This window comes from Panthera tigris, chromosome A2 (genome assembly GCF_018350195.1).
Source record: "Panthera tigris isolate Pti1 chromosome A2, P.tigris_Pti1_mat1.1, whole genome shotgun sequence".
NCBI lineage: Eukaryota > Metazoa > Chordata > Mammalia > Carnivora > Felidae > Panthera > Panthera tigris.
The window spans coordinates 116,024,133-116,168,311 of NC_056661.1; the positions used below are offsets into that span (position 1 = coordinate 116,024,133).

Below are 144,179 nucleotides of genomic sequence, written 5' to 3' on the forward strand. Positions count from 1 at the left end.
ACTGACTTAATTTGTCCACGTTTACGTAAAAAAAAGGGCCCATATATTTAATTTATTAAGGTAATGTAGTTTATAGAGCTGCCCATCTGTCAATTCACTGGGCATTTGAATTTTGTCTTTTGTATTTGATGTTAGTTTGTACAAACATTTACAAAAGGGGACAATGTTCACATATTTATTTTATTAAGGTACTATAGTTTGTATAGACATCTGTCAATTACTGGGCATATGAATTTGAAATACTCATTTCTGGAAAACAATGATGTAAACTTTGTCATACACATTGTTTTTCATGATTTTGGAAAATTACCTTGGAGTATAATTTGAAAATGAGATTAAAGACTATAAAATTTTCTGGTTCTAATATTTTATTGCCGAATTGTTAAACTTTTCAGGAAGTAAGAACATCCCCTTTTTATGGGTTCCTCTGACTAGATCCTAACTTAAAATTCCTGAAAACATAAACTTCATAACAAGGTCATTATGGCTTTTCTAGAAAACAGAATCCAACAACATGGAAGAAATTCTGTTAAATTTTTACTTTTCTTGCAAGAGGCTGGGTTTTGAAGGAAAGGATGAAAATCTCAATTATAGAAATAATAGGAATTATAGCCATAGAATTGGTGTTTCATCCCTGAATGCTCCTTATCCCTGAGGTCTTTATGGTCTTCTAGAATTGATTTATGGAAACGTTTTTGTGCACCAGTTTTTGAAAAAGAGTTCTTAAGCCCTAGCAGGTCAGTCTGAGGCTTGGCCACTCCAGCTCTAGGAATCCAACCCAGAATGGGTCTTGTCTCCTCATTGTTTTCTGTGTTCAAGGTCAGCCTTTCTTCTGGCTTACTTAAAAAATGTTCGAAATCAAAAGCTTCCAAGTCTGATTTACTTTCTAAAATAGTAGGCTTACTAAAGCTAACAGAGTTTTGACACATAGTACACGGGTCACGTATGGCAGGTTTTAGATGCTCATACTGAATGTAATGGTTTGGGCTATAGCAATGTATAGGTTGGGGTTTTAATGCCAGCTGTCTCCAGTACAAATCTTTTATCTTCTTAGTATCTGTGATTTTTGGAGATATTTTTATGTCGCAAACATTAGTCAGATCTCTTGTTGGGTAACAAGGTGGGGATGCATAGGTAGATAGCAAACTTTGTTCTTCCTTGATCTTGTCTTCAATTTCCTGTTTTTTATGGGTGACACCTGCCAGTGTGTTATCACTAAGTGCCATCATTTCTGTAGAACTGGGTACAAAGGTATGAAAATTACACAAAACTCTAGGGGTACAATCTGGACAGGAATGTGGTCTCTGCTGGACAACAGCCTCCAGAGGCCGTCGGTTCTGCATCAGTCGAGCAATTCGTCCTGCTAGGGGTCTTGGAGGTTTTAAGACAGGATGGAATTTTTCGTGCTGTAGTGGTGGGATAAAAAGGAGAAAATCAGTTAATAAATCTGGCATTGTAAAGGTATCACCACAAACGGCAGGTTAAATTTGTACCCGTTTTCACTGAGTAAATGTAGAATGGGTGTAGGAGTGCACATTGCAATGTTTGCTTGCTTATTTATTTATTTATTTACAGACATTGACATTTGGGTCCTAATAAACACATGTTTTTCTCTTCTACTGGTTTTTGCTGATAGGGAAAGGGGATGTTTTCACTTGGCTATGGAAAAATTCCTCTGTGTAGGAACTCTTTGCTTTCAAATGTTCAAAGATATAAAAGAATCACTTGAGCAGAATTTCTGCCATCCCCAACAAATGATGTTGAAGGTTATGTGTGGTTATTTAAATCTCAGTGAAAGCTTTCCAATGCAAGGGTTCTTAAACCGCAGTTGAATCAGAATCAGCTTTGGAGCTGGGGAAAATGAGATTCCTAAGCTTGATCCACTTGAGACTGTGATTCAGAGACTGTGATTCTGCAGTGGAGCTCAGGAATCTGCTTTTTTTTTTTTTTTTTTTTAAGTTTATTTATTTATTGAGAGAGAGAGAACAAGAGAGCACAAGCAGGGTGAGGGGCAGAGAGAAAAGGAGAGAGAGAGTATCCTAAGCAGGCTTCACACTGCAGGATGTGGGGCTTGAACTCATGAACCGTGAGATCATGACCTGAGCCGAAACCAAGAGTCAGATGCTTCACTGACTGAGCCACCCAGGTGCTCCGGGAATCTGCTTTTGTAACAAACATCTTGAGTGATGCTGAGACCAGTGGTGTGCTGTCTTAAACAGCAGTCTGCGGGGGACTTGTTCTATCTGTGCTTTTTGAGATATTTTACAGATATTATGAATCATGTCTGGTAACTGCAAAAGTAGTGTATTTACAAGTTTACTAATAGATATATGTCAGTGGGGGTATAGGAATAAGAGGGAGGTGTTGATTAGAAAGGGGCATGAGGAAACTTTCTGGAATGATGGTAATATTTAATGTATTGATAGGTGTTTGGGTTACAAAGGTGTACGCGTTTGTCAGAACTCAGTGAACATGCACTTAAAATATGTGCAATTTCATTGAATGTGTATTTTGCCTTAAAAGAAAAGCTGCAACAGATTGAACTCTGTTTAATGATATGCATGCTGATTGTTTAAGGATGAAGTATCCTAGTGTCTGCAATTTCTCTCAAATGCATAAAACATAATAAAGTGTATTGATGGGTGGCTGAAGAGATGGAAAGATGGATAGATTATGTGATAAAGTAAGTATAGCAAAATGCCGATGGTAGAATCTAGGTGGCGGGTGCATGGATGTTAGTTGTAAAATTATTTCAACGTTCCATAACTGTCAAGATTTTTAAGATAGTATGTTGAAGAAAAACTAACAGAATGGATGGATGGTGATAATGGAATCGATAGCAGAGGCAATAAAAATGAGAATGGCGAGAAAACAGTAACTGGAGTTTGGACGTAGAAAACAAAACTGAGTTAGGAGTGTCTTCTTGGATCCTAATTTATCAGAGTTGGAGGAATTTCCATCTATTATTAACAAATCTGTTATAACCTTTAGCTAGTTAGGTTTCAGTAGATACTAGAAGAAACCCCAGCTCTTTAAAATACTTTGTTAAATTTGTCATAAACAAAAAAGTGTGGGGTATATCATATCCTCCTTGGACAGGACCCCTTTATGCAAGAAGCAGTTTTTAGTATCTTTATTTCATTCTACTGTAACAAAATACTTCATACACTTATTACCACTAAAACATGCCTTCCCAGAGTCTGTTATTCATGTCTTAGTCAGAAACCAGAAAGAGGCACTAAAACTTACTTTCATTTATTTTTTTAAAGTTATTTATTTTGAGAGAGAGAGAACATGCATGCATGCACAAGTGGGGGAGGGGCAGAGAGTGGATGGGGGGAGAGAGAGACAGAGAGTGAGACAGGGAGAGGGAATCTCAAACAGGCTCTGTGCTGTTAGTTTGGAACCTGATGCGAAGATCGAACCCATGAACTGTGAGATCGTGACCCGAGCTGAAACCAAGCTGGAAACAACCGACTGAGTGAGCCACCCAGTCACCCCTAAAACTTTTAAACTTTATTTTAGGCATATTTTATCTTATTATTAATAAAAATTTAGTTGATGGTTTACTTGCACAATAATTTTGCATATAATATACTTGGCAAACATTCTTTATATAACTGTACATGTATTTCTTTGTAAAAATGATAAAGCTGCTTCCTGAAGGGCTGGACTCTACAGGGTCAAATCTGTGGAAATCTGGATAGCTGATGAACACACTTGACAATGTTGGAGTACATGTATAGTGCTTTCTAGCCTTAGAGAATATTTGTTGCAAGTGAAAAGTAAAAAAACCCTTCAGTGAATGATAAAGCACAGTCTGTATAACTATTTCAGGTGTTATGATTTTTTTATAACCTTGGGAAATACCAAAGCTAATGTAAAATAAATGTGTTCAGTTCAGTCTAAATTCTACGGTTTATATCTTTGGAAATACTAATTTTGTTTTAAAAACCGTGTAGCTTTAGAGGATAAAATCTAGGCCCCAAATAAAACAGCATATATGTCTATTGTTAAATTATTTTATTTCATGTATATATAAGTAATCCAACAGACTATAATTTCTGTCACTAACGGGCTTGATCATTTCTTTCAGGCCATTTCACATAATCAATTAAGAAATTTGTATTGATATTTGCAGAGAATTTATTGGCTTTCAATTGCAATTTAGCCAACTCTCAATTGTGAATATCAGGCTTTATCTCTTCAAAAGCAGTGGTAATGTACAAGATATACAAGTATATAAACATTCATAGAATTATTAAGAATCTCATTAAAGGGTAAGCATTTGTAAACCTATTCCTTTGTAAATTTTAGCAACAGTAGCATAGTAGAAAATCTGTTTTTTAAACAGAATTTCAGTGGGCGCCTGGATGGCTCAGTTGGTTAAGCCTCTCAACTCTTGATTTCGGCTCAGGTTATGATCTCACAGTTCATGAGTTTGAGGCCTGCATTGGTTGCACTGACACTGCAGGCCTGCTTGGGATTCTCTCTCTCTCCTTCTCTCTCTCTGTCCCTTCCCTGTTCATGCGCTCTCATGCTCTTTCGCTCTCTCAAAATAAATAAACTTAAAAAAAAAAACAACAAAACCAAACCCTCAAAACACCAGCACTGGGAATAGGAAAAGAAACCTCGCTTGTTCTTTGTAATAGTGGGCAAAGGTATTTAAAGCAGTTCAGATCAATTCAAAACTAACTTCTATAATGAGTTAAATTTTCCTTTTGTTAGCTTGGTCACCAGTACTCATGAAGCAAATAAAAAGTGGGTAAAGCAAGAAGGGGCCTAACACTTGGATACTTTCCCCCTATGTAACGGCGAGTTGACTGCAATTACTTACAGGCTCTGGGTCAAATCTTATCTGTCCAGTTAACTCTGCTCTCTCCTTTTCATGGTAATCATCCAGTTCAAGGGGGTTCATGGGCCCCAGACCTTAATGGAAACATCACATCTTATTACTTTGTTAGAGTAAATGAAGGATGGCTCTTAAATGACATTTTATAGAAAAACTTACCCATTTCCCTTTGTAATATAATTAGAATGAATAAATTGAAAACAGTTTTACCTCCCAGTTCCCCGCTAAGAGAAGCTTACTACCCACCCTAATTTCTATTAGTATTCAGGTTAAGAAACAGGGGAAAATATTAGAAGATGCAAGCTGGTAACAGCATTTGTCAAATATTCTAATTTTCTTCTTTTTACTTGTATTAAAGTAAACCCATACCTGTAAAATCATGAGCATATGAAGTGATCCAGTGGGACCTCTCAAGATTTCTTTGTATATTGGCTTCTTTTAGAGAGTTAATCGGGTCCCACGAATTTAAAGAAGTGTTAGGAGCGAAGGTTTTAGGAGGTTTTGGGTAGAACACTGGCTTGTTCTTTCCAACACATTTAGGAAACTAGAATATGAACATCAAAGTTTATTTTTATTAATGCCATCTAGTAGAATAGGGCTGATTCACTATCTTAGCAAGAAGGAGCATAAAGGAAATTCTAGGCTGAAGTCAGATATGATTTTTTTCTTCATTAATCACTAATATTCTGCAACTTAACCATATTTAGAGTTAAACACAGTATTTTATCACATGAATGATGAGTTTTTTGCTTTAGCAGGGACTCTATCTGATAACATACCTTGGAGAAATGTCCCTGAGAATACTCTACCTCCAGTAAAATTTTATTAGAGATAAGTGTTCTGAGGTACTCCTTTGGCTAAATTCAGCCAAAATTGTGTGTCTCCCACTTCTCTTTCCTTGTCAGAAATGGCACCACTTGATATATTTTATGGATTTCTGATGAAGTTTAAGTCATTTAAATTCAAATAAAATTTTTCCTTCTATCAATATAACTTTACAATGGAGTTTATTTTGTATTTTCAAAAGGAGGTGTATGTAAAAGTGAATGAATGAATGAGGTTCATTGAAGTCTCTTTGGGTATTTAGAAATTCACCTTTTTCTCAGATTGAGCGTACTCAGTAAATATTTACTGAGCACCTATATATGCAAGGTAGTGGCAGGGAACAAGGATGGACCAGAAACAAGTCATCCAGGGATGTATTGGCTAGAAGAGGAGAGAAGGAATGAACATAAATGACTCTAAGATGAAAAGTAACTGTTATAAAAGAGGTCAAGAAAGAATTATTGGTAAGTTCTGAGGAGGGAGAGATTGATTCTAACTGAACAGGAAAGTGAAGTGGGGAGCAGAGAAGAATGGAGGAGACAAGAGCCCATGTTATGTCATACCACAGAAAATAGGCCTTGAAGGACATGCAGAGATAGGGAGGCCAAAGGAACAGCAAGAGCAGAGGTATGGGTGGTGGTGGAAAGTATGGAATTAACTTTCATGAACACTATGCACTTGTCCTGAACAAAGCCTATCCTTAACGTTTGCAGGTCCTGGGGCTATATTGAGACCCTACATTCCATTAGTGTAAATTATTTTATTTTATTTTATTTCTTTTATTTTATTTTACTTTATTTAATTTTACTTTATTTCATTTTACTTTACTTTTTTATTTTATTTCATTTTATTTTATTTTACTTTATTTCATTTTACTTTATTTCATTTTACTTTATTTTATTTTATTTTACTTTATTTAATTTTACTTTATTTCATTTTACTTTACTTTTTTATTTTATTTCATTTTATTTTATTTTACTTTATTTCATTTTACTTTATTTCATTTTACTTTATTTTATTTTATTTTATTTTACTTTATTTCATTTTACTTTATTTCATTTTACTTTATTTCATTTTACTTTATTTCATTTTACTTTATTTCATTTTACTTTATTTCATTTTATTTTATTTTATTTTATTTTATTTTTAAGTTTATTTATTTTGAGAGAGAGAGAGAGAGTGAGCATGTACATGTGTGCATGTAGGAGGGAGGGCAGAGAGAGATGGAGAGAGAGAATCCCAAGCAGGCTCCATGCTGCCAGCATGGAGCCCAATGCAAGGCTCAGTCCCATGAACCTCAAGATCATAACCTGAGCAAAGATCAAGGGTTGGCCACTTAACTGACTGAGCCACCCAGGTGCTCCTAAATAGTTTAATTTATAAATCAAGCAAATAAGCTGTTAAATAAATATGTTCCATTTTCCTACCTTGACAAAATACCTTCATGACAACTTGGAAGACCAAGTTCAAATTTAGACTTATTAGACTGCAGTGGGGACACTGGTTCAAAAAGAGCTAGCTGCTGGCCCCTGGCCTCAACATCACTTGCTGCTTTCTTCCTACCCCCAATTCCATCCCAAATGGTGAAGTGCCTTATATATAAGGGTACCCTGGCCCTCAAGTTCAAGCTCCATTATACCTATTACCTCTACTTCCAGCAAACAGCCATCACTTGGCAACTGCTTTGGCCCTGTGGTAGATACTGGCTTGGAGCACTGTCAACCCCTGGGAGGATGGACCTGGGGAAGAGACCTCGTGAAGGCCCTAGTACTGCATTCAAAGCCATTTTTTTAGGGAATTCTGCAGTGTAACATCAGTCTGGGGTGGGAGCCTGGGGAGCATGGGCTCTAGATGGACAGATTGTCTTGTTCCCATAAACATCCTGTCCCATAGGGAGGGGTGTAGCCAGAGGAAGGCCAGAGCTGGGCCCTAAAGGCACAGGGCCTTCTAAAATTCCTGGACCTAAGGGTGATGCTGATTATAGCAACTCTGTGAGGTTGGAGTGCTCCCCATTTTCCACATATAGAATAGTCATGATAAAAGGCACTTGTTAGAAAACTGTCTCAAGTATTCAATAACCACCTCTATAAACCTTTAACTAATATGTGGTTTGCTTATTCAGGGCTAAAGAAAACCCTTTCTGTTCTCTTTATCTTTACAATGATTTGCAAAGCGAGCTTAGAAATAAGGACTTTTTTCAAATATTGTTCTGAGGGGCTGGATTAATCTTGTGTCTTAATCTAGTTTAAGTAACAGCAGTGATCTACTAAAATGCAGGCAAGGGCACAGAGGAAGAAAATAGGGAATGGGAAATTGTATTGTAACCTGTGGTGTTTTGGAAGAGTGTAAAGAGTCAGGGATATTTGAAGTGAAGAGTTGGCCAGTTTTCAATATAGAGATGGAACTGTCCTAGGAATGAGAAATATATCTCCAGGAGGGGGATGGGCACTTTAGATTAGAAAGAGGGCTGGTGGTTCAAGAAGGAAACCACATTCCTCTGTAAGGATGGTATAAGTGGATCCTCTTTGCAAGAGAAGCCAAAGGTCTTTCCAAATATTTACAGATAAGGAATAATGGATAGTAGGCTCGGTTAGGCTTTTAAAATTGTTCCTTAAAATATTTCAGATAGTCCAAAGTTAGGGAAGTTTATGTCACTTGACCTCTGTGGTTATTATATTTTATCTTACTCAAAAGATGATTACAAGGTAGATATTATCCCAAAGAATATTTTCATATTGCAAAAGCTAAGACCAGATGCTTTGGCTCTTGAGAAATAGAACAAAAAAATCTTTGGCCATTTGAGGAAGAGACAAAATCTCTTGAGGAAAGGAAAACTGGGTCAGGCCAAAGAGATAAAAAGGTAGGGTGTCTCTGGGGAGTGGGTGGGAAAGAGGTACCTAGATTTCTGTGACTCTTGAGGGCACAGGCTTCATATATATGGAATGTAAAAGGATGAAAGCAAAATGACATTTAAAATAGTGTTAAAATTAAGGCCCAGAACTTAATTTTTAAAAGGTTAAACTCTTATTTAGAATATTCCCCTTTCCAAGACCACCCATTTCTTAATGTTCTAGGTCAACAAAGTTTTGTAATCATTGGAATAATGACATTGACAGAAGGTTACACTTATTATAAGCTTACTCTCTGCTAATATGGTGCTGAGTGTTTTTACATGCATTTCATTCTCAAGACAACCCTATGAGGTAGAGTTTATGATTATTCCTGTTCTATCTATGAGGTGACTGGGGTATTGAAGAATTAAATATATTATCAAGGGTTATACAATTGATAAATTATTTCATTTTTTCTTTTTCTTTTTTAAAAATTTTATTTTATTTTTAAATGTTTTTTATTTCTTTCTTTCTTTCTTTCTTTCTTTCTTTCTTTCTTTCTTTCTTTCTTTCTTTCTTTCTTTCTTTATTTTTGAGAGGGAGAGAGAGACAGAACGTGAACAGGGGAGGGGCAGAGAGAGAGGGAGACACAGGATCTGAAGTAGGCTCCAGGCTGAGCTGTCAGCACAGAGCCGGAAGCAAGGCTCGAGCTCAGAAACCGTGAGATCATGATCTGAGCCAAAGTCGGGTGCTTAACTGACTGAGCCACCCGGGCACCCCTACAGTTGACACATTTTTAGAACCAGGAGCTGAGCCACTTTAAAATTTATACTTTTAAAAAAATTTTTTGTTTTTAAGTTTATTTATTTTTAATTTTTTTAAATGTTTTTATTTATTTTTGAGACAGAGAGAGACAGAGCATGAGCAGGGAAGGGGCAGAGAGAGAGGGAGACACAGAATCGGAAGCAGGCTCCAGGCTCTGAGCCATCAGCCCAGAGCTCGATATGGGGCTCGAACTCACAGACCGTGAGATCATGACCTGAGCCGAAGTCGGACGCTCAACTGACTGAGCCACCCAGGCGCCCCAAGTTTATTTATTTTTGAGAGAGAGACAGACAGAGCAGAGGAGGGGCAGAGAGAGAAAGGGAAAGAGAGAATCCCAAGCAGGCTCCATGCTAACAGCATGGAATGAATTGGGGCTTGAACTTACAAACCATGAGATCATGGCCTGAGCTGAAACCAAGTCAAGCCTGAGCTGACACCCAACCAGTTGAGCCAGCCAGGCACCCCAAAATTTGTACTCTTTACGAAATGTTATACATGTTGTCTTATCAGCTTAGATAGAAAGTACTAAAATATGGTTTCTGGAAGTTTTCTTTTTTATAACCAGGAGATATATTTCTGGAATTAGTTATTTTTTTTAAGTTTATTTATTTATTTTGAGAGAGACAGAGACAACACAAGTGAGGAAGGGGTAGAGAGAGGGAGACAGAGAATCCTAAGCAGGCTCTGTGCTGGCGGCACAGAGCCCGATGCGGGACTCGAACCCACAAAGCCAGGAGATCATGGCCTGAGCTGAAACCAAGAGTCAGATGCTTAACCGACAGAGCCACCGAGGCACCCCTGGAATTACTTAAGTTCTTAGTGTCCCTCTGCCCCCTCCCACCCTCAGAGAATGCTGATTATAATTATGTAATCAATTATAATGTGGGTGGGGTACAGCCTGGGAACTGGGATTTCTGAAAACACCCCAGGTGATTCTAATGTGCAGCCAAGGTTGAGAACCACTGCTCTAACAACAGGAAAGGTAAATACTATACAAAATATTCTCCTTTAACAGAGATAGAACATTGCAGATAAAGTTGAAGACCCCTTGGCCACTCTCCCCAGTGAAGTGGTGAAACTCAAGGAGGACAAGAATAGGTATTATCCTAAAGGGGGAAAAATGGATGAGTCATGAGATAACTGCCTTCAAGCCCAGTATCAAATTTATTTTTATTTTATTTTTCTGTCCAGCGAAGTACAAAACTTGATTAGGATTAGGGATAAACCAGAAGAATAACTGAAAGATTGAAAATTAAGATTAGAAGAGATTAAGAAAGTTGGATTAATCATTGGATGAAGAGTCAGACAAATCAGTCAAAAATATTTACGTACAAAGTGCTGTGGGGAATATAGATATTATAAAACATTCCACTTTCAGAGAGCTTGTAATTGAGTTGATAAGATATAAAATACATGTAAAAAGTTATTGGTTATAATAATTGTAGAAACTCAGAAGAGGGGAAATCACTTCTGTTGGAGTAATAATGCTTATAAATTATAGCACTTTCCATTTTTCAAAGTGCTTTTTATAGCCTTCATATAATCCTCATATCCTGTGAAGTCTGCTGGACAGATTTTAGTGAAATTATACAGGTATATTTTATTAATGTAAACTCAAAGAACAGAAATAATATTGCTAATATTACCAAGAGAACAAATGGCAGGTATAGGAATAACTAGAATGCAGGTCTCCTTATTTGGTTCACTTTCTGCTCTGCAGCAGAAACAACCAGAGTTGAGCTGAGCCTTGAAGAATGAACAAGTTTTGCATAGGCAGAGAGGCCATGAAAGGAGAGCATTCCAAGAGTGGGAGATGGCCATCCACCTGTTCAAGGACCAGCGAGCTGAGCCAGGCTGCAGGAAGGAAGGAAGGCCAGACTCTGAAGGGTCTTCAGAGCTCAGTTAACCCTTGGAATTTACCCTTAGGTAAAGGAGAGCTAGTCAAGATTGTTGCAGAGGGCTGAGATATGAGGACAGCGGCATTTTCATGAGCAGGAGGAAGTGAGGGAGATTAAAAGAAGAAACTAAACCACTGAACTGGAGACTTTGGCCATAAGAACGTGTATTGACGGAATGGTCTCTCGAATGACTTCTCATATTTCTTCATATACTCTGATATAGATTTTGCTTGACAGAATTAAAGAGGTCCAGTATGATAGATGATTCTGTAAGGATCTTTCCTGATGTATAACTTTACAAAAAACAAATAGGAAATTGTGTATTTCGTAGATGACTGTGTGACACCGCAGTGACCACACTCTGGCCTGCCACAATGGTTATCCCAACTAAAATTCAAATGTTTCTAGCCTTGCATAGTTATTTCTTGCCTACCTCATAGATTGTTAAATGCAAGAAGATAATATATGGAAAACACTTGGTACTGCCTCTCACAAACTAATTGGTCAATGAATGTTGGCTATTATAGTTTTCAAATGTCCGGATCTTTTCCTTCATGATTAAAAATTTTCTCTCCCTGCCTACGTGGAGTCGTGGTACAGAGCTTAAGAGCAGAGAGTGGAGTCCGACAAGCTTGAGTTCAATGATTATGAGATAGCCACAAACTCTCTGAGACCCAGTTTCCTCATCTATAAAATGGGGATGATGATACTAACCGTTTTAAGTTATTATAAAGGCTAAGTGATATACTGTATCCAGAATGGTCATTGTGTAGCAGTTTCTCAATACACAGTGGCTGCTGTTTTTATCTTTGATTCTACACAAATATAATGGTTGGGATAATAATTGTAAACCTTTCTGAGAATTTTTCATTTATCCTATGTATATTTGGAGTTACTTAATACGCTGTGACTTATAAGAATAGGGTTGGGGGATACACAGTGAGTGAAATGCAGCCTTCCACCTTCTTTCAGTGGGGAGCATTTTTTTTTTTTTTTTTTTAGTAATTGTGGAAATGTTACTTTACTGCCCAAAGTATGTGAAATCAGCTAAGGAAACGCACACAAAAAAATGTGAATCATGGTCAAAATCTCAAGTTTTTTAAGCAGATAGAAAATAAAACAGCCCATCTTTTGGGTTTTCATAAATGTATAGAGTAAAAACATTTTTACTTTGTTTTAAACACATATTTAAAAGATACTTACATCATAATATACACCCTGACCTGGCCAATTCAAGGCTTTCTTCTTTGAATCCATTGGAAAATCAAGCAGTTCATATCTGTAAGGGTTACCTGAAATTTTCAGGAAGAGTGCTGTTATTCTGAATATGCAATAACAGTTTTCTATGAATGGGATTTTGGGGTGCAATAAACAGAAACAAGATGATAGGAGATAGAGAGGAATGAGGGTGCATATTTTAGCTAGTGTACTAGAGCATTGCTTAATTCTTGCTCCCCTTGATGAGCAGCATGTGGGCCACACAGAGCAAGAATGAGTCTCTAACCCAAGTGTTGCCAGCAATATGAGGGGGCAGTAGAAATGTACCTTTCTTGTTAACGAAGGGGATTCTTAGGTAAGTTATAACTTTTAAGTTTAAATTTTCCTGGGTCCTCTTTTGGTCTCTGAAGGCTTAGTAAATACATTTCTGTACTACTTGTTTTGGGCTTTCCCTGCCTAAATATCAAGAAATAGAATTAGTATTTGCTTACCAAAAAGGTACTGAAAGAGAACATTTTAAAGAATGTAGCTTCTTAGGTATTAGTGGTAGTCTGATAAGCTTTATCAAATATAGCATGGTCTCCTCTGGTCCTGTAAGAAGTTCCACATTAAAGAATGCTCTGGGGCGCCTGGGTGGCTCAGTCAGTTAAGTGTCTGACTATAGATTTTGGGTCAGGTTTGTGAGTTCCACTCTGGCAGTGTGGAGCCTGCTTGGGATTCTGTCTCTCTTGCTGTGCCCCTCCCCAGCTCACTCTCTGTTTCTGTCTCTGTCTCTGTCTCTTTCTTTCTCTCTCTGTCTCAAAGTAAATAAACTTAAAAAAAAAAAAAAAAAAAGAATGCTCTGAACATCTATCCTCATATGTAATAAGAACAAAGGCTGGCATATATTGAACATTTACTGTGTACATAAAACTGTGTACTGTTTTATGTATACACTCACATTGCTATTTGTAAGGTACAATTACTTCCACTTTAACAGATGAGGAAACTGAGGCACAACAAAAATAAGCAATTTGCCTAAGATCACACAGCTAGTAAGCGGAATAATTCAAACTCAGGCAATCTGGTACTAAGGCACTCTTCTATGTCTTTCTATTAAAGAAGAGTTCAAATAAGTGTAGAAAACCTAATGTGGTAGTATAGTAGTTTTTGGAAAGGTCTTTTAAAAAAATTTTTTTAATGTTTATTTATTTTTGAGAGAGAGAGAGCACGCGCGCGAGCATGGGGGGCGGGGTGCACAGAGAGAGAAGGAGATACAGAATAAGAAGCAGGCTCCAGGCTCTGAGCTGTCAGTATAGAGTCCGATGCGGGGCTTGAACCCACAAGCCGTGAGATTATGACCTGAGCTGACGTCAGATGCTTAACCAACTGAGCCACCCAGTCACCCCTGGAAAGGTCTTTTAGAAGGGTTATTACAATATACTCATCTTTTAAAAAAAAAAAAAATGTTTAGTTTTGGGAGAGAGGGAGAGACAGTGCGAGTGGGAGAAGGGCAGAGAGGGAGACACAGAATCTGAAACAGGCTCCAGGCTCTGAGCTGTCAGCACAGAGCCCGACACGGGGTTCAAAGTCACAAACTATGAGGTCATGATCTGAACCGAAGTCGGACGCTTAGCCAGCTGAGCCACCCAGGCACCCCTGAACTTGCTTCTTTTTTAAAAACATTTCTTTCGGTCTTTTGTAATTAAATTGTCATCCCTTGTCTTTTGCTTATTGTTTGATAAACATGTTAGTGTTTTCTTGTGGATTTCTATAAAATATTTACATATCAGAACAAATTTTGCATTTTTGGTCCTAGATAAAATTTTTTTTTAACATTTATTCATTTTTGAGAGTGAGAGAGACAGAGCATGAGGCGGGGAGGGGCAGAGAGAGAGGGAGACACAGAATCTGAAACAGTCTTCCAGGCTCTGAGCTGTCAGCACAGAGCCCAACACAGGACTTGAACTCACCAACTGCAAGATCATGACCTGAGTTGACGTTGGAGGCTTAACCGACTGAGCCACCCAGGCGCCCCAATATACTCATCTTTTTAAGGTCCTCTAAGAGTGACTAACTGGTCAGAACAGGTGGATGCTTGGAAGAGTGGGTAATGGTGGTGGTAACTTACTTTAGTCTGTTACCTACAACTGCACTGAAAAGTGTTTTTATAAATTCTGCACACATTTCTCTGATTTCTTGTTAACTCTATGCACTTCATGTAATTTTAGAAATTATCTAATTCAGGGATTGAAAAAAATAAATTAACTTTAACACTTTGCCTAATAAGATCATACAAATTTCAGTTGCTTGGCATCCTATCTTGTAGTTCTTTTGCACAGCTCTTCCCACCCCAACCTCCCATGTATTTACATGTATATATGTATGTATGTGTATCATTTAGAGTTGAGTGTATTTATATGTATGTAGATGTCTGTATATCTATATATTTGATACAGATTTCACTACCTTTTATCCATGATTGGACTAAGAGGTAATGAAGAAATTCAGTATGTGGCACACATACTGGAATCATTATATGGGTAGAGAGTAATAAAGTAGTAACTGCTAACACTTATCTCTGGTATCTATGAAGTAGGTGCTCATAGTCCCATTTTATAGATTGAGAAGTGGAGGCAAAGAAGTTAAGAAACTTTTCTATGGTCCATGGGGAGTAAGTGGCAGAGTGGCAGAGCTAGAATTCTACCCATGCCATCTGACTGCATAGTCCATGTTTAAACACTCCACTATACTGTCTTTCAAAATATTACTGCTGTCTCCTAGTAAGGTACGGAGGTTGATACTAATGATGGCAAACATTTGGGTCCAAATATTTATGTACAGTGGCACTGCATTATAGGACATTTCTTGGGTCTTACCTACATCACAGCCTAAATTCATTCAACAAATGTTTCTCTCTGCCTAACATGCACCTTTTCTGTCACCTTCGGTTACCTCTTCTGTAGTATTTTCAGTCTTTCTCCATAGGCTTCTTCTCTGTTTTAAGATATCTAGTGTGGGAGAGACTTGATGACTAGTGAATGGGCTTACCATCCTAATACAACACATCTGGAAAGACCCCAAGGTTTGCTTCTGCAAGAAGATGCCCCAAGGTGTTAAGAGGACCTAAACAAATTGTTCCTATTACTTTCTGAGTCTTGTTTTAATGACATTGTCTCACTTTCATCACAACTGCTATACCTATGTCTAGACCCTGATGCTCTGAACCAAATATTGTCCCTTGTGCTAATTACCTGAGCTAGGATAAAATTTTTAAAAGCTAAGCCATAAGAGAAAGCAGGAAGGAAATAAAAATAGAAAAAACAGGTAGAATAAAAACAACTAATTCTACAATGTTTGGTTTCTGCTTCTAGCATGGAAGGCTGTATAAAGAAGAAAAGTTAAGAGCACCTGCGGAAAATCTGATTTACTTGGTTTGTGGTAGGGTTCCCGGTGATTCTAAAGCACAGCCAGTTAGGAACAACTTTCCTAATCTGATGGGTCACACTTTTGTGTCTTGAGTCCTTTGCCCTCCTTTCTTTGATTTTATTAATTGAATAAAATTCAAATATGAGAAGAATTAATACTGTTCTGATACCAAACCACATTTTACCTCTCGTTTTCAAAATCGTCGTATCGTAAGCCTTCGTTGGCACAGTGGGAGGAAACGGCCGTTGGCTTCGGGCTTTAATGCCAGTGTAAGGATCCTTAGGTGATGTAAAGGTCGGGAACATGGCACCACGTGAGATGTGTGTGTGGTAGGGGTGTTCAATCGGATATGGGGAGCAGGTTGCTCTGAAATTTAGTTGAGCAAACAAAACAGAATAGAAAGAAATGCAATTGAAAAAAATTAATCATCAAATACTTATTGGGATCCTTCTTTGTGACTGGTACTATTCTATTTCTGAGGATACGACAGCGAGCCAAGGCCCCTATACTCCTGGAGTTAGCCTTCTGGTGGAATATGTGCCACGAAACATATTTTCCTAATTTTGCTAGAGAAATAAAAATTACTTTTTAAAATAAATCATAACTGAATTCTTTATCTGTGAATAATTTTCACAACTAATGCAGAAGATACATGAAATCTGTAGTTTTTCTAGTTGTTTTCAATTCCTGCCTCTTGTTTTAACAGGATCCCAGTGCTTTATTTTATGGAATCATTTCTGGGCATTCAGCTTCAGTATGCAAAGTGATATCCAACCATCTTGCCTTGAACTTTCAACCTAGGCCATCTGTTTCTTTTAAGCAGTCAATCAACAAAATATACTGCCTGTTTATGTACACAGTACTGTTTAGAAATCCAAAAGCCAAAAATAGCTGATAAACTGATGGGAAAAATAAAAACCAACAAGTTAAAAAGACCACAGGGATACAATTTTACTATGATTTGAAAAACTAGCAGAGTTCTTAAAAGAACTAGCAGAGATTTGTGAGCGCTGATAGCTGGCAATCAGGGTGGCCCAGGCCCAGATCCCGGCCCCTTACTGCTTACTCGGCCCGCTAATGCAAATCCGTACTGAATTCAGCAGCCTTGGCATCATGACGGGCTCTCTGAAATACCTAGCAGTCCAAGATTCTTAACAAGTTCCTGATCTCTCATAGATACCGCAAGAAGTTAAGGCTGATTTGTAAGAGAAAAAGTCTAGACTTCAAGCAAAAGTCATTTATGAAGGCCAGCTCGTTCTGTTTTTGTGGAAAGATTTGGTTTTCTTGCCCTTGTCACAAACTCCCGCAGTTGAACACATTTTTGCATTGGGTATGGCATCATTTTATTGTGAATCACTAAACTTTCTGATGTATTTATTTTGCTTAAAAAGCACCACATCAATGGCTACATGGCTTGGTACAAGGCACGAGGTCATCAACTCCGTGATGATATTAGAACACAGAATCAAGACATTCATTCCTGAATTCCAACTCACTGATGTACCTCAGAGTCATAAAAACACTAGCCTAGTAACTGCTCTCAGTGAAGCAATATTGGGTATACTTCCTTTTATATACAACACAGTGATTTCCACTTATTCTAAATAAACTTTTCCATTGTCTAATTCAGTGGATATTATAGTTAACCATCTCCCTCAAATTAACTTCCCCTTATAAATTTGCTTGAAAATAAACGATCATTTATAGTTTGAGCAAACTGTGAATAAAATAGAAATGAACACATTTTTCCTCATGGGGAGAATGTCCAGTCTACTTGTCAGGAAAGGACGGAGTTTACTGAGGTCTAGTAAAAAGCCCATGTTATAAGAGAAGTTCTTGTACATTCAGAGCCTTGAGGGTTTGCTTTGTTCACTTTCAGGTGTAGTAGTCAGAAAGCAGGGGACCTAGGTAAGAAAGATAGAGACTCTGGGGACAGTAAAGAATGAAATGAGAAAGTCCAGGGTTCAAATATTGTCCAACAGAGACATTTAGTCACAAATCATACTAGAAAGAATGGCTGAGTAAATACAGTATAATGATTGTCTCAGTCTATGCTAATTAACCTACCTGGGAATAAGATTAATTTTGATTTTCTTGGATTTTTCCCAGTATGTGTCAGATTGAGATAAAATGTAAGAATTGGTGGGAATGGCGAATCAGTGGGATTAATATTTGAACTTTCAATGCCATTTCCCCTAGACCTGATGATGTAGTTTAAGGAAATGTGGTATGAATATTTCATAAAATGGTCATGTCTGTCCACTGTCCCTAGAAAATATCTCAGTGGTTAATGTGGGAGGTCCTGAGACATTGTAACTACTACAGGAGCAGGAATTATACTCAGAGGACATTGCCTTGAGATGTTGTTAACCACAACAATAACTACAACAATAAAGCAGTTATCTTCCTGGCTTTATGCTAACTGCTTTATCTCTCCTCTTTATCAGAGAATCATTCAACAGGCTAAATGCTAGCATGCACCCAGAGGCCAGGGCAGGGTGGCCCCATTTAGTACTAATCTGATGTTGGCTAGGACTGCCCAACAAAGGCATTTGGTTTTCATTGTATCTTGTATCTTGTTCATCACAAAGACATGACCAGAAAGTAGAGATTGACTTCTTAATTTAGAATACAAATTCCAAAGGCCAAGATCACGTTAAATTACAAAAACAGAACCAAAAGAATTTCATAAGACATTTTTTTTTTTTCCTGGGGATTGGTCCCCCTAATAGGAAGTAAATTTGCAAAACGTGTATACATAGTTATTGGGTCTTTCTGGTTTTGTCTGTGGCCAGGGTTTTGCTTTGTGAAGAAGGGATAAAAGGTGGAAGTTACAAAGGCAGGGAGAGGCCCACTTAATTCTGATCATTTGGGAGTGAGGCAGAATTTTCTTCCCCCTCAGATTCTAGAAACTATTTCCTAGTTAATAATATTAAGTTATATCTGGTAATGATTTAGCAAAACATATTTTACTCTAAAACTCAAAAGCTATGGACTCTGTCTTGAATCTATGTATGAGATTTCATTCAATATTTTATATATATAGTACAAAGGCTATTTTTGTTAAAAATCTGAATAAAGTATGGAGTTTCGTTAATAACAATACATCAATTTTGGCTCATGAATTTGTAACAAATACACCCTACTAATGTAAGATATTGCTAATAAGGGAAACTGGGTATGAGGTATATAGGAACTCTGTACTGTTTTTCAAATAATTCTGCAAATTTAAACTGTACTAAATTAAAAAGTTTATTAAGAAAGGATTAGCAGAGTATATAATACCATCCTCTTCTCCCACTTGTTAAAGTCTTTCATGAAAAGTCACATTTGTACTCACACTGAGACATGGATTGCCAATATTTTTTACTTGACTATAACATGGAAGGAAAATGTTAAGTATATACTTACTGTACTGTTGCATTAGGTGGTTTGGGCATCCTAGAGTAAAAACAGGAAACAAATCCTAATTTATATTAAGGACTTTTCAAAGCTTACATTCCTATTAGAAATTTGCTTAAAAATAAAGATGTGTCCCAATTTCAAACTACAGTGTCTTTAAAATAACATTCTCGATTGACTTTCTGGAACACTGAATATTGACCAGTCAGAGGGATGATATCCTCATATCTCAGTTCTGTTGATCAGTCTAACTTCAGTCCTACTCACCACCCATTTTGCATTTCCTATTTGCAGTGCAGGTGCAGGACTGACTGCTTCCAATGATAATGCGGCTCTGATTTTGACATTCACCCTCATAATCAGGCAGTAGCCAAAGTGCTGCAGGCAGCCTGCCACCATGCATGTGGTGCAATTACATGACCTAAAGTGACCTCAGTGTGGCCTGGTGGGACAAGATATAGAAATACTGTGTGTGCTTTGTCCCTTTGCCCAGGATTGCTGATCTATCACGATCATAAATGTTGCCCCGTTGACAGAAAGGCTGGAACAAACCTGAACACGTTTCTGGAGGCATGTCTTTTCTGAATCAGTTCATTTGAAAGTTACGTCTTTACTATTTACCCTGAGCCCTGCCTGCCAAGAAATAATACTGAAGCCCAGGAACAAAGTCCATACTACAGGCCTGTCACCTACTTCTATTGGATTCAACAGTTACTTTCAGCCTATGCAGATATTTCTGAAATATTTCAGGCATAAAAAAGTGAATAGAATGTTATCTGTTGATAGCAGAGGTCAACAAAATGGAGTGTGCCGGTTAAGTTTTCTATGTTTCTTTAGAAAGTGGTACGTAAGCTATATTATGTTTTGATTCCACAGTGTATTATCAACACATAATTCAGATGAATTTTAACAGGTTTATGTCTTTCTTTATTTGGACTCCAAGTTTGCAGGCTTGGGACTAAAAAACAAAACCAAAAAACATGTCTTCCAGTTATATTTATGGTTGATTTGGGGAAGGCGGGGGCGATGAATATTAATAATCCAAGGAATTCCGAGTTCCTAGATTGGCTATAATATATGAAATGTTAAATCAGCATCTAAAATTTTTCTCATGTGACAAATTTAGCTATGATATTGACAAGTGTATATCTAAAATCAGTTGGATTCAAAATTGAAAACATTTTTAAAAAAGAAAACTTTTTAAAAAGTTCAAGTTTGAAAGGATAAAATGAAAATTAAAAATGCTCGGAGACCCAGGCCCTTGACCTAAACCAGTCCATTATTTTACTGCTGCAGTCTACATTTACTTTTCAAAGTGTACTGATCTCAAAGGGATAAATGAATAGGACCTAGTAGCCACCACAAATTTCACGTCTTTTTGGCTCCCTCTTGTGGCTAAACTCTATATTAACTTCTTATCTACACAAATTCCTCACAATTCTAATAAAGGTAAAGAAGTGATATTTTCCTTGTTGCTTCAGTGTTGTCAGTATTTTATTTTTATCTGAAAATTAAGAAGTATGCTTTTTAAATATATATAACAGACTATTGCAGAGAGGAAAGATAATTTAATATGCTGGAAAGTAATTCCTCTAAGCAAAGGGTAAATTAAAAATATTCCTTATCCAAAAAGGAGACTTAGGGAGTAACTTTATTACAAATTATTTAATAAATTGTCATGATAATCCTCTCCCCTCATAATATCCTGACGAAAAATTTTGCTGAGGGCTCTGGGGCATTTCCTATGAAACTTTTAAGAAATTTAACAGATTCTTATTAGATTAACTAGGTCAAAGGCAGAGAAATGGACCCAGATGACTTGTTTGAATTCTTTCGAAAATTACTATTCCATATTTCGTATTTTTTTCTTTGTTTAATTGCTACAAACTATAAGTGGGTTTTGGTTTATTTTTTAAATTTTTATTTCTTTGGTTTTTGTTTCTATTATTAATGATCTCTGTTGGAAAAATAAAAGAACACTTTTGTTTTTCTAAAAGTTCCCATTTGGGAGCTTTTTTATTTCTCATATAACACATTTTCACTTAAAAAAGCTATTTGGTCCATTATGAGGAAAAGAAACCCCAAACTTACAAAGAATCATTTCCATAGATGTCACTTTTTTTGTTCTGTGTCAAATAATAGAATTGTTCAATAGGAAGTTTTCTGAAAAGAAAGATTAAATAGAACATCTTTTTAAATTAATACAGTGATTATCAGATAGTAAAAAGATGAACAGACTAACAACCATGTATTTATGGAAATTCAGTATATGAAAAGGTGACATTGTAAGTCAGTGGCAAAGGATTTACTTTTCAGTAAACAATGCAGGAAAAATCACTAGCCATTTGGAAAAAAGTAAATTTCCATTTCATATTATGCATAAAGATAATTTCAGATGGATTAAAAATCTAAATATTTGGGGGAAAACATACAAATATTAAAATATGTAAGAATGTATTTTTTTCTTTGTGGTGGGGAAAACATTTTAAATGAGATTTTTCTTTTAAATTCAAAATCCAAAAGGAAATTTTATGACATCAGAAGAAAACCTTTGAATACGGGATGGAATAAAACTGAAATAGGGGTGCCTGGGTGGCTCAGTTGGTTAAGGGTCCGACTCTTGATTTCAGCTCAGGTCTTGCTCTCAGGGTTGTGAGTTCAAGCCCGGCATTGGGCTCAATGCTGGGCATGAAGCTTACTTTAAAAAAAAAAAAACAACAAAAAAAACAAATAAAACAAAGGTTGGAAGAAATTTTTGCAATAAAGATATAGAAAGGATTACTATCTAGAATATAATTAGTAAGAACCTATAGCTAAAAGACAGTACAAATGGGCAAAGAGTAAGAACAGAAAAGGGAATGTAAATGACCATACATAAGAAAACATGAACATAAGTACTCAACCAGAGAAATGAATTTTGATAACCAGATAATCTTTATACTTACTAGATGGGCAAAAATTATGTAGTTTGATAATATGACACAGTTGGCCAGGAGTGTGGGTAAATAGATACTTTTACACACTACCATGAAAATATAAAGCATTTGGGCCATATCTCTAAAATTAAAAATATTCAGGGCGCCTGGATGGCTCGGTCGGTTAAGCGTCTGACTTCAGCTCAGGTCAGGATCTCGCAGTCCGTGAGTTCGAGCCCCGTGTCGGGCTCTGGGCTGATGGCTCAGAGCCTGGAGCCTGCTTCCGATTCTGTGTCTCCCTCTCTCTCTGCCCCTCCCCCGTTCATGCTCTGTCTCTCTCTGTCTCAAAAATAAAAAAATTAAAAAAAAACGTTAAAAAAAATTAAAAGTATTCATATATTGTGACTCATAACTTTCACTTAGGATTTTCCCTAGAGAAACATTTGTGCATGAGCTCAAGGAGGCCTGTACAACTGTACAAGAAGGATATTCGTTACATATAGTTAATGTCAAAAAAAGGGAAACAATATGAAAATGGCTAAATAATCTCTCATGCATCTGTACTGTAGACACAATGAGAAATTAAAATGAATTAGATCGATCTGTGTTTACAGTCTTTAGATTGCAGAGAGCGAAAAAAGAACCGAGTTGCCTAATACTATACATCCAGCGATTCCACACTTCAACTGTATAATACATATATTTTCAAGGGGTACATGTATAATTATATAAATGTGCAGCAGGTGTGAAAGAAGGTACACCAAAGTGACAGCAATGGTTCCTTCTAGGAAGGAAACTGGAATTGGTGGGACAGTGGTCAAGGGAGACTGGACCTTGTCTTTGACTTTTTTTTAAAATTTTTTTTTTTAAGAAAGACTTGTATTTTGAGAGTAGTTTTAGGTTCACAGCAAGATTGAGAGAAGGTAGAGAGATTTCCCACATACCCTTTATCCCCACACATGGCTTAGCCTCCCCATTTTACTATTTCTCACCAGAGTGGTACATTTGTTACCATTGATAACCTGCATCAACACATCATTATCACCTAAAGTTCATGGTTTACATTAGCCTTTGCTCTTTGTGCTTATAGTGTTTTAATATGCATTGTAGTGCTCAACTGTTGCTTGTGGCTCCAGGTATCTTTTAAACACCTGTCTTTTATCTCATCTACCCAAAGTTCTAAAAAGCTTGCTTTCTCAGTCTTTGAGAATGGCCCTAGAGTAGTGAGGGTTATTTGTACCCCACGAGAGTCCTAACCAAGAGAGTCCTACAGTTGAGGATGTGCTTCGTAATTAGGCAAACAAAGTGACCAACTCTGTGAGTGTCAGGCTTTCTCCAGTCATCACAGTGCTTGCTCGGTGGCTTCATAAATTAAATTACCATGGAGGCAGGACAGAAGTTATAGGTAGATTCAACAACGTGAACTTCTCATCAAACTGACCTGGCAACATTTGAGTTTGCCAGTGGAAGTTACTAATCCCAAGTATTTCAAATGTTTATTTATTTGTTTTGAGAGAGAGCAAGTGAGAGAGTACAAGTAGGGGTGGGGCAGAGAGAGAGGGAGAGAGAAAATCCCAAGCAGGCTCTGTGCTACCAGCACAGAGCCCAGTGCAGGGCTTGAACTCATGAACGGTGAGGTCATGATCTGAGCCAAAATCAAGAGTCAGACACTTAATTGACTGATCTACCCAGGTGCCCCTAACCCTAAGTATTTCATAGAGAAAACTCTCCCTGGGTGTACTAGTCAGCCACCTGATGGGAGGTTGATTACATCGTGAAAGAGATGATTTATCCCCACAGGAGTAGACACTTCTAAAGACAGATTTCCCTTTCTTTCTCTATATACTTCTGCCAGTTACATCACCAGTGGACTTCCTGAATGCCTTATTCACTGCACGCTATCTTAAAAAATACTACTTTCGATTAAGGAATTCAATTTATCACAAAAGAAATAAGGCAATGATTGCATTTAAAGGATTTACTGGTCTCCTATTTACAGAATGTAGAATAGCTTGTTGAAGATTCATTTGTGGCTGCAGCTTGTCCTAAAGAGTGTGGCACATGCTCTGAACCAGTGGCCAAGAAGTGGTGTCTCTCATAGCCAGAGCGGATGGTCTAAAAAGCAAAGGGTCAGAGTGGAACCTCTCACTATTATACTTACTGTTACACTTGAGAAAAATGTTACTTCCTTCCCAACCCCTTTGAGTTTTGCTGGGTTTGAGGTCAAGGGAGAAATGCTACCATGAGAAGACACAATGGTCCCACTGAATTGGAAGTTGAATTGATGATGTGGTAATTGGAGGCTCCTTATGATTGGAGAAAACAGGCAAGAAGTAGATTGGGATGACTGATTCTGAATGTCAAGGGCAAGAGGACTGTTGCTGTGCAGTCATGGGCAAAAGTATTTTTAGAACCTAAAGAATCTTTTGGACACCTCTTAGTATTGCCTCTAGTGGCATAAATTTAATGGAATACTGGAGCAGCCTCACACAGGTAAAACCACTAATTGCTTAGATCTCTCAGGAACAACATTGGGGGGTACCCCACTTGTAATGAACTTGTACCAGCCCAGGTGCTTGCTGAGGGCAAGTGAACTTGGCTATGTATATAATTATGTTATTCTCTCTATATATATTCTCTCTCTATATATTCTATATATTCTATATATATTCTATAGAATATATTCTATATTCTATATATATTCTATATATATTGTATATATATAGTATATATATTCTATATATATATACACACACACCTAATATATTTTTCTATATGTTTTATATATCATAATATATAATTACTACAAAGTTTATAATATATTTATATATTAACTAATTTTATTTTTTCATTCACCCTTTTCCCTTATTTCCTTATTATTCTATATAGGGTGTTGGTGACGGTTTACTTCATTAAGTGTGTAGCTGTGAACTGTCAGGGCAAGATTATGACTGAACTAGAGGAGAACGTCACCCAGAGATCTTGGACTTGGAGCTGGATGCAGGCACTGATGAGACTCTGGGTTTCCCCGTTGGGGGAGGTGAGTGCATTTTCATGAAAACGTCTTGCATTGGCAGCCGTTCTCAAACTTCACTGCATGTTAGAATTACCTGAGGGATTTTATTAAAATGCAGATTCTGTCTCAGTCAATCTGGGGTGGGGTCCAAGATTTTGCATTATCATTTTCTAGATGGTACTCAATGCTGCTGGTGCATGGACCACATGTTGAATAGGAAAGCATGATACTGTTTTTGCTGCTGTTATTTAGTGTGACAGTCAACTGGCACAGGTGGCTGACATCTTTACAGTACCCTCTCGGTATTCTGTTAGTTTTTCACATTTTGAATATCCCACTTGCCCAGGAAGAATCCACTTTCCAGCCCCTTGAGCAACCAGCGAGCCAGTCATCCATATCTGCAACCAGACTTTGATTTGAATGTGAGTAGCCTAAAAACACAGGCTTCAAGAGGGGCATCCATATTGCTAATAAGGTAGCAGCAGAGCCGCCCAGTTTTAGCATAAGCTCTTTCCTGAGGAGGCGAGTCTCGAGAATGAGTCTGGATATTATTCCCGGAAGCTTAGCAATTAGCCTATTTCTCTAGCCCTCCCACAGTTTTGTGAGTTAACCTAATATTCTCTGGTAGATCCTCTTCTTAAACTAGTCAGAACCGATTCTGTTTTTGCAACTAAAACTCCTGACACAAATGGATAACTTGTGAAACTAACATTTAATTTAAAAAAGAACAAAAGTGGTTTTACTGTGAAAAAGTCAAATGTAATTTAATTTAAATGAGATAATGTCTATAAAGCAGTTAGCACAATGTGTGGCTAATCAAGTACAAGTACTTGATTAATGCTGTTGTTTAAAAAAGAGATTGTTTTCTGTTTTTATGGAAATGGCATCATTCTCATTTTAAAGGTTTAAGTAATTACAAAAAAGTACATATAAATACTACCATGTAAAACATGATTCTAGATATCTGTCTCTCTTTAAAAAGTAGATGTAAGGAAATAAGAATGGGGGAATGGACAGCTGTAGTCAGAATCAAAGTTTCAAGAATAGGATGAATGTTCATTCAATTTCTAAAAGAAAATTAAAATTAAAAAAATTAATTAGCACTTAATAGATGGCAGTGTAAAACTGTAGGAATTCCTGAACCATAAGTATATTTCTTCACTACATAGACATAAATTTCTAAAAGATTCATGTAAAAGTAAGAAAACGTTTTTGAAACATTTAGGATGTTGGGAGTCATTATTATTTCTTAGGTAATTTTGACTCTCAGGCGTGAGACCATTTCACTCGCTTCTGCTTTCTCTCTCTGATCTCTCCATTTTGGTTGTTTAGTTAATCTGTAGTTTGCCAAGGTTTATAACATTTACCTAATTGTATGATGATAATTTTCCCAACCATGTGAATGGATTCAGGGCTCACCATTTAGTGTCCAGACATCTCATGCTTGAATGGATTCAATGTTCATCATCAACCCTTTTATCACAGTATCTCTGTTCTTGAGTTCTTTATTTTGACTTATTTTTTGGTTTGTTAAATTTCATTTTCAGATTTTTTTTTTTTTAAGAAGGGCTCATTGGGTGCTATTACTCTAAACTCTGCCTGTATCGCAGTCTTTATGCTTGATTGACAATTGTTATGCAATATCTTTGGGTTATGTTTACTTTTACTCAAACCTTTGAAGATAGGTCTTCTGGAGTTGAATGCTGCTGTAGATGCTTGAGGCCAGCCTCCTCTCCTTCTTGTAGGTGCCTTGCTTTTCCTGCTTGAATGTTGAGAGAACTCTTTCTTTATGAATAAAATAATATTGGGGCGCCTGGTGACTCAGGTGGTTGAGCATCCGACTCTTGATTTTGGCCCAACTCATGATCCCAAGGTTGTGGATAGAGCTCCACATTGGGTTCCATGCTGAGCGTGGAGCCTGCTTAGGATTCTCTCTCTCTCTCTCTCTCTCTCTCTCTCTCTCTCTCTCTCTCTCTCTGTGCTCTTTTCCCCCACTCACATTTTCTCTCTCTCCCTTTCTTTCTTCCTCTCTCTCTCGCTAAAATAACCAGGTTGTATCTCAATGTCAGTACTTCCACTCTATTTTTGCCATTATATGGTATATGCTTTTGATTTTCAGATTCAGTTCTTAATTTCAAGGGAATTTTCTTGTGTATCTCTGAATACCTTTTTCTGTTAGATTTACTTATTATTTGTTTTACTTGTTAGATCCTCTGCATTTGGGACATCAGTTTTCCTTACGATAATTATGCTTGTTCTTAATAGCCATAACTTTTTCCTTTATTGCTTTAATATCCTTATCTTTTCTCTCTGCTTTCTCTGTGATTTATTGTCTTTATGCCATTATATCAATTTTCAGTCACATCCATTCTGTTTCTTGCTGCTTCTTTTTTTTTTTACTAGATTTGTGAGTGCTTTTGTGTGTTTTTCTTATTTTTTCCCTAAGCCTTGTGGTCTTCCCTTTTATAATATTCTATTTTCTAATCATCCTGTCTTTTATGAGATTCACATACTTATTTAGTCCCTTTATAAAGAATGTAGTTTAAAAAAAAAAAGAGAGAATCTACTTTTGTTTCCTGGGCTATGTTTTTTCTCAGACTAGTTTTTTAATGTGCTATATAGATATAGATATAGATATAGATATAGATATAGATATAGATATAATTTTATATTCCTGGTGCCTCATCATTTCTTCTCATATTACATGTATTTAATTGAGCAGCTCTGTTTAAATGCAGCTATTTGCTCTGATCTAGTGTGGGTGAATTCTTGATCCTGTCATCTGAAATAAGTTTGCCTTTCTGTCTGTGCTACAAGCTTGATGACTGAATATTATTCTCTCCATATTTCTTTAGCCTGATGGGATGGAGGGGACAGAGAGTTAAGTGCTGAGATTGTGTCAGATGGAATCCGAGTCTCTTGGTACTGCTGTCTAAGGTCCTATTAAATGTCCTCTGTAAGGCTCATTCCTTTCATTTAGGGAAGGAGCCATACCCGTGGCTTCTACTCATTCCCTCAGGTCAACACGGTGTTCTGGAAGACCACATATTCTGCACAACTTCATCTCTCTTGAGATCTTGTTGTTTTTATTAAAAAAAAAAAATTTTTTTTAACGTTGATTTATTTTTGAGAGACAGAGACAGAGTATGAGCGGGGAAGGGGCAGAGAGAGAAGGGGACACAGAATCTGAAGCAGGCTCCAGGCTCTGAGCTGTCAGCACAGAGCCCATCACGGGGCTCAAACTCATGAACTGTGAGATCATGACCTGAGCCGAAGTCGGACACTCAACTAACTGAGCCACCCAGGCGCCCTGAGATCTTGTTGTTTTTAAAATAGAGGCTTCTACTCTTGAAGCTTTTCTTCAGTTCTAATAGGATTACCTATTAGGATTGCTCAGTCTTTTAATCTTCTCTTCAAATTGGAGAATTATCAGGATTTTGTTGACTCGTCTCAGTATGCATTTGGAATATAGGGATGGAGTTAGGTATAATGCCTCTCAACCAATAGTGTGTCTTCTCTCTGGACCTGCAGCACTTCCAGGGGTCTGGAAATATGTGTGGCTGGTTTTATTTTGGTTGTCACAATGAATGAGACTGGTATTTACAGGTTGAGGGCCAGAGATGATATATATCTTGCAGTATACCGGACAAAGAACTGTCCTGCTCCAGATGCCCTCTTGAGAAACATTTAGTTATGGACTGGAATAAATGACATGGAATTTTCTTTTCTTGACATAATATTAAAATTAATGGCATAAAGTCGTTCTTCTTTTCTTATTTGGGGGCTGCTGGTGAATTTCCTGTTTATTTCTCTGTTAGGTAACAGGAGAGGGATATTCTGTGATTTTGTTTCATAAGCATTAACCTCCAGGCATTATCACCACCACTACTACTTGTGTCATCATTAAAGGGTGCTGGTTAGCAAGAGTTTCAAAGTATTCGTTAGTTCACAGAGCACTGTATATCTATCGAACAGCTTTTTAACATTTGCCAGGTTGTTAGAGGAAAATTCATTTCCTTTTTCTTAAACAAAGTAAAAACTTTGCTACTTTATCAAACTTATAAGAAGAAGTGTTTATGGAAGTGAAAACAAAGCTATAAATTGTTATTACTTTGTAACTTCATTCTTCTAAGCGAATGGATGCTGAGTTAGGTGATGACAATTTCACTTTGAATTTCTGACGCTTGGTTAAGTAGATACTGTTTAAGTTCCTTTAAAAGTGTTTTAATTAGATATAGGTTATGTCATGAAATGCCGGAAGGAATACTGATGTTGACAGGGACATTGCATTGGAACATGCATATATAAATGCATATGATTATATTTCCATTAGTAAGCCATGTTCTTTTAACTTCTTAACCTCAGACGACATACAATAGGACCTCTCACTGGACATTTTCCTAAGCAGTATGTACTTGGCGCCTGGGTGGCTCAGTGGGTTGTATGTCCAACTCTGGATTTTGGCTCAGGTCATGATTTCACAAAGTGAGACTGAGCCCCATGTCAGATTCTGTGCTGACAGTGCAGAGCCTGCTTGGTGCTCTGTCTCCCTCTTTGTCTGCCCCTTCCCTTTCCCTCCCTTTCTCTTTCTCTCTCTCAAAATAAATAAATAAACTTAAAAAAAAAAAGAAGCAGGTACTTTCAATTTATAAAGTCATATGAGTGGAGGGTTGGTGAGGCAAAGGGGTGATCCTGTTCCCCATGAGGATGGGGTGAATGTGTGGCACCACAGCACCCCACTGAAAATCCCCATTAGGGAAGGTGGTAGGGTGTGATTGTTAGAGCAAGATTTTATATGGACCGGGATGAGGCTTGACCCCTCAGAGAGCTGGAAAATATTCTGTTATTAAACAAAAGGCCCTTTTGGGGGAGAAAGGAAAATATTGTGACAGAAGTTATTACCTATTAGGAAACAAGTAAAACCTATTCTGTAGTTGTTTGCCAAGTAATGTGCATTGTATCAGAAAATAGGACTTTGTCCTAAATATATTTTTAAGAGATAAATATGCCAAAGTGATAACATATAACATAGTTGTGAAGAGAATATAGTACAGCAACCTGCATTTCTGAGCCAGGGATGATGGGCATTCTAATTGGAACAAGTACTTTATCTCCCAGTGGCCTAGGGCTGCATTCAGTGAGGCACCAGAGACAAACCTCTCATTTCAAACTGGATTTCCCTTAAGAAACCTGTCTTTGGCTCTTCTTTTACACTCTTGAATTCTGTGAGTACAGTTCTGATCCTTTTAGACTGTTGTGTGTTTTTTTAATATGTAAATTTTGAGGACAATAGACGTAGAGTCCATAAAGAGATACATACAACCCTAGTCTGGAACAATGCTTGCCATACTCAAAACTGCTGAATAAATGAATAGCTGGAGTGAATGATGAACAGAATGGACAGATGAAAAGAACTTGGTCTTTGGGGTCAAGTAAATCTGGACTCCGGTCCCTGTCCCACAACTTCACAGTTGTGTGATCCAGGGAAAGGTACTGAATCTTCTGGGTCTCCATGTATTGTAAAACCAGGATAACAATGTGGCTACTGTACAACGATATTATAAATCTCTCTATATTATATTAGAACGTAAGTTCCATGAGAGTGGGGACTTGAAGAAATCTGTTGGATGAATTCATGATCTTGAGGTCCTTGCTATCTGTAATATGTCAGTATTTGCAGCTTTCCCATTGGACTGACAGGCCTTTTCATTTGTCTGCTTTTTATTCAGTAAGGTCGTTAGCTGCCACATGTCATTATTGTTTCTCTTTCTGCCTGCAGCTTGTCTTTCCTAATGTATTTTTTGAAACTGCTTTAGAACAAAAAACTAGTTAGCTAGATTGTTAGTAAGCCAGGTAAGCAGGATTGTTGGATAAAGCAGGAGTAGGTAGGCTCTGTGGGAAGGTTTGATAGATTGTGCTTTGAGTAAATTTCATAGTTTTTTAAAATTTCATATTTTTAGTAAATAGTTAATGTGACATTTAATTTGCTGTTCAGATTTTTTTTTTTGCTTTCTCTTCAGTTTTAATATGTTTTGAATAAAGTCGCTGAAAGAGTGACTTTAAGAGTTACAAGTGATTATTGAAATATTTTATTACTTGAAAACAATGCCCAGTAGATTCTAATGACTACAGATTGATGAACAAATTAGAAATCAAAAGTTCCAAAAATCAACAACATGTATACAAATGAGGCCAGCTATTTGCTCAAGCAAAAACATTTTAAATTTAATATCTCTCTGGAATATTCTCATATAGTTTAGATAAAATGTGATTAGCAAGGGAATTAATCAAAATTTCTGATCACAATAATTGAACATCTCTCAGGATAGCAAAGACATCCATAAACAGATTTTTTTTTTTTACAGATTTCACAATTAGAAATTATATAATTAGTTTTTCCATCTGTGTCTTTTCATAAATAGTAAAAGAAATAAATTTGGAGGTAGATTTAAGTTAACAAGACTCACAATGGAAACAAAGAGCAAAGAAAAATGCAAAATAAGCATCTCTATGTAAAGAGCAGGAAGTTTATTTACCTTGGCCAGGTTTCTCCACCAAATCCATAATGCTGATGTCCTTTGCCCATGACATGAGGAGGTTCACATTTTGGCCTGTGCTCCTCAGGGAGTGAAATGGGTATTACCCCACCATATTCTCTGTCAGCACCCCATGGAAGTCTACATTGTTGGAATGACTCCCTTAATTCCTGATATCTGTGAAAAAAGAGATACTTTTGAAATCACTTCAGCATGGAATACTATGGAATGCTATGGTCGGAATCTTTGTGTCCCCCAAATTCATGTGTTGAAATCCCAATGCCCAGTGTGACGGTATAAGGTGGGCCCTTTACTCAGTGACTAGGTCAAGAGCGGAGCCCTCATGAATGGGACTCATGCTCTTGAGAGACCTCAGAGAGCTTGCCAGCCCCTTCCTCCATGTGAAGATACAGCAAAAAGGTGCCAGCTACAAACCAGGAAGAAGGCTTTTACCAGAATGCAACCATGTTGGTGCAGTGATCCTGGACTTTAAGCCACCAGAACTGTGAGAAATCAATGTTGCTTCTAAGAAGCCACCCAGTCGGGAGGACTTTGTTATAGCAGCCCAAACACACTAAGACAAACAACTAAAATTCCTAAAGCTTTAAAATTATTTTTAGATTACATTTTTAAAACACAGAATTCTCAGTGTTGGGTACGTTACGATAGATACTGGTTACTTGGGCATCCTCGAATTGCTGAAGGAATGAGGTTAAATTTTTGAGGGCCTACAGATGATGATGATGATGATGGTGATTTGTAGTTGTACTCCATGTACTTCTTTCTTTTAAATATCTTTATTGAGATATAATATACATACCATACAATTCATCCATTTAAAGTATACAAGTAAATGGTTTTTAGTATATTCACAAATATGTACAACCATCATACAATAATTTTAGAGCATTTTCATCACCTCAAAAAGAAACCTTGTGCCCTTTAGCCATTGTTTATTTCCACACTTGCCCATCCCCACCCTAGCCCCAAGCAACTACTAATCTACTTTCTGTCCATCTCTAGTTCTTGTATAGCCCTCCTAGGGCATGTGAAGTAGTATCTCTTTATGGTTTGGATTTGCATTTTCCTAATGACTAATGATGTTGAGCATCTTTTCATGTGCTTATTGGCCATTTCATGTATGTTCTTTGGAGAAATGTGTATTATTGAGGTCCTTTGCCATTTTCAAATTGGGCTTTCTTTTTCTTTTTTTTAATTTTTTTTAACGTTTATTTATTTTTGAGAGAGACACACACAGAGCACAAGCAGGGGAGGGGCAGAGAGAGAGGGGGACACAGAATCTGAAGCAGCTCCAGGCTCCGAGCGGTCAGCACAGAGCCCAATGGGGGCTTGAACTCACAAACCTCAAGATTATGACCTGAGCCGAAGTCGGATGCTTAACCGACTGAGCCACCCAGGGGCCCTGAGCTTTCTTTTTATTACTGAGGTATAAAACTTGTAGATAAAGTCCCTTCTCAGATATATGACTTACAAGTATTTTCTCCTATTCTATATGTTGTCTTTTTATTTTCTTGATAGTGTTCTTTGGGGCACGAAAGTTTTTAATATTCATAAAGTCCAGCTTATCAATTTTTCTTTTATTTCTTGTGCTTTTGTGTCATATCTAAGAATATGCTGCCAAATCCAAGATCATGAAGATTTACCCCTATTTTCTTTTAATAGTTTTTATGTTTTAACTCTTATCTTTAGGTCTTTGATCCATGTTGATTTGTTGTTAATTTTTATACATGGTGTGAGATAAGGATACAGCTTCATGGTTTTTTGTTTTTTGTTTTTTTTGTTTTTTTTTTTTTTTTGCATGTGGCTATCCAGTTGTCCCAGCACCATTTGTTGAAAAGAATATTGTTTCCCCATTGAATGGTTTTGGCTATGGATTATCTTTTGATTTTTAAAAATGGAGAGTCCTGCAAAGGAGCAGAAGCATTTGCTCCTAAGCTTTATCTAGAGCTCCTTTCATAGTGGTTCTCAAAGTGTGGACCATGGACCAAGCATCAGCATCTCTCTAAAAGCTTGCTAGAAATACAAATTCTCAGGCTCTGCTTCAGACCTAGGAATCACAATTTCTGGAGGTGGGCCCCTGTAATCTGTTTTAATAAGCCCTCTAGATGATTGTTATGCATGCTAAAGTTTTCTCGTCCCTTATAACTGTGCCATTCAGTGGGCTGGAGATGTGGAAATTTCATAAGTTGGCTGGTAGGGTTTTCTGACCTTAAAAACTGGTAATTCACATGGCTCTTCCTGCTCGTTCTTAACAAGGAAGTGGAGGGCAAGGACTCTAACCAGTTCACTCTTGTAACCATGCTTTATAGAACATATCCAGTGGATGTCTTTTGAATGAGTGCATGCATGAGTGAAGCCAGAGAGATGGATTTGTTTCCTGGACTGTAGCCATTGACACAAGAATGGAAGCTTCTGCCTAGAAGAAGGCCTCACAAAACACTTAAGAATACGTGACAAAAAATCTGCTTCCTAATTAGTAAGGATTTAATGACTTAAGTCTCCAGTTATGGCTGTCTAGATTATTTGGAATATATTCCCACTGAAAACAACCAAAAGTACTGAGAAGGGAGCTTCTGGGTTGATGAATACATGGCAATGTGGGGAGAGTAGTGCACTCACAGAGCGTGGAAGTTCTGGGTACCTTTCCACATAGCTTGTCCTATGCATGTATTTCACCTAGCTGTTTCAAAGCTTTATCCTTTTATAATAACCTGGTAATCTGTTGCCAAGAGATGAACAGTATAATGTTGTAGAGAACAAAGAACACTGATTCATCACAGTTTCCATAGCACAGCAAAAAGGACAAGTCACTGTAGACAAGGACTCTGCCATACTCACCACAAAATCCCCAAGATAAAGCATAGTGTCTTGCAAATATATAATGCAAATGTATGATGTGCTACAGATATTTATTGTCTAGGTGGTTTTCCTGGAGAGCAGACAATGACATGAAGATCTTAAAAAGGGAATCAATTACACTTTTGGGTTAAATTTTCTTAGAGAAGTTAAAATCTATTTCTGTCTGACCTTATTGATTTACCTGGAGGAGACAGACTAAAACAAAACAAAATGCTGAAAAGAAAAGAAGAAAAATACTTTTTTGAAAGTGACTAGTTGTTAACAAGATAGGAAATACCAGAGATCCATAAGAGGGAAAATAGGAAATCAACAAAACTAAAAGGCAGCCTGCAGAGCAAGAGAAGATATTTGCAAATGACATAGCTAATAAAGGGTTAGTATACAAAATCTATAAAGAATTTATGAAATGCAACACCAAAAACATATAATTCAGTTAAGAAATGGGCAGAAGACATGAGTAGACACTTTTCCAAAGAAGACATCCAGATGGCTAACAGACACATGAAAAGATGCTCAACATTACTCATCATCAAGGAAATACAAATCAAAACCACAGTGAGATACCACCTCACACCTGTCAGAATAGCTAAAATTAACAACTCAGGAAACATCAAATGTTGGCGAGGATGTGGAAAAAGGGGAACCCTTTTGCACTGTTGGTGGGAATACAAACTGGTGCAGCCATTCTGGAGAACAGTATGGAGGCCCCTGCCCCTCAAAAATAGAACTACCCTATGATCCAGCAACTGTACTACTATGTATTTACCCAGAGGATACAAAAATACAGATTTGAAGGGGTACATGTACCCTGATGTTTATAGTAGCACTATCAACAATAGCTAAACTATGGAGAGACCCCAAATGTCCATTGACTGATGAATGGATAAAGAACATGTGGTATGTATGTGTGTGTGTGTGTGTGTGTGTGTGTGTGTGTATACACATATATAGACACACACATATGTATACATATATAAATATACATACATATATACATATACATACATACACACATGATGGAATATTACCCAGCCATCAAAAAGAATGAAATCTTACCATTTGCAATGATATGGATGGAGCTAGAGTATATTATGCTAAGTGAAATAAGTCAGTCAGAGACAAATACTATATGATTTCACTCATGTAGAATTTAAGAAACATGAACATATGGGAGGGGGGAAAAGAGAGAGAGGGAAACAAACCATGAGAGACTCTTAAAGATAGCGAACAAACTGAGGGTTGATGGAGGGAGGTGGGTGAGGGATGGGCTAGACAGGTGAGGTGATGGGTACTAAGGAGGGCACCTGTGATGAGCACTGGATGTTGTGTGTAAGTGGTGAATCACTGAATTCTACTCCTGAAACCGATACTCACTATATGTTAACTATCTGGAATTTAAATAAAAAATTAAAAAGAAAAAAAAGGGAAAATAGGGCTACAGAGAGGTAAAAAAGCACAGGAGCCACTTTTGCCCTTAAGGCAGTGCCAATTGTTTCCAATTTCATTTTTGTTTTAAGGATGCTGTGGGGTGAGCAGTACAGAAATCAGTCAGGTGAGAAATCTAAAGGAGAGCATCTCTACAATAAGCTCCAAAAGATAACTATCTCATATTAGAGCTAAATTAGAAGTAAACCACCTCTCTTATTATCTTCTGTCCAAATTTTCATCTGCCCACCACCTGACCTTGGATTTCAGTGGTCCAGGATAGGTAGCATACCCCCAGGTACCTTGCAGGACCAACAAGATTCCTTTTTGGAGGAAAGACTGTTGGGGGAATGAGTTCTAAAGAATGAGTCAGACATTTAGGTGGGAGAATAACATGTCAAAAGGCGAAGAGTTTAAAAAGATTATGGAATTGAAAATTTCTGACAGCCTTGGCTCTAGAACCCTTCTTAGGAAAGGATCTGTTTTGTTTGATAAAATATTTTGTTAGGCCACTTGATACAGAGGCAGAGACTCTATGAGTATGGGTGTCAGTATGATACCAAGCCACCTAAGACTGACTAAGCTGCTCTGCTGTGGGAGGGATTTGATGTTTTGCTCTTGTGAGAGGAAGATGAGAGGTAAGTGGAGTACAGGGAGATGAAGGGAGAAGCCATCAAGATATTAGGAGACTGGACACTGCACTTGGGTGAAAAGTCAGTGAGGAACCCTAGTGACAACTGAGTTCAGGGACTTTTAAGAATACAGAGGTTACAGCTAATAAGGGACTTTAAGTTATGTGTTGTATGGTGTGATGTGATTCTTCCTTTTGACCTATAACTGATCAGGGAAGTTTACCAGGCTCACAAATGCTCTGTGTGGATGAGGTCTTTGGAGGAAACTGAAGAATATGTTTCACGTCTGGGTCAAAGTGTTGTTGAACAGAAGCAGTATTAAGTGGAACCAAAGGAAAAACCAAAGTCAGAAAGTCAGTAATGATCACCTCCACCCCACCCTGGGAATTTGTAAAGTTTTGAGGAAGGCTTTGGACTTTCAGAAGGTATAAAGATTTGAGTGGAACTTATCCAGATCTTAAGGGCTGAGCAAATGGGAGTGGAATTTTGGGCCAAATCAGTAGAGATAATACAGAATCCAGGAATTTGAAGCACAGTAGAGAAGAGCTATGGTAAGAGATAAAGCAAGAGAGGAAAACAAGAACCAGAGCCTCTGGGCCTTGTAAGCCCTTTGGACTGTATTGTCTGAGCAGCGGGATCCAATTAGAAACACGGGAGAGGAGCTCAGAGAGAGGGGTATGGACTGTGGAACTTCTTTGTACCTGTATAGCACTTGGCTTAATGTAATCCCCTGTAAATATCTGCTGAATGGAATGAAGAACTAACACTGTCTTTTATAAATGGAATGCTTTATCTCATAAAGTCACTAGATAGGTGTTGGCAAACCATGGCTTTTAGGCCAAATCCAACCTGCTGCCTGTTTTTGTCAGTAGAATTCTGTTGGAATGCAGCCACAACCATTCATTATATATTGTCTATTGTCTATGGCTGTTTTTTTGGCCATAGCAGAGTTGAGTAGTTCGACAGAGACTTTAAAGCCTAAAGTACAGTTGACCCTTGAATAACATGGGAATTAGGGGTGCTGACCCCTCATGCAGTTGAAAATCAGCGTATGACTTTTGACTCCCCCAAACCTAACTATTAAGTCTACTGTTGACCAAAAAACCTTACAGATAACATAAACAGTTGATTACACTATTTTGTAATAGTGTACACACATGTGGACACATATATTTTGTATGTTATATGTATTATGTATTGTATTCTTACAATAAAGTGAACTAGAGAAAGTGTTAAGAAAATCATAAGGAAAAGAAAATACATTTATATTACCATACTGTATTTGTTGGAAAAACATCTGCAAATAAGTGAATCCATGCAGTTCAAATCTGTGCTGTTCGATGGCCACCTGTATTTCCTGTCTGGCCCTTTACAGAGTAAGTTTGCCCATCTCTGCACTTGCTAGTCAAGGAGAATCTAGGTGACCATTGATTTAGGGTGCTGTCGAAGGGATGGCGGTATTCAGCTCTCAGACCTCTGAGGCTTTCACCAGCTTTATGGCTATGATCAGTAGACACGGTTTGGAGGACATGACAAGTGAAAAATATTTAAATACATTTGATTAATGACAACCTAAGCTTTAATATCTAAGTTTTAAAAGTTATATTTAAATTAGATGAGTCAATTTCTCAATATCTGACCTCCATATATTACATTGTCCTAGGAAGATGAGCCAGTAGAAAATGTTAATCAATCATTTGGGTTGGTATCCATCTAAAGCCAGTAAGTTGTAGGAATCCATTTAAAATAGAAGGCAAATGCAAAAATAAGTCCTGTTTCTCCTTTATTTTAGGGTCTCACATTTCCCCCCTCAGCTTTAATATTGACAGCATTGTATAGAAGGAACTAGGAACATAAATATTGAAGTTTTAGGATTAAGTAATGTGAAAGCTTAAATAATACATGTCTCCATAACAAAGAAAATAATAATAAATGATTAGTACTGCAATCTGTGACCACATAAAATTAAATGTTTACTTGTTTTTGAGAAAGATGTGTTTCCTAAGGATGAACCAGCATCTTGCTTTGGAGTCACTGTGGAGTTTTGAGTATTACATTCTACTTGGGGGAGCTGAATTTAGCCAGTAATTATTGGAAGGAATGATTAAAGGAAGCTCAGAACAAACATTTTCTCATTTTTAGTTGGCAGAGAACTAGTAGTAACAATAACAAAAAAGTTAAAGAATCTAAAAACAGTGGAATGAATTCAGAAACAAAATGAGAACCAATGATGAAATCTTAAGCAATTCTCAAGGCACTTCTCTAATTGATGTTTGTTTGCTTAATGAGCTAGAGAACTTGCTAGAGATAAGGAGATGCCAACTGAATGGAAAAAGGAGACAGATCTCTGTCATGATTCTAAATAGCAGTATCAGCCATTCTTAAATTTTCAGTGGAAGAAATATAAAAGAATACCATCTGTTTATTAATATTTTTAAAGGAGATCAAGTCAGAGTATATATAATAGTGACTACTATGCTTGTTATGAAATACACCAGTGGAGAAAGTAACCGAAGTATGAAGAGTAACTCGCTTTTGGTCAGTGGGGAAGTTACAGCCATAGTCCTGGTTTTCTTACTGTTTTCAGTGCTTTCTGCTAGCCCACTGGTTCTCCAAGTAAGCTGAAAAACTTCTAAAAATGCAGATTTCCTAGACTCACATCAGAGCCCAGGACTCTCTATTTTTACAAAGCTGCTCAGGTAGTTCTGATGTGTTCTGTCTGCATACCAGTGCTGGATAACACTGGAGCTAGGCTGCCTATTCTGAAAAGAAAAAGTACACTGATGTGAGGAAGTCATTTTGTGTTGCTGTTAAAATTGCGGAGTTCAGAATACACTATGATATTTTAAAAAGGCATCCCTTTAAGTACATCCAAGTTTAGAAAACTAAACTGCTGAGAGCTAACATATGCTAGGACTCATGTTCATCCTTATCATTATGAAGGGTAAACCGTAAAGGCCAGGAGCTTTTTGTTGTGTTTTGCTTTGAGATACCTTGAGGTTTGAGCTGGGAGCCATAGACCCTGAACTTCCTCTGAAGAAGTAAGCCTCAGCATTGACAGAGTAGAGGTTCCAATGTTACCATGATGACACTTTTCAGAGCAGTTCAGAAGAAAAAGGGAACTTCTGTATGCTGTCCAGCTGCTTTTTAAGAGGGGGTTAAAAAAGGGGGTTCTGAGAATGCATGATCATCCTGGCTTTCCCATTTGGGGACTATGATAGGAAAGAATTCATATGGAATAAAAGGGAAAGCAAATTTTAGTTATTAGGAGTCAGGAACATGGTTGTACCTACCTACTGCTTCAAGGAGTACCTTATTGTAGTTTGCAGGTAACTGAACATATATTGTATTTAATTTTATAGGCAGTTAATAAAAAGCAATATTTTCTCAGAGATGCTTCTCTCCTTTTTTTTTTTAAGTTTATTTATTTTGAGAGAGAGAAAGAGAGAGAGAGCAGGGGAGGGGCAGAGAAAGAGAGAAAGAGAATCCCAAGCAGACTCTTCACTGTCATCGCAATTCAGAACTCAGACTCACTGACATTAGGACCTGAGCAAAAACTAAGAGTCGGATACTTAACTAGCTGAGCCATCCAGGCACCCCTCAAAGATGCTTCTCTTAAACTTCATGCTATTTAAAAGGTTTTGGGGCCAATTACTAACCAACCATAGGACCATTTAGGTAGAAGAGATAAAAATTTCAGTGAAAAGCCTTATATACATGCTGTTAGTGAATTCAGTCAGATATGACAGCCTTAAATTCCTACTCAGATTCCTTTTGACCAAATATAAAATTTTATGTTGCTGTTTTTGAGCCAGGGACAGTTGTCTATCCCCAGATCATGAACAATCTGCTAAGAGTTTCCTCTGACTCAAGGGAAGCCCGTCCGATTCTGATGACTCTTGGAGCTGAGTAGGAATTTAGGACCGACAGCCATTTTGGGGAATCAGGGAACAGAAGAGCATGTGTAGCAAGGACTGACTTAGTAGAAGTGAGCTGAGTCCTCTTTCCCACAAATACGAAAATATTCCTTTTCATTTAATGAAAATGTCAGTTTACAAAATATGTTAAATATGATCTTTAAGTTAAAAAAATGGAGAAGACACATATCATGGTGTTAACGGTGGTTATTCTGGATAAAGGAAGTACAGAGGTTTTCTTCCTTTTGTTTTAATTTCATAGCTTTTCCTTTTGTTAGAAAAATGGAAAACTTGTTTTCTTTGTGGATTTCCAGGATTTCTAAATTATTTATGAGGAATGTGTTAGTTTTATAATTAGGAAAAGAAAAGCTTCTTTTTTCATATAAAGAGCATGTTTACAAACTGGACTAGATCCATGGAAATCTGATCAAGATGGTGAAAGCCCAGATTCAAGAAGGAAGAGTTAAGTTTGCAGAGCAGCAGTATTTAGCCTGGCAAAGAGAACTCTTACAGAGCCAAAAAGATCTTCGAACTCTTGAAGGGCTGCTGTCATGGAGATGATAGGTAGATTATTCTTATTTTGCATGGAGAGAAGAACCAGGGTCAGCAGGTAGAAATTGAGGAGGAAAAATGTCCTCAGTAGAAAGAAATTATCTGATAACCAATAGCATTCAAAATTGGGATGGACTGCCTGTGTGGTAGTGATGTCCCATTTTGGAAGTGTAAACTGAGGCTGGGTGGCTTTCTGTATGATTTCTTAAACAAGAGATTTGATCAGTGAAATTATAAATAAAACCAAACCAAACTGAACAAAATAACCATACAGGCGCTTTTTTTTTTTAACCATCGAAGTGTTTTGAGATTTTTTCTTTTTCCTCAAAATGATTCAAATAAATACAATACAGAGAGCTGGCACTAAGATCTTAGAAAATTACTTGTTTGCACCTGTTGCTTCATATGTAAAATGGTGAAAATAATAGTACTTATCTCATAGGGGTGTTGTGAGGATTAAAAGAATCACTGTATACAAAGCATTTGGTACAGTGTCCATAAACAGCAATCAATCAACATATGTTAGATGCAATTTAAATAATAATTTGTAATTAGTGTGTTACAGGAAATTTGGTGAAGCAAACATTTAAATGGCAACCTTGAACAACGGATTCTGGGAGTGTTTTTGAACAGATGGTGTCAGGGGATGATAGGGAACCTCTTATACTACTCCTGATAAAATAAAAAGTTTGATCAAAACAGATTAATTTTCAAATGAAGGAAGTGATCATTCTGGAATTTTAGAATGTTGTGAATGAAATTGATGTCTGCCTTGTAAAGATGCACACCAACTTTTGATCAAGTTCCTAACAGATGTGGACACTACAGTTTAGTTAATTGTCATGTTATGCCATCCCTAAGGTGTGATAAACAGAAGAGCCCTCTGAGTGTTTTTTTTTTCTCACATATAAAAATAAACTAATATATTAAAGCCCTTTGTAATTATTTACGTACTCTAGTTTTTGTTTTACCTGTCCTCGGAGGCAGTTGGGCGAGTAGCTGTTTGTAATGGAGTGTGCAATTCATTAGAGTAAAAGGTGTTTGACAATAGGTCAGCTCCTTCAAGCTCTCTGCAACAGTAGGGCCTGCCATGAATTACCTCCATGTTTCTTGAAAGGCACAGACTGGAAAGAAAAGAAGGGCACATTTGGTTCCAATAGTCAACTGACTTGGTCACTATCACACTGACCCTCCCTCAGGGCAGGCAGGAAACATACTTTATACTGCTAAGTTGTTCAACTCAACATTGCATAGAAATCAGGGGTTACCCTCCTCACCAAGAAACCATCTGTGGACCCTCATATATCACATCAGTAATAAATAGTAACTTAAATTCTATGGAAGTGAATTTCAAGGGAAATTGAAAGTGGAAGTGGAAGAGGTTCTTAAGGACAATCTAAACACTACTGAACGACAGGTCCATAACCATACAAGGCCACTCCTCCATGGACATCGACTGAGATTAAATTTTTGCCTCAAAGTTTACCATAACTATTCAAGAAAACTCAGCTGACCCCCCACCCCATCCCCATAATATTTCTTAAAAGCAGGCAGAATCACACAGCAGAATCAGCAGCTGTGCTTCTAAAGGTTTCAGGGATCCGGAATGAGGGAAGAGCTTTGCAGAGAGGTGGAGAAGCAGTGGTGCAGCAGGACCCCAAAGGGTTAGAATCCCGCTCCTTCCCTCGGACTTGGACGGGGAAGCCAAGGAGGCGCCCCGGCTAGCACCGCGGGCCTCCCAGGCCATTAGCGTCCTGCCTAGCGGTGACTCAGGGGTTCGGACGCACCTGGGACATCAGCCTGGGGGGCGGCCCCGGATCACGTCTCCCCTTGCCCTCCCCAGAGCTGGTGGGCCTCTGCGGGGCGTGGAATCCCGCCGTTGTCCACACCTGCGGGCCCAGGGAGTTTGCTGGTTACGGGCAGGTGCGGGTGGGGAGAGAGAGGGACCTCGGGCAGGCCAGGGGTGGGGTTGAGGGTGCCTATGACGGCAACCGTGACCGTGGCACTAGGTAATGCATTCTTGCGGAGGGGCAGGAGGCTATTAGAGTTTTCGCAGGAAGCCAGCCTAGGAGCCTTGCGACTGGTAGTAATCCGAAACGGGACTGGAAGTGTAGAGAGAGGACAAGAGGCCCAGTCTAGAGGCGAAAGGGGCTCTTCCGGGGCTCCAGTCCCTCGGCCCCGCCCCCACATCTCGCCCCGCCCCCAGGCGTCCTCTGGTGGAAGATCGAGTTCTACTTGGTCTGCTTGTCCTAGGGTTTTTCTCCGGCCCTAGCATTCCCAGTGTGGACTGGGCTGAGGACGGGCTCAGCGCCGGGATGGAGGGCAGGACACCCTGGTGAGGCGAGAGCATCCTGCCCATCTTCCCCCTCCGCCTCCTATTGCTGGAATGGGGGGCTGCGGCCGCTTTGAAGGTGGCTTCGCTGGACTCTGCACGCGTGCTCCGGAGTTGTGCCCTGTGGGACACTTGGCTCTTTCTTCCTCGGGTGGGTGCGGACATGGCAAACGGGCAGGTCTGGCTGCGGCTTACTATCCAGTTCCCAAGGACCTAGCCCCACCTTGATGACCTCAGTTACGCGCAACCCCTGCCCTCCCACCTCCATCCCCTTTCCCCCAGAAGCTAATGTGAACACGGTTCCGCACCTACAGAGCCCTGAGTTTCTGTGATGACTGAGACACCCCCTACCCCCGAAGGACCGGGATGTGGGAAGCTTACATTTTGAGAGAGGCTAGAACTGAGCCTGTAGGAACACAGAAGGATGCGGAGGTAGAGAGATTACCTCTGAGAAGGGAGTTGTTCTCTGATTCTTAAAACAGCTTTTTAATCAGCTGGCCAGTGGATATTCATTTTGTGCTGTGCTTTCTAGGTGAGTGTTAGGTGACATGCGAGAAAGAAAGGTGCATTGGAGTCGGCAAGGTCGGGATTTTATATTCTTGGTCAACTTGATAGTCTCTGCACCTCTCCCCCAATTCCACTAAGCTTGCAAGAGTAAATACTGCTGGAGACAGAATTGTGAATTAGGTGAAGTTTGCCCTCATCTTTCCCCTTTATACATTTTATCCCCCCTCCCCCCTCCAAGTAACTTCTCAATGGAAGTCCATCCTAATCTTTTTTTGCCTTTTTGCTGCTCTAGGGTTTTCAGGATTTCCTTTTAAATTCCTTCCCATTGAATTCCCTGTCAACTTAGCCTATTTCATGTGCCCAGCCTTCCAGTAATTTCTGTATCCCACCTTTCTCTTGTGCTTGACCTTTGTTCCATTTCCTCATGGCTTGATTCTTCCTGGGTGGTAATAATTGAACACAATAGATTTAATCAGGGGTATCTGCTGAAGCTGCATCACAAGCCATGGGCTCGTATGTATGCGGATGGTTGTGAGACCAGGGAAGTTAGGGCCACAATGGGACCCAGGATATGTGGTGAGAGTCTCCAGGTTCTAGTGAGTTTGAAATTTTATTTTCTGTCAAACGGTGTAAAGAGTAGGAAAATAGCATTACTTATTTTTAACTTTGTTATCTCCAAATAAAATTTATAGGCAAGAAAAAAAAATTCATTGTCAGATCTTTGTAAAACAAGTGTTCTCTTTGGAAATGCTTCCCCATCTGAAAGGTTCTTGAGGATGTCAGAACTGGGTCTACTTGACCGCGCTCCTCAGCCATCAGATCATGTATATGTGACCCCAACCAAAAGTAAGCACCTGCCTTGGGATGCTCAAAATAACTGATTTCTTAGGTGTGTCACCACTTCCTGTGGAGTCAGATCACCTTTCTATCTCTCCTGACATACTGTTCTCTCCGTCACCACTTCATTTACCTTAATGTATTCTTTGAGTCACTAGTAATCCCACCAGCAGAGAAGATGAAATTTGGGAATGAAAAAAATGTATGCATAGAATACTGTGTCTGGGTTGACAGAAATTCCAAACCGTTAAAGTTAGACCTTTCGCCTTCAAGGAGATAATATACAGGAAGTATATAATAATGTAAGCTATACTCTATAACCTTTATTTTAAATCTGTTATAAAGACTTTTAATTAAAGTGATATTTGATAATGAACCAAATAAAGTTTTGAGGGATCTCGTACTTCTTGGCAGATATGGGTATTTAATCCACCCCCCGCAGTTTCACTGATATAATTGACATATAAGATTGTATAAGTTTAAGGGGAACAACACAATGACTTCATATATATATATATTATGAAATGGCTGTGACAGAAATTTTATTTATTGGCATCTATCACCTCATATTGTTTCAAAAAAGAATTTTTCCCCTTGCGATGAAATCTTTTGGGATTTGCTCTCTTAGCAACTTCAAATATACCAAACAGCATTGTTCACTATAGTCATCCTGTTGTGCATTATATCCCAGTACTTACTTATTTCATAAACTGGAAGTTTGTACTTTTTGACCGCCTTCGCTTGATTCCCTTACCTCTCACCCCCTGCCTCTGGCAACCACAAATCTGATCTCTTTTTCTATGAGTTTGTTTTTTTTAGATTCCACATATAAGTGAGATCATACTGTATTTATCTTTCTCTGTCTTACTTAGCATAATGCCCTCAAGATCCATACATGTCAGGAATGCAAGATTTCTTTCTTTTTTATGGCTGAATAGTTTTTCCGTGAGCACACGTGTACCACATTTTCTTTATCCACTCATCTGTAGATGGACACTTAGGTTGTTTCCATGTCTGGCTATTATAAATAATGCTGCAGTGAACATGGGGTGTAGATCTCTCTTTGACATAGTGATTTTATGAATATTTAAGTTTTTTTAATATATTTTTTTAAAGTTTATTTATTTTGAAAGAGACAGTGACAGCACGAGTAGGAGAGGGGCAGAGAGAGAGGGAGAGAGAGAGAGAGAGAGAGAGAGAGAGAGAATCACAAGCTGTTGCCACGCTGTCAGCACAGAGCCCTAGGTGGGGCTCAAACCCATGAAGCCACAAGATCATGACCTGAGCTGAAACTAAGAGTCAGACGCTTAACTGACCGAGCCACCCAGGCATACTTCATGAGTATTTTTTAAATGGAAAAAGTTTGAGTATTATTCCTTGCCTAGAAGATGGGTTGGGAAGTCTTTTTCAGTGACTTTAAAACATACATTAAAAAACAACTGTAAAACTTAAAACCTCGTTGATTCCAATGTATGTATCCTACTTACTAGGATGATAATTAAAACTACATATTCTTCTGGCTTTAAAATTAAACTGATTACAAATGAGTTTAATGACACTTTAATATTAAATTGAGGTTTTTTTTGCCTTGAGTAGCTAAGGAACTGTGTACTCATTGCAATGACATGGGTGCAGATATTTATAAAATGTCCTTATTTGGTAAATAATCCCTAATTTCCCAGAGTGTGTCAGGGATTGCCCCAGTGCCTGCAATCTCTGGGGATATGGAACAGGAAACAGTTACGATCCAATGAGGTAGGTGCTACCTTGGGAAGCAAACACCCTTGTACTTCTAGCCTCAAGAATTATGGAAATTAGTAATGCTGGATATTTTATTCCTGGCCTCTGGTAGACTCCTCTAAAGATGGCACCCATTGCACTTCTAGCCTCAAGAATTATGGAAATAAGGACTATAGTAATATTGGATATTTTCTTCCTGGCCTCTGGTTGACTAGGCTCTAAAGATGGCCCTTAATGAACCACAGCTCCTGCTATTAATGCTTATGTGTAGTTCCCACCTACATCTGTATGAACTGCTCTGTGACTTGTGTTAACCACTGGAATGCAGAAGTATGCTCTGCCAATCCTAGACCTAGTCTTTAAGAGGACTGGTCGCTTCCACTTTCTCACTCTTGGGACACTTACTTTTGAGAGACCTGAACCACCATGAAATAAGTCTGACTACCTTACCAGGGGGACCCTGTGGGAAGATTACGTGAAGAGGGAGAGGGACCCTGTTGTCATAATGTCCCTATTATCTGAAGAGATGACTCCAGTCTCACCTGTCACCCGACTGCAACCAGATGAGAAGCCCCAGGTGAGACCAGTGGAAGAACTGCCTACATGATCTCAGACAACCTACAGAATCACAAAAGGTAATAAAATAGTTGTTCTTTAAAACCACCAAGTCCTGGTATGGTTTCCTGTGCAGTGATAGATAACCACTTATTGTATAATGTTTGTACATACTACATAATTTGTTTTCTTTCTTACCTTTCTAAATATTAGAATGTTTTAATATTTTAATGTTAGTTAGAATGTTGGTGGTTGACTTTACAATGTAGTATTTAGGATGCAGAATATTTTTATGGCATTGTAACTAAACTAGGAGACGAAATAACATCATCCAAAAATAGAAATAGTGACTGTTAGGGTCATCTGGGGAGTGGGGGAGTGAGTGATGGGATATTCATTTGTGTGAAGAATAATTTCATCATTTAGGTGGAAGCATGCCATATAATTGTTGCATTGACATTTAAATATGGGTAGAAATGTGTCTGTGGATACCTTAGGGTCAAAGGAGTAGAGCGTAGGCTGGTTGATGCCACAGTAACACATAACCACCAAATCTAAGTGGCCTAAAATCTCAGTGGCTTGTTTCTCCTTATGTTCCATAAACCAGTACTGCAGGGGACCCTGCACCTTGTCATTCAAGGGCTGCTGTCTCCTAACTCTGCCATTTCAATGTGGGGCCTCAGGGTTTGCAGCAGCAGAAGGGAGTGTAGGTGATTAAGCACCAGCTCTTAGCTGTTTCTACTCACAAGTGATTCACAGCAGTTTATAAACATTCCTATGGCCAAGGAAATTGCAGGGCATGGCCTGCGATATGTCATGTTCCTGTGTGTCTAGGGAATGGGAAATGTTAATGAATTCTAGTAACGTCAGTCACAGTGTTCTTCTAGTACTTTGCCTCCCTCCAAGTTTTACCTTCACCCTATCATTCTCTATACTACCACCTGGGAGATTTTTGTAAAATGCAAATCTGACATGTGTCTTGCTTGAAATTCACCATGGACCCCTGTTATTCACAGCATGAAGGCTGACTTCTGATTTTGAAAAAAATTTTCCTAATCTAATCTTTCTCAATCCTGTCCCACAGCAGCCCACCCTTCAATTATATTGACCTTACTTGCAGTAAGGAGCAGAAACCATGCTTATTATTTGAGCAGGGTAAACTTAATATAAAGGATTATTAACTAGTAGAGGCTGGTTAACTACGAAAAGAGGGAGATTTAAACTTCTTAGAAGACAGAGTGTCTGTCATAGGTACACACAGCCTTCGGATGGAGAAGAAACCTGTTAGAGGTGTAGGTTAGCACTGTTCTCTAGAAGTGGTCTCATCTTAGAGGATGTGAGTTGGCCAGGACTGGCCTCTGGAAGTGGCCTGCCATTGCTGGAGGCTATGTGCTGGATATGGCTGCTGGTAGAGAGAGAGAGTGGTCTAATGGCCAGTTGGAACGCTTCTAGGTGGATGCCAGGCTCTAGTGATGAATAGTAATAATAAGGGATCAGTAACTGAAACAGAAGTGTCTTACTGTTATCATTGCCTTGCAGGGGGTCATTCCAGTGCTTTCTATTGATGAAACTTAAAATTCTGCCACCTGATGACGGAGAACTTTTTGCAGGATCCAAGTCCAGTATCACAAAGTGCAGGGCAAAGAAGAGTGGATTTGGAATGGAGAGCCAATAAATTGATAACTTGCACACCCTAGTAATGGTAATTTATTTAACATACACTGTGTACCAGATGCTGTGATAGAAGAGTGTGTGTGTGTGTGTGTGTGTGTGTGTGTGTATGTGTGTGTTTGTAGGTGTACATAATTTTAAAACCCACAGCATCTCTGTGAAGTAGATATCCTCATTTGACATATACAAAAAATGATCCACTCTTGTCTGGACATTAAAGCTATGCTCTTCTCTGCCATCCTGATATTCTTTTCTTCTCTGTGGAAAGTTAAATGTGCCCTCTTATCTTCCCCCTTAGTACTTGCCTCTGTATTACAGCACTTATGTTGCAGTACCTTTTGGTTTGTGTGTCTACCTCTCTCGGTAATGTAGGAGACCTTGAAAAGCAGGAATCGTATTTTTTGTTTCATTTTGGGTTCCCAGTGCCTACCTTTAGTACTTAGTACCTAAGAGGCACTTAAATACTCATGAAAAGAATAATTATTTGGATGTCCCCTCCTTGAAACCAATGTCAGTGAGCTAGATAACTCTGGAAACATATAGGTAGGTGCTAAGTAAATCTCCTGAGTTGGGTTGAGTATTTACTATTGGATAAGCTAGTAAGGTCTTGTTGAATATTGGGAATAGGGAAAGCCTTATTTGTTTTTATTTTATTTTATAATTTGGTTTATTAACACCATAATGTGATAGGAAACTGTCAATTTAAAATCTCTTTTATATGTTTGTGCATAGGAAAGGTTTGAGTCCTAAAAAACATTTAGCCCATCATAAAATGGTACAATTTTAGGTCACAGTCATGGATAGGTTCTGCTGTTGGCCATTCCATTAAATCTCCTTTAGGTTCAAATTCTACCTCTGTCAGTTTTTCTTTCTTTCTTTTTTTTAAGTTTACTTATTTATTTTGAGATAAACAGAGACAATGTTGAGTGGGGGAGGAGCAGAGAGAGAGGGTGAGAGAGAATCTCAAGCATGCTCTGTGCTGCCAGTGCAGAACCTGATGCAGGGCTTGAACCCACAAAACTGTGAGATTGTGACCTGAGCTGGAACCAAGAGTTGGATGCTTAACCGATTCAGCCACTTAGGTGCTCCTACTTCTGTTAGTCTTTCAAGTAAGAAACTTTGGAATCATCCTGTGGATTATGTTATTGGTATTTAAAGAGTTTTGAGTTTTGTTCTAGCAGGAGTTAAATTACCAGCATATATGAGGCTTGGTTTTATGCTTTTTTAGAGTGCTTTTTTAGGGTGGGTCTATTTCAATCCCCCCCTCCCGCCCCGGCCCTTTATGAAATGGCCTTAGCTGAATGGCCAGAGTGTTCACCAAAGTCTCCACTCTTGCTTAGCCTGAATTCCGGTGTGTCCCTGGCACTGTTCAGTATCCAGAATCCTTGTTCAGTTCTTGTGTCCTCAGTAGCTGTTCTCTGCTAGTGCTCCTGGAGTTTTGCTGTGTGTTTGAGATCCCTCATAGATCTGAGTCTAAGATTCATGAGCTTCCAGGATTTGATAACCCCTGATTTTTCCTCTGCTTCCCTAGCTTATTGTCATTATTATTTCTTTTTATTTTTCTATTCTTTTTTGCTCCTTCAGGCCTCTAACATCTGTGTAATCACTTTTCTATATTAAATTCCCTCTGCTGAAATGCCTAGTTTGGTTTCTGTTTTCCTAACTATTCATATTGTGTCACACATAGAAAAGAAAAACCTGTTGAATAAAAAAGTAAGAAACACAGTGAGATCTAAAGCACCATACCATTTATTTAAATACAGACAGAGTGACATAATCAATAGGCCATTTTAAACCTCAGTCCCCCATATAAGAAGACCCAACTAGCAACTATCCATAGACAAGACACCATTGTAAAAATTGCAGAACCCAGGGGTAAGGCTGAAGCACCTCCCATGTCCATAAAGATTGAGAAAAACCACATTAGGAGAGTAGGAGTGACTGCACTTTGTATTGTCTTTCTCTCACTGGCATAGTGCTGCACTGATGTCCCCCCAGGGCCTATAGTTTCTCCAGTGGGGAAAAATATAGAACCCAAGGTGGACATCCAGCTTCTGAGCATTGTGGGATGCTTCCCAGAAAGCCCACTTGGGTCTTACCTCACAGAGATCACTGGGGGAATCTGTGGGGCTTAACCACTGAGGATAAGATAGAGATGGAGAAGACGGTGGGGCTTACAGCAGCCAAAGCTCAGACCTTGGCAAACCCTATTCCTGCTTGCAAAGATCCCAGTCAGTGGCTCTGTCCATCTGCAGAGCAAAACCAGTCTAGACAGGGAACTTTGTTGGCAGTTCTACTTGATTTGGGTCCCGAGCTAACAGGCTTTACTGGCTGTTGAGCCTGTTCTATGTCCCTTAATCCCCAGGAAGAGAAGCAACATTGCAGTCCCGATTGCTGAGTATAGCCTCCTGCCTGATCAGGAAATCCAGGCAGCCACAGAGTCTATCCTACAGCCATGCAGAGATGGAGGCTCCCAGGCAGGGAGTAAGTAAGTATAGATCTGCTCCCATAACCAGGGAGCATGAACAGTGACCCTGGGAAGGCTTGGAGCCAACCCTACATTACTATCCAGCTGCAGAGCCCAGCCTACAACCCAACCCAATTGCTGAACCAAGTCCATGGCCTTGCCAGCAGGGAACTGAGCCAGTGAACCTGCCAGACCTCAGAGTACACTATCTGGACCCACCCTACTGCAGGATACAGCCGAGGCCTCTCCTGATCAGAGAGCATAGCCAGCAGTCTACCTAATCATGAAGCATAACCTGTTGTCCTGCCCACCTTCAGGGTACAGCCTATGGCCTTGCCTGATCACAGGAACCAGCCTGAGACCTGACCAACCATTTAGCTCTGCCTGCATTCCCACCTGAGCACAGAGTCTAGTCAGTAGCATCATCCAGTTGGAGAGAACAGTCTGAGATCTAATCTACAATCTACAAGCAATTGTAGAGCTGAGCCCATAGCCCTGCCCGACTGTGGAGTTCAACCAGTGGCATCACCCTGCCATGGAACATAGCCTGTGACCTCACCTTACCAGAGATGATTGTAGAGCCCAGCTAGTGACCACATCTGACTGAAGCACAGCCAACAGCCCCACCCAATAAGAGAGCCCACCCAACTACCTTGCTTAATATGTAGCCCAGCAAGGAAGCCTACCCAAGCCTAGAGCTCAACCAGTGGCACCCTCCTGCCAGCCAACCTCAGAGCATGAGAAGTGGCCTCGCTTAACTAGAGACCCTGATAGCAAGCCCATCTGCTCACAGACTGTACCAGCTGACCCATTCAGTCCAAGCTGAGCTGACTGTTGAAGGTCTTTCTCTGCTGAAGTGAACCTGTAAAGTATAGAGAAGAGGCTACTTATTCAAATGTATAGATACTAATGCAAGAAATCAAGGATCACAAAGAATCAGGGAAACATAACTAAAGGAAACAATAACTGACCCTAAAGGAATGGGTATCAATGAACTATCTGACAAGGAATTCAGAATAACCCTCTAAAGAAATTCAGTGAAATATAAGAACAAACAGTTAAACAAAATTAGGAAAACAATGCATGAACAAAATGAAAAGTTTAACAAAGAAATAGAAACCATAAGAAATCCAAACAGAAATCCTAGAACCAGAATATAATGACTGAACTGAAGAATTCAATAGACAGCTTCAATACAGAATTGACTAAGCAGAAGAAAGAGTTGGTGAACTAAACGTAGGGCATTTGAAATTATCCAGTCAGAGGAGAAAAAGAAAATGAAAAAAAGTGAAGAAAGCCTATCTGACTTACAGGATGACATCAAAGCAAACAGTAAAATGGAAATCTCAGAAGGAGAAAGGAAAGTGATAGGGACAGAAAGTCTCTCTAAAGCAATAATGGCTGAAAACTTACCAAACTTGAGGAGAGAAATGGACATACAGATTCGTGAGGTCCAAACAACCCCAAATAGGTTGAACCCAAAAAGGGCTACACTAAGACCTTATAATTAAATTGTCAAAATTTAAGATGGAGTATGTTGACAGCAACAAGAGAAAAATGACTCGTCATGTACCTGGGAAGCCCCATACAACTATAAGCAGATTTCTGAACAGAAACTTTGTAGTCTAGGAGAGAGTGGTATGATACATTTAAAATATTCAAAGAAAAAACTGTCAGCCAGGAATACAATACCTGGCAAAGCTATACTTTATAAAGGGAAGAGAAAGACTTCCCCTAAGAAATGAAAGCTGAAGGAGTTCATCACATTAGACTGACTTACAAGAAATGCCAAAGGGTGTTCTTCAGGCTGAACTAAAAGGTTGCTAATTAACATCATAAAAACAAGTGAATGTGTAAAAGTCACTGGTAATGGTAAATACATAGTCAAAGTCAGATTTTCTAATATTGTAATGGTGGTGCATAATTTACTTATAAGTCTACTTTAAAAGTTAAAAAAACAAATATATTAAAAATAACCATAACTATAATAATATATTACTGGATACACAACATAAAAAGATGTACATTATAACATCAGTAACCTAAAATGTGAGGCTGGTGGGGAAAGTAAAAATGTAGTTTCTGTATGCTATCAAAGTTAAGTTGTTATTAGCTTAAAATAAGATGTTTTAAAGATATTTTGTGCAAGCATTATGGTAACCACAGAGAGAAGACTATAATAGATACATAAAAGATTATGGTAAAAGAGTCAAAGCATACTATCACAAAAAATCATCAAGTCACAAAGGAAGACAGTAAGAGGGGAAGCAGGAACAAAGAATCTACAAAGCAGTCAGAGAAAAAAACTAACAAAATTTCAATAGTAAGTCCTTACCTACCAATAATTACTTTTAAGATAAATGGATTAGGGGCACCTACGTGGCTCAGTGGGTTAAGCATGTGACTTCGGCTCAGGTTATGGTCTCGTGGTTCCATGGGTTTGAGCCCCACGTCAAGCTCTGTGCTGACAGCTCAGAGCCTGCCTGGAGCCTGCTTTGGATTCTGTGTCTCCCTCTCTGTCTGTGCCCCCTCCTCAAAAATAAACATTAAAAATTTTTTTAAATAAATGGGTTAAATTCTTCAATCTAAGATATAGAATGACTGAAAGGATTAAAAAAAAAAGATACAGTGATATGCTGCTCACAAGAGACTCACTTAGTTTTAAGGACACACATAGACTGAGAGGGAAGGGCTAGAAGGAGATATTTTAACCAAGTGATAATCAAAAGACAGTAGGCATAGCTTTACTTAGACAAAATGGACTTTAAGCCAAAAATGGTCAAAAGAAACAAGGTCATTATAAAAATGAGAAAGGTGTCAATTCATCAAGAATATATAACAAGTATATGCATATTGGGATCATCTGAGAAGTTTTAAAGAATCCCAGAGTCCCAGTTTCACTTCCAGAGTCTTTGATGTAGTTGGTCTGGAACTTGCTTGGGCTTCAGGATTTTTAAGATCTCCTCCAGATGATTCCCATGGGCTACTTTTGAGAACGACTGCTCTAGATCCAACTTCCAATTTACAGAAAATGCATGACACAGAAGAAAATGTTATGTAACACCATGGGGATACAATCAGCAATAACCAGGCCTTAGGAAATGCTATAGGGCAAAGACCCACTTTCTTTACAGAAAATTATAAGGAAAAAAATTAAAAAAAGAAGGCACAGAGGAGAGAGAAACATACATTAAAAGTGACTTAGAAGAAATAGCAACCCATTGCAATATATAGCTCCTTTTGGATGCTCAGGTGAATAAAGAAAGTATATAAAAATTTTTATATAACATGCAGAGTATTGAACATTTAGTAAATAGTTGATATTAAGGGATTATTTCTAAATTTTGAATATGATGGTATGGTGGTTATGTTTAATTTTTAAAAAGAGTTTTTATTTTTCAGAGAAAAGATGTTAAAAGATCTCTGGATGAAATATATAACATCTGGGATTTGCTTCAAAATAATCTGGGAAGAGGGAGCTTTGGTAGATTGGTATAGATTTAAAAAAAAAAAGACTGGAAAAAAAAGAAGATAAGACAAGTGTAAATATTTTTGCAACTAACATCAGAGCCCCTAAATACATATAGCAAATACAAACAGAATTAAAAGGAGAAATAAACAACAATGCAATAACAGCTGGGAATTTTAATATCCCTCTCTCAACAATGGATAGAGAATCAATAAGGAAATAGCAATTTGAACAATACTGTAGATCAAATGGATCTAACAGACATATAAAGAACATTGCATCCAACAGCAGCAGAATATACATTCTTCTCAAGTGCACATGGAACATTCTCTAGAATGGATCATATGTTAGGCCACAAAAGAAGTCTTTAAGAAGAGTTGAATCATACTGAGTATCTTTTCTGATGACAATAGTATGAAATTAGAAATCAATAGTAGAAGGAAAATTTGAAAATTCCTAAGTGTGGAAATTAAAAGTACATTTCTGAGCAATGAATGGGTCAAAGAAGAAATAAAAAAGAAATAAAAAATATCTTGAGACAAAGGAAAATGTAAACACAACATTAGCAAAATGTATGATATGCAGCAAAAACAGTTATAAGAGTTTATGGCAATAAATGAGTACATCAAGAAAAAAGAAACACCTCAGTAAACAACCTAACTAGTTCCTCAAGGAACTATTAATAGAAGAACAAACTAAGCCCAAAGTAATCAGAAGGTGGGAAATAATAAACATTAGAGCAGAAATGGGCTAAATTGAGAATAGAAAAACAGTAGAAAACATGAACAAAACTAAGAGTTGGTTCATTGAAAATATAAACCAAATTGACAAACCTTCAGCTAGACTAACCAAGAAAAAAGAACACCCAAGTTAATAAAATTATACATGAAAAAGGAGGTATTATAACTGATGCAACGGAAATACAAAGGGTCATAAGAAACTACAATGAAGAATGAATAATTGTACAACCACAAATTGGAAAACCTAGAAGAAATGGATAAATTCCTAGAAACATGCAAACTACCAAGACTGAATCAGAAATAAGTAGAATATCTGAAAAGATCAATAATAAGTAAGAAGATTGAATCAGTAATCAAAAACCTTGTAACACAGAAAAACCCAGGACCAGATGATTTCACTGGTGAATTCTACCAAACATTTACATAAGAACTAACACGAATCCTTTTTGAACTTCCAAAAAATAGAAGACAGGTAACACTCTCAAACTTATTTTACCAGGCCAGCATTACCTCAGTACCAAATCTTGATAAGGACACGACAAGAAAACTATAGGCCAATATCCCTCATAGGTATAATTGCAAAAATTCTCAACAAAATACTACAAAGCTAAGTTGTGGAACTTAGTAAAATACCATATACCATGATCAAGTGAGATTCATCTTTGGGATGCAAGAATGGTTCAACAGATACCAATCAATAAATGTGGTATATTGCATTAATAGAATAAAAGATTAAAATCATATCATAATTTTAGTACATGCAGAAAAAGCATTTGATAAAATTCAACTTTTATCTGTGATTAAAAATGCAACAAATTAGATGTAGAAGAAATTTACCTCAACATAATAAAGGCCATAGAAGACAAGCCCAACGCTAACATTATAGTCAATGGTGGAAGACTGAAAACTTTTCCTCTGAAATCTGGAAAAAGACAAGATTCCCACTCTCACCACTTCCATTTAATGTAGTAATGGAAGTCGTAGCCAGAGCAATTAGGCACAGAAAAGAAATAAAAGGAATCCAGATCAGAAAGGAAGAAATAAAATTGTCTGTTTGTAGATGACATGATGTTACGTGTGGAAGATGTTAAAGACTCCACTAAAGAGTTGTTAGAACTAATAAATGACTTTAGTAAAGTTACAGGAAGCAAAATCAACATACCCAATTGTTTGTATTTCTATGCACTAGAAATAAATTATCTAAAAAGAAATAAAGAAAGCAATCCAATTTACAATAGCATCAGAAATAAAATACATAGGAATAAATTTAACCAAGCAGGTGGAAAGATCTGTATACTGAAAACTATGAGGCAATGATGAAAAATTGAAGAAGACACAAGTAAATGGAAAGATATCCTATATTTATGGATTGGAAGAACTAATATTGTTAAAATATTCATACTACCCAAAGTAGATCTAGATTCTCTAGATTCAATGCAATCTCTATCAATATTCCAATGGCATTTTTTACAAAAATAGCAAAAACAATGCTAAAATTTGTATGGAAGCACCAAAGAACCTGAGTAGCCATAGCAAGTCTGAGAAGAAGAAAGCCAGAGGCATCACAAGTCTTGATTTCTAACTATATTATAAAGCTATATAATCAAAACAGTGTGGTATAGGCCTAAAAACAGACACACTGACCAACAGAACCGAATTGAAAGCTCAGAATTAAACCCATGCATATAACATCAGTTACTATTTGACAAAGGAGCCAAGAATAATCAATTGGGAAAAGATAGTCTCTTCAATAAAAGGTGCTGGGAAAACTGGATATTCACAAAGAATGAAACTGAACCCTTATATACTATTCACAAAAATTAACTTGAAATGGATTAATGACTTAAGACCTGAAACCATAAAACTCCTAAAAGAAAACCTGGAAAGAGCTCCCTGACATTGGTCTTGGCAACAATTTTGTGGATATGACACAAAAGCACAAGCAACAAAAGTAAAAATAAATAAGGGCACCATATTAAACTAAAAACCTCTGTACAGCAAAAGGAATGATAAAGAAAACAAAATGGCAGCCTACGTAATGGTAGAGAATATTTGCAAACCTCATATCTGATAAGGGGTTAATATCCTATATATAAGGAACTCATAAAACTCAATAGCAAAAACAAAAACAAAAACCAACAACAATAAAGCAAACCCCCTAAATAGTCTTATTAAATAGGCAAGGAGCCTGAATAGACATTATGTCCAAGGGAGACCTTCAAATGGACAACAGGTACATGAAAAAATGGTTAAAATCACTAATCATCAGAGAAATGCAAATCAAAGCCACAGTGAGAAATGGCCTCACACCTGTTAGAATGGCTATTTTCTTTCTTTTTTTTTTTTTTTAAATTTTTAACATTTATTTATTTTTGAGACAGAGAGAGACAGAGCATGAACGGGGGAGGGTCAGAGAGAGGGAGACACAGAATCCGAAACAGGCTCCAGGCTCTGAGCTGTCAGCACAGAGCCCGACGTGGGGCTCGAACTCACGGACCGCGAGATCATGACCTGAGCCGAAGTCGGCCGCTCAACTGACTGAGCCACCCAGGCGCCCCTGAATGGCTATTTTCAAAGAGATGAGATATAACACATGCTGGTGAGAATGTGGAGAAAAGGGAAAACTTGCGCACTTTGGTGGGAATGCAAACTGGTGCAGCCACTGAAAAATGGTATGGAGGTTCCTCAAAAAACTAAAAATAGAACCACCATATGGCTCAGCATTTCCACTTTTGAGTATATATACAAAGGAAATGAAATGATGATTTCAAAAAGATACTAGACCCCCATGTTCATGCAGTAGTATTTACAATAGCCAAGACATGAAAACAACGTAAGTGCTCATTGACTAATGAATAAAGAAAATATGGTGTGTGTAAAATGGAATTAGTGAAAAGAATTTGAGAATTAACTCGTGTGTTTTAGTCATACACATATGTCACACACATACACATACACTTTCCCAATATCTACTACGCCTACCAATATCAATCTACTATCTGTTGACCCTTGAACAACACAGATTTGAACTTTGGTTCACTTATATGAGAATGTTTCACAGCACAGTACTTTCTTACAACTTTCTTAATAACATTTTCTTCTTTCCAGCTTACTTTATTTAAGAATACAGTATATAACACATATGACAAACAAAGTACCTGTTAATTGATGATATTACTTGTAAGGCTCTGGTCAACAGTAGGCTAATAGTAGTTAAGTTTTGGGGGAGTCAAAAGTTATACTTGGATTTTTAACCACGCGGGGGTTGGTACCCCAACCCCTGTGTTGTTCAAGAATGAACTGTATATGTATGTACACAACTCTTAACACATATTGGTGGTAAAATATACACATTAAAATGAGAGGTTTTATATGATTATTGCTTACCAGACTTCTCTTTTTTCCATTATTTCTGTTATTCTGTAAATGTCAATTGAACAACTACTGTGTTTTTACAGTAGGGGATGCAAAGCTGAAAATGTCTGATCCTTGATCTCGGAAAATCTGCAGTTTAGTAACTTAGATTCCAAAGAAGGGTGAAGCATCTTCAGGATGGAACCAGATGATCCAATAGGGCATGGAAAAAATATTAGAACCTCTATATTTTTTATCCTAACATTTAAAATTTCTACTTTTGCTTATATTTTATACTGGACTTTATTAATTCATTGGTGTGCATAAAGGAAGTGTATGGGGGAAATAGCCTCTCATTTATTTTAGCAGGATTTTAAATTGGTACAACATAAATGGAAAGCAGTTTACCAACATCTATCAAAATTGTGATTTGATAGCATTTTGACTAGGAATTCCTCTTCTAGGAATTTTTCCTGCATACATGCACACACACACAGGGCTCAAGCACACACACAGAGCATTCAGTGCAGCCTTGTATGTAACAGGAAAAGATTTGCTATGACCTAAATGTCCATCAACCAAGTTATATTACATCCATACAATGCAATCCCATGCAGCCATTAAAAAGAGTGATGATACTTTTTAAAAAATGTTTTTACATTTATTTATTTTTGAGAGAGAGAGAGAGGAGAGAGACAGAGCACAAGTGGGGGAAGGGCAGAGATAGAAGGAGACACAGAATCCAAAACAGGCTCCAGGTTCTGAGCTGTCAGCACAGATCCCAACATGGGGTTCAAACTCACAAACTGTGAGATCATGACCTGAGCTGAAGTCAGACACTTAACTGACTAAGCCACCCAGGTGCCCTTAGAGTGATGATACTTTTTATTTATTGTCTTGAAGCAATCTCTGAGATCTATCTGAAGGGAGGAAAAATCTAAGTGTAGAACAGTTGTAGGGTATGCTATTTGTTAGTAAATGAAAGAAAATTATGTATTTTCTTATAAATCATGTATATATACATATACGTATACACATAACATTTTTTAACATTTATTTATTTATTTTTAATTTTATTTTTTATTTTTTATAATTTGCATCTAAATTAGTTAGCATATAATGAAACAATGATTTCAGGAGTATATTCCTTAATGCCCCTTACCCATTTAGCCCATCCCCCCTCCCACAACCCCTCCAGCAACCCTCAGTTTGTTCTCCATATTTATGAGTCTCTTCTGTTTAGTCCCCCTCCCTGTTTTTATATTATTTTTGTTTCCCTTCCCTTATGTTCATCTGTTTTGTCTCTTAAAGTCCTCATATGAGTGAAGTCATATGATTTTTGTTTATCTCTGACTAATTTCATTTAGCATAATACCCTCCAGTTCCATCCACGTAGTTGCAAATACACATAACATTTCTTACATATGCAAAGTATTTCTAGAAATGTGCACAAGAACCCAGCCACATTACATTGGTTGACTTTGGGAAGGAGAACTAGTAACTGAAACTCAGTGGAGGGAGGGAGGGAGGGAGGGAGGTATTTTACCATATTCCTATTTGCTGTAGGTTAGGTTTTCTGGAAGCAGATGCTGAGAGGGAGTTTGGGGTACAAGGTGTCTGTTAAAAATAAACACCTGTGGAAGGGAGGAAAGGAAGCAGGACTGGGTAGAGGGAGAAGTCTGCCTATGTCTCAAGCCTGACAAAACCTTGGCTAACCCTCTGGGGAGCTATGGAGCACATGGCCTGTCATTACTTTTCTTATCCCTGCACTTCGTTGAGGGTTTGGATGGATATAAAATCCCAACGGTGTGAAGGAAGAGAAGTTATTCTTTGATTAATAAGTCTTCAAACCTTCCCAGAATCTCTTTCAATTTGTTTAAGTCAGTGATACCACCCACCTCACCCATCTTTGAATTCAAAGGCACTTTTAAAAAAAATTATTCATTCATTCATTCATTCATTCTTATTCATTTTTAGGAGACAGAGACAGAGCATGAGCAGGCGAGGGGCAGAAAGAGAGGGAGACACAGGATCCGAAGCAGGCTTCAGGCTCTGAGCTATCAGCACAGAGCCCAATGTGGGGCTCGAACCCATGAACCAGGAGATCATGACCTGAGTCGAAGTCAGATGCTTAACTGACTGAGCCACCCAGGTGCCCCCACAGGTACTTCTTAATTGATGCAAATACTATAATCATGCTTGTTTGTTTGGAAATTTGACAACATATAGAAAAAATCCTAAAGAAATTGAAAGTAGTTGCTTTTGAGGAATAGAAATTGGAAGTGGATGAGGTTGGGCTTGGGACAGTTATTCTTCATCCAGCTGGAGCCCTTTTATGAGTGAAAGGGGGGGCACTATTAAAATTACACTAGGATAATAAACCTAAATTAGAACTATCCCTGGAAAACGGGGATGCAGTCACCCTAATTACAAATCCGGTAGAATTCTTTTGACTTCTTAAACTTTGTACACCTATTTCTTTCTAAACATATAATTAATCTTAAAAGAAGACTCAAAATTTGGAAGCCAATTAGTATAACTTGACAGTCCATGCAGAAATGATGCCTGTGATATTCCTGGTGTTTAACCATCCAGTCTTTGCTTACACACTTTTCCATGGCCCATATCAGTCAGATCAATTACTGGGCAGCTATACTTGTTAGAAGCTTCTTTCATACTTACCAGTTTGTAACTTCCACTAATAGGCAATAATACAGAAGCGCTTTTCTCTTCTCTGACTAGCCTCAATTTTAGAAGTGCGTTGCTTTCATTAGTTTAAAAGAAGTAACACCTATACCCTGACTTACCCCTCAGCTTTTCTGTACCACTGTGCTCTGCTTATTAGTGTTAGAGTGATCAGTGCCCATAGACCTGAAAGGTGGGGAGAGCAGGTTTGCTTAGGGTAAGAAACAAGACTTGAGAAATGATTTAGTGTCTTGAGTAAGGTCATGCATAATCCTACAAGGTAAAAGCCTTATCCGGTTTGATTGGCAAGTGAAAGGCTCATGCATCAGAGAAATCACTGACTTGAGTGATGTATAATCCCTGGCTCCGTGCCTGACCCAATCCTCTATCAGGCTGCCACCATTGCCCTCCTGCTGTCCTATGATGTAGGACATGGCCAAGATTGACAGAGAGAGAAGGTTGAAGGGGCAGTTGTTAAAATGTCACCCACTCAGACTGAAATCCAAATGACTTATTCAGCATGATGCATTTTAATTAATGAGAGTGAAAAAGTGAAGAGGTTATGGTTTCTAATCAAACAAAGTAACACTTTAGTTACTGAAATGCAAATGGCTTAATTGGGAGGGAAGCAAAAGTTAATTAGATCAAAAAGATATATTAAGAAGAGACTAAAAACATTTTTGCCTCAAGTAGATCTACAGTCGGTTTGTGGCTAAAGAAAGTACATATAGATATTAAATGGCCTAATGTAAATATTTTAATATTTGATCACTTTGGGACTTCAGTGACTATTTCAATTTTATAATAAATACAACCTTTGCATTTCATTGCAGGTATTTTAACATAGAATCTTGCTGATTCTTGGCTCTGTTGTTTTTTAGGACTTTCCTTTTCCTTAAGGATGTATGGATTCTCTGTTGCTACTAATCCTTAACTCATAGCTAGACTGAGGCTGGAAATCTGTTTACTTTGGCCTCCTAAAAACTGTTGAATTGAGGTGGTCTTACATTAGGTTAAAGTTGTATGTTAGGTTTAAGTTAACTGAGTCTTAAGTTACAGTATACTATACAGTATAAAACAAGAGGCTCTTAAGGACTTTTTGTGGTGGTGGTGGTGGTGGTTATTGTTTTGGTGTAAGAATTTAAAATTAGTTAAGGGGCACCTGGGTAGCTCAGTTGGTTAAGCGTCTGACTCTTGATTTTGGCTCAGGACATGATCTCATGGTTCCTGAGATAGAGCCCTGTGTCGGTCTCTGTGCTGACAGCGTGGAGCCTGATTGGGATTCTCTGTCTCTGTCTCTTTCCCTCTCTTCCTCCTTCTGCCCCTCTCCCTCACTCTCTCTCTCTCTCTCTCTCAAAAATAAATAAACTTTAGGGGCGCCTGGGTGGCGCAGTCGGTTAAGCGTCCGACTTCAGCCAGGTCACGATCTCGCGGTCCGTGGGTTCGAGCCCCGCGTCAGGCTCTGGGCTGATGGCTTGGAGCCTGGAGCCTGTTTCCGATTCTGTGTCTCCCTCTCTCTCTGCCCCTCCCCCATTCATGCTCTGTCTCTCTCTGTCCCAAAAATAAATAAAAAATGTTGAAAAAAAAAATTTAAAAAAAAAATAAATAAACTTTATAAAATAAAATGAGACGAAAATAGTTATGTACAATGTGGAGCATTTTCTGCCCTCTAGTGGTTAAAAGTAATTTTGCAATATCAGTTATATTTCAGAGCTTTAAATTACATGAGAAAAGCTACATGATATTTCATGGTACTTTAAAAGCAGTTTGAGGGGTTCCTGGGTGCCTCAGTCAGTTAAGTGTCCGACTTCAGCTCAGGTCATGATCTCACAGTCTGTGAGTTCGAGCTCCGCGTCGGGCTCTGTGCTGACAGCCCAGAGCCTGGGGCCTGCTTCAGATTCTGTGTCTCCCTCTCTCTCTGCCCCTCCCCTGCTCATGCTCTGTCTCTCTCTGTCTCAAAAATAAAAACATTAAAAAAAATTTTTTAAAAAGCGGTTTGAAAATTATGTGGGTGTATTTCTGTAGCCAGTTACTATAGTTGCATATTTTAAGAAGGAGAAATAATAATTTTATGTTTTATTGACCACAATATACCAATTCCTGGAAATCTGGTAAGAAATAAATTTTGAGATAATTTTTTTCTGGATTAAAGTAATATTTCTCTACCTCTGTGAAGAGAGTATTAATTTCGCATTGATCCCATTATAATTTAATTCCACTCCTGATTCTAACAGCTATTTTCCTGTTTTACTTCTTTCATAGTTCCTATATTAAGGAAGAAAATAATGGGTGATAATACTTCCCACTTCCTAAGCATAGAATTATACATATTATCTTAGTGTTATATTATCAGAGGAAAACTTCATGATATACGAAAGAGAAAAATAGACTATTAGGAAGAATGTGCTAGAGCCCTGAGGTTCAAAGAAAAAGGCTATAAAATAGCAAGCATATGAATGATTGTTGACCATTCTTTATTTCTTAAGATAATTAAACTAACCAAACTCTTCATTTTCATTATTGTTCTGAAATAAATGTTTCCTCATACCTGACTGCTAAAAGAGACCTTTACTGTTTCAGGTATTTGCAGAGAAGCATTAGCTCTGGCCCCAGACGGAACACATACATGTTATGAGTTGGTGAGATGATAAAGTAGATCAGGAGGAAAAAAAAGATTAGCAACAATTACCTCCTTTCAAGACAAACATAATGGGAATGTAGAAAAAACTCAATGTTCTGGTGAAAAATGCGACATTACTAAATAATATAAGGGTTTGTCAGAGTCAGCATCTCTAAAAACATCAACCTTATTGTTGATGGGAGATTTTGTGGGTAGGCAAAGCCATGCTAAAGCTTTGGATGTGGTTATTTAGGTATTAATAGTGTGAAAATAATTAGAGAATAGTGCTAGACTATTTAAAAAGACACCTTTGAGATGTACTTAATGTCACTGAATTGTACACTTAAAGATGCTTAAAGTAGTAAATTTTATGTTGTGTACATTTTACCACAATAAAAAGAAAACCTCCCTGATTTTTTTAATGCTTCTCATAACAATGAATAAAATGTGTAATATCTAATAAGCATTTTAGGAACTCAGGGCCAGATTAATACATAGTAAGTTCAAATAAACATTGGATATAATAAAGAGGGACAGACATTCACTACATAATATTTTCCTAGTTCCAGCCGAACTCCAAAAAGCAAAGTGATTAGTGACACACATCAGTCTAGGTGAGAGGAAGGGGGAGGCTTGTAACACCCGGACATACCTATGATTCATGTTGGTAGGGTAGGGCACACTTCCTTCTGATTAATTTTAATGCCTTTACTGCTTTGTCCCAGTTCATGAATGAGATCTGTAAGAGGCTGCAAATAGCCTAGGGAGTGAAAGATCTATCAGGATGAGTTTACCTACCAATACTTTTTTCCCCCAGTCCACTTGCCAATGAGTACATATTTTAGCAGCTCTCTTGACCAGTTCGGTTCTCCCACTGAAGCAGAAACTGGTAGTTGAGTTTCGTCATCAACAATAGCACTTGGGGGGCGCCTGGGTGGCGCAGTCGGTTGGGCGTCTGACTTCAGCCAGGTCACGATCTCGCGGTCCGTGAGTTCGAGCCCCGCGTCAGGCTCTGGGCTGATGGCTCAGAGCCTGGAGCGTGTTTCCGATTCTGTGTCTCCCTCTCTCTCTGCCCCTCCCCCGTTCATGCTCTGTCTCTCTCTGTCCCAAAAATAAATAAATGTTGAAAAAAAAAATTAAAACAAAACAAAACAATAGCACTTGGTCTGCTATGGGGAAAAAAAAATAATAATTAATGTTTCTTTAGAACTTATTCTGTGATCTTTTTACCCTTTATAGTCATTCATTAGTGATGAGGTAGGCACCTCCTTACCTATTCTTAAGGTAGATACTTTAAGGAACAAGTAAGTGAAAGCTGTCCCGGAATCTCTGGTCTTTTTTCCTTCCTTCTTTCCCTTCCTGCCTCCCTCCCTCTTTATAAAATCTGTACGTAAAACACTCTGGATTTATTCCTGGGATCCAGTGCACTCATGTTTTCTTTTTTAAAGCTTAATTCTACAAATGTTTCCTGAATGCTTACAATGTTTGGGGTCCGGATTGAAGGTGATTGTGGTGGTGGATGGGATGGTGGATAGAGAAGGAAGAGCACAAACTTTGAAGTCAGACAGATCTCGGTTTGGCCACTTGTTAGCTCACGTTTCTTCAGAAAGTTCTCTCTAAGCTTACTTCTCATGTATAAAAATGAGCATCAGGGCTTCTGGGTGGCTCAGTCTGTTCAGCATCCAACTTTGACTCAGGTCATGATCTCGTGGTTTGTGGGTTCGAGCTCTGCGTTGGGCTCTGTGCTGACCTCTTGGAGCCTGGAGCCTGCTTTGGATCCTGTGTCTCCCTCTCTCTCTGCCCCTCTCCTACTCATGCTCTGTCTCTCTGTCTCTCTCTCTTAAAAATAAACGTTAAAAAAATTTTTTTTAAATGAGCATCACAGAAATAGTTAAAACAGCATTAAATGTTAAAACAGACATAGTTACCATAACAATACATTGTCATTATTATTATGGTGGGAAGAGGTACAGAAAAGGTGAAAGTGTTTCTAGGAATAACATGTAGTTTGGTATGTTCATTAAATAATAGGGTAAGTTTCAAAGGAAGAGTGTCACATAATGTCTGCAGGAGGAGCTTTAGGATAAAAAAAGAAAAAAACACACATGAAGTAAGTGGAGGCCAGTGCTCTCACCTTTCTTGCCTATTTCATTTTGTCGGTCACACTTAGGTGAACACTGACCTTTCATTTTTCTCCCTGAGAAATTGGTCCCAGAGTCAGTACTTTTTTTTTTCCTTTTTGTATTTCTCAAGGTCATTGTCATGGTGTGATGTATGAAATGTGGACCTCAGATCGCATGGAAGTTGCCTTCCATGAAAATCGTTGACTTTGTCAACCCCAACTTTCCTCTGAAGCTCTTATACTTTACTTTCTGTTACAGGCTGGCTGAGGTTTAGGTTAGGACCAATCCAAATAGTATATCCTTGGGAAAGAAGGGAAGTGTTGGAAGAGAGGAGGAGGGGTATAGAACGGGGGATGTTTTGGGGTTGTGCCTAGGAAAACACATTGAGGAGGAGAGCATAATTACCATGTCACTTCCACTTTATGCTACTGTAAAAAGTCAGCATTTGGAGGAAGATCAATACGTCCCTCCAGGGTGATTCTGATTGGTTTGGCATTATGTTCTCGGCACTTAAATGACCAGATAACAACATTCACTTATAAACCAAATTAGATATTAATTTCAAGTAATTCTAGAAATAAGAATCTTCCATTGAAGTGATTCTTAAACTTTATGGGGAATCACAAAAACCACTGAGAGTTTATCCAAGAGCTCTGAACTCTTCTTCAGAAAAATGTACATATATGTGTAATGATTCAGAGAAAGTATCATTTTTAGGAGCTGTAAGCATTCTTCATAAGGAGAGATTGATTCATCATTTTTGCAAAGGGTGTCAAAAATGGAGTTTTAACCAAACACCAAAATCTAGCAGACATAAAATTCCAAAGCAAGAGCACCGTTTGCAGACTCTGAAGGAAGTGTCTGGAAAGAGGTTCTACTAGTTTTCAATCCCCTTACCTACTTAGAGACTATAAAGGGATAGGATTTGGGTTTATGAAGAGATTTCTTTAGAGAGCTTTGTTACCTCATTGTTAATGCCCCCTACCCATGCCCAGGTGTCAGAGATTACTGTTTCTTACTCTTCAATGGTGGGGGTGAGGGGTGGCTTCCATATGATGGAGAAATGTGTTCCATGTGGTTGAGAGAAACAAAGGACTTGTCCTCAACTCTAGGCCAAAAAGCTAAAGCTTCTGGAGAGAGGCATGTTGGAGGGCTTCCAGCAGTGAGCTGTGTGTGACCAGACTTTGGTAAAGAGAGTTTGAGAGAGCCATTTCGAGCTCTACTGAAGAGGATCATCAGAGGAGAAATGGGCATGTGTTAGAGTGGGTGCCTGTGTCCTAGGACAAGAGCTGAGGCCAGCTTGGGGATTGAAATACATCGCGGGAACAGAAGTTGGAGGGAGAGGGCCAGCAATGGGTCCCAGACATGAATCCGTCCATCCCAGTAAGAACTGTCTCATCCTTTTGCTTCTCATCTGGTCTTCCACCCCAGTCCAATCCAACAAAGCAGCCAGGGAGTAGGGAAGCAGGTGAGGCTGGAAGAAAAGCAGAAGTTGAGTATAATTCTGACCTCGGGCCTCACACGGGAACAGTGGAGAATGAATGGATGGATGGCCAAACACAGACTGAAATGCTGATTACAGTGGAATTGACTGCCTTTTTGACTTAGAGAGGCCAGGGGTCTGACATCACTCAAGAGCTGTGAAGTTCATGGCATCTGTCTAAGTTCCCTCCAGGGCCAGGGGGAAATTGCTGTATGTCTTCTTCCCTGTCCCTTAGTTTTTAGCACAGGTATGGGATGCAAAAATAAATTTGCATTTTGACCACATCTCACAAGTTGTGCCATTATATTGATACCCACTGTAGGACGTAAGCAGACCCTACTCCCCCCCTCCCCCCTCCCAGCCCACGTGGCAGACTGGCCCTTGGGTCTTAAGGGGGAAGTGGGAACTCCTCTGATTAATAACATGGGGAGGGATTGAATACTTGGAGTGTGGGAAGAAGAGACAGAAGGGCCAAGTCTGGGGGAGCAGGGCATGCTACATAATTTGAGGGGCCCAGTGCAAAATAAAAATATAGGCTCCTTGTTGAAAATTATTATGAATTTCAAATAAACACCAACAGAGCATTTAACCAAGTGAGGGCCCTGTGTGCCTGCGTGTTACCCACCCATGAGGCTACCCTGGGGTGAGGAACAGAGATCAGAAGAGGAAAGGAACTTATTAGTGGTCCCGTTAAAGAGACACTTGGGAGAAGAGACTTGTCTAATTGAGACTGTTTTAGTGAAATGCTCTGCAATGTGATCCCGACCTCAAGACCCCACAAATCTTTAGCAAAATCACACACTCTCTTACATGAATGGTTTCTTGTGGAAGCTGGCAAAGGGGCTGGTGAGTGGTGAGGGGCTAAGACAGAGTAAGCCAAGTAGGTAAGGGCACAGCTGATGGCTGGTTATTTACCTAACATTTTCCATATATTTCAAGGGTTTAGGTAAAGAACCCATGTTATACAATAAGAAATTTCCCTATGTCATATAGTATCAAGGATCAAATGGCCTTTTGTTATTTCCTTAGTAGTGTATCAGGATGTTGCATGATATTTTCTCTGTTGCTCAGAATTGGTAACTAGGGGCCAAACTTGGATGTACAAAGGTGTGCCAAAATACCTAACATTATAATGAAAAATGTGGATGGGGGGGCAGACACCCCTTAAGGGCTTGCGAAGAGGTGGTGGAGCCATATCAGCCCCTGCGTTGACCCCTGCGTTGGCCCCTGCCCCACCCAGCTGTGTGTGAGAGGCTGGCCTGAAGGAGGCCTGCTGTAGCTGCTTCTCACCCTGAAGCCAAGCAAGAGAGGCTCCTGGAAAATCCCTCATAGAGAGCAAGGTCATGAAGCGGATACTGGCGGTTCGCTTCTGACTGGCTGTTTGCCTAGGCAGTAGACTTACTGATGGGCCCCTGCCCCTCCTAAGCAGGGCAGAGAGGGTTGGAGACAAACAGGGGCAGCAGTGGAGCAGTCGAGGGTTAGCATGCAGCCTAGCCCTTGGCATACGAGGATGGCTGCGTTTTCTGTGGATCAAGTGGACACTGAGAAGGTAGCTGGCTCTAGCCTTTCTTTCTGGCAATCAGAAGCTGTGGGGAGTACAGGTGAGATAACAGTAGTTGGAGGAGATCGAGTAGCATCCAGGACTCTAAAGTCAGTGACCTGGGCAAGTGAAGGTCCTTATAGGGTTTCCTGAAGAACTCACTTGTGGAAGCAGTAACATATAGAGAGGACAAAATGGCTACCCTTGATGCCCTGCCCCCATCCCTCCTTTGCCCATTCAGACACCCTAGACAGAAGATGGGAGGGGAGATTGTTTTCCAGAGGGCTATCATTTTGCCTCTTACCACCTTACCTCTGAGATGAGGAAGGGGAGGAAGAGAGGAAGAGCAGAAAGATGCCCATTTCCCATTTCAGGTCCTTCCAGCCATCAGACCAGCCAGCAGTGGGGGAGGGGAAACTTTGCTTTGGGTATGAGGTTGGCATCTTCCACTGGACTTGCCTGAGGTTCTTTTTTTTTTATTCCAGTTACTTAACATACAGTATAATATTAGTTTCAGGTATACAGTTAAGTGATTCAGCACTTCCGTGCAATTCTCGGTGCTCATCACAAGTGCCGTCTTTAATCTCAGTCACCTATTTCACTCATCCTCTCATCCACCTCCCTTCTTGTAACTATCGGTTTGTTCTCTATAGTTAAGAGTCTGTTTCTTGTGGAGTTGACTGAGTTTTTTAATCTCGGGAAGTGACCAAGGAAGTTATAGAATCTGTCCAGGGTATCATTAAAGGATCACTACCCAGCAGGGAAAGGAGATTCAAAACAGCCCAGCTGGGGGCAGCATAGGAGAAAAATAACACTATTTCTTATTTGCACCCTATGGATTTGAGACTGTTCAATAAACTAGCTATATCTGATTAAGGACTTCATGTTATTATGACTAAAGTCGAGTAACTATGCACTTATATTGTGGTGTACTGTGTTTATAAACTGTTAGTTTAGGAGTGACCAGATTTTTTCTGCAAATAAATAAACTTGAAATATTAAATGAGAAAAGAGACATACCAGAAGGCAAATTTCCAGATACAGATAGAGAGGCGCTTAAAGAGGTATTTAATAATTGCCTTTTTCTCTCTCTTTTTTGAAAAATTTTAACCTAGCATAGAGTCACTAACAATTGATGCAATGGAAAAAAATGGGTGTATAAAAACATAATTTGTAAGTGATTTGTTATTCTGGTTCATATGTCAACCATATTACTCTCTTAAATTATTTAAATTTCATAATAATATTTGTCATGTTACTCTTCTATTTAATTTTTTACTTCATTGTGGCTGTGTCCATGATATTTACATAAGATAGTGGTATAGCTTCAGCCTCCCCCTGCCCACCCACCCCCTTTCTCCCCATTACCAGAGGCTTCTTAAGTATTTGCAATGTTCTTTTTATTTAGACAAAAATTATTTCATTTTTACATTACAATATTATTTAAATTTTTTAAAATAACTTTTAAGATACCAGCTCTAGTGACAAGGAAAAATTGTTGTCAGTGATAACCCATCAAAAGAGTACCGTGACTCTTCCTTCATTGTTGTCGTCACTGTAGAGTTGTTTACAGATTACAGGCCACAGCTTTATATCATCTTTAGGGACAAGCTCCAAATCTCTTATTTTTCTTGTTTCAGTTCTGTATCGTCTATTTTCTTGAATCCCAGTCTCCTAAAATGTAAGCAGTACAACATGTTCTCATCCATCATAGCAATAGCATAAGTGCATATAAAAATACAAGCCATGGTCCTAACTGCTTAATTATACTTGAGTTGAATTGTGTTGCACTTCAAATGAGTGACATGTTGATGAGATCCTGAATTTGTAATGGGTACTCGGATTTACCAGCTTACCCTGGAATCACTTCTCTCCCTCCACACTGCCCCACTCGCAACATCTGGTTAGTTGCCAAATTCTACCCCTGTATATCTCAGGACCTCAGCAGAAATGTCAGTAGTTCTCCTTTTCTTTTTTAATGTTTACTTATTTTTGAAAGAGACAGAGAGAGAGAGAGCATAAACAGGAGAGGGACAGAGAGGGAGACACAGAATCCAAAGCAGACTCCAGGCTCCGAGCTGTCAGCAGAGAGCCTGACGCGGGGCTGGAACTCAGGAACAGCGAGATCATGACCTGAGCCAAAGCTGGACACTTAACCCACTGAGCCACCCAGGTGCCCCATCCCTTTCTTAATGAATAACATCCAAAGTCCTTTACTTGGCCCTGAGTTTGCACTGTCAGTTCTTAGCCCAACCTTGTCTCCTTCTTTCCTCTTTTCTTTGCACCCTTGCTTCTCTCACCAAACTGAACCTTAGCTGTGCGGGGCTCACCCTTGCTTTAGTACCATTGTTCACACTTCTCTTTTTGCCTGAAAGTATCTTCTCTTTTCCCACCTGTCTCTGAAGGTTCAAAACAGAGCCACCTTTCAAAGTCTAACTGGTGAAACTTTCCCAGAGTGCTATGTGTAGGAATACTCCCAGCACCGCACCCCCACCCCCACCCCCACCCCCGCCGGGCACAGTCTGTTGTGCCATGCTGTGGACAAAAAGCATGGAATTTATGGACCCCAAATTCTAGTAAAGGAGAAAATATGTCAGATGGCAATAAGAGCCACATAAAAAATAAACTAGGAATGTTCTGAAAAGGTCTCACTTATAAGGTGTCAGAGCTTACTACCTGACTTTCTACAGGCCTTAAAGTTTCATGTTCTACTCTATATAAATTTTTTTTTGTTTTTATATATACTCTCTACTAGAAAATAAGAGGGACACCTGGGTAGCTCAGTTGGTTAAGTGTGTGACTTCGGCTCAGGTCACAATCTCCCGGTTTGTGGGTTCAAGCAGGGCTCTATGCTGACAGCTCAGAGCCTGGAGCCTGCTTCAGATTCTGCGTCTCCCTCTCTCTCTGCCCCTCCCCAACTCCTGCTCTGTCTCTCTCAAAAATAAATAAACAATAAAAAAAATAAAAAAGGAATAAGAGGTAGCTTGTCTATTAATTTTATGAAACTCTTGCTTTTTGATTTGTGCATAGTAGATACTTCATAAATACTTATTAATACAATGATAGTAATAGCACTCATTTATAAAATGAGATCAAGAAAAAGAAAAAAAAATTGATTTAAAGTTGATGAAGAAAACCTTCTGAATTTGAGACCTGGTGTATTGAAATGGCATCCTGTGTACTTGTAGACAGTTCCCTCATATGGGATCTTTTACATTAGAGAGATTAAATGTTGGACAGTATGTCATAGGCTTAAATTCCCAATCCCATCATCAGGATTTTCCTACTCAGTATGTGGCTATAGAATGAGACTGATGCCCACGTGTGGCTTAGGGGAAACCACCTCATTACTTTATACCTGTGGTCGTGTTCTCAGTTCAGGTATTCATTTCCCTGTCTCTACCTTTTCCCTTCTAAGAAACTTAACTTTCTTAGAAACTTTTGAAAAGAGGTAATCCTTTTTAATGTTTCCGGACCAGCTATATATAACTGCCCATTCATTTTAACTGGTTTTCAGGTATTTACCATGGGTGTTTTTGATCAGGATTCTGGATTTCTCGGGGCTGGCAGTTCATGGAGTAGAGTAACTCACTGGCAGATGGTGAAAGCATGGATTGTTGGAGCAAATCACTCCGTGTCTTGGCGACGCTTTTGGCCGTTGTTCTCCCAAACCTTTGGGGCAGATTAGGAACATGTCTTGAGATACTTTCCTTTATATTTCTTCCAAATCTCAGGGGCAGGTTGGCCATTGCCCCAGTGCTTCTTTCGTCTTCCATGGTCCTCCCAAATCTCAATGGCAAATTGGCAGCTGAGTGTGGCATTTTGTTGACTGTGGGTGCACTCATCTTAATGACAGTTTTTGGACCCCAGTCTTGGAGCTCTTCAAAACTGAGACTTCTTTCCTTTTCTCCCTCAGGGTCTCCTTTAGGCTATGATTAGAAAAGAATATTAAAATAAGTTATTGTTTCAGGTAGTAGGTATAAACCCCAAATTAACTTAAGTCCAGACTTTGGTTTGCAGAATTGTTAAAGCTATAAACAAAGTTTGTGTTAATGTGCAGAATTTTTAAATAAAGCGTTCGCATTAGGCTTCTTAAAGCAATCTAGTTTCTCTGTCCCTGGACTATTGTAAGGCACCCATAAAATATTAATAAAAAACATATAGTGAATACAGCAATGTGTTTGAGCAGCAGGAACATAATAAAGTATTGAAATGAGGCAAAAGTTTATTTTGCTGAAGTTATTCTCTTTCAGCTTTTGATTCATGCCGTTTATGAAATAGTTCATATATTTTTATATTTTGACTTTAGAGAAACCTTACACGGCCTCTTCATGTCTCTTGCTTCTCCTCTTTTTAAATGCCAAAGTGGTGGATAAATGCAATGAGAGATGCTAGCTAGGTTTTGGGGTATAGCTAGAGGAGGCTCCACTGAATTTCTTTCTTACCTGCTCACATTCAGAGCTCCACTCTAAAAGCATTGCTCAAGAAACCGATTGCATTTTTATTAGTATATAAGTTACATTTTTATTAAAGCAGTGATTGGTTTGTGGGTCACTGCACCACTACTCTACCAACTTTAAAGGAACCACTTAAGGGGTGCCTGGGTGGCACAGTCACAGTCTCACCATTTGTGAGTTCGAGCCCTGTGGCAGGCTCTGGGCTGAAGCTCAGAGCCTGGAGCCTGCTTCAGATTCTGTGTCTCCTTCTCTCTCTGCTCCTCCCCCACTTACACCCTGTCTCTCTCTGTCTCTCTCAAAACTAAATAAATATTAAAAAAAAATTAAAAGAACCACTTAAAATACAACAAATATTTAATTAAATTTAGCTTTCCCATGAAAATTTGTCCCTAAGAAGATTAAAAATTGCTTTTTAATGTTTATTTAGTTCAGAAAGGGTGGGAAAGGGGCAGAGAGGGAGGGAGACAGAATCTGAAGCAGGCTCCAGGCACTGGCTGTCAGCACAGAGGCTGACAAGGGGCTCATGACCTGAGCCGAAGTCAGACACTTGACCGACTGAGCCACCCACGTGCCCCCTTAAGATTTTTAAATGATCGTTTTTCTGATTGTAAAAAGTAATATGTACTCATTTCAGCAAGTTTGGAAAATGTATAAAAGCATAAAGAAGAAAATAAAAATAACTTGCAATTCCACCATCTAGGGATAGATATTTTACTTAGATGTAGATTTACCATAAACTTATCAGCTCATAATTGCTAGGTAGAAAATACAACCCTTGTATTTTTTTAGTTTATAGTTGAAGACCATTCAAATGTTCAGCTGAAGCATATCCAGATCTTATATCAGCAATTATTTATTACAACTGTGTACTTCTGAGTCCGTTGAAAATTCCTAATGCACCTTTATACTTGTTACATATCATACCCTGTACATAAATTGTCATTAGAGAGGCCAGGCTGTTTGCTGTTGTGTTAAAAAATACAAACTATATCAATGCACTGTCATGGGAAGCCTGCAGTTTGACAAACAACAAAGCACAAACTAACTTATTCCTTACTCTTTACAAAATACAAAAAGGCATCAGATTTAGGACATATATATAGTTAATGCTAGTCATGTTAGATGGAGTTAAAAAACTTACCTCAGAATATTTGTCATAATTTTCTTTGCTGTGAAAACTGGACATCATTAATTCATCTGTACAAAAGATGCTTGATGTTAACAAGCTTGAAGTGGCTAAAGTCAATAAAATAAAGCATTTTGATGAAATAACTTTCATTTTGTTCAGAATCTACAATTAAGTTTCTATGTGCAGCCTGATGTCTGCAAGATGGGGAATCGTGGTCTTTTTATACTGTCTAAAAACAAAGGAAAGATTGATTTAACAGTGAAACCAATCCCACATGTTTTAAGTACTAATATTAATTAGAGTGTTTAACTAAACTATGTATTTAAGGAATGTGGGTAATTCATTCTGGAAAAGACAGCTATGTTCCTGTTTGCAAATTCATTAACTTTGAAAATAATTTTCCTCATTATGAAGGAGTTTCTAATTAGATAAGTTTGGGGCCATGGTAATTAAGAGTCCGAACAAACAGAATGCTTCATTTCTCTGAGCTCAAATAAAAAATATTTTGGTGTTTGCGTCAATTCTTCAGAAGGAAAAAAAATAGTATTCAATACATGCGAGCTATCTTAAACAAAAAAAAAAACATTTTTTTTTTTACTCACACAAAAGAGTTAGGCATAGTAATTTCAAAATGTCAAAGAAAATTAAGAATGTAAAAAGAATTCTAAGTCACATAATACCCAAATAAATGCCATTAATTAACTTTTTGTAAAATGCTGTTTGGTTATGAAAAAGCTTCAGGAGTAAATGTCAGCTGCGACGTGAAAGGTGGGCATCAGACCATGTGCTAGGCGTTTTGACAAACTGGCTGTCTCAGGAGAAGCTGGAGGCAGTTCCAGGCCTTTTGTATTTGCCCTGTGGGCCTTATTTGGCAAAACCGTATAAATCACTGGGATTTTATTTCTGTGGTGCTGCTGCACCCTACCTTCCTCCTCAGAGCCCTTAAGAACCCTAGCAGAGGTTTGGTAAGTCACACACATGCTAATTTTGTTGGTCCCCTGGCCCATATTATTTAGGTAATCTCGCATTGCCACAGGCATACTGACATCATGGCATAAGAAAAGAATTTATAGAAATAAATGGCTATTTACTGAAATGCCAAAGCGAGTCTCTTTTGGAGCAGATGACTGGTATTCTTAAACAGCTGTCTTATCATGAGACTACCTAGGTTCTAGAGAAATCATTATTTATTCCCATCTGCCCATTCAGCCCTCTCAGGGAAAAAAAGACCTTATAGTGATTGATTTTTAGCTACTTCTAGATACAGACACTTAGAGGTGAATTCACAAAAGAGCAAATTATAAAATCACATCTTTTTGTGTCATGGATTGTACCATCTTGAGCCTCTTCCACAACCTACATGATTTGAGGTTTGCGATGGGCAGAAGTGAAGACCTTTCTCTATATTATAGATCTCCAGAATAAATTAGGAAGACAATGGTTAAACTCTTGAGTACCCCAAAGTCACACTTGCCTGCAGCTTCTCTTAAAGGCAGTTGACATCATTGGCCTCATTTGTTTTAGTCTGTGCTAGCCAAGAAGCCCCACAGTAGGAGGCAATTAATTCAATTCATAGTCTAGGGTTAATTTTGTAACACTGTTATTGGATTATTTGGGTTTAATTTCCCTGAGGATTTAATGCATTTCTCTTTCAAATTGTTCCTTTGCAAACTGCTGATGGAACTTCCTTTTTTTGTGGTCAGTAGATCCAAACTTTTGAGAAATGGGTGACGCAAGGAGCAAGTTATGTTGGCCGAGTTCACACCCTGGAAAAAGTGGAAACGGTCCACCTGGGTCTCTTTCAAAGTACGTTCTGTTATCTGGTTGTTTGAAATGTTAGCAGTGCATCCATTTTCAGTACTGCTACTTGAGGTTTTGACACATCTATTAGAGTTTTTCTGATTGCAGTCAGCATCTAGAGTAGCCGATATGACTAATTACTCCCCTGTCTCCACCAGGTTCAAACTTCCAAGTTTGGAGTATAATTAGAATTATCTTATTAATATAGGACTTGGCACTTTTTCAGCCGTATTTTCAGTTAGCTTCGAAAATGTTGCTATAAAACAACATGACCTAACATACACAGTATGAAATCATCATAAATCTTTTGATGAAATGTGCTGCCACATACATAGTATATTTAGGGATTCTTGCTGAGACATGAGCATAAAAAAATGAAAAAAATCTATCTCCCGGACACGTGGCATTTACATACATGCTTCACTAAGATTTTAGGAACCTGAAATCAACTCACTTCTAAGCCTCTGTCTCCAGCTTGAACACTTCTGAGCTTTAGACCCCCCACATCCTTGGCTTCCGACCACACGGTGCTGTTGGGATGCCCCACAGGCATCTTAAGTGCTGTATGTCCAAAGTGGAATTTATCTTTTTCACACCGGTCTCTCCTCCTATGTTTCCCATTTCAATGAACAGTATTCTTTCTGTCAGGGTCCAATCAGGAGATAGAAAATACATAGTAATTTGAACAATAGTTTGATTAATATAAAGCATTATTAATTATAAAGGGGATTAACTATAAAGGGGTAAAGAATACACTAGAGCCAAGGGAGAGTATCCAAGGAAAGGGCAAGCTGATTGGGATTCAGACCATATTGGAGAAAGTAAGGATGGCAGAGAAGTTTGCTGGGTCACCCCAGGCCAGAGCCTGTCTACACTCACAAGTGGGAGATACTCTTCCAGGGTGCAGATGGGCCAAGGCTGGGAAGGCAACTTCTGGGATATCTCTGAGACTCACTAGGAATCAACTCCACGGGGATGAGTCCTACCAGATGTCCTGAACATGCACCACGGGCAGCCATGTGTAGGAACAAAAAGAAGCAAATGGAAACCCATTTGAGCCAGAAAGGGAAATCCCTTCCTCCCATAGTACCCTTCTAATGCCTTTTACTAACAAAGCCTAAAATTATTATAGCCCCAAAAGATAAATGCTTACTGGGTCCATCTCTATTATCTCAGAGCGTGAAATGCGGAGTGGATTTGGAGCTGAAAGGCAATAAATAGATAACTGGCTCAGTCATCCACCCATAGGACCACTCCTAAATCCTTTGTGAGAACCATGACTATTTCCTCCCCGTTCCTCCCTCATCCCATTCTATAGTTAATGAACAACTGTTTCTAGTTTTGAGCTTTATACTCAGTAATAATAGATAGTATTTTCTTGAGCACTTACCACATGCCAAGAACTGTCCTAAGTACTTTGTGAATTAACTTGTTTGTCTTCCACAATAATCTCATAAGTATTTACTATTATCATTATTCGTACTTTTCAGAAAGGAGGACTAAGGTGCAGAAGGGTGAAACAATTTTCTCTGTACATGGCAGGGCTGGGATTTGAACCCAAGCATTCTGAACACGTTCTCACTCTGCCACTCCACCCAGTCAAGCCTGGTCTTTTCTAGCTTCTAATTAATCTGTTCACCTCTCTCCATCCCCATTGCCGTTACTCAGTTCACCATTTTCTCTTATCCCGATTCAATTCCTTGAACCTAATCAATGAAAATAATCCCCATCTTATCAATTCCATCAAACATCTCTTAATTGGAAGCATTTTTGCAGGATACCTAATTTCCTATAATATCCCCCCAACAACTATCCCACAAATAACTATACCCCACTATCTGAAACTAACCTTTTTCTTGGTCCTGTCCAGTTCTTCCTCCACAGAGTAATCAGACATATTTTTACAAAATAGAACATATTTATGATTTCTTTTTTAAAACCTTTCAGTGGTTTGCCATTTTTCTTGGAGTCACTTAGATAGCCCACTTTTCATTGCTAGTAGCCCTCTTACCTCTCCTACATCATCTCTCTCACCACCTCTGTGCTTTATGATAAACTTCTTTCCTTTTTTTTTAAGTTTATTCTTTTTCTTTCTTTTTTTTTTTTTTTTTTTTGAGAGAGAAAGCACAAGTGGGATAGGGGCAAAGAGAGAGAGAGACGGAGAGAGAATTCCAAGCAGGCTCCATGCTGTCAGTGCAGAGCCCAATGTGGGGTTGAACTCACAAACTGTGAGATCATGACTTGAGCCCAGATCAAGAGTCGGATGCTTAACCTACTCAGCCACCCAGGAGCCTCTATGATAAACTTCTGTTTTCCAAATGGATGCGATTTTTCTTGCCTCCAGGCCTCTTGCTTATGATTTTCCTGTGCATGAAATATTCGTCTATTCCCCTGTCTCCTTCTTACACCTCCTCATTGTTTGGGTCTCAGCTGAGACATTACATGTTGTGAGAAGCCTCTCCTGACTTCCAGCTCCAATAAATGGCTCTTTGTTCTTCGCCAATTTTGGCCTTTTCATTCTGACTTGTCCTGTACTGTACCTTGGCCTCCCTCCTCCTATATTGTTCTGGAAACGTACATGAGGGCAGAGCCTTGTTTTTGCACATCACGGTGCTATTTCCATTGTCTATATCACAGATGCTCAGAACATTTTATTTCTAAATGAATGAATGTATTTTTCATTGGTGTTAGGAATAGGAGTTAAAACTGAAGGTGCTTGTTAATTGTTTTTCCCAGTTTTGGCTGTTGACCAGAGTTTCCTCTTTACTGTGACTTATACATTTTTAGAGCTTAAGTTTGTTGGCTTATACTGAAATCTTACCATCTTAACATTCTCCCGGTGAGGGTTCACATCTAAAGCTTTCCCAGACTGAGACCCATACATGGACAGTCAAGTATAGGTAGGTTGAATGCAAGTATGTTTTATCCTGTTACAGTGCAATATGCAGTTTGATAAGTTCAATATATTCTGATGGGTCTTGCTGTGTTACTGTGTCCAAACAGCAGGAAGGGTGTGAAAAGGGACTACTCAGCCCTAAGAGGGGCTTCCTGACCATGCTTCAGGGTCTTGCATTAGGCGGACTTCATAGGCTCCACTGACTGAGGGCAGAAAAGGGCTCTACTTTTTCATGCCCAATAGATGTCCCTGACCTTTGCCAGGCAGTTAGAGTAGGGGACAAATCATTTCTGCCAGTCAGGAACTGAGGTGATGTGAGTTGGGTTTAGGACTTTGTAATGTCCCGGTTTATCTGCCCCTCTAGGAAAATATTTAAAATACGTGGTTGTTTTTGTGCCATGGGCTGCAAGTTTTTATTGCAATTTTTATACAGAAGAGCTACCTTCCTCCACACATTGATCCATGCCCCCTAAGGCCATGGTGATGTCTGCCAAAGAGGTATTGAATATTAATATACGGAAGAATTTTCTTATACAACCCTGTTCCTCATCCTCACCCAAGCAGTTTATTTTCAGGGCATTTATTTACCTTCTTACAGTTTCTTTCTTTCTTTCCATATAAGCAGAGTCCAATTGTTGTGCTATGCACAAGAATTTATGGCATTATCGTATTATTTTCATTGCATGTTTGCAAAGTATTTTGTAGCCATTTGTTAACGAATTTCAGGCCCCCTTTAGAGGTGGGTGATGGTATTACTGTATAATACATCTCAGTCTATTGTGTACAAAGAGAAAGAAATGTCTGCCTTGGTTCCAAATAAAATTGTCCTATGCAAATTGTATAAAATTACTGTTTTAAAAATGTGTGGTGGTGCCTTTGTTTCAAGATTTATGAGTGGCTTGTTATAATGAGCATGTCATATTTTGATGGCAGGATTGTATTTACTTCTATGCTTTTTATTATGACAGATTACAATGCCAGGGCCTTGCAAGGTGTTGATGTGAACATGAGACAAAGATTATCCCTCCATGTAGTAAAAGCAGTTGAAATTCAATTCTAGTTGGAGTAACTTAAAGAATCAGTTTGTACAAGAATACACATTAAGTAATTATAAAAATTAATTCAAATGATTTATTCTAGAAGGTTGATTAAATGGCAAGTTCCCTATGTCTAAAGGATATATTTTAGAACAATGTACTGAACAAACTTTTCAGTATTAAATCTTTCAAGTGATATGGAGTGGTAATGTTTTAAAGAATTTTTAAAGCAGTTGTGCAAGGCTGATTAGGAAGCGGCCTGTCTACAACACAGCTTTCCAATTCAAGCTTTTACGCTTTTTAATGTTTCATTTTTATTGACATTTTTTTCCTTGCAGGAAAAATGTGTGATTTTTACTGGCCTGGCAGGGGGTTATGGTACCTCTTGCCAAAGTGTCAAGAAAACTCAGAATGCTCTACATGAGGGACAAAGACCAGATGTTTAGTTAAAACAACACATAGCTTTTATACAAATATAGGTAATGGAAACCAAGACCTTTCCTGGGATTTTTTTTTCTCTTTTTTGGGCCAGTTTTGCCTTTGATATTTTTAAAATAAGCAAGCAGCCATCTTGTTATTCCAAACTGAGCAAAATAATTTAGTTTTTCACAAAGTGTGTGCCTTTTCAGTATCTTGTTTTTGTTTTATCTATGAAGGATTCTGCTCTAAAATGTGGAATGTGTTCTTCTAATAATAATTTGCTTTAATGAAGAGAAAAGTCACGACTTTTAATAGTTTCAGAAGGACCTAGCCTAATCCACCAGCCTGATTTTTCCATTAGCCTGAACACACCTTCACTGGGGAGGAAATTTTGTTACTTAAACCTACATTGATAGGAGTTTTGGAGGATGTTTATAAGCACAACTGTTTTCTCATCTCAAAACAGGAATAAGGACAGATGAGTAACTAATAAAAAATGAGTGTCATCGCTAAATGTGGGTCTTTCTAGATGCTCTTTCATCTCTGATTAAGAGATGATAAGGGGGCTACTTGAAATGTACATGTGAATGGGTTGTTGCCTGTTTCTCTTTGATTAGGGATCATGTGTTTTCTGTGCTCCTGAGTACTATTGCTAGGAGTTTCTCAAAGGCCCACCGAAGCCATGTAGTTGCCATTGTGAGCAGAAGCTGGCCTGGCTCTGACCACCCTTGCATTAACACACTGGCACTTTGACTTTATTCTTTTCTGTTACCAGTTGTTTGGCTTTGGCCATTCTGCCTGCCTTTCTGTTCTAGATCTGAGCTCATGTGGGTACCTCATACTAATGGGCACCTGTATCCCTTAGATCACAGGGGCTGGATTTCATTACTGAGGAGTGGTGTGCACTTTCCTTCGACACTGGTTTTATTGGACCCTCAAAAGGATGTGTCCACAACATAGCCAGGAATTACAGGGTGGCGTTCTGCTGGTTAAACTCAGCTGATTCCATGATAAATAAAACTCAACCAATTCCAAGCAAGCAAACAGAAAAAACCCTCAGTCAAATAGTTGTCTTTGGGGGAAGCACTTAAAAGCATACTTTTAAACCTGTAGTGACTTGGGGTATCAATTTAATTAAGAGAAGATTTTTCTGACAACCTCCTGATTCTAAAAGGTGAGATCTAGACAGAAAATTCTGTACTTACTGAGATTCAATGAGCTAAATAAATGTTAATGTAATCCTATTAAATACCTAATGGATTTAATTTTATACTGGGTTTTATACCAGATGAGTTGAAGAAATCAGGTATTTTCCCCTTGAGAAACAATAATAAAGAAAATAGACAAAGCTGGTAAAGGTTTTAGAACATATTTAGATGTGCAAGCAGGCATATCATATCTAGGGACAATGGTTTATCATAGACACAGGCTTGAATGACCAGAGCAGTTTCATGATGGTGGGATTAGGCTGATGGGCCCTGTTGGAGCCCTGTCTGATTCATTGGTAAGGGGTAATCGATGATCCATACTCTAGAAGCATCCAGCTAGGAGACTGATGTGGATCTTTCAGTGAATACCATCTCTGTCCTTACCCCATTCCCTAATCTCTAGATCTGTCCTTCCTATGCTTCTATATTCTTTGGGTTGATTTGTTACTTTAAATTTACCACTTCAAAACTTCCCTTAATGAATATCTTAACCTGATCCAACTTGGATAAAAATAACTAGGAAGAAGGAATCCTTGAATCCTGGGCATGGTGAGGGATGCAAACGGAGAGAAATCACTGTTGACTTGCTTTGGATTTCCCTGCCTATTGAGCAGTTTCCTATTCTTGTAAATGTTTTGTAGTTGAAGCTTTTCATATAGGTACAGCTGCAAAACTAGGCTCTCCTTTACCTGATATATTACTCAGAGCTCCTTGGTTGCACATAACTGAAATTTCTAATGTGTTTAAGCAAAGTGGAGAATTTATTATGAGGATATGGGGATGTCTTATGAATGGGATTGGGGCCTATAGAACATCTGGAGCCTAGGACTCAAATCACCTTTGGGGCTTCCTCCTGGATTTTCATTTCTTCTCTCAGTGCATCAGTTTCATTATTCCCTCCTACTGCTGTCTTGATTTTTCCACCTCTCCGCCCATTTGTTAATGCCTTCTGAGTTTACACATCCTCAATTTCAGCCTCCTCATGAGAAGCTGCTTTATCTCAGTTCCAGATTCAAAATTACCAGGGAAGGATTCTGATTGGCCCAGTCTAGGTAAGGTGCCCCATCCCGAACCAATCATTTATGGCCAGGGATGGGTCACGTTGCACCAGTATTGAAGATCCTATTGCACACCTGTGTAAGAGTTGGGGGTGGGTGTTGCTACTGGGAAGGCAATACAAAAGTGTCTAATGTGGCTGGGTAGATACAGTGTGAGGGGGAATTTGGACTCTTCTCTTCCTGAAACCAGTTCCCCATGCAGGGGAAAACTGCTTCCCAAGCTGGTGAAAAACTTAGGTGCTGAGTTACAGTCGGAGGACAACTTGACCATTCTATTGGTGGGCATTTCTCTGTTTTTCTTTAAAGATGTTGACGAGGTCTCTATCCTGGCTCAGTGATACCAGTAGACAGTGCCTTCATCTATGCCATCTGGGCCTTTGTTTTCGCCAGCAGGTGTTCTTGTGAGATATTTTTGTGGCTCATGTGGGGCTTTGATGGTAAAAACAAAACAAAACAAAACAAATTCTAGATCTTCTTCCCCAGGGGCAGCTGAGGGCACAATTCCCAGCTATTTCTCCATATATCCATCAAAAGCAGTGCCAACTTCGAGAGCCTGTAAGACTCCCTTTCTCCCCTGGCAGGTGAGAGCCCTGGCTCAGGTGTTTCTCTTTGGCATTTGGAGGCGCTCCTGTTTCCACCATTATGCTCAGCACAAGATATGAAGCACTGTCCTGAGAATTTCAAGACCAGGTGGTTTGGTCCCTAAATGGTCCTAAATTCTTTTTAACTTGGGCCTCTTTGCTAAATGTTTCACACCCTTTATTTTTCTGTGGTGATACTGGCTTGCTTCATTTCTTCCCACTGAGTTTACTAAGGTTGAGTGAATTCTATGACCCAGAGTAGAGTGGTTCATTGCTTTTTGAGCAAAGAAGTTTATTTTTCTATTAGGTTGGCAGATTTGCCATTCTCTGTCTGACACTTGGGTAATCTTTGGAAACCCTCTAAAATTCCCTTTCCTTAAATAATGAACTTTCCTTAAATAATAGATTGGTAAGGGTTATTTTGGAGATAGTAAAAATAAGACTCTTATTCCAACTAGAAGCATATATTCTTTTGATAATTAGCTTCATTGTTCTATGTCAATTTTTTGACAATATTTACATTAAATTGGAAGTAGTAATAATGGGACATCCTAGTTCAGTCCTCCAAGTATATCTGTCTACAATAAAATATTTTCTTTCAGTGGCAGAAAGTATTTTAGAAGTGTTCATTAGAACAATTTGATAACCGTGTATCCATTATTAATAACTCAAGACAGGGAATTACATGTTACGTGACTCATGTAACCAATAAGGAAGCTGCCATTTCCATAATTATAAAGAATTCATACCACATCCATTTCACTATTCTGTATCATTTGACCCATTTATGGCTCATTTTGAAAGAGGAAGATTAAAAAATTTATAAAGTTTTTCGAATGAAAAATCTGCCAGGTAATTTCTCCTTTCTACTGCTTGCAGTAGGTGCTCTCCTTCTAAGAGGCTGGACCATTTGGTTCTACACCCCTCTCCTCTAGCTACACACTAGTAAAGGAAGTTCAGGATCCTCCTCTGTCCCCCCCCCACCTCCTGGAAGCCTTTTGAGGGGTGGATTCTGAAAAAAGTTGGAGCCAGGGAGGATGCTCTGGGTTGGCCACATTCTGGAACAAATGAAAGGTGTGGGGTGAAGGGCAGCTAGTCAGTGTCCATGTGCTCTCTGTTCAGTTGCCCGAAGTTTCTGAATGACTCATTTGGGAAAAAAGTTGAGCAAATGCTCAGCAGGGCTGGCTGAGTCATCGGCTCCAAAAATTCCTCCAAAATATTGGTTACTGATCACAGCTACCTCTCTGCTTTTATTCTCCCTACCCTCTAGAGTTAATTGTGGGGTAGAAGAAAGAGGAAGAGTGAGGTGGTCTGGGAGAGAGGAGAGCATAACTGGAAGGCTGGTAGAAGATGAACTTCTATATTCAAGGTTTTTTCTGGCACAGAAGAGAGAATCGGGGCAAGTGAATAATTCTGCATGTATCTTTTTTTTCCCCCCTCACTCCCCATCCCAAATCTCAAAAGTAGTTGAATTTGGAACTTATTGTAATTAGGGTCAAGGAGACCCCCAGATTTTTGTCACACCTGAGAACCTGTGGCAGCACTGTTCTTAACACAGGGCAAATTAGTACCACGAGACTCTAACTCCTCTCCCACGTGATCTGATTGCATCACCCTCTCTCCCTTTGGTCAGGCCTGTGAACAACAGTTGCTGAAGTGATTTTGATGCAAAGTGACATTTGCAGACTGTGGCCACCGACCAAAGAATCCGAGCTAGAGTATCCAACATTTTACAGGCTACAAAATCTAAGCTGGCCAACATTTATTGCTTGTGCTAGCAAATCGAGCCAAGTTTCCTAAGCCTACAGAGCAGACGCCTTGCTGCTGCTGATTTTACTATCAGCAAACAAAAGGGAAATAGGAAATAATACAGAACAGTTGAATGAGAGCACTTGCAAGAGTGATACAGATTCAGGTAATCTGAAGAGAGAGGGACTTTCTTTTTAATAAAACCCAAAAGGACGCAGTTTGCACAGAAATAAAATGAAAAAAAAAAGTAATGTAGAAGAAGTTTTAGCAGAGTTTCTGCACTGGTCTCCCAGGATGGCAGTGATTTACATATTAAGGCAGCCACCAGGGAACTGTTAAAAACTCTCTAGGGAAATTTCCAGTGTGATGGATATAACTTTAATATTAATATAGGATTCATCATGATAATGTAAGTCATAGATCTAAAGTTCCCTTCATCAATTGGATCAGCCCTTTCCCAGCCTATTATACAGGTGGTACATGCTTTAACTAGTGTCATATAACAGGCCTGGAGTCTTTCTTTATCTGTAGTGTCTGAAGTTCTGTTCACAGAAACAGTGACCCAGTGAGTCCATTCATCTTTTACTATGTTGTCTAGACTATCTGCATTTCTCCTCCCTTGTATTAATATTTACTACTTCTTAAAATATACATAGTTATACTTTTTTTTTCACAAATAGAAAAAGCGTAATTCAACACATACCTGCAGTGAGTATAAAGGGAAGATCTGATTATTAATCTATTTGTTGATCATTATACAAAGAAGAAAAGTGATTTCCGGGTTGCTATTTGGTCTAGTTATTTCAGACATAATTACCAATCATATGCATATGTATTATTCAGTCATTTTCCTCTGGGTTTTCGGGTCTTCTGACACTGACACCAAACAAAATGGTGGCATAGCCTCTCTAGAATTCTATAAGACAATGGCAGCCTTCAGCAATGAGAATGATTGTAGTGTTGATAACAGTCATAATAAATGTTAAGATTTGTCTGCTGCTTTACCCAATAGGGATTTGAACATTCACTTGTGCAGCATACAATCACTTTTTCTTATCTTAGTCTAAAACACACATGAAAATAAATCCACTAGTACAGATTGTGAATATAAAGTGTATACACAGACAAGTAGACCCTCAAATTCTATCAAGAAAAGGGGGCTTTCCTGGGTGCCTGAGTGGCTCAGTCAGGTAAGCATCCGACTATGGCTCAGGTCATGATCTCTCGGTTTGTGGGTTCGAGCCCTGCATCAGGCTCTGTGCTGACAGCTCAGAGCCTGGAGCCTGCTTCAGACTCTGTGTCTCCCTCTCTCTTTTCCCCTCCCCCACTCAAATTCTGTCTCTCTCTCTCAAAAAATAAATAAACATTAAAAAAATTTTTTTAATTAAAAAAAGAAAAGGGGTCTTTCCTTCAGCCTGGGAATCATTGAGCATTATGTCCCTCCTTTCTGGATTACTGTAATACTCACTGACTCCACTACACCCCAGTTCCATACCCATAGAGTAACCAGTGTTCACACTTGGGTGTATCATTTCATGTATCTTGTTGGCATAAATTTTGAGGGTGTAAAGGTTCTGAGAAGTCCTGCAGTAAAGAAAACTTACATGTTGCAGAATCCACAATTTCTTAAACTTTCTTTTGACCATGGAATCCTTTTTTTTTGTTTTTTTTCCCCTCTCAAATAAGGTCTATAAACACATTGAGAAATGCTGGCCTAATGGAGGTATTCATAAACTTGGCCTCTTCTAGTTTCAGGCTTTGATTTTCATTGGAAAATTTGCAATGAACTCCAACTTCTCCCTAAGTCCTGGCTCAGGTATCTCTTCCTCTGTGAAGGTTTTTCCACTTGCCCTAGAATAGGTATATAATTGTTCATTCCCTTTTGCCCCCTAACCCCACAGGATTTTTTTTGAGGGGGGGCAGTGTGGAAAATCTGTGTTAATGTTTATAGATCATGAGCTAATCTATTTATTTTTTATTTTCTCTCTTCCAGTCTACAATATCCTTTATTTAAAGGAGTATGTTTTTATTCTCAGTGCCCTATAGAGTACCTGGCTCATTGTATGAATTCAACAAATATCTGCTGAAGGAATGAATGAACAAGTAGAGTCTGGGAACTTAGGCAGAAAAATTATCTTTCTGGTGTGTTGGTATGTGATTAATGAATGAACCCTTTTGAGTTAAGTACTTTTCCCATTATAGTGACTAATTTCCATACAGTTGATTGGATTGAGACTGACTCAGATGTGAAATGGTTAATCATTTAGTCTGACAAAAATACAAGATTGACGGTTATTCCATCTGTTTTCCCCCTTATATAGACATGGGCGGTATATGTATAAAATTCTAGCACCCAGCCAGAACAGAGACATTTTTCTTCTCTACCCACAATCAGTCCATAACTCAGAATTTCCCTATTTTTAACTGCTAAAAAAAAAAATGGAATTTGTAGACCTTTTCACCTTTCATTAAAAACCTAGCCTTATAGATTTAAAGAATTATAGATTTGACTATATTATGCCTATAAACTTTTTATTTGTAATATATATTTAAAACATTTTTTTCCTGAGTTACTCTAGGTTTCAGGCTTACAAATTTTACTGTGGCTTAGGCATGTTTTCCTCCTGTTTTCCCTTCCTTCATTTTTTTTTCTCATTTTTTAAAAGATGTTACTCGAAGGAAGATAATAACCTCTCTCTCTGGTTCTACCCCACTCCAGGTCTACACCTGTGGAGTGATGAATGTTAACACTTTAGTGTATGTATCACTTCATGTATTTGGTTGGCATAAATTTGGGGGGGAGGTGAGGACCCAGGCAGGATAGAGGTTAAAAGGCTACATTTATAACATTCTTTTCTACATTTCCTAGATCTCTTTAAAAAAAAATTTTTTTTTAATGTTTATTCAGTTTCCAGAGACAGAAAGAGATAGGGTGCCAGAGGGGAAGGTGCAGAGAGAGGGAGACACAGAATCTGAAGCAGGCCTCAGGCTCTGAGCTGTCAGCACAGAGCCCAACATGGGGCTTGAACTCATGAACTGTGAGATCATGACCTAAGCTGAAGTCAGACACTTAACTGACTGAACTACCCAGACGCCCCTCCTTAATCTCTTTTGAAGATGGTTCACATAGCCTCAGCCTGGTAAGGACATTAAGAGGAATTAATATGCCCAAGAAACTTAATTATGTTTCTGTCATGGAGAATAGCCTGGAAAATTAGCTAAGGTTAAGTCGGCTCATTCTATGATGTTGTCAGAATGTAAAAAAGAGGCAGAACACTTGATTGGAAGAGGAGGAAAACAGGTTGTTAGACTGGGATCAGGAGCACCCACTATCGGTCTCCCCTCCCCTTCCCTTAATTTTTTTTTTTTTTTTTGGAATAAAGCCTATCGCAGCAGATAAGTGACACTCATGGGTACCCCTGGCACCCTGGAAAGACCTAAAACAAAATCAAAAGTGATGGCAGTAGTTAGGGGATAGGGGATGGGAGGGAGGAGAGGAAGGGGAGAGTGAGACTATGATGTAATGGGAAAAGCACTTAATTTAGAAAGCAGATTTCAAAAAGCAAAAAGCACTCTAGTTTGAAAACACTCAATTTAGAAAATTCTAGTTTCTGGCTTCTGTGTAACCTTGGGCAAATACCTAAGTTAGTTCTTGGACAAATACCTAAGTTAGTTTCTTCACAGAAAAGTTCGTGGATTGCCAGATGATCACTAGGGACTCTTTACCTCTAAAAGTCAACATTGAGGGGTGCCTGGGTGGCTCAGTAGGTTAAGCGTCTGAGTTCAGCTCAGGTCATGATCTGGTTCTTGAGTTTGAGACCCGCATCGGGCTCTGTGCTGACAGTGAGGAGCTTGGAGCCTGCTTCAGGTTCTGTGTCTTCCTTGCCCTATGCCCCTCCCCCACTTATGCCCTATCTCTCTCTCAAAAATAAATATTTAAAACAAACAAATAAAAGTCAATGTTGATGATATGAGATAAACAGAGAGAGCTGGAGAGAAGAAAAAGATATGCATGTATGTGATTAATAAGGTCACCCAAGTCAGATGCCCCGGAACTTGTCTGCTCAGGAGTAATTCCTGCTTCCTCAAATAAGGGGGACAATTGATTAAATCTAGAAGTTTCTGTTCATTAGCTGGGGTCAAGATGAGAATCTGGCTAATATTAGAAACATGTTATATAAGCTGTTTTATGTATAACCCCTGCTAGGAAGCCAAAAGATGGTGGGCAGTAGATAGAGTCCTTGTTAACCAGGTAAGTCTTGCACCTGCAGGTTTATCCCAGGAAACCAAGCATGGAAATGGTGGCTGGATCCTCAAACTTTCATTGTTAGATCGGGCAATTTTTGACAGAGCACAAACTTCTTGGCTAAGAACCAAAGGTTCTTGGGAACCAATCTCTGTAGCAGGTGTTAATCTCAAGATTGTTTGAAGGCCAAAGCAAAGAGAATGGTTTCCCATTTTCATAACTGCTCTGATGTTTGAGTTCCAAAGGTGCTTTAGAAACAGAGCTCAGACTTGGACCCTTGACCATCAGAGTTCTCCCGGTAGGCCATTTCAGGGTAAGCTTGGGGACAGTCAACTGTGGAATGTTAGGAGAGGAGAGAATAAGTTTCCAGGACTGTGTGCTGTTAGTTGATTCCCCAGAAAGTAGTTCTGTGAAGGCATTCTTATTTTTACATATGGCAGAGCTGAAAAAGGGGTTATTCAGCAATTGCAACATTTTTTGTTTTATGTGCCTCTGAAGGCAAGATATGTTTTGTCCTCCATCAAGTCTTAAAAAATATTTATCCTGGCATCTTCCCATTTTTCTTTCCACATGGAAACTCTGATATTTTTAAGACTAGATGTGAAATCATTCCTAGGTATGCTCATTATATTGAGATCTTAGAAAAACTTTTAAGGAAAATGAATATAAGATGGTATTTCTTTTATGTACCAGACATTACAAACCGTTCTTTTGTTAGGCTTTTCTTGATGAGCAAGATGTAATAAAATGATGTATATTCTCACCCTGTAGCAGATACACTTTATCTAGTGGGACAAAATATTAAGAGCAGCAAGGAAGGTTAAAAAAAAGTGGGGGCCATTTGAAAAAATGTCCTCATGATAGCATCGTGAAAGCAATGCTATCTTCTGGTTAAATAAAGCATGAACAATAATTTTGGGTTTGGTATGTTCTTCAATTATGCATTTGATTTTGGTAATAAAAGACGCGTATTTTTCAATAACGTTTGGAATTTAAATACACTGTTCCTTTTTTCCAGTCTTCAGGAGAGCACTTACCAATGCAAAAGCTACCTCTAACCCATTCTTGTCCATTAAAAATTAAATGCTTCTACAGTAAATTATTAAAAGAGCTAGGTTGGCTGCAAATCATCAAAGGTACCATAAACCATTATGCAAGCAAGCGAGAAGTCTGATTAAATCTAAGGGATCAGAAGGCATATACATCCCTCGATATCCATCGCAAATTCTAAACTACAAAAGCAACCATAAAATGCTACATTAAATTACTTTTAAAAACTCTTTCAGGATTTTCAAAATTCAACTGTAACTTGCCTTTTCGATTAAGTATGAACTAAGAACCTTTACTGCAAAGCACAGATAAACTACCATTTAGAGTTTATTTCCACTTTCTTTAAACCTGCAGCAAAATTAGCCTCATTTTTCGACTGATATCACTGACTTAATGGAATCGAGGAATTCTAACAGTGTTTGCCCAAAAACTAGTTATTGAGTCCTGTTTCCCCAAAGTGTCTTTATTATCTTTTGATTATATTGGAAAAGAAATTGATGGGCCCTGAATGTTGCAAAATCATGTTGAAAATGTTGGAAGTATTTAAACAAGATACATTTAAAGAGAGGAAAAAAAGATAACTCATGGTTTTGGTTTAAATGAGATAATATATAACAAATGTAAGATGCCTAGCTTAGTGCCTGGCACATAGGAGACCCTCAATAAATAGAGGTTTTTCTTGTTGTTAAGCCCATTTTTCATTTGAGTAACTCAGGCTCCACCATGGCTAACTTGTCCAGTGCTCCCTGGATGGTGTGAGCCCAGGACTGATTGATTCTGAAGCACATGCTCTTCTCTCTTTCACCCCAGTGTTATGGCCTTCTTAGAATCTGCCTGTGCAGGCAACCATTGGGCCACTCATGTATGCATTAAAATGGTCTACTGAAACAACTCCTCAACAAATATAAAAGATCCAGGAGAGACAAAAATATAAACACCTAGATAACATTTGGCCAAATTATGATAACTGGGGAGAAGAGGAACAACAGCCAGAATAAACATTTACATTTGGGTTTAGAGCAGGATCTGCTCCGAGGTCTCCCACCCATTGTTCTCTTTGGCCAAATGTGGTGAGGAGAAATAATTTTGCAGTTTAGCTGGGATTGGTTTGGGTGGCTAGTGAATCTGAATGAGTAAGTGAAAGGCAGACATTAGGGCTAAACAAGTGTCAATTGAGTTCATCTGTCAGTGGTTCGCAAACTCTAGTGTACATCTGAATCCCCTGGAAAGCTTATTAAGACACAGATGGAAGGGGGCAACCTCAGAGTTTCTCCTTCTGTAGGTCTGGGGCAGGTCCCAAGATTTTGTCTTTCTAACCAGCTGGCAGGTGATGCCAACACTGCCGGTTGAAGGCCCTCACGTGGGGACCACTGACTTAGGTTATCTCATTTAATTGTTACCACACTGTGATGTAGGTGTTATTAGCCCCATCTTACAGATGAGAAAACAGAGGAGTCGTGAGTTTGGGAAACTTGTCAGAGTAACGGTTTATCTCCTGGTTAAAGAGAAGCTGGGAAATTGCCTTCAAAGAATCTTCAGATTTTCTGAATCACTATGGTAGGTGAGAGAAATGTGAAACTATAGCTTTTCATTCCTACTCTCCTGTCACCCTCTGGAGGCAAGGAGGGTATTGGAATGAGACAAAAACTGTCATTGATACATGCCCAGTACTGAATGGTCTACAGATGACAATGAAAACTGAAGCCATTCTTTCTGAGATCCTTAAGCATCCTTAGATGCTTAAAGGATCCTGAGATCCTTGGAGAAGCTGCAGCATGGAAAGGCTTAATGATTTGTTGGGTTATACGGAGTATATGAGTGGTGGCATTGGGATATCATAGGACCTGAAACCTAATCAAGATTTAATTACAAGAGGAAAAATTTGCAGCTTTTGTTTGCCATCTTGATTGGTATCTGCTATGTCCACATCCAAAAAATGACTGAATACAGAGGCAACATAATGAGATGGGATAGGTAATAAAACAGGACCCAGAATTCATTTGTATGTTCTATATTTATTGACTATCTTTCACATGCTAGGCAGTGTTATAGGTGCTGGGGCTAAAAGGGTAAATAAGATAGATGAAATTTTTCTTTTTGCATTTTAAAGGCAGTAAGACAATTAATGAAGTAAAAAAAAAAAAGAGAGAGAGAGATCCAGGAAATTTAAGGAGTAATAAATACTGTTAAGAAAATTAAAGTCAGGTAATGTCAGAGAAAATGACCACAGACTCAGAAATTTATAAACATGGGTTTAATGGTTTACTAAAGATTCAGAAAGAAATGTGGAGGATTGACTACCAGTCAGAGGCTGGGACTATCATACCCCGGTTCTCAACATTTCAGTTTTATGGGTTCTCTTTTATCCATGAGTATAACTCAAGATTTCCCTTCCAAACTTCACCAGAAATTATCTTAGGATCCTCAGATGAGGGAGGTTCTTGTATTACATGCAGATAAACTGCAACTATGCATATCTAACAAAAGATTCAGGTATGCATTTCAAAGACAAGGGCAACAATCATAGTAACAATTGATTCAAACAACAATTATCAGTGGATGGTCCAGCTAGTGTGTGTGCACATCTTTTCCCAACTTTCATGTGAGTGCTGTCACAGTGGTGGCTTGAAGTCAGCCATGAGGTAGTATTTAAATCAGGAAATTGGCAAATGATGCAATGCAGACCTCTGAAAATTACTACCTTTTTCCCTTTTTCCCAGAGGGCTTGTTGTTATTGGGAAAAACCCCTCCATAAGTCTCTCATGCTTCTACATATCTTGTTTTGTATGCCAAGAGTGTAAGGCCTGATCTCTCTTTAACCAGGCTGTTTCTCAGGGTTGCATCTGAGCAATTTTGAAGATTAAGGTAATGTCTCTCTCCGGGACAAAAGGTAGGCTTGCTTACTGCTTGCTGTAAAATTGGTAGATTCTTGAAGATAAGTGTTTCTTTCCTACAGTGCAGCACACTGAATATGCAGGTCTCCATCTGGGTCCTCCTTGTTGTCCCCATGGGACCTGGGGGTAAGGGGAACCAATGTAAGCACACTGAAGCTCATGATGCTCACGATGCTTATTGTACTGTGAGTAGCCGGTCTATGGTCTGTGATACAAGTGTCTTGGGTTTTCTACAAGCATCCATGAAACAGTAATAGGCTAACTTCATAGCTTATAAAAGTGGGGTAAAGTCAAATTGCAACTTTGACTGTTCTGGAGACCAGGTTGGGATGCTCACAGAAACACGACCTTCTGGAAGAGGAAGCTTTCATGAACCAGGTTCAGAGAGATGAGAACATTTTCTGTGATCTGGTAGTGAGTATTCTTGCCCAAGTAGTGGGGAGGAGGGGTATGTGTGGAAGGTGTGAGTGGAAGAGGGGTTTCCTACTGTCCTGTTAATGAACACAAGTTGAATTAATGCTTATAGGCCGAACAATGAAAAGTAGGACTAAATGAACTACCCAAATGGTGCCTGACTATTGCTTATTCTTTCATCTTCACGGGCAGAGGAAGGGATATTACCACAACAACGAGTGAGCAGGCTCCATGGCCCCAGCTGAAAGGCAGTTATGTCTATGGCTATTGAGCCAGGAGTCCCCCAAACCAAGTGATTGATGTTAGTAATGAGGACCTTGCTATTTAAATAGAACTTTGGGTGAACCAAAAACATTGGTTTGGATGAATTGAAAGCATTGGTTAAGCCATAAGCAGGAGGCCACTCAGAAAGAAAAGCGAACCCAACACCTTGCCTAATATCACAGAGGCACTGCGTTCATCTCCATGGCCCTCTTCACAGCTTGACTTGGTTTGTAAGAAGATGGAACGCTAGGCACAGGGGTCACCAAAGGCCCCAAAGGTCCTCAGAAAGCATTGTGGAACCATAGTGGTTTGTGTTCTGGGGCAGAAAGAAAAGGGATCCGGGGTCCTGGTGCTTGCTGGGCAACAGGAAGTGTCTTAGGGAGGAAGTAGTGCTGTGCTTAGGCTCTGATCCTCGGGTAAAGGATTGAAAGGGGAGGAAAAGCCTAGCAATAAACTTCTCTTTCTGCTGCCCCTGCCATCCTACCATAGCCCAGATTCTCCTACCATGCTTTATTTCTCACCTGCCCACCTGGGAAATAGCATGATCTGGTATCTTGTGTAGACTCTGATGTGCATCAGACTCCTTGGTGCCTGAATTCAACTTTGGGGATTTGGGCACAGTTCAAAGTGGGGAAGAGAAGCTCAAGTGGCCTACTGCATGGGGCTTCTGGGCCACTTAAGTCTACTATTATTGTGGTTTCCACTATTGAATGCATAATTGGCAATGATGTTTTATATGCTTGTACTGTAAATGCCCATAAATGTCAGGGAATTTTCCTATTCAGGGGCTACCACATGTACTGGCCCCTCCTAGCTGGTCCAACAGGAACAATATATAAACCCAGATGGAAAAAAGGACATCTCAGCTTTAGTTAAGGGTATAATGATTGCCAGAGGACTAGGAGAGGCAGTACTTTTCAGTACAGTAGACCATTTCTGACAGCCACCAACTGGCTGCCCCAACCTTTTTTTGGCAGCTGATAATCTGCTACTAAGCTCTTGTTGAAACTGAAAGTCTTATTGATGGAGGGACTCTAGGGTGGGTGTGCCCATTTGGGGATGAGTCAAAATGGACTCAACAAAACAAGATGGAAGTGTCCAATAAGTCTGCCTTGTCAAGTGGAAATGGTATATTTAAGACAGTAGGTCTGAGTTTTTCATGAGTTTTACATGAAGAAGTGGCAGTCATCTCTTTGGGAGGAACTGTATCCCAATTTTACCCCCTATCTCACTGCTGGCACCTTAACCAAATAATAGAAGTTAGCATCACCAGGAATTGGACAAATGGAAATTGCATGCTGTCTGAAAAAATGCAATGGGAGAAGCACAACATATGTGACATTCTAGTCAAAAATATATACCGTGAATCCAGTCTTGAAGAAACATGGCACAAACCCATATGGAGAGACATACTACAAAATCTGTATTCTTTCAGATGTCAAGGTGATGAAAGACAAAGACATACTGAGGAATTGTTCTGTGTTAAAGAAGATTCAAGGAGACTCATGATCCTAGACTGGATTTTTGAGTAGTACATTTTTTTTCTATGAAAGACATTATTAGGACAATTGATGGCAATTAAATAAGATCTGTATATTGCATAATAGCTAGGTATCAGTATTAATTTTATAGATTTTAATAACTGTACTGTGGTTATGTAACAACAGGTCTTTGTTTTTTGATAGAAATACAGTCAAGTATTTGTGTCTGTAACTTTCTCCCAAACGAGTTGAAGGGACACACACTCACACGCGTGTGCGCGTGTACACACACACATGCACACATATAGAATGATAAATGCATTACAGCGTTAACATTTGGTGAATCTGAATCAAGAGTATATGGAGATTATTTGTGCTATTATTGAAACTCTTCTAAAAGTTTGAAACTATTTCAAAATCAACTTTAAAAAGAAATGAGGACTCATAACTGACAAGGTGATACTCATACTGATGGAAGATTTAGGCATAGTTTAAGAAGAAAGGGGACCACAGTATCCTTGGTCTTCTTCTGGGGAGTGGGAAGATTTTAAGGGAATAAAACATTAATGATATTTGTATTCAGGGGCGCCTGGGTGATTCAGGTGGTTAAGCATCCGACTTCAACTCAGGTTGGTGATTTCAAGCCCTGCATCGGGCTCTGTGCTGACAGCTCAGAGCCTGGAGCCTGCTTTGGATTCTGTGTCTCACTCTCTCTCTGCCACCCTCCCACTCTCCCTCCTTCCCTCTCTCTCTCTCTCTCTCTCTCTCTCTCTCTCAAAAATGAACAAACATTAAAACAATTTAAAATAACAAATATTTTTATTTGTTGAGTTTTTAACTTTTAGAATATTTAACAAAGAGTTTGATTATGGAGGGGCTCATTTTTAAAAAATGTTTTATTTATTTACTTTGTGTGTGTGTGTGAGAAAGAGCGACTGAGGGAGGGGCAGAGAGAGAGGGAGAGGGAGAGAATCCTAAGCAGGCTCTGCACTGTCAGCTCAGATCACGACATGGGGCTTGAACCCATGAACCATGAGATCGTTACCTGAGCTGAAATCAAGAGTCAGACACTTAACCAACTGAGCCATCCAGGTGCCCTGGAGGGGCTGATTTATCAGCTGTGAGAAGGAGGTTTTAGAGGCTTTAACTAGGATGATTGAGCAAAGCCTCCTTGATCTGAGTCCCACAGGATGAGCAGACAGCTTTGCACAGATGTGGGGGCAGTGACAAACTAAAAGAGCCAAGGGGCTTTTTGGGTAAGATCTTGGTGTGTGTGTAAGACTCTGCAAGAAGACCACTGAGGCTACAACACCTACATGCTACTCCTAATTTGTAATAGCTCAACTTTGACCAAGTCATTTTACTAATTGTGATGTTACTTTCTTCATCTCTGGTATAGCCCAATCTGTCAGTACATTATAGTTCCTGATAAATATATATTGACTGAATGAGTGGATGAATAAATTAATCTGAAACAAGGGCAAGCTAGGATTATCTCTAAAGACCCTCTAGCTCTAAACTTTTATGATTCATGTAATATTTACGGAATGCAGAATGCCTGCCATGGGGTCAAATGTTTGAAGTTGGAGGAAGATGGCATGAAAAATGCACTGTTCCTGCTTTTGCCACATTTATAATCCAGGAAACAGGCATCCAGAAAAAGTGATGCAGAATTTGGCACCAAAATAAATTTACACAGTAGTCAGCTCTTCTCTGCTTTTAATAGGTGTATTTGTCCTCTTGGTATAAGTGAGTTTGTGTGCGTTATTCTAGGTTTGAAGATGTGTACAGGAAGATTCAGAACAAAATACACTTCCAGCTGCTTTTTAGGTGAGGAGATCAAATTCTACATTTCTTCAATGTAGGTAAACTTTTTAGTTGAACCAGTGTGGGCTTGGTGGCTACAGGAAAGAATTGTCTCTGCAGTGAGAGAGCATTTAGTTCTTTTCTCACCAGGCCTGCAAAATACTGCTACTAATAATCACCTAAAGAAGGTTACTGTGTTCCAGGCCCTGGACCTGGCATTTATATCTATTACAACCCCCTCAACCATGCTGCCAGACAGATGTTATTATGTAGAGATGAAAAGAAAATGTTCAAAGATGTTAAGATTCTTGCCCAAGGTTCAGAGGTAGTAAGAAGCAGATTCAGGGTTCAAACCTAGATTTTTCTGATGCCACTCCACACACCTTTTCCATGACACCTTTTAATTGCTTCCTAGGCAATTAAAAATGTTGCTAGTGGTTCTGGCCCCTCATTACTCAAAGGTCCTGCAATTCTTAGAAGACTGCCTCCGGAGTCAGCCTGCAGCAGCAGATATGAGCATATGGCAGATGCTAGGGAGGTGAGTTGACCTGCTGTGAGATGTGATCTCCAATGAATCGAGGAATCGTTGACTCCCTTTTTACACAGGGCTTCAGTCCCGTGAGTGTAGGGCACTGTGTTGTGTTGGGTAGAGTGAAAGCAGATCGCTTGGAACAAAGAATCCCTACAATACAGTGCTGAAGGAACAAAGAAAGAACTTTATTCTCATTCCAAGAGCAGCCCAGCACGGGTAGGTGGGCCCATTCGCGCTGTGCAATCATTTAGTGTCCCTTCTGCCTTGTTTCTTCCCACCTCTTAGGGCAGTGTCCTCCTCTACATCATAGAAGCTAGTTTGCAGGCACATCCGTGTTCCAGCTGTTGAGAATGGGTAAGAAAGTACCTGAGCACATGTTTTAAGACCTAGCTGTAGAAGTGGCACATATCTCTTCCACTTCGTATTCCTGATGGGGAGAACTGAGTCACAGATAGGACCATGCTCAGTTGCCCGGGAGGGAGTTCAGGGCAGGGTGGCTGGCTATATGCTTAGCTAAAACTCTATTATATGGAAGAAGAAAGGAAACGATTTTGGTGACCAGCCATAAATCTTTGCCATGAGTACGCTGTGTAAATCTCTATCATAATATTTGTAGCATAGTTTTATTTATTTATCTTCCCCCACTAGCCTGTGAGCTCAGTGAGGACCAAGGACTGTGCTTTCACTTCTGAGCCCTCAGGACCTAGCTCACTGCCCCTCACGTATGAAGCACTCATTATATTTGTGTTGAAGAATGAATGAGGCAAATTGAGTGTAGGTCTGGGGGGGGGGTGCGGTAAGAGAAGGGCAAAGATGAGCGCTACTTTTATTGCCCAGTTCAGAAAGCAAAACTGAGCCTACCTAGGGCACTGTATGCCAAGTGTGCATGAGGCATTTGATGAAAAGCTTTGCCATGAAAAGAATGAAGTAATTCAGCTAAAAGAAAAACAAAGGCAAAATTCAAATGTGACACTCTGCAGCTCAGCTCAGAAGAAACAATTGCCCAATTGTCACCAGGTGACCTCACTTTTCTTTATAGTCGTCAGCATGGGAAGATATAAAACAGGTGAACCTGTGAGTTTACACAACTTTTAAACAGAGGCAGAGGATGTAAAAGGAGTTTTGAAACGTATGGGAGGAGCTGCGTATACAAAACCTGGCTTTGCAGCCACAGGGTGAGATCAGAGCAGGGGCCAGGGATGTACATTCTTTGTAGACCTCACCCTGCATTCCTTGTAGAAGGAGGGTTTCCAGCTGGACTAAGTCGGCAGAACCAAGCAGGGCTACCCATCTTGGGCTCCTGGAGACAAGAACAGATGGCAGATAGGCAAAGCAAATTAATCAAGCCACCAAATGCTCTCTGATTTGGTTTTCAAATTCACTAGGCTAGTTATACACAGCCACTGCTGTTATTGTGCATCATATCTACTTGACAGCATTGTCCAGCCCCTAGATTTCTGTCACTGGCTCAAACTAAAGAACATGTGTGTTGTGTTCCAATTTGTACTCCCCCCAGTTCAAGGGAATTCTGGGGCTAAAAAACCCAATATGCAGCAATTCACGTGCAAAGCCTTCCATGGGAGCTGTTTCTATTCTAGCCTAAAAGGGCAAAGAATTGAACTCAGTCTTTTTGAAACACAGGTTTTGAAAAAGTTCCATGTAACAAGATATCCTGTTAGGATTCTTGTCCATCTGTCTGGAGGGGTCGGTCATGACTTTTAAGATCTCTTCCTATCCTTCCCGTCTCTTCCCACAGTCCATGTGAGAACCTGGCTTATTACAGAGCGGACTATGTAACAGTCTAACCATCCATCCATCTCCTGTGGTACCTACTGCTTTTGGCAGTAAGTAGTCAGCCGCATGTCAATATGCTACCGAATTCCACAGGCAGCGCTTGTCTACACAGATAAGTGTAGGGTATTTGTTCTGCTCGTACAGCATTTGGATGTGTTGTGTCACTCCTATAGGATATTTTTAAGATAAAAAAAACAACAACAACAACATAGCCTTCTGGGACGAACTGTCTAGAGGGCAATCTGGTTATAGGCAGGGAGATAAGGAGATGGGTAAAATCAGGGTATGGGACTGGCCATGATGGGCTCATCTCTAAGGACTATAAAAAATATCCTAGAGACATTTTATGGTACATTCAGACAAAGCGACCTCAAGGCAGTGTGGCACAGTGGGCTGAGAGAAGATCTGGGTTCAGGCTCCACCTCCGCTACTACCTCCTGTCACCTGTCTGGAGCAGTTTCCTTTTTGTAAAATGAGAGGGTAGGACTACCTAATCGATCCTTACTGGGCCACATCTGCCTGGTGTGGCAGGCCTAAGCCAAAATTCATGAGGATGGAGAAGGACAAAGAAGATGAACTGCAGACAGGGTCAACACTGGGAACCCCATTTTTGCTCATCAAAGGATGTATTTGACACAGACTTGGCTGGCAAAACATTAATCAGAACGTTTTGTTTGCTACCAGGAGAGTGAAAACCAGGAAAACAGTTGCCACATATTTCTGAATCAGGGCTGGTCTTGAGATGAATCATAATACATTATTTTGTTTATATACCACTTTTCAGTTTATAAAGTGCTTTTAAGCCTTACTCTTTGGCGGCAAATGGAAATTATTAATTCATTCTAGAGATAAAGTTGTGTAGGTTCTGAAACCTACCAGCAAAGGGTAGACAGGTTAGGACTAATGATGTAATTTAGAAGGCCAAAGCTCTCCTCATCTGTCCCAGAAAATGTCCGTTAGCGTTGCCAAAGTACAAGAAGTGCCTATTAATTAAACCTTTAGCATGGGCTAGTGATCAGACCAAATTGGTTAGCTTTCATCTAATGAATGGCAAAATTCTCGAAAAGTCAAGCAGAAATGGGATAACACTTTGTTGGACGGGAAGGTGGAGGGAAAGATCTAGATGCTGGTATAGTGCAGATGTGAGTAAGATAAGTCGAGGTGGGAAATTCAAGGGAGACCCAGGGGCAGTGTGAGTGCACTGATGAAGCTTCAGTGCTGAGGCTGGGAGAGGGCTGCTTTGGGAAGGTAGGTACAGGGGCAGAAGTAGGTTTACGACACATGGATTTTGATACTTTTAGTTATTCCATGGTTTTGTGTAAGGTAGGCCCTGCCTGGAATACTGCATTTAGCACAAGGAAGGAAAACAGAGTAAATACTTGGAAGGGAGATTCTTAAATGTTAGTATGGATAAGAATGGCCTCAATTGCTGCTTATACATTTATATTCCAAGGCTCTACCTCCGGGATTCTGAGTGTATAGGTCTGGGTTGCTGCCTAGGAACCTGCATTTTCAAATGATTATGCTAGACGATTCTGATTCAGTGGATTGATTATTACACTTAGATAAGTACTCTTCAGGATTTTCATGCAAATGGACATGTGTTATAATATTTGGGTAGTATTTAGGTCTTCCCTTATCTATAGGTATTTTGTGTACTGTGTGTTATTGCTCCTGGGAGGGAGCAGTGCCAGCCAAATCTAGAGGCAATGGGCAGATGCTCTATGGCACTTATACAGCTGCTATGAAAGAGGCACTTCCCCACCACAATCCTGTGCCCAGTCCTTGGATTGAGAGGGTTGTGGAGAGCTCCTTCTGCATTTCAACAAAGATACAGCTTAACTACTTGTCATGCTTTCTGCCTCTGAGGCAGATTATGAAGTAGTTAGGGGGCTTCTTGGTGTAACTGGAAGGGAGTGGAAGCTAGAGAATAAATAGGGAAAGTTAGCAGGAACCCAAGCCTCAAATACATCCATTAGAGAATGGAAAGAGCTGGCCAACGTTGAGTTATGGGGCCATAATTCCATCTTAGGATTCTGGTAATGGCATAAGCTATTTGAATTCTTCATTGTTAGTTTATGAACACTTCACCCTCCCCACTCCCATCCCCCCTCCTGCCTTGGAAGATTAATAGCTTTGTAAATTACACTGTATTAAAATATATGTATTATATCTCAACATGAGGCTTTCATATGGGTCTGAAAGTGCCCTCAGCTTATATGGCCTTGGGTAACATGTCTCACTCTGTGCACTAATGCAGTTTCAGTTTTGTTAAATAAAAAAGGGACTTCCAGACTTACATTAACTCCACAAAGGCTGTGGGCCTCGTGTCAGACCATTCTGGGCTGGGAAACAGCAAAATGCAAAAGCATGAAGGCAAGAAACACAGGGACATTTGAGGACACGCAGGAAGAGAAAAGTGGCTGGAAGTGGAGACCTTGAGTAGGTTGAGATTATGTGTGTGTGTGTGTGTGTGTGTGTGTGTGTGTGTGTGTGAGAGAGAGAGAGATCCTGAATGTACAAGGTATTTAGACTTTGAAGGCAATATACCTTTGAAGTCATACCTTCGAAGGTATATTTGAAGAAATATACCTTTGAAGATTTCTGTGTAGGGAGGTGGACTGATGAAAATGATATCCAGGATGGATTGGTTGCTCAGGTCCTTGGGATGACAAGCTGGTTGGAATAGGGCCATCATGAGAACGAGCAGCTTTAGTTTGCAGCCACATCTGCATAATGGCATTGTTTTTAATTACCTATGTTGTGTGTGTTTGGGTGGCTTGCTGATTTGCTGGTGGACATGATGGGTAAGGTGCCCTTCTGCTTTTCTTTGAAGTGGGCAGAGAAACCCACATTGCCTTCCTGCCCCCTGATTCTATATGAAGGTGTACCTGTGTCCAGATTTCTTAGTTTTCATACAAACATATTACAATCATCATAATTCAGGGACAGGGTCAAGGCCAGTGAAACCTGTGTTTCCTGATTTCTCATTCAGTATCTTCTAAGCTCTCTAGATGTCATGGTATTACCCCTTAAGGTGATTATTATTTATTTATCGAAACAACATTGTCTAAATTCCTTAAATAAGAATCCAAATTTTCTCCGCGGAAGGTCTGCATCAGTTTTAGCCCTCATGGCTGGGCTGCTAAATAATAATACTGTGCAAGGTTCTGGAAGGCAAGGAGGAGGGAAGAAATAGATGCGAATAAAAAGAAAGATAGAAGGAAGGAGAACAACAATAAAAGGGGGAAGGAGGACAGAGGGGAGAGAAGCAGTAAAAAGCAGCTCAAAGGTAGGAGGGTGGTCAAGGGCATGGGTTGCTACAAATACCCTCCTGCTGACCTAGAGCAAGAAGGAGGCATCTGGGGAAGTAAGAGCAGCCCCTCACTTTTACCACGTGGGGGCAGACTCTGCTTACAGGAAAGAGACTCCAAGAGAAGAACAACTTTCCAAGTCAGCCCGGTGAAAGCCTTCCTCCTGGTTCAGAGAGGATTCAGTATTGACCTGATCAGTCGTTCCCTATGACCCTTGGTTTCCTGGGTAATTACAGCCCTATCTCTGGGCACAATGCCTGGGTAATTAAAGAGACAAAAAAGGCAACTTTGCTGAAACTCAGATTTTCACCTAATGTGGAATATGGAATTACAGTTAAATAGGTGCTACAAATAACTAAATGCTTTGACATCTCCCCTTACACTTAAAACATATAGGGTGCCTGGGTGGCTCAGTTGGTTAAGCGTCTGACTTCCGCTTAAGTCACGATCTCACAGTCTGTGAGTTTGAGCCCCGTGTTGGACTCTGTGCTGGCAGCTCAGAACTGGAGCCTGCTTCAGATTCTGTCTCCCAATCTCTCTCTGCCCCTTACCCACTTGCACTCTGTCTCTCTTTCTCTCAAAAGAAAATAAAAACATGAAAAGAAAAATAAAATGTATAATTACCCATGCTTTTATGCAACATTCTCTTTTCTGTACGTCTTCCTCTTTACTGCAGGGTTATTGCATATACGTTATATTTGCATTATCATTCTAGGCATTTCAAAAGGTTGGAAAGTGCTCTTAAGTTCTTCTAGCTCCTTCTCAATCTTCGCTTCTGTTATATTTTCAATGCAGGGTGATAGAGTGCAGGGGAATGTGTAGGTCAGTTTCCAATAATAATAATAATAATAATAATAAATAACAATTTACAAACTCTGAGCCTTTGTGTTAAACCGTATTTAGCTCAAATATTTTTATTTGGAGAATGGTTGAAAACAACCAAATTACTGCAGCCAGTTCTGTGGTGCTTAAAAAGCAATTGTCGCATGCATCTGATTGCTTCTGAACATAATGTTACTAGCATAGTGATAGCAGAGGGAAGTCTGAGCTGAGATATTAAAGGGGAACTACTTCCTCTACTTAGTTGTTAAGTATTATTATCCCAGATAACTGCATTCCAATGTCCATGCTGTTTTCCTTCTGGTAGAATTTGCCCCTTTTTGAACCATATAGATCAAGTTAACTCCAGTGAGTTTGTACGTTTTCTAAAATAGACCTAAGTAACCAAGTAAAAAAAAAAAAAAAAAGAATCTCTTAAAAATAAAAATCTTCTCTTTTGAAATGGTGATTGGGCCTCTGAGATAAAGAATCACATTTGCAATTCTAAAAAGAATAATAAGGACTTTCTCCCATCTACTAGTTGAGTAAGGCCTGAGGAAAATGCAACTTTGCTCTTCTGAAAAAAATTAGAAAATAAAGGGATAGCAAATTGATCAAACAATTGTGGAAAGTTTGGCTCCATTAGTCTCGTGCTTTTCAGTATGCCCCAGCTAGCAATAAGATTCGGTTTATGTGAGTATGTGAGGCGAATGTTCTATTCAAATTGTCTGTTAAATTTGGTGGCATAAGAAGAAATGAAGCAAAGCTGCTGCTTGTTGACAAATCTTGTGTCCCACCATCTCCTCATCCCTAAGTATAATGAGAAGAGCATTACCTCCCTTTAAGATTTACTTAACTTTTTATGAAACACCATCGTGCTAATTTTGTCAATGGTCCCTTTAACTTATAATCCATTACAAGGGACTGGGAAATGGTTATTTCTGGATGTGGTTTCCGTTCTCTCCTTCTATTTTGCAAGCTGCGTGTCAAAGTTATGGAGCCCTTGCAAGGAAAAAAAAAGGTCTTCTAAAATTATTTCTGGTTCTTGAAAAACAGGAGAACTGACTATAAAGAATGATTTGCTATTTTGGTGTCTGTCTTTACAGCAGTGGAAAATTGGGACGGGATCAAACATCCTCTCCAATTTGGCCACCACCTGCTTGGTTTAATAGTGTTTTAAAATGAAACCCCTGACATATCGTCATCAGGGCTATTTGCACCTTGCGGAAACATGATTCAAAATTTTCTAGAATACAGATCACGGATAGGGTTTTATAATGAAGAAATGCAGGACATTTGGAATTTTCTCTGAAAGCTGATGTGCTCTCTTATCTGAAAACCCAAGGCTTTGACTCAAACTTTCAGATTCCCTCTCCAGGTTAATTATTGTAGGTAAAGAAAGTCTGATGGATACAGAAGGGCTGACAAAACTTGTGAGGTCTGTTTTTTTTTTTTTGCACCTAAGTGTAGTGCCAAGATTTTGGCTTTCTCTTATTTGAATCCATCCCCTGAGAGCCTTGTTTGTTTTTAGTACCTAATTTTATTGTTCATTCTTACTAACCTTCAAATCTCAGCGCACTTTTAGAAGAAAGTAAACCAAAAGTAATTACTTGGGGAACACAAAGGCCATATCTATATATGAGATCAAACATTTCCAACCTTCCCTTGCTATTTACCTCTAAATAACTACTCTTTTTTTCTAGTGCTTTCTACTTGTTTTCGTGACAAACAAACAGCAGGGAATGTCTTCAGGCTAATTATACAGGACCATTTTGGGATCCCACAGGGAGTAGGATGAAGTAGAGCTCTATCTCCACTTTAGTTTCATGGGGAAACTAAACCCCAAGGGAAGTCAGGCCTATGCTGACTTCTCAGATGACAGGTAATTGTGGTATAGGCAGCCTTTCCCTCCACTAAGCAGAAGGACCCTGAGTATCCAGAAGATGACTGCTAAGCCATCCTATGGTGGCTTCAAGTGGTCTTGTGTTGTCGTATAACCAGCCCCTTCCCTCCCCTCATCCAGAAAGTTGAGTGTGGGTGTGAAAAGCTTAAGAAACATCCATGTTGCTACAAAAGGCCATATTTCATTTTTTCTCATTGCCACGTAGTATTCCATTGTGTATATAAACAAAAAGGAGCAGAAAAGGTAACAGCAGTGCCTGGATATATAGACTTCCCTTCTCTTTTGAAAAACAAATCTCAGTGTAAAATCTAGTAGTCACATTAAGAATTGTGAGAATGTCTCAGAAGATCCAGTGTTCTGCCCACACTGTAAACCTAGCCTCAAGCACCTGCCACGCCTTGCAGGCTCCTAGGAGCTATGCACATTGGCCTCTAAGAGAAAGGACTCTTTCAGCTGCAGACACCCAATTCTGACCTCTTTTGAAAGGAATTTCAGGGGTAGCCTCTTGCTTCAGGGATCAAATGATGTTTCTGAATCTCTTACCTTTCTGCATCTCTCACTTGTACTTGTTTCTGCCTGTTCATTTTTTAGGCAGGTAAGCAATATGGCTGCCAGATGCCTGAGACTTACAGTACGCTACCTTAGGGACCCCAGCAGCCTGGGGAAGGAACACGAAGTCGGGTCTGGAGCTATGGGGATTAGGTTAGGTCTACTCAAACCACAAGGAATGGGCTTTCTGCAGGAAAGATAGGTTCTATTACCAGAAGCATATGAGGAAGTCGTTCTGGGCACACAAACCCCCAAAATGTTCTGTACACAGTCCTTATCTATACACTAAGAATGCCACTGATCCAGGATCAATACTATATTGCCATTGTGTTATAGAGTGGGTTTTTTCCCTTAGGGAAACCGTGTCACTGCTTTCTCTTATTTTTGTGCTCCCTTGGGTCCAGTTTCAACGGGTACCTTGACTTGTACCATGGCCTTTGGTCTCTGCCCCTACGCTCACATGGGACTTCTATCACAGGACATTATGCTTGCTCATCTTATCAATATTTCTTAACACCTGTAGATTCCTGAAATTGTGGCTGATACTGCCTTTGGCTTCATCATGGATACTCTGATGAATCCAATATCTGTCTTCTAGAGTGGACATGGCTCTCCGTCCTTGCTCCACTGGTGACCCTTGCCTTGATGGAGCATTGTTCCTCATGTCTGTCCAGATTGGTCTGGTCCCTTTTGGCCCCTTCTGGCCTGCTCTGTCTCACAGCCAGACCTGACCAGGTACCGACAGGGAGATGGCTCGTTATACTGCAGAGAACCTGCCAACTTTGTTCATGGATGGATCCTTGGCCAACATACTGATTTACTAGCTTGCAAATAAGTTCCTGGAGAAATGTAAGGGCATGAGCTTCTAGATGACAACATCGAACATGTGCGGTGGGTGCACTTTTCCCTTTCATGCACATGGAAAGTATTAGGAGGGGAAATATTCCCCTCAGGACATATTTTACATTGGCAGTCATGTTTTCCTGGAAATTGATTTAACTTTTAACACTTCAGAAAGGATCTGATGTAAAACACTTAATAGCCAGAGAGAAGGACTGTATTTCCCGTCTTTCAACACCACCATGGCTGTAAAATGCCTTTCTCCACTGACTAGTGTATAGTGTTCCATACTTTATGATCTCAACACACTTCATTCATTCATTCCCTCATTCATTCACAAGTATTTGAACACCAGGCTCTTGGAAAGGTACCTAAGGATGCAAAAATGAATAAGACCATGTCCTTGCCCTCAAGGGGCTTTGCTCTCAGTAGTCAAAGTCCCAATGAATAAACACAGAATTCAAACATGATGGGACAGATGCTCTTAGATGCATGTAGGACATCAGACATGGATTCAGAGGAGATAAAGTTGTGGAGTGAGCTGGAGGTGGGGCAAGGCAAGACGCACTGTAGAATGAGCAAGAATTCACTAGGTGAAACATGGAAAAGGAAGGTTCCAGGAAGTGTATTCCAAGAAGGATCATATTGGATGCTATAGGACTTGAACCAGCATGGAGGGTTTGAGAAGGAGTAACAGGTACAGCAGAGCATAGGGTATAGGACAGGGAAGGAAGGGAAGCGGCAAGATATAAGCTTGGGGTTATAGGCACAGGCAGATCATGAAAGGTTTTTCAAATTATAGTAAGGAGTTTATATTTTATCCAAGAGTAGGGGGGAAAATTAAAGGATTTTCAGTAGAGGCCATCATGATTAAATTTACATTTTAGAAGCTCACTGTGGCGTTAGTGACAGTGTTGCCTAGAGAGGGGGGAATGAGGCGGGAAGACCAGGTAAGAGGCTATGACTCTAGCACAGGCCTGGAATGGTGAGGGCTTGAATTAGGGCAGTAAAGATGGGCTTGCCTACTGAGGCAAGGGAGCAGACTTAAAATACATTAAATGATATCAGAAAGGGGCAAAGATTCAGGGTAAATGCCTGGCTTTAGTGTTGGGTAATAAAGTATGTGGTAAAGCCACTAAACAGGCCTGTGGAATGCAGACTTACTTTTAAAATCTAAAGTCTCAATTCAGTTTTGGATCTAACTGATTAGAATTGAAAGAGGGACATCCAGATACAGAGTCCCCCATAGGTGGCTGATATATGAATCTAGAGCTCAGGAGAGAAGTCTGAGTTAAAAATATTAAGTTGAGAATTGTTTGTAATAGAAGGAGTGGCTAAACTATTGAGACTGTGAAGTCATTTAGGGAGGACATACAATGCAAAGGGAAGAGGGCCAAGGACAAAGCCCCAGAGAACACTAACCTTCAGTGAGAAGCAGGGGGAACTGTCTGTCAGTGGACAGAGAGGTCCAGGGCAAATGAGGAGGTTGGGGAGTTCAAATGAGAAATTTGGGGTACAGTATATTTTAATGAGAAAGGAATAGTAAACTGTGCCATGAGAAAGTAAGGCAAGATGATGACTGATAGATCGTCACTGGATTTGTCAATGAAAATTTCCCTGACGACTTTGAATACAAGATCAGCAGATTTGAGAGGCGGGAGATTAATTGCAGAGAATTGAAAAGCCAGTGGAAGGTGGGCAAGTAGGATGGTGACGCAGAGTATTTGTATTGCTGATTTAATTCTCAGTTCTCTCTCTTTGACTGTAACCTCCAAGGGAGGAGGGGCAATGCTGATCTTGGTCAACATTATAACCCTGGTACTGAGGTCAGGGCCACATCCAGAGTAGGCATTTAATAAATATTTGGTGAATGACAAAACAGATACAGTGGTAGGTAAGGGGCATAAAGTACCAGAGAGGCTTTTTATTTTCTTCCCCCAAATTTGAGGAAAAAATAGATGAGCTTGAAAATACATGTGAAGCAAGGTTTCAGAGAAAGTTTCAAAGGTTTCAAAGCAAGGTTTCAAAGAAAGAGACAGATTTCTGATGTATTACAACATAAATTTGGCATTTTCTCTAGCTTTTTTAATTTTTATTTTTTATTTATTTATTTTTCCAATATATGAAATTTATTGTCAGATTGGTTTCCATACAACACCCAGTGCTCATCCCAAAAGGTGCCCTCCTCAATACCCATCACCCACCCTCCTCTCCCTCCCACCCCCCCATCAACCCTCAGTTTGTTCTCAGTTTTTAACAGTCTCTTATGCTTTGGTTCTCTCCCACTCTAACCTCTTTTTTTTTGTTTTTTCCTTCCCCTTCCCCATGGGTTTCTGTTAAGTTTCTCAGGATCCACATAAGAGTGAAACCATATGGTATCTGTCTTTCTCTGTATGGCTTATTTCACTTAGCATTACACTCTCCAGTTCCATCCACGTTGCTACAAAGGGCCATATTTCATTCTTTCTCATTGCCACGTAGTATTCCATTGTGTATATAAACCACAATTTCTTTATCCATTCATCAGTTGATGGACATTTAGGCTCTTTCCATAATTTGGCTATTGTTGAGAGTGTTTCTAGCTTTTTTTAGAAATCATCCCTAAACAAAAATGAACATAAGAAGCAAAAATACAAACCCTCAAACTCCAGTTTTAGTGAAATTAAGGAACTGTAAATTCCCAAATCAATGGTAATGGAGAAGGGGGGGATAGTTTATAAGAGTGGGGGGAGAGGATGTGGAGATTACAGATCTCAAGGAGCCAGCAAAGTGAAATGAGTACCCCCTGAGGCTCAAAACCCCAAATGCTCATTGCAACAGGATGCTTATATAGGGGCCAGGGGTGCTCCTGGACTCTGCTCTTAAGAATCAGAGGAAGCAGAACCAAATAAGTCGTGCAGGAAGTCTGTACAGAGGAAATAGACCATCTCCACAGTGTCAGGGAAGAAGATAAAGTTGCTATTGTGAGAAAGAACCACTGCTGCCAGTCATCACCACTCACAAAACTCTGTAATGGGAAAATTTCAGTGCCCCTGGCCTTTTCCCAACATATACCTGCAAATAGTTGGTCCAGAAAAATTTGTGTCTTTCAGTAATGAGGAATCAAGAAGTGAGAATCCATATATATATGTATGTATATATATATATATATATATATATATATATATATATATATATATATAGGCTGTAGAGAAAAGAAAGAAAGAACAGGAAAAAATGTTAAACAAAGGACACCCGTGAAAAAACACAGTTGCCTTAGAGCAGATGAATATTGCAACGAAATACATTGCATGAATTTTTTTAAAATTTAAGTGGGGGAGGGGCAGAGAGAGAGGGAGACGCAGAATCCCAAGCAGGCTCCAGGCTCTGAGCAGTCAGCACAGAGCCCAACGTGGGGCTCGAACTCATGAACTGTGAGATCATGACCTGAGGCAAAGTCGGACATTCAACCAACTGAGCCACCGAGGCACCCCCATTGCATGAATTTTAAAAATAATCAATGAAACAGTAGTTCTTATGAAACAAGAGCTTCAAACAGAGATGTGAGAGCCCAGGGAAGAGGTGGTACAGTGTAGGAGAAGATAAAATGTAAACTGGAAAACCTCACAAAAGCAATGTAAGGAAGAAAGTAGTAAAATAATCATAGGGATGATAGCAAAATTGGAAGGGAAATGGTGAGAACAGATACTCTAAAACACAGTAAACGATATAGAGAATTAAGAAGAAAAATAAAAAGTAAAGAAAATGTTAAAAAAGAATGAAATAAAATGATATATGGAAAAAACAGGCAAAGAACATTCAATGTATACAAAAAACATTTAAACAACACTCAACTTCCCTTATATTAAGAGAAAGGCAAATTGAATATACACTGAGATTAAGACTTCGATTTCTAGCAATATCGCAAAGACACAAGTAGATTCTACTCAGGGACAACATGGATGTTGCTTCATGGTTTGAAGAGAAAGAACATCTTTTTCTATGAGACTAGAGGGAAGGAAATAGAATTGATTCAGATACCAGAACTTCAACTTCCTGCCTTCACAGACAGTTTCTCTGTGTAGAGACAGTCAAGCACATCTGCCAGGGGGAATTGGGGGGGGGCGGTGGGTGGAAAGGAAGGAAGAAGCATCAGAAGAGTACTGGAGATTTGGAAAAACATCTGTTGTGGGGTGGAGGAGGTTTATTTGGAAGATGTAAAAGAATTGGGTGAAGAGTGCCTCTGAGTTGTTGTGGTCTATACGTTATGGTCTCCAGCATTGCTCAGCTGCCTGTTAGGGGAGTGAGGACACCAGCAGTTGGGGGCTCCAGAGTAGATGAGGTGAAGAGACAAGGAGGCAGAAATGCTGGCAAAGAATGACTGAAGTGAAAATGGAGGGGTGAAAGGAGGGTGATGATTTAGTGGATTTTAAGATTTTAGAAGTTGAGTATTCCAAGTCATGGGCCACGAGGAGAGGGGAGGTTCCCTTCTGTCCTGTGTTTCTCCTTTTAGCCAAAGTAGAAGACATGCTAATCTTTTTGGTCAGCTCCCAGGGTATTAGTTGGGCCATATTTGCTCATGGTGAAGTCAATGTGTGAAAAGACATCAGTTCATGGATGTGACTTCCTCTCTTCCTTCACCCAAGTGGCCAAAGTGGTTTTCTGACGAGGGCTTATTCAAGGGACCGGTGTCCGTCTTTTCTTTGTCTACCTTCCTTGTCCACACAGCTTAAAGAGTTAAGCACCATGGACTCACACCTTTGTCCTTTTCCTGCTTGCAGAAAGGAATGTGGAGAGATCCAAGACACAGGTTTGGGCCTCATACCTGTTTTAATATAAGCCTTTTTAGATTATGGGAAAAGGGTGCTCCTTATGGTCCAGGCCAACCCACTGTGTTTGCTTTCTAGGGTTAGGGAGTCCTTTGGGGAAGAGCGGTTAAGACCAGAGATTCTTAGCGAATATCTCCTTTACAGCATGGACAATTCCCTCTAACTTAGAGCAACAGGAGGAAAGAGTATCGGGTATGTTCATGGGCATGGGGATCTGCTGTAAAAGGAACTGAAGGCCACTGAAGTAGGAGGAGAGCTAAAGCTCCATGTCTGTCTTAGCCTTAGAAATGTCAGAAGCACTTTTGATTCAAGCTGGTAGTAAAATGCTTTAGCAGGGAGCTGACAGTTCTAAAACAACCATCTCAAAAACCAGAAGACATGTTGTGGTTTTTATAGTTGAAAAGAAAAGGAGTTTAGGACTAGGTGGGGAATTACCACTGCCACTACTGTTACTGCTGCTGCCACTACAGTAATAATATTTTAATAATAAATCACTAGGTGCAGTAACACATTAAATGAGCGCTAAATAGCAATTCCTAAGCTATCACTATTTATAGCAGTGGACACAAATGTTGATATGAATGTTCTCATAAATACAGAGGTTTATATTTCAGATGAGTAAAGATAAGTTCTGAAGTAAAATAATTTGTCATAAGGGGGATCCAAATCTCTTTACAGGGAGATGTAACAGAGAAATCTGCCATGTGTGATAGAAAAGAGTATTCATTAATCTCACTTGGGACCTTAACTTTAGTCTTTGTTTGAGATTCCTAAATCATAACTGTGGCTTCTTTATTAACATTGATGGATTTATAGCACAGCGTCTGAATAAGCGAAATACTTAATTTTAGATCCAAATAACATTTTTATTTTTCAAAAAAGTATTTCCCTGGGGACAGGGATGGGGTCATCTTAAATCTCCCAGACTGGAATGGGATTGAGAAAATGCCAGCTTCTTGGGGAATGAGTCCTAAAGACTCCATAGTTGGTACATGGGATGAAACTTTTGGGTATGGAGAACATGAATAAAGGTAGTAATGGAAGTTGGACAATTTTTGTGCCGTGTTTTTCTCTTACATAAGTAGTCAACATATATACATATTTTTAATGAAAGAATCAACTTTAGTGAAGGCACCAGGAGTCGAGTTGTGGAAGAAGTTTTGAACAATTTATTTTTCATTGATTGGGTGATTTGGGGTAGAGGAAGAGAAAGGCACCAGTACCTAGCTAGCAGTGACTTAGCCATTCTTACTAATCCAATTCTGAGACCCAACCAGCTCTGGAAACTGGCCTTCAGCAACTGTTACCTGGGTCTGTCTGTCTATCTTTATCTATCTACCTGCCCACCTACCTACCTACCTATCATTTTTACACTAGCTATATTGGGATATAATCCACACGTCATACAATTCCCCCATCTAAAGTGTACAATCCAATGGTTTTTAGTATTTCCCAGAGTTGTGCAGCCATCATTACAATCAATTTTAGAACATTTTCACTCTAAAAAGAAATCTCAACCTTAAGCAGTCACCCTCTTTTCCCCCAGTTACCTTCTCCCTCAGCCCTAGGCAACCACTAATCTATTTTCTGTCTTTATAGATTAGTTTATCCTGGACATTTTCTATAAATGGAATCTTAAAATACGTGGTTTTTGTGACTAGCTTCTTTCACTCAGCATAATGTTTCCAAGATTCATCCATGTTGTAACATGTGTCAGTACTTCATTCCTTTATCATGGCCAAATAATATTCCATCATAGGACTATACATTGTATTCATCCATTCATCACTTGATGGACATTTGAGTTGTTTATACATTCTGGCTCTTAGGAGTAATGTTGCTATGAACAGTGTACAGATTTTTGTGTCGACGTATGTTTTCATTTCTCTTGGGTATATACCTAGGAGGGGAATTGCTTGGTCATATGGTAACTCTATGTTTAAACTTTTGAGGAACTGCCAGACTATTTTCCAAAGTGGCTGCACCATTTTACATTCCAGCCAGCAGTGAAGGCAGGTTCTAATTTCTCCACATCCTTGCCAACACATTATTTTCTGTTTTGGATTAGAACCATTCTAGTGGGTGTAAAGTGATATCTCATTGTGGTTTTGATTTGCATTTCCCTGATGGCCAGTGATAACTGAGCATCTTTTCATGTGCCATTGGCCATTTGTATGTCTTCTTTGGAGACATGTCTATTTAGATACTTTGCCTAATTGAAATTGGATTATTTGTCTTTATATTACTGAGTTATAAGTGTTCTTATACATCCTAGATACAAGTTTTTAATAGGATATATAATTTGTAAATATTTTTTTTTTCGTTCTGGGTTAATTTAGGTAACAGGTTTAGCCACTGTTAAAAACCTTCTGAAAAGAATGAAAAAAATTCCTAGGATACCATCTACATTTATGATCACCATGTGGTTCTAACCAGGGGCTTTTTTTTTAAAGTTTATTTATTTATTTTGAGAGACAGCACGAGCAGGGGAGAGGCAGAGAGGGAGAGAAAGAATCCCAAGTAGGCTCCGTTCTGTCAGTGTAGAGCCTGACAGGCCTGTCAGGGCTCGATCTCACAAACAATGAGATCATAACCTGAGCTGAAATCAAAAGTAGGTGTTAGCCCACAGAGCCACCCAGGCACCCCTAACCAGGGGCTTTTTATATGTGGCTTTAGGTTTAGGGAGAATGAAGAAATGCACTTGCTGTGTAAAGTCGGTCACAAATTTCCTTTTTTTTTCCCACTTGGTGACAATACAAGAGGGAGAAGAAGTTTGTACCATATATAAGCTGCTGACATTCTACATTAGCTTTAGTGGTTTTCCTCATATTTCAAGTGTAGGAGCTGATTGGAAGTCACTCTGATGGAATAGCTAGATTTTGTGCTTTAGAATTGAAAGGTATTTAGAAGAATTGCATTCTTACGTTCGCAAGAGCTAACCTTTCCAAAGTTCACCTTTAACTTACTCCTTTTTAAAGGAATTGAAAGTCTTGTTTCCTTTGGTTTTTCAATATATTCTTTTAGGGAAAATTTATTTGTTTCCAATTATTTAACACTGAGTTCCCCAAACAACCTCTTTATTTGTTGCTCTGTTTTAGCAGCATCACAACATAAGTTTTAGCAGCGCCAACCAAAATAGCTTTCTATGATTCACCTCTGACTGGATGGGCCATAGCAATTTTAATTCCATATTTAAGCTGCCATGGAGATTTATATACGCAAATGTTGCCTGGTGCATATAGCTATTCAGCTGCTTTTTAGGGTAACTCTAGACTAAGTACTAAGTACTAAGAACCATGGAATGTGGGAACTCAACCTTGGAGATGGTTTAGTACAACTCCTCTTAAGGGTCATAGTAACACCATAGTAAGCACATGCCAATATATGTGATCTTTTTTTCTACTCTTCTGTATTTTCCAAGTGTTCTAAGTTAGCATGTATTATTTTATAATTCAATACGCAAGTATTTCAGAATTTGATCTTTTATTATTATACAAGTATTACTTGCTTATTGTAGAAAACATAGAAACTATGCATAAATAGAAAAGAGCAAAATAAATACCACTTCTATTTCTACCCCACGGAGATAAACACTATTGACATTTTGGTGTGGTTCCTTCCAGAAAAATTTAGATGATAAGGCAAAACTGTTATCTAGTCTTTCTGGCAACAGTATGTTGTGAAAATCTTTGTATATAATAAACACATTACATATTTGGAGAAAATAACCTTGAAATCCATGTTCATGTTTGCCAGTTAAATTAACCTTATGAACTAGTCAGGGAAAGTATGATTTTCTCTATTTTATGCATGAAGAGATAGGGGTGAAGAGAACTTAATTAACCTGTTCAAGTGCTCAAACTAAAAAATAACAGAAATGGGACTAATATTTGAGTTTTGACTCAAAACCCAGTGTTCTTTTCACTTCTATGCCAATAATAGGCTGATGACACTATAGACACTGAATTGTCAAGGCAAGAAATTATAGCAAATCTTAATTAAGGGCATTCTTGAGTCTGAGTAAACAAAAAAAAAATTGGATTGAATTATGAACTACTGTTGAAAGGAATTACATGGCTTTTTGTGCCTCATTAGCAGCTAATTAATTGCTACCATGTAAATACTTTAATTATGCAAACATCTTATGAATAAAGGAGAAAATAATTTTTAAACAAAGGAAAGAACAGATGTGACTCCACACATTAGGTAATAAGATGATTATCTGAAAAGTACTCAACTAGTTGGAGAGGTAAGCTGAATCTATCAAAATGATACGTAACATAGATGATGGCACAGTTCACCACTTGGGAACTCCAGCTCTGCTGTATTGTCTGTAGAATTCTTCCATCATGAGGGATATTAACTTCTCCATGCTAAGCTCAGTTATAGTGGCACCTGGGTAGATATGTGGTGAGCTGATAGCTGCTTTATCAGCACAGGAACTGGCAACAAGGATCTATTCTGCTTTGTTCCAACATGCTCCTCCTTGCTACATGTACCAAGATGGGGGTTGGCTAAACTCTGTTCCTATATCTATATCCTTATTTGCACTCAGAAAGGCACTCAAATTGTTTAAGACATAGCTTAATGGCAAGTATGACAAAAGACACACCAGTGTGGTTAAGCCATTGAAAAAGTCCAGTGGGAGTCTTTCCTTAGCAGAAGAATATCATGTAAGCCAGAGGTCAGCAAATTATGACCTATTGGTCAAATATAGACTGCCATCTGTTTTTTTTTTTTTTAAAGTTTTTATTGGTGCATAGCCATGTCCTTTCTTTGACATACTGACTATAGCTGCTGTTGTGCTACAATGACAGAGTTGGATAATTGCATGGAGGCTATATGGCTGGTGAAGCTGAAAATATTTATTATCTGGCCCTTTATAGAAAATGTTTGCCCATCCATGATCTAGAACAAGGATCTGGGATAGGGAGAAAAGTATAGCTCCAATCTCAACTCCAGGCATTGCAACTTAAAGAGATAAAGGTCAATGGAAGCATACTATAGGAAGAAACTCATTGCCATGGTACAGGAACTCAAAATTAAGTTTCATGTGGGAGGATAGAGAGATTGAGATATTTTTAACCTGGAAAAGAGAAGCTTCGAAGATGGGGGAAGATGAAGGGGATTGGAAGATCCTTACCTGAATTAAAATACTGAAATAAGGGGCACCTGGGTGGCTCAGTCGGTTGAGTGCCTGACTCAGGTCATGATCTCATGCTCTGTGAGGTATCCAGCCCCATGACAGGCTCTGTGCTGACAGTGCACAGCTTGCTTGGGATTCTCTGTCTCTGCCTTGCCCCCCCACCCGCTTTCTTTCAAAATAAATAAATTAACTTAAAAAATACTGAAATAATGCTGAGTGGAAGGACTTTGCAGCCCCCACTAGGATCATGGGTGACGGGTACAGGGAGACCATTTGGTGGGCTTTCTAACAATAAGGAATTAAAAAACATAAAAGGCTGGACTGGAAGGTAGAGTTTCCTTGTCAGAGCTCAAAGTTCTCACGGCTGTCTCTACTGTCTACCATCACCTCTATATACACATCATGTCTAATTCTTGAAAATGCCCTTCTATTATTATGAACTCACTTGGTGGATGAGGAAACAATTCAGAGAGAGTAAAACATTTGCCTAAATTTACAATACTAGCAAATTTCAGATCTGCAGCTAAGTAAGCTGTTGGATAAGAGTTCTTTAAAAACTTTTTTTGTTTTTAGATTTTTAAAAATTTTTTTATTTTAAGTAGACTTCACACCCTGTGCAGAGCCCAATGCAGGGCTTAAACTCACAACCCTGAGATCAAGTCCTGAGCTGAGATAAAGGGTCGAATGCTTAACTCACTGAACTATCTGGATGCCCTGAGATATTTTTAAAAACAGAAAAGGGCAAAGGATAACATAACTAACCTAGATAGTTCTACCACCTAGAATTTACAGTTATTAACAGGTGTCAATTTTGCATTGTGAAAATACCTACAATATTTATTTCTAAGTTGGTTATATTAATTATATAGTTGTAATTACATAATTTTAAATATCCTTTAAGGATGATATAATTACTATATACCCCAAAATGTACTTTTAATAATATTTATAGACACTATCTCCTTTTAAAACCAGGATCACCACCAAGATCTCCTTGTGCCTGTTGTAGCTAATATTCTTCAGTTCTCCATTATACTATCTGATCACAAACTGGTTTAGGGGCCTAAATCATATGCTTATTGTTTATTTGCATTGACAAGTTAATTACCAATCATTGCTTCCCTTTGCATTTTCCTGATACCTCTTTGCATGGCCCTGATCTAACAGACTCCATAAAAGAACAAGGTCTTGCATTAGTAAACAAGGTCCCATTTTACAGTTAAACATACATTTTATTTAGGGTGCATAGAAAATTGGAAAGGATTGATTGAACATTTTTGCATCATAATCCTATTTCATGGTTTTTTTTTACTTTCCTTAATTTGCTTTACATTTTTCATCTTGAAATAGTTGTATGAGCTGTACTTGACTGGTAGTCAACACAGCTGAATGAAGTTGTTAATGTTTTCTGAACCCATTTCCTTCCATTTTCTCTGTAATCTTGCCAAACTGCTGTGTACTCCAGACACAGAATGATTCCAGTTAACAACCCTACCTTAATGATATGGAAAGTGAGAGCATGATGTTTTTCTAGGATGAACAGAGCAATCCCAGTAGAGAACTCAAAGTTATGGGTCATTTTCTTAATGAAAATGTTGGTCAGATTAAACTGGTTATTTTGGTGACTTTTGCTCTTCTTGTTCATGGGATAATTGTGCCTCCTGCTAACTAATGGCCCCCAATGCAATCACGGGGGTCCTATGGGCTCTCATATGTATTCCCAGACAAATGGCAGCCTCAGCTTTTCCTTTCATTCTGATGTCCCCCTTCTGGGTTTCTGCTGGGTCCCCCAAGCATCCCACCGTGCCAGCCAGTTCTGTGGTTTCCTTTGGTTATGACCCTGAGCCCCACTGCTGATGAAAGGAAGCTTATGAGATGTCAGAGCTTACTATGGTTTGTGGCACAGTTGTGGGGACACTGACTCGTTGTGTCCTCTCTATTGGAGTGATACCAGTGCTACCTGTGACCAGTGCCCTGCAGAGATTTTGGTAAAGCTGTTTGTGTTCATTTGCTGGGGTTGATGTAACAAGTACCACAAACTGGGTGACTTGAACAACAGAAACTTATTGTCTCACATTTCTGGAGGCTGGAGATCTGAACTCAAGGTGTTGGCAGGATTGGTCCAGTCTGAGGGTTGTGAGGGAACATCTGTTCTATGCCTTTCTCCTAGCTTCTGGTAGTTTTCTGGCAATGTTTGGTGTTTCCTTGCATATAGTAGCATCACCCTGATCCTTAACTTTATGTTCACATGATGTTTTCCCTGTGTGTGTGTCTGTGTCCAAATCCTCCCTTTTCAAAAGGACATCCATCATATTGGATTAGGGCCCACCCTATTCTAGTTACATCTGTAGCTCAGGTCATGATCTTATGGTTCGTGGATTCGAGCCCTGCGTCGGGCTCTGTGCTGACAGCTCAGATCCTGGAGCCTGCTTCGGATTCTGTGTCTTCCTCTCTCTCTGCTCCTCTCCCACTCATGCTCTGTCTCCGTCTCTGTCTCTGTCTCTGTCTTTCTCTCTCTCAAAAATTAATACACATTAAAAAAAAGTCTGCATGGAGAACACTAAAGGAAACTCTTCAAATCTCTCTTTCTTGAGTCATAGAAATATGGGGGTGGTTGCTTTTTTTCCCCCTAGGAAGTTGTTGGTGTTTTAAGGAAGCTGGTGTTGAACAAAGAGATATTTCTAGCACTTGTCTCCCTTCCAGAGGATTGCTTACTGCCTTTCCCCAAAGGAAATAAACCATAACAGCCCTTAATTCAACTTTTCTGTTGCTGGCAGAGACTAAGAGCACAATAAATGTTTTTGGTATACATGAATGAAGGTGAGGAAGGTATCTTTTATATGATATGAGAGACTGTGGAGAAAGAAAATGGAGTTGCTTATCTGTCCCTTCTGACTTCCCAGGGTGATGAGGATAAAATCAGATTATTCACTGAAAGCACTTTGAAAGCTGCTACACTTTTGACCAGTTCTGTTAATACCTATTCCTTAGTCCTGAGGCTTGTCAGGAAAGAAGTTTTAAGGATTGATAGGTTTGGGAGCAGAGGAGATGAACGTAGTTTCCCTGCCTCTGTTCTGAGGGAAAGAGAGTCAAAACTCTGCACCTCCTTTCTGTTATCTCTTACTGGCATAGGCCTTCAAATTCAGTCTAGCCCTTTTAAGAGGAGAATTGACTTCTCATATATTTTACTAGCCTAAAAAAATCAACCATAAACTAATAAAACCAAAAGTCAAGGAAAATAAATTTGTAGTTTGTTGAAAAAAATTTAACCGTTTGCTTAAATGCCAATTAAATAAAAAAATTATATTCACACAATCATGTGTTCCATAAAGGTTTCCATGAAAGCTTCTGATTAATCTCATGGAAAAATAGAAGTATGGTCTGTTTCAAACAAATTATTAAATACAGTTATCTATTGATTACTATAACTTGTAATGCTATTGTAATAAGAATTCATTTCCAACACATACGCCTTTAAAAACAAAATGTTTTCTTGACTCTGTGTTGAGTCCAGATCACTCATACCTGTTTTCCAAATCATTTGAAAATTGGGGTGGTTGCAAACAGATTAGCTCCAAAGGAAGGAATGTAGAATCAATGAGCAATATACTCATTAGATTGTGGTCAAAGAAGCCACAGAAGTCAATAGTTAGTGGTTCCTAAAAGTGAATTGGGAGTAGAGCTTTTGGTAGAAAAAGAGAAGTTAATGGGGGAGAAAGGGCTTAAAGATTCAAGAGAAAGAACAACATCTTGATGGAGGCCAGGCAGGTGAACTTGGATCTCAAAGGGAAGGAAGAGCTATAGATTGAAGGGGCTTCTTTTCTTCTGAGTCAGGAAGAAGTGAAGGTGGGCAGGGAGAGTATGGTTAGAATTTTGCCTGGTAAAAGTTTAGAGATCTCATCTTAACCTTGTTTTATGGAGGAGGAAACTGACATCCAGAGAGTTGAGGTGACCTAAGATCACTTTATGCAAGATAAGTCCCAGATGTACTACAGGTTACAGTTTTCCTTCTCTACTTCATCCTATCCCCCCTCATTTCTACTGCCTTGCAATCACACTTTTTGTTTCCCTAGCATATTAAATAATTGTTTACTAGATATGGTTGATGACTGTGGAAAAGAAAAAGGGTAAGAAAAAAGTAATAAAGTCAAATTCAATTTAGATAAGAAACAATTTAAATGCTTAATTGGTTGAAACAAAATCAGGAACAGGTGGTGCTCTAGTCGGCCTGGGATCTTCCAATGAGAGTCTTCATGTTATCTTGTATTCAAAATGAAAAATGTAGAAGTCTTTATAAAAGCACCTCCTAGCATGCAAGGTGTGGAGATTATATGAAAAAATCCAATTTGGACTGGAGAGATCACTGACTTTTTAAGAAGTGGAGGCAGATTCCAACCCCACAATTGATATTTACACAGATTCATATAGATTATATCAGTGGCAGTAGTCAGGTTTCCATGAAGTCACAAAACGGTGGCCTGGAAAAATGTGGCCACATAACCACTTTTCTAACTGTGCCACACCATTGTTTGGACCACATTCTGCTAAAGGTAAAACATTCATGGTCCCACGTTTCTCACTTTCATTCCAAATCTATCTATGCTTCCTGTCAATGCTCTGTAGTCAAAACCCCCAGGAACACACCTGTATTTGAACAAATGCTTATCATTCATCCCAGTGAGGGAGATTGTACACCCTGGGGAGCCACAGAATGTCTCTGTAAGAGGGTATTAGAAAGGACTTACTATAGGACTTAAGTTTGGTTGGGCAACTTGGGGAGGATCCAAGGAAACAGAGGTTGGGTCTGGATTGGATGCTATCTGAACTCAAGGACAATTCTATGGCTCTCTCAGTATATCTTACTGATTGGGATGGGAGCAAAGCTACAGCTGTAATTGGGAAAGATCCAGCAGTCACTCAGATTAGGTGGGCTTTTGGTATTTTGTGGCTAGGACAATGTTCATGCTTTGTCTCTGTTTAGATATGATTACTGAGTGGCTATGTTTCTGTCTTGTTCCATTTGGTCAAAGAGTGGCCTTGTCTGACATTGATTTTCTGTGAAATTGCTTATGAACAACAGGACAATGTCAAGGCCCAGCTAATCATACTAGGTCAGCTCCTTGGATGTCAGGGGCTGCTTTTCTCTTTCTCAGTATGATTTTTTTTTAATGTTTATTTATTTCTGAGACAGAGAGACAGAGCATGAGTTGGGGAGGAGCAGAGAGACAGGGAGACACAGAATCCGAGGCAGGCTCCAAGGCTCTGAGCTGTCAGCACAGAGCCCGACACGGGGCTTGAACTCACAAACCGTGAGATCATGACCTGAGCTGAAGTCAGTCGCTCAACCGACTGAGCCACCCAGGCGCCCCACAGTATGAATTTATTTAGAAAAGAAATGGCAAAGTTTCAGGGTGTAATTTTCAAAATTAAGTGTATGGATATGTGTAAACATTACTTCATTACATGCAAGTGAGTGGTGTGTGTTTTTGGATACGTTTACTAAGAGCACTGGAGCCCTTGTACTAACCACACTCAGTTTCCCACACAGACTCTCCTTTTTGTTTCAATTATAGGACGTGCTCTGTGAATTTTGGGTGAAAGCAGCTGTAGAATGAGAATAAACAAATTAGCACCTGAAGACTGGACTTACCGCATTAGCGCAGTTGCCTAAACCAACTATGCTGACCAGCTCCAGACAGTACTGTAGTCTCAGGATTCTCAGATCTTTGTGACTTTTAAACAGTTGAGAAGGTGAAGAAATAATTCTAAAGTGTCATTTCATGGTTTCATTTGCTCTGGTGGTAACTGAAGCTTCTATTTATGATTTGTAGGACTCTGCAGGGGCTTTAAAATTGTGAAGAGTGGTAGGTATCAAAAATAAAGTCATTTTTCTTGTTCCTTGCCTCATGGACTGTCTTCCACAGTCCTGGAGTCACCCTTAAAAATTTGGGGGCAAAACATTGATTTGTGGCCTCTGCATAGAAACAATTGCATGTGGGCTTGCCCATGATCACTTGCAAACCAAAGGCCTTTTTTTTTTTTTAATGTTTATTTATTTTTGAGAGAGAGAGAGACAAAGCATGAGTTGGGGAGGGGCAGAGAGAGAGAGGGAGACACAGAATCCGAAGCAGGCTCCAGGCTCTGAGGTGTCAGCACAGAGCCCGATGCAGGGCTTGAACTCGTAAACCATGAGATCATGACCTGAGCCAAAGTCAGACACTCAACAGACTGAGCCACCCAGGTGCCCCATAAACCAAAGACCTTTTAGGAAATCAACAAGTAGCTTATGTTAAGTAATAAAATTTGGATTTATCCAATCTGGGCCCCAGAAAGTTAAGGACTTCTTCAACTCTGTAAAATTTATATTTGGTCTCATCCAGAAGAAAAATGATTCAGAGGAGAGAATATAGTAGATGTGAGGAAGCCTGGGTCTCAGTCCTGGTTCTGCCCCTAATTAGGGGACTATGCATAAGTTACATGATTTTTTTTTTTTGTCTAAAATGCTAATGCTTGCTTTTCCTATCTCAGAGTTACTAGGCCAAGTGAGATCAGGTTTATTAATGAAAAAGAAAATGCTGTTTTAAATTCCACATGCCTCTAAAGAATTGGAGCCCTGTAAATGGCAATCTGCTAGTGGTTCTTTCTACAAGGAGAATACTTTGATGGGTTTTGGAAATACAAAAATGAGTCTGGCAAGAGTTTGGGAATCGAGAATCAGAGAGCCAAATTGCTCTGGATAAGCTGGGTGTGAACATAAAGCTGGACTATTTAGGGGCAGTGAGGGAGAGAAGCAGTGTAGAGAGAGAAATGGGAAGGAAGGAGGAAAAGGAATAATCAGCAAGAAGGCAGGAGGTCCAGAGATATACTGGAGAGTGCCCGATGGAATTTTCAAGAATAGTGATGGGTAATATATACTTTAAATTTATTTGCAGTGCAGCATTATAATCTACCACTTAGGACCTTCAGTAAAGGCCTTTTAAAACACAAGATCTTTGTATATGCACCTTGCTTAAAATGAAGGTGGGAAGGGGCTGGTTGGGGACAATCTAGGGAAAAATACCAACAGCTACTAAGTACAAAACAGAACAAAAATTCAGTAGAAGCAGAAAACTCAAACTATAAATGACCATATATAAGAATATAAGTTTCTTAGGAACACAAAAAGGTCTTGGGCAGGCATTCCAGAGAGTACAGAACAGAAGGCTGAGCCATTGTGATAGATCTTGAAGGACAGGGTGATTGAAGGTGATATGTGGGTAAGGAATATCAAAGAGTTGGGGGGAAAAATAAAGGAACAACAGCATATCGTCATGATTTGAGGACTTAGGGCAATATCTAGATAACTCAAACTAAAATAAATTACAAAATTTAAGCCCCTGTGCTTTTAATACATAGCTAATTTAGACAAAAGTTTAATTCTTAACTTTCAGTCTTAATATTCCTAATTAAGAAACAATTTTGTAGGACCTATGTAAGGAAGCTAGCAAGTACTTCCCTTTTTTGGTGTCAGACAACTAATTTGAAGCGATTCTGTGAAATTCATGACTATAAGGTCAGATGCAACACTTTCAAATTCAGTTTTCAGTGTTTTCTATTTGCCTACAACTAAGCTGATGTTTTAAACCTGAGGTCACATTTGGAACTTAGTTTGCATATTCAAGTTGGAAAATTTTGAGGTTTCCAAGGCTTTTTTCTTAAGGCTTGATTGGCATATATTCTCTAGAGCTTGAGTGAGAGGTTGAGGGAAATAAAGAGAGTGAGAGAGACAGAGGGAGAGACAGAGACAGAGAGAGAGATTGGAAAAGATAGGGGGCTTGGGACCGTTGTTCTTTCTTCTTTGAACACTGCCTGAAACAGGTAAAGCTCTCTCTATAGTAACCTCTATCCTTGCTACTGGAAACTGAGGTCTGGCAGCATCAACATTACCTGAGAGTTTGTTAGAAATGCAGAATCTCAGAGACCCACTGAATTAGAATCTGCATTATAACAAGATCCCTGGGTGAGATTTACATGCATATTGATGTTTGAGAAGCACTCATCTAGAAAGTGTTAATACAAATCTCTCTCTGGGGTGCCTGGGTGGTTCAGTAGGTTAAGCGTCAGACTTCGGCTCAGGGCACGATCTCACAGTTGGTGAATTTGAGCCCCAAGTTGGGCTCTGTCCTGACAGCTGGGAGTTGGGCTCTGTCCTGACAGCTGGGAGCCTGCTTCGGATTCTGTGTCTCCCGTTCTCTCTCTGCCCCTCCCCAACTCATGCTTTGTCTCTCTCTCTCTCAAAAATAAATAAACATTTAAAAAAATTTAAAAAAATCTGTTTCTTAAGTGATATGAGAGCCCGCCTGTGGAAAAGGGAAAGGATGTCACTGATGCCACTAGACATTTCATTAGGGTGTTGACTATGAATTCAATGTGAATTTTGCAGCTTAGAGACAGAGAAGAGACAGTTGGGACTTGGCCACCCCTGGGGCCCTCTGTAAGAGCTTACAAAAAGGCATGGTTGGTTCTCAGCATGCTCCTCTGACTGAGAAGAGACTAGCAATGGCCTGCCAGGAAAGCAGGTGTAGTTGATATTCCCATTACTTTGAACAAGATTTTAAAGCTGGCAGAGATTTTGAGAAGTAATCTAGCTGTTAGGTTCCTAGTGAAAGGCTGAGAAAAAAAAAGTAACATTAGCTTCTGAGGTAAAAAAAAAAAGTGTCTTCTCTTTCCTTTGTATCATCTGAAGACTCCTGGTAGAGTGGGACCCTTGCAGAATGAGCACTCGATAAATGTCATTAACGGTGATTTGCACCACAGTGGTAATATTTTTAATGCAGCTCATTCCAACAAATGTTCCACTTCCCATGTTAACTTTTATATACCCAGCAACCAAAACGTACACTGCTGAGTGTACAGAATATTGGGCTTCAGCTAAGTGTGATTAGATATTGATTTCTGAGCCCCGCAAACATTTAGCAATGCAGAAACTCTTGAGCACTGGATCATTATGGACTGTGGGGCTGACGTTGGCAGAATTCCAACAGTCACAATTTGTGGAAAAATTCTAGAGTTGCTGTAAGGCTCAGGCTTTGGATTTGACCCTTGTGTGTGGCCCTGATCTGTGCCCTGGTCCACTGATTATCCTTCTCGTCCTGTCTTTGCACCTGTCTTTGCAAATGTATGCTTTTGTTCACCAAGGGTACTAGGCAGAGAGAAGAGAGGTTTAGTATAGACTCACCATGACTACTGGGGAAAAAAATACAGCCCAGACTTACAGGTGATAAGCTTGAAGTGAAGAATGCACAGTATTACTCTTTTGTATTTGTATTGTACATAGTATTGCTCTTTTTTATTTGCTGTGGAAGTTGCTATCAAAGAACAGTGAAAAAATATCTATTTAAAGCCCAGATATATGGTGTTGAGAATAAGAAGGGCTAATTTGTTCATAAGTTGTGGAAAATAAAGGTGGCTATGAATTTTTAACATTCCTCCCTCAAGACATGGGGTCTATGTCTCTTCTCAAATTTGGGCAGACTCTGTGACTGCTTTGATCAACAGAATATGGTGAAAGTGATATTTGCCAGTTTCTGGACCCAGACTTTGAGAAACTGGCACCTTCTATTTTCTGTGTCTTGGAACCCAGTCATCATACTTTGAGAAACCCAAGTCACTTAAAAAGGCTCATGCAGGCATTCCAGTCAATAGTTCTAGATGAGCTCCCAGAAACTGGCCAATATTAAACAGCCAATGTGAGTGTGCCATCTTGGATGTCCAGTCCAGTTGAGCCTTCAGACAACTCCAGCCACTATCTGCCCACAACTGCATGAAAGAACCAAGGAAAAACCAGCCAGCCAAGTCAGGCAACCCGTAAAATTATGAGAGAGAAAAATAACTTGTTTGAAGGCACGATATTTTGTTTGGTGGTTTGTTGTCTAGCCATAGAAAAGTTACTTTATTTATCTATAGTAGTAGGCCAGTCTGAAGCTATGTGAATCCATTTTCACTTTTTCAGACATGATCGTAAGCCTCACCCTTAAAAGACTCTGGGCTGCCCAATGCAAATACTTGGCTCACTGGAGTTTGCAACATGATACCTTCTAAAATTTAAACTTTGAAAGGTGCCTTCGCATTGAGAAAAGCCCATGCTTGCTTAATTCAGTTGTCACAGAGGCTATCACAATGGTGAGACCATCAGGTGTTCCTGGTTCTGTTCTCAAACCGATATCCAAAAGCAGCATTATGAACACTCTGTGTGTTTTTCTGCTTATGATTCCATGTGGTCAGTTCCTCACCCCTCTCCTCCAAGTGGGAGCTCTTCTGGCAGAGGGCCCACCAGAGCACCAAATAGTGTCCGTAAAGTTTCCGTGTCACTGCATCTTCATCTGATAAATGGAAGCTCCCCAAGGACCGTGACTGTGTTGAAGTCAATATTTCATTTTGATCTCTTTATCTTCCCTGTAGGGAACTGTGTCAATCTAGGAGTCATGACACAGTGGGGACTGAGATTCTTATAAAGTTTTGGTGCAACCTTCCAAAGGCAAATATTAGTCTCCATGTCTGCCTTGTTCTAGCTCACGATTCTCAACCCTAGCTGTACTTTAGAATCATCTGGGAAGCACTCAAAAAAGCCAAACTACTCATGTCTGGGTCTCACCTTACAATAGTTAAATTAAAGTACCTGGGGTTTGGGGCACTAGCACTGATATTTGAAAAATTCTCCCCAGGTGACTCATAGACGCAGATGCAGGGAAAGTTGAGAAGTACATCTAGGCCAATAATTCAGTTGGCCTCTTGTTTTTGGTAGAAAAAAGAATACTGTAATTGCCAATAGTGTATCTGTATGTCCAAATCATACTTGTTCTTCAAGGCTTACCTCAAATATTATTTTCTTCATAGGGCTACATAGTCCCACAATTGGCATATTTTCTTCTTCTTTTGAATTAGTGATATTTTATTTTACCTGTGTTTTCTACCTGTTATATATTTTACTATCTCTTTTCTCCTCTTTGTACTCATGGTATATCTCTGGCACATATGTTTACACAGTGAGAGCTCAATAAATATTTATTAAGTGAAGATATGGATGGTTGTCAGGAAAGCGATCCCACTTTGGCATTGCCTCCCATTGGACACCAAGTATACTTTTTGCATGGATGGAGAGGGAGGTCTCTATGCATGGCCTTGGTCTATGCCCCTCAATTAGAATTGCCTCACAGCCATCCCACACACTCCCAACTATGGCAGAGCTGAGCCACTGTTGCTCTTGGATCTTTGTCTCTGGTTGCTTCCTGTCTCTATCTCTCTTCTTACTATTCAGTTTTTTCTTTCTTATTTAAATGATTATTCTTGACAAAGGTCTAAATACCTACTTTCTACTCGTATAGGCACGGATGGGCATCAGAGGGAAGATAGGTGCTCCATAGTGTGTTGCAGAATGAAAACCTTTTAAAAGTACCAAGACTGATAAGGCTGCCTGTTTATCTCCTCACCCGCAAAGGTCTAGCTATTTACTGAGCTAAAATGATAAATATTCTAAGAGTAAGCTCTGAAGTCACCAAGTCCCTTAATACTCTTTACAGAGTCTCTATGGTAGCTATACTGATGAAGCCACTAGATGTAAATCTTAGCCAGCAAAAGAGAGCCAATGGATAATTGTTTTGGGTTTTAGGGCCTCTGCTGAAATGTTACTGATTTTCAAGTTTCCAGTAATTTTATAACTGGATTCAAAGAGATGTCTCAGTGTGCTCCTTTTTCCTTTTTGTGTGTAGCATTTTTTGGTTTTTTTTTGCATCCTGCTTTGTACTCATTCGTTATTTCTTTTTCTCTGAAGCACAAAATTCATCTTTTTTTTCTTTAAAATTTGGAATTTTAAGAGGTTACTAGAAAAGTCCTCAAAGTTGCCTGTAATCAAAGAGTTTCCCTCTGAAGTTCAGATCTTTCTCAGCTCTAATTTGAGAGGGAGTTATGATTCTGTGATGGACTCATGGCATTTCTTATTGGGGATAGAAAAGGTCAGATTTTAATGCCTTCTTGTGATATATGCATCTGGCCCAAGATCAGGCAGTTTTGAATGATGGAATTTAATTGTAATTTAGTGAAGGGGTAAGAGATGAGAAATTATGGCTTTGCTGTTCTGTCTAAGCTGTACACCAATTCCTTAGCACCCTGTGTAAGGGTTTGTAGGTTAGCGCTGCTGCTTAAAACAGCCTTTCAGGGACATCATGAAGATGCTCTGGGAGTAAAAGCAAAAGCTCATTTTGGCTCATGTTCTAGCGATTACCTGACATCCTGACTTGGAAAAACAAAAACAAAACTGCCAAGGCATAAATCCTTGTCTTCTGAACATTCAGATGGATATTTACCTATTACCTCCCATTTTGTCCAAATGCCTCAAAATTCTTACGTTGTAACTTCCTTTTATCCTCAGTAAGAATTTTTTTTTTTAGAGAAAAGGTGGGTGTTTATTGTTCAATCAGTGCACATAAAGATTCTTTATAATATATCTCCCAACTGCAATAAAAGAATGGTAGTGCAGTTACTCACTCTCAGTAAGAATTTTTGAGTACACAAATTTCTCCACCTACTTCCTTCCTTGTTTGCATTAAAAAAATGCTTAACATCAAATGAACTGAATCAGAGTTCTCCCTTCCCAATCTAAGAAAATCATTCCTTTCTCTTATATATTACATGAATCAAAGAAATGATCCAACTAGCTGGCATTTATTAAGAACAGAGATAATGTGATATGGTAGAAAAGCACTGGGACTGGATTGAAGTTCTCAGTCTTTAAGCCTTGGACTCTCTGAATTTCAGTTTCCTCGCCTGTAAACGACCTGCTAGCCTTTCTATCTGAGGTTTAAATAAAACTGTAGTCTCTTTAGAATGGTTCTATTTTCTTATTTTCTGAGGCATACTAATCTATTGCTTAAGGTACCTGATAATGTCCCCTTGTAGTGAATTCTTTTCTCATGTGGTGTTAATTTTTGCTTGTGGGTTCATTCTCAGCTGGCATTATTTTTGGTCTGTGTGAGTCCTATATGCTCCGGTTTGTGGAAGTATCTTTACAGGGAAGTTTTATATTTGTCATGGCTGGGTGTCCCAAGATTTTCACTTATCCAAGATGAATTTTCATAGTAATTTGTCAGTTTACTATTCATTTGGACTCCGTATCGACATATGGCACAGACTGGGGCTTAAGGACCCATCACAACTGATACTTCTTTGCTTTTTCTCCAGTCCTCTTGGGAAGTCTCGCGTTCCCCTCATATAAAGGGAGCAGGGCTTATGGATGAGTCTGTGTCCTAGCATCACATTTCATATGGGTCCAAGGCCTCATCTTTGATTTTCATGAGGATTTTATAACTCTAGTACCCTGATGTTTGTACTTGCAGCCAAGTCTGCTATCCCTCAGGATTCTGGTACATTTGTTCATTTGCTGTGAGTTCCTTTGTGGGTTTTTTGGTAACTAGAAATTTCCCTTTCTGTCTTTTGAGTTTGCCTTTTTTTTCATGTTAAATTATTGTAGTTTATCCAGTATCTCTGTTTTATAAAGGGAAAGAAGATATTAACTCAATTTCCAATATTGCTAGCAAATCAATGTATAATTAAAAATCAATTGTATGGTCTTTACAAATATTTTTCCTTTCTTACCCACTTTATTTTATTTCATAAAGACACTTCCGTTCACTGTTCACTGCTTTTCAGATGCGGATGTGCATAGGAATCCTCTGGAGATATTGTTAAAATGCAGATTCTGTGGCTAAAATTAACACAAGAAACAACAGGTGTTGTTGAAGATGCAGGGAAAGGGGAGCCCTCTTGCACTGTTCGTGGGAATGCAAACTTGTAAAGCCCCTCTGGAAAACAGAATTGGGGTTCCTCAAAAAGCTAAAAATAGAACTACCCTACGATCCAGCAATTGCACTGTTAGGTATTTACCCAAAGGATACAAAAAATACAGATTCGAAGGGGTATGTGAACCCCAATGTTTATAGCAGCATTATCAACAGTAGACAAACTATGGAAAAGCCCAAACATCCATCAACTGATGAGTGGATAAAGAAGATATCGTATATATACACAATGGAATATTAGTCATCAAAAAGAAAGAAATCTTGCCATTGCAGCAATGCGGATGGAACTAGAGTGTATTATGCTAAGCAAAATAAATCAGTCAGAGAAAGACAAATACTGTGTGATTTCACTCATATGTAGAATTTAAGAAACAAAACAGATGAACATATGGGAAGTAGGGGGGAAAGAGAAGAGAGGGAAACAAACCACGAGAGACTCTTAATGACAGAGAACAAGCTAAGGGTTGATGGAGGGAGGTGATGGGATCTGGGCTACATGGGTGATGGGTATTAAGGAGGGCACTTGTGATGAGCACTGGGTGTTGTATGTAAGGGATGAATCATTGAATTCTACTCTTGAAACCAATATTGCGCTGTGTGTTAACTAACTAAAATTTTAAGTAAAAAAGGCAGATTCTGATTTCTTTAGGTCTGGGGTCTAGATGAGATTCTGCATTTCTAACAAGTTCCCAGTTGATGCTGATGATGCTGACCACACCCAGAGTGGTGGGGTTTGAAAGAGACTAGTAATATCCACTTCCCAATTGCTAATTTATCACTTGCTGGAATTCATCTGGTGTGGTTGCTTGATAAAATCTCCATTCATCTGGCTGCTCTCGCAAGTGAGATTTTGTGTTGAAAGCAGTCTGAAAATTGTAAAGAGCTATAAAATATTTCATTTGGAAAAAAATCCATAAATTCAAAATGGAATTAAATGTAATTGATCTTTAATGCTCTTGAAACTACCCAGAAGCCCCCATTAGCTTTCCTAAAAGCTCCCTTCTACCTCCCATTTTCCTTTTATTAAACCTATTTTTCCTCAAGCTGAAATTCTGGGCAAATTAATAAAAGAATTAACTTTATAATTCAGTTTAACTTTTCTTTGTTTAGTTACTTATATTGTTAATATTAATATTGATTTCCTTTTTGTTGTAATTGTATTATTTTGTAGGCTTTAGCCTGGCAATGTACTTGTTATAGTTAATATCAATCCTAGAGAACAGACTATTTGAGTTCCAAACAATAGGCATGTTGGGCAAATCTTCAGAATATAAGAGATTATTTGTATGATCAAAGTTTTAAGTGACATTATAAGATTCTATTATCCTTATGTAGGATGGAAAGCATTTTCCAAACTTTCTCCTTATACACTGAAATGTAGAAAAGCAAATCGAAGGTTGATTGGCATCTTGACTGGTCCAACTTTGGCTTATTTACATCTTAATTTTGGACTTAATTTTAGGGACTAAAATTGGTGTGACCTTTAGAATTAACCAAGAGCATACAGTAAGGTGTGAGACATGTTGACTTCTCTCATGTGGGCTTATAGAATGCTGAGGGTGACCTTACAACTGTGAGGCTCAGTGGAAGAGTGACACAGTTGGAGGTGACAGCAAAAAGAGGCAGGACTGGGGACAGGTGCCTGACTCTATGAAGGCTGTGCCATCATGTTACCTATAGTACCTGGGCAAGGCACATCACTTCTCAGATCTCTTTTACTTCATCAAGAACATGAGGGGTTGAGCAAGACCATGTTATGTCTCTTCCATTGAAAACCTTACTGTATACTTCCCATCACTTATGCCCATGTTCCATCTACAAACTAGTGAGCCATAGGACAGGAAGAACACAGGTATTACCATAGCTTCAAAGAGTCTGACCAGAGAGACCACTAACCAGGAACAGTGAAGAAATTTATGGGGGGTGGGGGCGCAGGGAAACTGACCCATGTTTTTTTTTCACATAGGAAGAAAAAGTTTGAGGCTTGCATGACCTAAATTCACTCTTTCCGTTGGCAAGAGGGTGTAATAGTCTGAATGATGGCCTCCCCAAAAGACTTGTTCACAAGGAATCTGTAGATATGACCTTATTTGGAAAAAGGGTCTTGGCAGATATAACTCAATTAAGGGTCTTGAGATGAGATCATATTGGACTAGGATGGACACCTCATTCCATTGACAATTGTCCTTATAAGATATGACAAGGAGAGAGGACACATAGGGCAGAATGTCGGAGGCCTTGGCAGAGATGAGAGAGATGCAGGTACAAGTCAAGGGACACAAGGACTTGCCAGTAGCTAGCAGAAGCTAGAAGAAAGGCATAGAATGGATTTTCCCTTGGAGACTACAGGAGGAAGCAACCCAGCTGACATCTTGATGTTGAGCTTCTGCTTTCTAGATCTGTTAGAGAACAAATTTCTGTTGCTTTAAGCTACGTAGTCTTCAGGAACTTGTTACAGCCAGCCACAGGAAAGTAGTACTGAGAGTTTAGTAGTAGGTACTATCATTATTGCCATTTTATAGGTTTTAGGCTCAGAGAGGTTAAGTAGCTGGTGTGAGGTCACACAACTGATAATTAGTGAGCACCACCACCCCCTCTTTTTTTAATCCCTAAGAGCTGCCTCTTCCCATCAGTTGTGTGATGGTTATGGAACACGCTCTGGGGTATTTTCTTCGCTGGCCAGTGCCTCCATCACCTTGCTTTCTATCACAGCTGGCAATGCCACTGTCTTAAGGCTGCATTGGTAGAGCTTCTCAAAACTCCAGTGGAGTAGAACATACAGCTTTCTGTCTTAAAGTGAGTAGTTTTACCTACAAGCAGTTTAAATCAGAAAGCTGTACTCTCCCATGTTGCAGAGGTGTAGATGTGACAAAGCATTCTCCTTTCGAGAACACGACGTAGTGCCAAGTGTATCTTTGGGCAGAAGAGCTTCTCCATTCCTGTTGGCATTTTCCCAGGAAGTTAGTGCTGAGAGAAGAAAGTGGAAAATGTGAAAGTGCAATTCAGTTCTTGAAGGGACAGGGGATTATTATTATTTTTTTTTTACATAAATACCAGGAAAACAACACCCTAACTAGAGAAAAGACACCCATTAAAATAATTTTTTTTAAAAAAAAACCTGTATGTTTCTACCACAATATTCTTTTCTGGAAGCAAGAGCCTAGAGAGAGAGGCAAGGGGGCCTGGAGCCCCTTTAAGATGCCCTTCCTTGCCTGAGGGGGCCTGTGGGAGGGAGCGGGTTTCCAGGGGTCTCTTCATTCTGGGGAATTTTCCAGAGAGCAAGGCTTTCCTGGAAACATCTCTTTGGGTGGGGGTGGGGGTGTCAAAACGCAGGCACATTATTTGAACTACATCACTGCCTTACTGGGATGGGGAAGGAGAAAGCAACTTTCTTACCTTTATGTTGGCGTTCACTTAGTTTAGAGCCTTTTGTCAAATTTTGTGAAAGACACAGCTGGTTTCTGAAAGATAGTACTTGGGTGCCTTGTTTTGTGTTTGAAGCTACAGGGTCTGTTGCCAAGGATATCTCTACTTGGTCAGGACTGAGCTATGGCTTGGGGACTGTATATTCAAATGTTCTTGGAAGCAATGGAAACATAACAGTAAGAAGAAGAATAAGGGATATTTGTAAATCACTTCAGAGGTTAACAATTGCATTTATCTCTGTTATCGCATTTAATTTTCACGGCAACCTTGTGATTTAGCTATTAACTCAGTGAGACAGATCTGAAAATCAGTCTTAGAGAAAATAGTCTGATCTGTTTGCTTACACTGGAAATATTACTAAATGAGATTATATGTGGAAAGCACTTAGCATGTAGCTTGACTTATATGAGTATGCAGTAAATGAAGCCACGTGTCATCACCCTCTTCCTCCTTATTATCCTTGTTGTTTGTTCATTACTACACGAAAGAGTTGGTACTGCAGCCAATATTGCCGACCCCACACTGCTGACATTTTCTCAAACAGGAGGATGCCACTTTCTATTTGACTATATTTCTTTTTTTCTTTTTTGATTTAAAAAAATTTTTATTTTTTTAAATTCAATTTAGTTAACATACAGTGTAGTCTTGGCTCCAGGAGTAGAACCCAGTGATTTATCACTTACATATAACATCCAGTGTTCATCCCAAAAAGTGCCTCCTTAATGCCCATCATCCATTAAGCCCATAACCCCATCCACCTCCCCTCCAGCAACCCTCAGTTTGTTCTCTGTATTTAAGAGTCACTTATGGATTGCCTCCCTCTCTGTTTCTATTTTATTTTTCCTCCCCTTCCCCTATGTTCATCTGTCGTGTTTCTTAAATTCCACATATCAGTTAAATCTAATTATATTTCTTTAGGGTTTTTTTCTATTTTTCTTAAGTTAAGAAAGTCAGCTAAAAAGTGGAACAAACAGATTGTGAGAGCAATCTGGGTGCAACATGCCATTTCATGGATTTCCAGGTTGATTGGGGTGGTCTGGCTGGGCAGCACTTATTATATGTGGGTCAAAAAGGATGGTCCTTTTGGATAGAGGACTGAGGTCAAGTAGATTCAACAGTGGAAACTTTCTAAGAAGGTCGTAAGACTACCAGGGGCACCTGGGTGGCTCCATCAGTTAAGTGTCTGACTCTTGCTTTCAGCTCAGGTTGTCATCTCACAGTTTGTGGGTTCGAGCCCCATGTTGGGCTCTGCACTGACAGAGTGGAGCCTGTTTGGGATTCTCTTTTTCTCTCTCTCTCTCACTCAAAATAAATAAACTTAAAAAAAAAAGAGTACCAGGAAACATGGGTATTTGAGAAGGTTGCAGAGGAAGGACTTTCCTGCATGTGCAGTAGGCACATAGGTAAATCCCTTCATTTTTCCAGAAGCCTTAAATTTACACATAGCAACTCTGGTTGAGGGGGTGTCTGCAGAGGAAGGATTTTCCTGCACGTGCAGTAGGCACATAGATAAATCCCTTCATTTTTCCAGAAGCCTTAAATTTACACATAGCAGCTCTGATTGGGGGAGGGGGTCTGTGTTGGAGAGCATGGGGAGGTCTATGGTACCTTGGATTTGGGTTTGAGCATGAGCAGAGGCTTTTTGACTCCTGCCCACAATAAAGAGAGAAGAAGGCTTGGAGGATGCCTTCTCTTTCTGGATGTTTCTACACAAAGAGTTCTTGTTTTTTCAGCTGTTAATGAAGAGGACAAGAATCCCCATTTCCCTGGGCTGTTGAGCAGAAGGATCAGTCTAACCTACAGATACTTATGGAGAGGGGGTGGGGTATAGAGTTTATAGAGAAGACAGCTGGTCTGACCGACACACTTAAGATGACAAGCCTGGTGATCATGGCCTGGGTGTTCTCACTATCCACAGAGTAGGTGCCATTTTTCAGTCTCCAGAAAGTGTAAGAACAGAGAAAAGGAGGAAGTATAAATTCAGCCCACCTGGAAGAAAAGGAATCCAAAGCTAGTCTCAGAGAGGGTGTTGGGTCAGATTGCCTATCTAAGCCAGATGGAAGGAATCTTCACTTTGATTTAGCTGACCCAAACAGCATTCAGACAGCAAAATCTCATGGTTTTTAACCTACCAATGGTGTAGGGCAAACTAAAGGGCTAAATTTCCAGTCTTCATTAATTAGCCAGCAGATGTTTGATGGGCTATGTATAGAGCATTGAACTCTAGACAAGGTTACATGTTGTAGAGATTGAGTTTCAGGAACAAAGGCCCCCCAGCATGGAGGAGGCAGCTTGGAGGGGTGGCGACAGCTGGGCCTGAGGTCAGGGGCAAGTTGGGCAAATTCCATCAGTTCTCTGAGTCTTTGATTCCCAAATGTATAAAGTAAGAGAATGGTCTTAAAGGTTCTCTAATGTCTTTGATCCCAGTTCCATTCACCAGGCACCTTATTAAATTCTCCCACAACATAATGAACTTTTAGATATATGATAAAAGAGTGAGGGCCACCATTGCCCTATGGTTGGTGATGTCTCCTAGCCTCCTTATTTGGGGAAAAGTGTGTTCATTTCTACAGTATGCCACATGGCAATGCATTTCCTTCCTTATAACCACAGAATAAACCATGTGGCTCTATCATCTGGGCTGATTAACTTATATTATTCACTGGACACATATTTAGTTGAGTTCATACTATGTGCAACATGCTCTAGTCATTTGGTGCAAGTAGTGCAAGGTGAGCCATGGATCAGCTCTGTAGGGATCAGCTAGCTTCATGAAGACTAAAGTGTTTCAGTAGCCAGGAGCTGCTCCCTTCCTCACCGGTCACTCAGCACGTGTATGCCAGGGTCACCAAAGAGATCTTGTTTGTGTATAGATGAAGTCAGCTAAAACAGAGCAAAGATGAGAGGAAGAATGGAAGTGAGCTGGCTTGTCCACAAGGTGTGTGACCTTGTAGAGGTCACTTACGCTCTTCACTGCTCATATTCCTTAGCTGTAAATGAGGAATTTCGTTGAGATGGTCTATGAAGTTCTTTTAGCTCTAAACATTGTATAAATATAAACCCATCAGCATGCCTAGAAAAGACCCCAGGACACATATTCCAGGGATGGTGGGTCACAGGTATTGGCTTCATACAGGAGAAATAGCATGAGTATTTCTCCTTGGATATTCTTGGAGAGAGAAGACCCAAGGCCAACAGTCCACAGGTAATTCTTATAAGGTGATCCAGGAAGAGTAGAAGGCAACTCTTAACAGCTCCTAATATTTAGTCTGTATCTTCAACTCTGAGATACATTAACCCAGATCAGCAGACACAGAAATACCCTTAACAAATGAGAGATTTCCATCTCTATTAGGCCACTGGCTGACAATATACATGTGTGTGCCTCAATAATAGCTTCTTACTTAAAAACAGCCAAGGTTTCATTCAGGGTTACTGTGGAAAATAGTGCCAATTTCTAATCTTCTGCACAACCAACTGGAAAGAAGAAATGGCCATTGTTAATAGCAACAGACATGTGGAAAGTGATATTTTCTTAGAAGAGACAGGATATTTTAAGGTATAATGGTGGAAATGGTCATAGGGATAGTGGAGGGGGTGATTTTTTTTTCAGAGAAAACAGAAGAATCCAGTTCTTTATGTTTCTGATGTTTTTCACAGATGTGACCTACTGGTTTCAACATCAGATGTTCATATGTCCGTTTGATTTATAGAGTGGCTAATTCTGAGGATGGGGAAATCAGGACGGAGATTTTGGAATATCAATCACAATCTTCATCTGCTTCCTTGTCTGCTATGGCTATAATTTGTGGGCTCTACATGTAAATTAGACATTTTCTTCTTCAACAAGGAAACTAGAAAAAGTAATTGTGTGTGTGTGTGTGCGCGCGCGCGTGCATGTGTAAACAGCACATGTGTCTGCTTTAAGGAGAAATGATAGAGTTTTAACTTTTTCTCTGATAAATGGGGATGATCTTTCTCTTCAGTTATTCATCCCTAACTCCCAACAAATTTTGTTTAGACTAGAGGTTTGTCTCAATGTTTGAAAGAATAATCAAATCTAGTTGACAAAACCTAGACCTCGCTTTGATGTTTTGCATTCTTTGCCTGTATTTGGGAGTGAAGGGAGTTAAGAGGGCAGGTAGGCAAAGAGCAATCATTGTGCAATGATGAGAAAGGGTGCAAAAGACACTGGGCTGGGATGCTGCCCTCCTCCTCCTGTGACGTCCACATCCAGAATTGGCTTGGATGTGATATGGCCAAAGGCAGCCAAAGCTCCCTGAGGAAGTACTTCTGGGTGGAGACAGTTGAGAACAGATCCTGTAAGTTCTGGACCTCTGGGGCTAAATTTTAACAAAGATCCCCCCTCTATTATTTATTTTTATAAATAGTATGTGTGAAAGTAACCAAATATGGGACATCCTTTAAAATTTGGGTTATCCTGGCTGTCTTTTCCAGTGTCCTCAGTTGAACAACAAAATCCATGTTTGTGTAATGTGTTTGACTTTTGACAGTGGCTTCCTTTTTCAAACTATCACTCTGTGAGTCACTTCAGAAGGTTCAAAGACAGCCTGGATGAGAGGGGAAGAGGCCCCAAGGCTTGCTCAGAAGACCAGGCATTGAGTCTTTCCTTATTATGTGGCCTTAACAATTTATTGCATCTCAGTGACCCCTCTTCATCTGTGAGATGAAGATAAAATAATACTTGCCTACTTTGGAGGATGCTGTGAGTTGAGAATGTGCCATGCAAACAACAGATGTTAGAAAACATCATATCTTCATTCTCATTTATTTCGAAAGCTTGTTTTTCTTTTATTCTCAGTGGGGCTGTGAAGTGGCAGAGGATGGGTTGTGAAGTCCAGGGTGTAAGCCTGTCTGCAGGTGGCCATAACAGGGTTGATTCTTTCCTTGTTAGCCTGTGATTTAAACTCATCTACCATGTTTCTTCTTGCTGCCCTAATCCAGGATCATTTCTCTGTGACAGCTGTGAGCATCTAATGTCCTTGGCATCAGCTGCCTGGAGAATTCAGGTTGTGGGTCTTGTTCTCCAGTGTGGGGATGGTGGGTTTGCAACAGTGCACTCACAATTAGATAGGTCAAAATGGGACCTGCTTGGGATGCCTAGCTGCAAGGAATGTTTTCTGTCTAGTTCTGTAAGTTTAAAGAGTACAGATCACTTTTTCAAGAAAATGCCCAGATTTTTATGGCTTCATGTTTTCTTAGCATCCATAAATGACATACATAGAACATCAAGGCAGTGGTTAAGATCAGAGGCTTTGATCCAGAAGCCTAGTTTCAATTTCTATCTCCTTTACTTTAAGCTGAGTTACCTTCAGTAACTCACATACCTGTCTGAGCTTGAGTTTCCTCATCTGAAAATGAAGATATGACAGTACTTACCGAGTGGGATAGAAAATGAGATAATTTGTATAAAAGTATGGTGCATGGCATCTGGTAAGATTGCACTACTGTTAGATATTATTATTCAATCTGGATAAAATTAGTGTTTGCTAGAGTTTGAGCTGTAATTTTTGACAGATTGTGTGAGCTGATCCACTAGATCAGGGGTTGGCAAACTATGGCTAGAGGGCCGAATCCAGTCCAGATCCCATTTTTGTAAATAAAGTTTTATTGGTATACAGCCAGACCCAGTTTTTATGTGCTGCCTGCTGGCTTTTGCACTATGGTATAAGAGTCAAGTAGTTGTGACAGAGGCGATGTGCCCTGCCTAAAATATTGACTATTTGGCTCTTTACAAGAAAAGTTTGCCAATTCCCACATGAGACTATTGACTTATTTGAGTTCTAATTCCTCTTCTGTGCCTGACTTGCCTGATCTTTGATGTATTAGTTAATTGCTTTGTTTTCCTCACATTTAAGAGGAACAGCCAAGGAAATCTGATTGGACATTTGGCACATGTTAGCCCCTGAAAGTGAAGTGATTGGTGTTAGCATCATTGCTAACTGAGTAGGCAGGCCAGAATCTCCAGTCTATAATCATGCCTATGGGAATGCGACCCCGAGTGATTGAACATGTTATAGGATGCCTTTCATGAGGGCCAAAGCAGACTTCCCTATAAATTTCCTGCCTATTATGGCTTTAACTCATAATTTTATCTTTACCTAATGCATGTGCTTTGTAATTATTTTTAAAAGGAAAAAAATTGCAGAAAAGATGAATCGAGCACAGCGGCCATATCAAATTAAGGCTTATTTTATACTGATGTTCTCAAGATCTGTGGTAAGACTCCCAAGAATTGCAGACACAGATATCTTCTATACTTGACATTTTAAGACCAGAGCTGAATATAAAAAAATGTGAGAATGCAGATTATCCTAAAAATGACATTTTTATGATAAAAGTAATCTATTAAAAGTCACATGAATGGCTACAGTCGTTTGACATTGTTAACAATATAATGATGTGTTAAAATGCTAGAGGAAGGCTTATGTCAGTGTTTGATGTTTTTATAAGTTGCTGCTATATAAAAATGTCAAATAAGAATAATCTTATACTTGACATTTTTCACTTGGTTTTCACTCTCAAAATAGCTCTGTGAGTTCTGGTTACCTTTTTTGATCACACTTTTGATTTTTCCTTCCCTAAATAATTTTCTATGCCCGCCATGTCACTACTTTATTTCCTGCTTATTAATTTTTTTCTTCCTTTTAAGATCTTTTGGTATTCTCTTAAATTCCCTTACAATCCTCTCCAATTTCCTCTTCATATAAGAGAATGACTTCGTCAATTTTTTTCATCGGAATCCTGAAATAGTATCCCCCCACATCCTTCTGGCCATGTTCACACAGTCTCTTTTCTTCACATAATCAGACAAACAGGAACATGAATTCTTCCATTTCAGGAAATAGACTTGTCCCTCCCCTCCTTTTGTAACATTGTTTTTCTCAAATTCTTTAAAAATTTCTGGCCTTCCATAATTCATTTTATCTAAAAGGATCATTCCCAGGCCTGTGCTGATGTGCCCTGGATATGCATACAGGCACTCATGGCTGATGTTTATGCCCTTACATGCATTCTGGATGGTGAGGGGGGTACTCAGCTCCTTTCTGCTTGAGATGGGCAGGGGTTTTACAGAAAGAGCCTTTCTAAAGAGGAAGGGGGAAATTGGAAAAAGTCATAGGTGAGTACTGTGAGCCATGTAATAAACAATGACACCTGGTTTGGGAATGGGCTTGCATTTCTGCTGTGCATGTGCGTGTGTGCACGCGCACGTGTTTGCCAGGCTGCAAGCACACATGTTTAGACAGTTTGGGATCTTTTATAGTATTTGGCTCCCTCACAACATAACATACACACAGATGCTTTGGAAGCTCACAAAGAAACGATAATATGTTTTTATAATGAATTCATACATTTAAGAAAAATCAGAAGCTGAGTTTGCCCCTTGGTTTTATGAAGCCATTGAAGGTCTTTGGGCCTCAGTTCCACCCACTTCTTTTTCCTTCCTTTTTTTTTCTTAAAAAAATTTTTTTTTAATGTTTACTTATTTTTGAGAGAGAGAGAGACAGAGAGAGAGACAGAGAATGAGCAGGAGAGGGCAGAGAGAGAGAGGGAGAGAGGGAGACACAGAATCGGAAGCAGGCTCCAGACTCTGAGCTGTCTGCACAGAGCCTGACGTGGGGCTCGAACTCACAGACTGAGAGATCATGACCTGACCTGAGCTGAAGTCTGATGGATGCTTAACTGAATGAGCCAGCCAGGCCCCCCAGGCTTCTTTTCTTCTACTCTGTAGATTATCTCTTCATCTTTACAGATGCCACCCTTTCTTTCTGCCTAAATGCTTTACCTCTTTCCAGAGCTAGTTCCCTGGCCCATGTCCTTGAGCCCATTTCCTTGACACCCTGCCAGAGCTCCTTCCCATCAGGACTCACTTCTGTCTCCTACGTCTTTGGTTTTGCTCTCTTCACTGGTTCAAACCCCCCACCCCCCAGCTCTTTTCTATCCTAAGAGATTCTGCCTATTGATGCATCTGCACTCAAGCCAACAAGTCCCCCCCATCCCTTGTGAACACTGTGTCTGTCTGCAGTTTCCACGTCATCATCATCTACTCACTCCTTACCTCCGTGCAGCCTGGTTTTGGTATCCCACCGGGTCCTGAGCTGGTTTCCTCAAGGCTCCAGTGAGCTCTGACTCCCAAATCCAGCCATCTGTTCTTGCTCCCGCCTTTCCTGAGTTGTTTTCCCTACTTGGGACTCTTACATCTCCATCCTTTCTGCGGCTTACGTGCTGGCCTCAGCTTCTTTGTCCCTTGGTGGTCTGCTTTGCTGACACCCCTTCCTCAGGTCGCTGGACTGTAGCTGATCCTGACAATTCGGTCATTCTGCCTCTTCTGTCTTTGCTTTTGTAACCTTATCTCCTCTCATCTCCAGAGATAGTTACCTCTCTGCCTCCAGGATTCAAAGTTGCCAGGCTAACGCTGCTCTCCTTTTCTCAGTGGGGTATATTTTTCATCTCTCTCATGACCCTTAATGTGTGCAGAGAAAAGTCCATCAATTAAAAATTGCTTTATTTGGGACCTACTATTTCTGTGACCTTACATAAATCAAATGTTGTTTTTTTCTTTTTTCTTTTTTTTTTTTAATTTGCTGAATTTTTTTCTCCCTTGCTGTTTTATAAACAGGATGTCCTGAGAAATCTCCTCTCAGCAGGTTCCAAACACAAACTTGCATTACTATTCTTACAATATAATAAACAGCTTTGGGCTATAAAACCTTTCAAATTGTTTTTTCACAGAAGGGATTTGCATGCTGACTCATTCCTACTATATTTATAACCTATCGCGAAACCACTGCAAAGGCAAGATTTCTAATAAAGCTATGGAAATTACATGCATTGCAATGGGGCTGAATACATTTACGTTTGTAGTATTTTAACATTTCCAAATTTATTGCAGATTACCTTGTTTGTGCATGTCTGTGCTTTAATGGTTTTTTATAGCAGAAAATAGTGGTTTATGATTGTATTCCCAGTAGAAATTTATTATGAATCCACCATATGGAGTGTTATATAAAACTAGACTCCTAACACGGGTAGTTTTATTATTGCTAAGCAAGATCTAGTGTACATTATTGAAAATTAGTGATAATAGAAATGTCAAAGAAGGGAAGTTGGTTTATGAGGGCAGTCTTCATTTCATGCTTAAATTGTCACAAAGATTTTGGAGTTTGTTTCAAGATGAAAGGTCTGTCTTTGACAGGATACCAAATAATAGAACCATGTAGTCCCTCTTCCTCCTCCTGCTCCCAGGATTCCTCATGCGGGTATTTGCTAGAGCAGGAGAGGGACAAAGAGATAGTACTGATATTAGTCTCATGCATAAGTCCATCTTCTGATAAGAATCTGTAGCACCCATTTCTAGCCATCCCTGACAACCATAAGCCATTAGAACTTTCCATGAGCAGTGGTCATGGCAGCTATTGCTGAGCACATGGAATCTTTTTCTTTCTTACT

At 39.3% G+C, this 144,179-nt stretch overlaps 2 protein-coding genes and 1 long non-coding RNA gene across 6 annotated transcripts; 1 reads left to right on the forward strand and 2 right to left on the reverse strand.

Annotated features, from left to right (window-relative positions):
* Positions 1-524: 524 nt before the first annotated feature.
* Positions 525-43,161, reverse strand: CA2H7orf31 (chromosome A2 C7orf31 homolog). Its single transcript, XM_007089038.3, has 10 exons — positions 42,920-43,161; positions 42,104-42,256; positions 31,727-31,903; positions 21,351-21,422; positions 19,269-19,298; positions 16,042-16,223; positions 12,435-12,523; positions 5,222-5,396; positions 4,838-4,929; positions 525-1,406 (listed from the first exon to the last, which is right to left on the reverse strand). The coding sequence occupies exons 2-10, from the start codon at positions 42,235-42,237 to the stop codon at positions 585-587; spliced, it is 1,773 nt and encodes a 590-aa protein (XP_007089100.1). The 5' UTR covers positions 42,238-42,256; positions 42,920-43,161; the 3' UTR covers positions 525-584.
* A 132-nt stretch (positions 43,162-43,293) lies between these two features.
* Positions 43,294-48,797, forward strand: LOC102959879. 4 transcript variants are annotated; one of them, XR_006211728.1, is made up of 3 exons: positions 43,294-43,615; positions 47,002-47,183; positions 48,643-48,797. It is a non-coding gene; the product is annotated as an uncharacterized LOC102959879 (long non-coding RNA). The 4 variants fall into 4 exon arrangements; XR_006211731.1 differs by lacking the exon at positions 43,294-43,615 and adding an exon at positions 44,003-44,567; XR_006211730.1 differs by lacking the exon at positions 43,294-43,615 and adding an exon at positions 44,831-45,110.
* A 22,080-nt stretch (positions 48,798-70,877) lies between these two features.
* On the reverse strand, positions 70,878-74,991 carry NPVF (neuropeptide VF precursor). The gene is made up of 3 exons (XM_007089037.1): positions 74,854-74,991; positions 72,781-73,184; positions 70,878-70,929 (listed from the first exon to the last, which is right to left on the reverse strand). Exons 1-3 carry the CDS (start codon positions 74,989-74,991, stop codon positions 70,878-70,880), a joined length of 594 nt encoding a protein of 197 aa, XP_007089099.1.
* Between the last annotated feature and the right edge of the window lie 69,188 nt (positions 74,992-144,179).

What these genes read in the sequence shown, in the direction of transcription:
- CA2H7orf31 (XM_007089038.3), bottom strand. Translation starts at nt 42,237, where the DNA reads ATGGAGGTAATTCATGGCAGGCCCTACTGTTGCAGAGAGCTTGAAGGA. An exon ending in ATCTATGGAAATGATTCTTT is followed by an intron (nt 19,299 to 21,350) that starts GTAAGTTTGGGG and finishes TTTTTACTCTAG; the next exon opens with GATGCCCAAACCACCTAATG. An exon ending in CCACCTAATGCAACAGTACA is followed by an intron (nt 16,224 to 19,268) that starts GTAAGTATATAC and finishes ACTAAATTTCAG; the next exon opens with AGCAACCTGCTCCCCATATC.
- NPVF (XM_007089037.1), bottom strand. Translation starts at nt 74,991, where the DNA reads ATGAAAGTTATTTCATCAAAATGCTTTATTTTATTGACTTTAGCCACT. An exon ending in ATTATGACAAATATTCTGAG is followed by an intron (nt 73,185 to 74,853) that starts GTAAGTTTTTTA and finishes TTCTAATCATAG; the next exon opens with CCTAAAGGAGACCCTGAGGG. An exon ending in CCTGATCAAAAACACCCATG is followed by an intron (nt 70,930 to 72,780) that starts GTAAATACCTGA and finishes CTTACATTTTAG; the next exon opens with GAGACTGGGATTCAAGAAAA.